Source organism: Lonchura striata, chromosome Z, assembly GCF_046129695.1.
Source record: "Lonchura striata isolate bLonStr1 chromosome Z, bLonStr1.mat, whole genome shotgun sequence".
In the NCBI taxonomy this organism is placed as follows: Eukaryota; Metazoa; Chordata; class Aves; order Passeriformes; family Estrildidae; genus Lonchura; species Lonchura striata.
In genome coordinates, this window is record NC_134642.1 from 14,532,525 (window position 1) to 14,676,703 (window position 144,179).

Genomic DNA, 144,179 nt, shown 5'->3' on the forward strand with positions numbered 1-144,179 from the left:
GTTCAGGGGTGCATAATACATCTTGTTATAAAGAGCACCTGCCAAGGCCATACTGGCCTATACTTTAAACATGTTCTACAATTAAAATACCTAAATCTAGAGGCCACCTGTTTCCTGCCTTTGCCTTTCTGAAATGCCAGAAGTTTTACTGTAAACACAGGTGAGCAAAATAAGATATAAGATGCTGCCCGATTTTAAGGGACTTAAAGAATTTGCACAACAGCTGAAGTCTGGGCCAGCCACTTTTCAGCTCCCAGCCCCTCAATTAAAACTGATGAGAGAAGCAGTATCATCTTTTCCTCTCCAGTGGCAAGACGCTTACGTGGGAATTCCCACACCAAACTGGGACAGCAGCAATCCATTCAGCAGCTTGGATTTGACAGTAACCAATACCAGATGTTTCAGCCAAGGCATAATAAAATGCAGAGAAACTGTGGAGAAAACTGCTCATTTTTTCTCAATTTCCCATGGGACTCCAGGCAAGGCACATATCGTGGGGTATCCAGCATCCCAAGAAATTAGTCTAGCTACTCAGAAATTTACCAAAAAGCTGTTCAGGTGGTAACCCTGAATTCATTACTGACTCGCTGTCACTACTGCAGGGCTTTTAAGAGAAGTTGGATCCACATTTTAATTTTAATCTAACTGTGAAAAGGAAAGAAGATAAAACAATTCTAGAAACTCTAAAGGAGGGGTTTTTTTTCTCTTATAAAGAGACATATTTTTAAAGTGCTGTCAGGTTAGCTGGAGTCTTGGAGGCTGAACACAGACACTGGAAACCACATCTGCAGACCCAGTCTTTCCCTGATGGCATTTGCACATCAGTCAGTAGAGCTGAGAATCATGTCCTGCTCATCATGCCAGGTGCTCAGTTGTTTGCCCAAGAGACGACTTGAACAGCTACTCTGGAGTCCAATAAGATGCAGCTCAGAAAGCTCTGCTTTAGAGTACCCCTGAAGCACCCAAGTCCCTGGAAGAGAATCCTTCTCAATCAGAAACTCCTTGCTGAATAATGCACACATCTAAAACTCTGTGCCCTGCAAAAGATGTTGCACAACACAAGGCTTAGGGTAAAAAACCACTGGCACCTGGGGCTGACCGAGTCAAATGGGTGGGAGCAATCCTGTGCTCCTCTGCTTCTTGAGCTGGGCAGATGTGAGGCAGCTGTGCAGCCCTCAGGAGCTGTGCAGCTGCATCTCTGCTGCACCTCTGTCAATGCCATCAGCCGTGCTAAGCAGTGATAGGCACATCCGTGGTTTTGCCAGCTGAAATACATAGCTTTGGCTATGCTGGACCAACAACACACATCTGCAACAGAGCTTAGTGCAAACAAGGCCTGGATGCTTTTTTATTTATTTATTTATTTTTAATTTCTCTGGAGGATCTCACAATGAATCAAAATTACAGTTTTCTAGAAATGCACAGAACATTTATTTGGTTTGACAGAAGTGTAGAAATGTTTCAGAAATACAAAAATGCATAAAAAGGCACAAAACAGGTTTCTTACTGCCTAAGACAGAGAATACCATGAATCTGAAAGCAGAAAGTTATCTGATTTCTACACAGGAAAGCAGTGGAGTTTCAGAAGAGTTCAATTAACTGAAGCCTACTATTTATCCCCTTTCTTTTCTTTTGACCAGTGACATGGTTTCATCTGGTAAATTTTAATGTGTAAGGACACTTACTGAAATGAAAAACAGTCATAATACAATAACTGATTTAGTACATCTCTGCACAGAAATTGGCAGTAGTATCAAAATGACAATAAGCTTTGGGACATGAAAAAACACTTACAATTATGCAATTATGCTCAGACCATAAAAAACATCCCCTTCTGAGCAGTTCCTGAGCTAGAAGATAAGGAAAAGGACCCAAGAGCTAAGGGTATATAGCACTTTTGAGCAAAGACTCAAGCCATCATTGTTACATTGCTGTCTTTTCATGTTATATCACAACTGTTACTGATACACAATCTGAAATCTCAAGTAGCAAATCTCTCAGCTCATCCTTGTAGGAAGAGGACACACGAAAATCAACACTGTCTTTCACAGTCCTTAGTGGCACCTTTACAATTTCAGAATGCTATGTCTCCTCTGCTACTCATTGATTCTTGCAAAGCATTTGAAATCATGTCATAACTTAAAGATTATACAACAAAGGCTTCAAAATAACTTACTTGCTATATTTATCACAGGAAAAATTTTGCATTTACTATTAAATACTACCCTTAAATCCAGATGGCCATACAGAGAACATTGACAGAAACTTAGAAAAGAAAACACAGTTATCTTTCCAAAGTGCTACTGAGAATAGAAAACAAGTTATCAGAGGTAAACAATCTTTTCCTCTACTATGGCTCCACTTTCTGCATCCTCCAGGCTCTCAGGCTGGTGGCTCAGCAGCAGTTCATCTACCTGTGGTGACTGGATGGATCCCTGGTTTGGAACACTTGACTGGGGACTTTGGGTCTGTGATGTGCTCAGATCTGTAACACACAAGAGAAGGACAATGCATTTTCTGCCATGCCCATGCCATCAAAAAGGGCAAATTCTGATGTTTTCATTAGCACCATTTTCTAGTTTGCTGCATCTGTCTGGAAAGGAAAACAGTACTCTAGAGCAAATCATACTACAGGTGACAGGTACCTTACCCAAAGTTAGTGAAATCTATTCAAGTAAAAATAATAATTATAATTGTGTAGCCGTACTTTACTAAACAGACACACAATAATGGAGAGACATAAATGAGGTTAGAATTGAGCCAGAGGGAAATACACAGCATATAATCAGTATCTTTGTTAGTAATAATTCAGTTGTAACATTAATACAGTTTTCATTATTACACAGAATTTTTTTTGTAAGCTTTCCTTTTACGGATGTAAAATAATTAAGTGAGCAAAGTCAACATGGTTGGCACTTGCATTCAGCTTTTTCTACCAAGTTTACCTGTATTTATAGACTCAAACTACCTATTCTGTCTTTATCTTTTTGGTGTGACATGGAGAGAAACTTGCATCCAAACACTAGAATATTATTTTGCAAGGATCTTGTTATCTTTCCAATTTTCTCCCACTAATGTAGAGAAATCAGGTACTTATGTTCCAGCATTCCACAATGAACACTTCTATGACGATCCATATATCACTTTATAAACCAAAACAACATAACTACAGTTGGGTCTTATCCCTAGTCAGCATTTTGTAGCACTTTGGGCCATCAGGATCTGCATCTCAGTAGTTGGCTTTTCTACATCTGTATTTCTTCAAAGCAATTTTACCATAAAAACAAGCTGTGTAACAAAGAATGTGTATCCTCATGCGTAGCGATGAAAAATAGCTGTAATGGATATGCTGCAATACTTTTCACTGTAGTATTAGCCTGACCAACTCTTCTATTACAACAGGAGCGTTGCATTTTCATTCTTTCCTCACAAAAAAAGGCCTCTGTAGAAAGAAAGGGAGCTTTGAACTCCTTGTACAGCATGGTAACACCAGAAGCACACAAACCAAGAACTGGGGTTCTTTGAGACTTGATCACTCATGCAGAGCTGAAGAGACATTTCATGCTTGCTCTGGTCCCTACTTCTCACGTGTAGATGCAATGAAAATCTACTATGAAGGGTCTATTACATTTTTACACATCAGTCACTTAACTGGTGGCAAATCATAATGACATATGCCCACATTTGGCATTCCCCAAATATATGTGACTTTCATCAGTCTTGTTCACTGAGGTAGGAGTTCAAGGCAAGACAAGCTTGCTGGCACCCTGAAAAGCCTAGGCTCCCTGGCTGCTTCCTGGCATGGGGTGTGTGGGATGATTATGCAATGGGCATGTAGGAACACATCATATCACAGCCTCTGCCTTCAGCATCTTCTCCTCCTTGATATTCTCACAGCTGGGGGGAGCAAAGAGGCTTTGGGGCTGCAGCTCCCAGCATAAACTACATGCATCTTATTCTTGCTGCCAAGACTGCAGAGTCAATGGCAGGGGCAAGGTATTTATAAATAAGCTTAGTCATAGTATAATGCCACAGAATGTTACAAAAATTAGTCTTCAATTGTCTTTCTTTTACTGTGTTATATTGGATTAAGTTTCAGCATTGATGAAAATCCAGAGAAAGTCTTGATTGCAAGTGAGTTATTTGCAATACATAACTCAGAAAGTCTTGACTCCCTAACTTAGTCAAACAGGCTTGATTTTTTTTTAAGATGATGTCTAAATTTATTTATTTTTGATGGTTATATTAGAAAAATATTGCAACTTGCAGCCCACAGAAGAAAGCAAAAGTATGTCTGCCTGTCTTTATGTAAACTGGATGCATTTGGTTTGTTTATTTATTAAAAAGAGCCCTACTAGCAGAAGTTCCTCAACTTCTTAACACTTACATTTTCAGGTAATTTTACCTACATTAATATTTCTTTTAAGTCCTATGAGTCTATTCACATTACCCAAGTTATGTACATAAGAATACCAGGGAGTAAACACTTATTTGAAAGATCTGTTTCCAAAGTTTATGAAGTACATAATTTGAAAAGCCTAATTACAAATTTGAAAATACACAGAAAAGAAACACCTTACCTGCAATTATGTTCCACCATCAAAACTAAACAGTAATTGCTTCACCAATTAAAACAGTAGCTGTTTCCAAATAATTTCTCATTAACTGTTATAACTACAAGCAGCAGAGCTGAGCAGTGAAAACTGTCAAGCATTCTGGAAAAACAAATCTGATCCTGTCATTATCAAAATAAATTATTTATCACTGCTTCAGCTTCTTTTTATTTTTTTTTCCTAAATACATTGCATCTGGGAAACCTGAACAGCAGGAGAGCACCCAGGAGGTAAGAGCACAGCTGCTGCTGGGGTGCCAAGTGGCTCCAGGCTGGAAGGGATTGTGCTTAATCCAACTGAGGAGGGAAGAGGCTGGTTTTGGATGCACTTCAGGTAGCACTCAACACAGACTCTGCCTAAAAAAGTACAATGTGTCCCCAAGGCCAGCACGCTCAGCCTGCCATTGGGGAGGGTGGCTGCTCTCTGCCCAGTGCCATGCTGGAACCAGCTGAGCCAGCAGACCAGCTGGTATCACAGGCAGCAGCGTGATGTGCCCCAAGGGTAGATGCATGTCAAGTGTGGAAGAAGTGCTAGAAATGGTAACAACAGTTTCAGGTGAAGGGAGACAGGGAAAAGTGGACTGAATTGCCAGTCAGCTTTGGTTGTTGCAATGTAGAACAGTAACAGCAGCCAAGAAGCCTTCCCTGAGCCCTCTGGTATAGTATGGGGAAAGTGAGTTGCCCTTGTCACCAAGGAGGAGAAAGGTGGGAGAAATCTTCCTCTTGAAATGCTCTCCCAAAACAAAGAGGAAACTTCTGAAACCAGACTTGAAAACATCAACTGCTGTCTACTAAAGGACTCTGAGAGCTGAGGATGCTCAATGAAAACAAAAAAGGAAAACAAAGTGATTATTTGTGCAGACAGCAAGGCAAAGGGGCTGCTATCAGAAAGCAACACCCAAGATGCTCTCCCATGATCCCCTGGCAGCTGGGACACCCATAGAAACTCCCCAGTCCCTTTCCAGGCCCATTCTCTGCTGTGCTGAGGCAAACGTCAGAATTCACTATGGATCAAGAGTCAGGCACAAACAGACCACTGGCCTTTTATGAGCTTCCTTCAATGTGATTGTAATTCACCTGTCAACATCAGCCATAAAATTAGTTCTGTGTTATCCCCTTTGTTTAAAATCAGCATTTGCTTACCCTTTTTTCTGCTCTTCTCCAAGCCACTGACAGATGCTCTCTCTGGCAGGCTGTGTTTGGCTCAACAGCACGCCCACCAGACCAACACCAGTGCACCAGCACTTGGCAAAAGCTGGGGTACAGCCCCTGCCCACACCCTCCCTGTCCGGGCTGGGCTCTGCCTGCTGCTGTGCTCCCACACCCTTTATAGAGAGGACTGTACCTGGCCATAGCCATCCACTTGCTCATTTACACTGTTTTTCTTTCATAGTTAGATAAATGCAGAAAATACACCCTATTTCCAAAGCTTTAACAAAACTGAGCTGTAGCTCAGATCCTTCCACAGTCTACTTTTGACGCAGCTTTCTGCTTCCTCCCACTTCTGCACCAGCCAAGAGCTGTCAGCATCTCTCTGTACCCTGGACACCAGAATTTATATGCAAAGTGAAACCCACCTTTACTTGTTTCTCACTTACATAAAATATGTTTCTCCTACAATATTCCAGGTAAGTCCTTCCTTAAGAACAAGCCAGATCCACAGCTGTACCATATGTATGCTAGGTAAAAGTGAACAGCAGACCAGAGAAATTCACTCTTTCAAAGGCTAGTCTAACACCATAGGCAAAAAAGGGCATGCTTGAGACTGATGACCAAATATTAGGTAATCCGTGACAGCAATTCAGCCTTTTTGGGACCTGTATCCTGTGCCACGCCTCAGTATTAAATATTCCTGAAGTACAGCTGTTATACTCCCTTTAATCTCAGCTAAAGAAACCCCAGGCATTCCCAGCAGTCTTCCCCACCAATTTTTGCAAAAGTAGGTAGAGGCTGTTTCTAACAAATTCTGGATCAAATCACAAATTGTCTCGTTCACACAGATACTGTTAAATTCAACACTAAAAACAAATTCTGTTTTCTCCCCATTTTCCTTGGGCTAACTTCTGGTACCATGAAGGTAAGCATCAGGAAAATTCAGAGAGGCACTCTACTTTTTCTATACTTTTTTAGACCGCCTCAGTGTAAAAACAATGGCAGATGGCAAGCCTGTCATATGTGGGATCAGTTCTCAAGGGAGTTTATAAGCAGACCTTAGTTTTCCAAACAGGCTCTGGGTCCAAACTCTAAGGAACAACAGCTCCTGGCTAAAAGCATGGTACTGTTGTACAGGAAAAGAAAGCAAAAACAAGTAGCATTCTGTATCCTAACTCCCCTACCTTTTCCAGAGCACTAAGAAACAGGATTAGTAGTATCTCACAAACTGCTGACAAGATGAAGGACAAAGGAATGGTATTTGCAGGAATCTGAAATCAATACATATAAAAACAAACACAGCCCATGTACCTGGGGGGGGTGGGGGATACAAAAGCCAAGTAAACAACTCATTAGTCACACTGATTCTCACCTCCTGTCTGTTGTCATAGGATGTAAGCACTTCCACATCAAATAAATGCCACAAATTTTCTCCTTCACCCCCTTCACCCCTCCTCTCTCTCTCCCCCAGGATCAGAGCTCTTGATGTTAAGGCTAGAGCACACACAGTGAAGAATATGGGAAGGACAAGAGAACCAGGGTACTAAGAAACACTTCAAGCAAAAAACCTCTCAAGTGTCTGTGTTTTCAATAGAAAGCCCTTAGTGCTCCTCTTTCAGCTCTGACTCTGGTTTCACAGCATCACAGGATAATTCAAGTTGGAAGGGATCTCAGAAGGCCTTGAATTCAAACTCATCCTCAAAGCTGGGTTATCTCTGAGGTCAGGCCAGGCTGCTCACTTTTTTACTTCTTAGTCATTTCTAAAAAAAAAGTGGAAAAAATGTGGGGGAGAAGGCAGAAGGAACACACCACATGGATTTTGCAGACAATTATCTTGCTGTGACTCTCTGCGATCTGTCACATTGCCCCTCTTTACAAAATAAAACTGCATTAAATGAAGAGCGATTTATTCCACTTTTAGCAACAAATACATTGAAGAGTCACAAAAACACTAACCTTCTGAAATAATAAATATAGTTAGGTTTTGGTTTTACACATACTTATAACAACTGGTACCTAGTTCATTTGGACTGACAGCTGACACATCAGCTTCAGGCCACAGCTATTTGAAATGGCAGAGCTGCTCCATTTAATCCCCACACTGGCACTCATGCATAATGCAAAACACAGGCAGACACCTAACAACCAGTGCTAAATCCACCCAGTCTGGGATATTCAAAGGAATTCAAGGGTAACAGGCTCTCATTTGCCACCACAGTTCAACAGCAAATGGCAGCCTAACTCCCATGGGATCCACTGAAAAACCCACTGGCAAATCCCACAGCAGCTCTTTGTCTCTAATGATGCTCCCAGCGGTCTTCATTAGCAACAGATAGCCGATTCCCCCGGGAACTCCAAACACCTCAGCCTCTCTCCCTTTCCTCACCATGAAAGGCACCATGACCAGTTTTGATTGTTTGTTTTTTTTTAAATGCCTACTAATTCTTTCCCAAATTGCAATGGATTTTCCATACTGGAGGTTGTTTTACAGCTGGTAGAAGAAAGGGCACACCATGCAGTGGTACTGGGCACCAGGAACACCATGGCATCACCCTGGAACAACCAAGATACTGCTTCTACCAGTTCAGAACAGAACACTAACTATATAAATGTTATGTGTGAGCCTTGATGATTTGAGGACAATTCCCAGCAGATTCACTGGCAGTTGAAATCCCACATACCATCAACAAACGAGGCCCTTCACAGCTCAATAAAGCTGATTTCACAGCAGGAGCTGAATTTGGCATTGTGACTCAAAAAAACACTGGGAAAAAATATTTTGACCCTAAAGGTACCAAGGAAAGAGGAGCCTAATCTGTTTCCCAGCTGACTGAGTAAGACAAGAAAATCAGCCTGGGAATTGTAATGCTGTTATTTACTTTTGACCAGATAAGCCTGTGAAAAAGTAGCCACTGTATTTCTTAAGCAAACAAGCACCTTCGTGAGATCTTTCCACAAAAAGCAGATGAGTAATTCTTTCAGAAGAGATCCTACATTAATTTGTCTTAACAGCTTTTGGTGCATTTTTTGTTACAAGACAGAGAACAGAAAGAAGTCATAGTTTATGAGGCAAAAGGTCGGCAACATAACTCTTCTCTACATCTGTATGCTGCATTTTTGATCATAGTAAAATTACTGGGATTACCATTATTCTGCATGTTTCTACTCTTTGTGTAGTTGCTGGCTTAGGTAATGCAGTTCCGTTTTCAGGGTTTGCCTCATAAGTCTTTGGAGAAGTTCCGTCTAGACAATTTGGAACTAATTCTTGGCACAAGAAACACAAAATACATATTTATTTCACAAAAATTACATTTATCATAAAGTTCCAACTCATACTCCAGATTTTGGAGTAATGTGATGACGCAGTCATTTTTGTTTTATTAAGGCCCAGTAAATTTACTATTTCTAACACTGGTGTTTACTGAAGAAAATATTTGAAAACTAATGCAAGCTCAAATACTGATACTGTCACTTTGACATCAAATTCATAGCATGCTGATTAAAATTGATTAGGTTGATTAAAATTTTAACCTAGTTACATGGCTATGTTTTGAGTTCCATTGGTTTTTAAAGCACATGGGTTCTAAACTATTTTTGGCATGCTGTTTTTCTACTGCATATCAATAAGAGAGATTTAAAAATAGGTCTGACTTGAAATCATAATTTGTCTGTGCATTAAATACCCACAGTCTCACCTTGGGATGGCAGACTGCCTGACAGCTGTCTGCTTCTGCTTATTATTAATTTATTTAAGTATGAATTCCCTATTAAATTGTCTCTGTGCTAAGCTTTGAAGCTTTAGATGGTCAATTACAGACAAACACGCGGTCCAACAGGTATTCTGCTAACAACGAACACATGTTTTATTGACCTACTTCTTTTCCAGCTCATTAAACACAGCTGCACTCAAATGATCAAGAGAAAAGAACCATAAAACCCCAAGAACACTCTTCCTACACAAGATCATAAGGAACGTGACCAGCTGCTGCCCCAGGGCCACTGCCCCACCCAGGGCAGCAGCACACCCACACAGAGCAGCAGCTCCCCTGCCCCCTGACAGCAGTGCTGGGGAAACACTGAAAACCCCCACAGCCTCCTCTTCCAGGTGTCCAGTGCGGGTGTAAACCAAGTGGGCTGCAACCATTTCCTCCTAGCCCATCATCTGCTGAAGTCATTTGGTCAGCAGGCTGAAGTCAAAACAAACTGCCATCAGTAGGGAACGCTCCTGCTTTAATGTTTGATGGAGAAACAGAAACCCCGTAAAGTTACAGACACAAACAGCACTACCAAGGACTCGAGGGACAATGAGCCAGCTCCCCTTTCTGCTGCCTGCCAGCACATCCCCACGCTTCCCTCACCCACTGTCCCAATTTGCACCCTGAAGATAAAACACTGCAGTGAGGCTTTATCTCCTTCCCTCCTGAAAAAAGAGGAACAGCTAGCATTAACCCTGAAAAAACAGTCTCTGGAACATGAAGTCATTCCCTTTGAAACAAAAGGGGACATTTACACATCAAAACTCCTCTTTTGAGCTGTTACCACAGACAGATGTTAGAGTGTTGATTAACTCTGCCTCATTTTATGGATGCTCTTTGGTCACAGGTTGTTTTGTTGGGGTTTTTTTCACTTTGAAATAAACATGAAATCAAAGACCTTGGCAAAAAATCAATTTAGTCCCCAGAGTTTGGCCAATCTTTCAGGTGCAATATAAAGAAGTGTGTTCTGGACTTTGGCAAACATTTTCTTGAGTAGCAGAAGGGCACAGCTCTTTTACAAAAGCCAAAAGGGTGAGGTAATTTATAAAACACTCAAGTCTCCTCCTAAGCACTTTGGTTTTATAGGGTAATTTCCCAACAACAGACCAGATCCACCACTTCTTACTCATAAAAGCTGACGAGATCAAAACTCAAAGAGACCAGCAGAAGAGCACTAAGTCAATATACAGAATTGCTGCAGAAGAAAAAATCAGGCAAAGCACCTGTTTCAAATCAATTACATGCTGATCTTACCCTTTAATAAAGGCTGCTGTTGTTGATTAATACAGGAAAAAATATAAGCACAACCACATGAGTGAGCATCTGAGAGAAGCCTCTTATCTCTTATCTGTAGTCACAGAGAAGTATCTGTATGTGTTCTCTCCCAAAGTCAAAACTGAGGGAAATACTAATTTTTTATTGCATATTGAGTACTAGCACAGCCATTTTTATTCACTTTTGGCAGAAAGTATATGTGCTCATGTTTTCTTCTTGAAGTCCTTGAAAATAATCAAGAAAAACTGGAAAAGTTGCACATTCCCCATATTTTGCATTGTAAGCATAGGAATTTTCAGTGTGATTGAATATTTTGAAATGAATGCCCTTTTTAACTGTTTGCTAAAAGCTCTGTGAATGTGTAACTGCTGTGAAAACAGTTTGCATAAGACGGAAAGATTGTACATCAAAGCCATAAAACCCCACAATTATCAAATAAGCATGTGTGTCCATCCCATGAGTGCATGGAGAGCACTTAGATCCACTCTCCTCACTTCTGCTCCCACTTCTCTGTTGGATGAGCAGCACTGGACTTAAGCCCACATTCATCACTTCCTCCTTCTACCTCACCTTTACTACAAGGTTTTATAACACCTGCCTATGTTCAGTTTCACTTCAGCTCTCAATTGCCTGTGTTTGTTTAATGCACGAGCTTCCTCAGACCTTCATCCCCTCCCCATTGGCATTGTGCTTCAATGGCAAGTTGTTCTGCACAGAAGACAGCTTCCCTGCTGTTTTTCAGTCAGCAACAATTACCTTTATATTTTCAAGTTCATTTAATAAAGAGAAAAAAAACATCCCTGCCAAATACCCTGCTTTCCCTGTCTTTCATGTATTCTTTACTATGGAATACATTCAGTGACTTTTAAATTACATGGGTTTGATTTTTCTACAACAGATCCTAAGCAAATACAGAAAAATCGTAACTATTTTTTTATCATTTATGTCCCAGTTCCTGATCAAACTTACGAGGATCACTCAAGGAACCTCAGCAGATGATTGTTGGAAGCCTTCCCATTTGATTAAACTATAAACGTCTTCCATACGATCACCAAGGCTCCTCCTCTCTACTGCCCCACTGAAAAACAAATTTTCTACGGCATCTGGCAAGGGGTAACACGATACTCCATGAAATCTCCTCTGCCAGTTTGGTGATAGTCAATGAAATTTACTGGAAGGCAGTTGGGTGCTCCTGTGATGAATACAAGCAGAAGACAGACAATCTTCCCAGTGTCCTAATAAATATTTAACAGCAGATGATGCTGAGGAGGTTTCATATTACTAACACTTCATTATTTTTGTACAACATGCTACAGGCCATTTCTTGGAATATGTAAAATATTATACTAAATAAATAAAATGAGACTGTACTTTTCAAAATAAGCCAGACAGATACACTTGGTGATTGAGCTACATGGTTTTACAAGGTGTGTTTCCATACTCAGTATCTTGCAAAATTTGATCATCCATAAACAGCTTCTCTCAGCTATTAGAATTAATTATTTATTTACACTAGTGCATCTATTTGAGGCTTTAACTTCATTACAAAATAAATACAAAATATTTGAATGTACTAAAGCAGGGCACTGCAGCCACTTCTCCACCCATAGAGAGCATTTCCCAAGGAAAACAAAGACCTCCTAAGGAATCTTCTTGACATCTAATAGGCAATACTGTTGTTTTGTGGCCCTTTTCCTGACAGATCATCTCTTTACCTGCAGACTTGCTATCCAAATCACATATCTGTACATCCCTGAGCTGGAGCTCAGGATCCAGCTCACTATAAACCAGTTGTCTGGCTAAAAACCCTCTGCACATGGTTTTCTGCTTTGAAATGCTCTCCTTTCATCCTTCTACTTTCCTGAAACCTCTACCTACTGGAAAAACACAATCTAAGTAAAGAATAAATCTGCAGATACAGGGGATCATCCACACAATTTCAATTTCATTGATGCCACTAATTCCACTGACTCCACAAACCACTACACTGAAGTTGCTGGAACCATAACTGTGAGAAAAATGAGAAAGATTCAACCATCATCCTGTTGCTATTTAATAAGTCTGAAGTCAATGAAAGCCTGAATGTGGTGTGCAGATTTACACTAACATCAGTGTAAATGTCAAAAGACACAGTCAGGCAATCTTTTTTACTCCATTCAAAACCTTAAAGATGCACACAATTTTAAACTTCCTTCCACAAATAAACAAATTCTAAAGGAGAAGAGAATAGAAAGAATAAAATCAGACAGGCATTACACAGGATAGGCATTGCTTACATTAATGTACAAAATAAAACCAGAATATCATTAGCTGCCTTAATTAAAGGTTTATATTATAATACTGTATCTAATGTGGTTATTTTAAGAAATGAGAAAACTGTTTTGACATGAGAAAATCAGTAACAGAACAACAAAATCTGACTGCTACAGAGGTGAAAAGCAAGTGTTACTTGAAATGCACTAATTGCAGGTGACATATAATGACATATTTTTCACTTTGGTATCACACTGTCATGTGATTTAATGCCTTTTGCCATTTGCTTTAAACAAACAACAGTCTTATTCCCTAGAGGAAAAAAAAATACTTCCTCTCAGATTCATTTCCTCCAAGTATCTCAGAAACACAGAAATCCTCCAGCAGAGCATGAAAATCAGTGTTTTGTGGTATGGAGAAGAGGAAAATTTGCTGATGTCTGTTGCAGAGTCAAAACTAACAGCTTAATTGTTCTAATACATCAATGAGATTTTGAACTTGGAAGATGCTGGTGCTGATGCTGCTCACCTTCATATTTTTATATATTTCCATTTAATTTTATTCTCAGTAACTTACACTGAGCACTGAATGGGCTCTGCAGTCACCTGTGTAGCCATCCACACTTATATTAGTAAGGACATGCTGAACACAGAAAAATCAATTTAGAATTGTTCTCAATGTGGCATCTTACTCTTTACTCAATTAAAAAAGATAAAAAATTAAAATAGCTCAAAATATCACACTCAGGAGGCTCCCTTTCAAACTGGGAGTTCCACGGGTCATATCATCCTTTGCTTTTTAAAAATTTTCCTTTCCAAGTGAAGGAAAATCAGAAAGAATTTGGCCACTATGGGACAGTGAAAAAAAAAAATGGCACTATTAAAAATATTATTAGACATACCAGAAAAAAAAAGTTTGAAACATATCTTCACATGCAATTCTGCAGGTGGTATGGGGCTGAACTGTCACTGACTCCTAAGGATGCTGTTTTGAAGTGTGCACTGTATGGGATAGTTACATTCCAGGTCAGAAAAACCAGATGTACTCAGAAGGAGTTCTTTCAGCAACAACAATATACAAATTAACTCACAATGATTACATATGCAGAACTGTGGTTACTTTTGGGGGGTGTTGCTAATCATTATTTACCAGATTCCAAGTGATGAAAGCAATCTTACTCAACTAAATCCTCATCATCAGATCCCATCAACCACCTCTAGCACTGGCAGCAGCAGCTCTGCTATCTGAATAAGGCCCTGAGTTACTGAAATTTGCTCCTTGCCAAAAGCCTGTGTTGAGTTGGAAGCATAGGCAAAGAGCCTGTACCACTTCAGGCAGCTTTTTAACACTGTAGTGCAAAGCATATTTCACCTATTTTTTTATCACACTTGCATCAGTTTATCTATCTTATCACTTGCATTGTATATCTATCCTAACTGCAAAAATTCACCTTAACATAAATATGAGAAAAGATCCAGGTCTATTGTTCTCAACCTCCCTGATGCAAACATAGAGCAGATACTTTAATGCAATGGCATTAGGCCACAACTTGTGTTAGCTAAGGTAGCCTTAGTGGTGGTTTCACCCCAGCCAGAAACCAAGCCCCACACAGCCCTCTCCTACCAACTGGGGGGAAGAGGACCAGAAGGGTAAAAGCTGGAGAACTCATAGGCTAAGAAAAAGAGAGTTTAATAGGGAAAGCAAAGGCCATGCACACAAGCAAAACAAACCAAGGAATTAATTCAGTGCTTCCCATGAGCAGGCAGGTGTTCGGCCATCTCCAGGAGAGCTGGGCCCATCATGCTCAGCTTATGTGGTTACTTGGACAAATGACATCACCACAAATGTCCTCTCCTTTCCTGCTTCTTTCCCCCTCCTTCTTTCTTTCCTCTTTTATACACTGAGGTTGGTGCCACAGGGTCTGGAGTATCCCTTTGCTCAGCTGGGGTCACCTGTCCTGGCTCTGTCTCCTCCCAACCTGCCAAGCACTCCCAATCCCCTCCCCAGTGTAGCAGTACCAAAAGCAGAAAAGGCCTTGGCTCTGTGCAAGCTCTGCTCAGCAATAACAAAAATATCTCTGTATTACCAACTCTGTGTTCAGCACAAATCCAAAACACAGCCCCATAGCAGCCACTGAGAAGAAAATTAGCTCTACCCCAGCTGAAACCAGCACAGAAAAAAATGTACTGTTCTAAATGCCACCTAAATTAACAATGGGAAACCAAAGCAAATTAATCTGATATACAGTTTTAAGAATAGGTTCAACAGAGTAATCACTATTATCATAATCTGCCTTAGGGAATAGGAAGGGAATTTCATATAAACTATACAGTTATAGGATACGACACATTGTTTCTGGAATCTTTTCTTTTTCTGTTGCAAATTAAATATTCTACATCTCTAGAAACAACTTATTTTGATGGAAGCCATATAAATAAATTATTTTTCCAAAATCAAACTGTCTCATTTTCTTATACTCCTATACGTACAAATTTCTGTCCTTTAAAAAATATGTAAATCACATTAGTCAAATAGAGTCCTCTTTTTGCTCCTTGCATTTGGCAGTTCATAAAAATTACAGGTTTTTCTATGTTCCCCATAAAGATTTAAACTATATTTTTCACTTTGTCACATATATAGATCCTTCATACTAAATGTCTGAGGTAAAATCTTCCCACATTCAAGTTTCAGCAGCTTTCCAGATCTATCACTTTTCAATTCTATTTCTGTAGCTACAATGTCTCAATGAATGAAGTTAAGGTAGCAGCAGCAAACAATGTGGTTCACTTCAAAGCTTAAAAGAACTCAAATTGCCCTGATTCCTGAAATCAAAGAGGTGAATATATAGGTAAATCCTCAGGCATCACTTTGACTAGTTAACCTGACATGTCAATTAAATGCAAGACTAATTTATTCAATTCTCAGTCTAGTCTGACACAAAACCTATACTTCCCCTCCTTCCTAATTAGCCAAAGTACTTGCTTCTTTCATGCAGACAATTTCATAACCATTACTGTAAAGCATTAACACATTTTTCTTTCAATCATATTTTCCTCCCGTTGACTGACACACCTTTTCTAGTGAGGCGACTTATGCCAGTTTCAGTTCAGTGGGAACTTGCCTGAAGGTCTTTACTGAAGTTCCCTCCCATACACATAGAACAATGATATATAATCATGATGTTAGCTATGTGAAGAGACCTATGTCTTACCTTAGGAAATATGAATATAAAATTGTGCACTCCAGTAACATAGCCATTTCCATTTCTGTATATTTATGAAGCTTAATTGAATAGTACTTAACATATGGTAGAGTGCAATGTGATTAACTCCTTGGAAAGGAGTTTAGATGAAGCTTCCCTTTAAATAATTTAAGTGGGTTTTATTGACAGAGCAGACTTCTTACAAAATGCCTAATATTTCTGTGTACATACAAAAATTAATCATATATTAGGTCTGGAAATGCATGTATGTGGTACATGGCTATAAGCAATAAACTATGTTCAGTATTTGTTTCTTTTTTGTTCTATGTTGACAAATTATTTAAGAATGTTTTTTTAAAGATGATTATGAGACTTTATACACAAAGCTAGCTGGAAAATGCATGGAAATATGAGAAAATGTCATGAGACAGTCATCCACATGAACATATTGAAGATTTCATCTGACTTTTAAGTTCTTTCCCTCACTGCACTTAAGCTGATTTTCCTTCAAAGTGATAGGAACTGACTATATCCTGCAGAGGTGTCAGAAAGCAGAGGCAGAAGGTTGGAAATTTTCTGAAACTCTGCTAAACTCTCTGGGAAATAAAACATGACCAAAAATACCCAGTAAGAAAATCAGTTTCTTAGTATGAAATGTTAGTATTGTTCAATTTGATTGACTTTGCTTAGGAACAAGAGATTTGCATAATTTCCATGTGCATAGTCCCTTGTGGAAATTCACTCTTCTCATTCCCCAGACTCTCTCTGTACAGTGGTTCTGACGCAAGACAGAAGCAAGTCTGAATCATGCAGACTCATGCACTGCATGATCAGAACATAAAATTCTTGTCACCTTCTCAATTACAAATGCAACTACAGAATGCGATGTCACATCTCTCTGCGGGGAGGCTTCCAGCCCTGCCTGCTCCAGCAATGCAGTGGTAGGCTTCACAGCATCATCTGAACCATGAGAATGCTGCAAGGATTTGCTTCACTCCTTTGCATAAAGTGTCTTGTAGCACCACCAGGCAGTAACTGCACATTTTGCCAACACAACTTGGTCAGAGAGACTTACACTGGCCTCTTGGGCGGGCTCTGTAGCCAGAGTTTGTCCCCAAGAGTACTGGAACTGCCTGGTGCCTTGTTACCAGGGCAAGAGAAGGATGTCTACACAGTATTCATTGACAACAGCTGAACACAAAGCTGGGCCATTGTGTCTTGAGACACAGACACTCCACCAGCTTATCTCAGAATCAGTGCAATTTAACTGGTACAAGCCAATTTAATTTAAAAAGATGCTCTCATGTGGGCTCAACAGAAAGTATCCTGGTTAATTGCTATCAGTATGTTTGCCAGTGCAGGCTAAGCCACTTTTGAGAGGTTTAAACCCACATATGTGTTCCTTTTCAAATTTGCACTAAATAAAATGACAACTGCAGCCAAACTAGAATGAGTTTCACCAGGCTACTTATCTAGGCATTTTTAGAAATATTAATCTCTTTTACTAATCAGCTTGGTTTGCTGATTGTGCTGATGTGACTAGCCTGCCCTGCCTTTGATTATAATATGTTGTTTTGGCAGTCCATGTACCAAAGACTAGTAAGGCTGTACTGGATGTCTGTTTAATACATTACAAGGAGTATTAAGGAGCAAGTTCCTTAATCACAGATGTAAGACAATTAACAATTGTATCTGTGTATGTTTTCAATTCCTAATTCTGCTGCCCACTGGTCTTTGCCATGACCTGACCTGCATGAAGTTGGTGTGAGAACAGAAGCTATTCTGCACTGCCAACTGCAGAAAAATTGGAGCTCAGGCACTGCTGCAGTATTGATATACCACGTCTCCTGAATTTCACAACTCTGGAGAATACCCCCCCAAATAATTTAATCTATTACACTAAAAGTGCACGTTGGCCCCCAAGAATTTTAGCTGTTGTGTCTTTACATCCTGGTCTACAACTCACATTAATGAAATAAGTTAGATCAAAACTAATATTGTGCAAAATGAGAAATAAATCAGTTTAGAGTTTCTAATAAGTTTTTAAGACCTTCAAGGAATTTTCAGTGCATGCAATGCTCAGATGGCAGCTTCTTCTACTCACTTTGGTTAGCCACCATCAGCAACTGCCATGCAGTCTACATGTCTTTGGGGGTACTGGTAAAATGAAAGAATAAAGAAAGGTCATGCAGTAAGAGTTACTGATGTAACTTATTACAAAGAGTACATTTTCAAGATGTTTTAATTTCTCAGTAAAGGAAGAAAAGGGTGTTTGAACATGGATTATCATTCTAAGACAGGAAATCAAAAGTTACTCTAACCAGAAATCCTCCAGTAATGCACATATGTTCTCAAATAATCAAAAAATGCACTTGAAGAAGTGATTTCTGCTCACAGAAAGATTTGGGAAAAAACTGAGAGAAAAACACATTCTGAATACTATTATGCAGACACAAAAAGGAGGTTTGTGAGTGTGTTCAGTAATTTTCTGTATTTCTGTTCTGCTGATTTTCTCACCATCATCAAAAATCTTGCAAAGAAACATGCAACTATTTTATCAAAATCTCTTGTTTCCACTACTGCCAAGCTGTCTTTGTTCCTAGGACTATTCAGCCAGAGAAGGGGAAACTGCCTGTACTACTTCTTAATTAAATAAAGTATTAATTACCATGATTAAATGAATCATTGTTGCTTTTGTAGGAAAAAGACATCTGCTGGTAAGGACTAGTGGATTTCCACAGTGCACTAGTTAATGCTGGATGACAAGAAGTGTCCATTTCGAGGTCCGCCCGATTTTCACTAGTCCCTGCTACATCAGAATTTGAGATATTCATCCCATACACACCATCCTCATAAACGAGAGAAGAATTTGATCTGTTGATTCTTCTTAGAGACACACACACTACAGCTTCATTGAAGTAGAATGCATTTTCACCATGTAAGCTGTCCACTTGATTATGTCCCATTATCTGCAGAAGGGGAAAAAAACCAGCAAAAAACAGAACAGAGAATTTTATTTTCACCTTTCTAAGTAATGGAACCAGAGAATCACAGAGTATGTCAAGTTGGAAAGGACTCAAAAGAATCATGGAGTCCAACTCCCTGCTTCTCACTATGTAAAATTAAAGTGCATGACTATAAGCATCATCCTAAAAATCCATACCAGGATGCAGAAAATTAACTGCCAGACAGAATGGGGATTCATAGCAAATAGTCATCTAATCTGCCAGAGGTTAACCTCAAAACACATTAAATTTGATGTGCATTCAGGAATAAACAGCAATAACCTAGCAGATCTGGTGTTAGCTCACCTTGAAAGATGTAATAACAGCAAAGTAACAGATAAAAAAGGACCACTATCTGGGATGCATAGAGCTCTGCTGACTTCTTCCAGGGGGTTAATATTTTGCCTCATGGCTCAAAAAAATAACACTTCCCATATGTAAATCTGTGTACTCTGCAATCAAAAAATAGCACTGTACCTCACACAGACAGGCAATCACAGAAAACAGGGCTGCAGCAGTCAAACCGAGGATGGCAAACAGCTATAACAAGTAAGCCGTGGCTCCCAAGGGCAGAAAATGCAACTCCTGCAGACTCTTTGTCTGCAGGGGTTTATTAAGGCAAATCTCACAAAAAAAAAAAAAAAAAAAAAAAAAAAAAAAATTAAAAAAAAAAAATGCAGGAGTATTACAGTGAATTTTTGCTTTGTTTGGTCACACAAAACTATCTAGGCTGCATGCAATACAAAAATATTGGGAGGGCAATACCATCTGATTGACAATCACTCAACCTGTTCCGGTGCTGCACAGAGTATGATAGTGAAAACACAGGAGAAAGACAATCTTAAGGTCTGGATGGATTCAAAGCCATGTAGTCTACTTGAAAAAAAAAAATACAAGTGGACTTACAAATGAAATATTCAATTACAAAAACTACTACACTCTGACACTCAGCATTGAATTATTTCGCCTCTCTGCAATCCAGATATCCCTGTATTAGACTATTATCCTTCAGCCTCCCCTTCTCAAAAGATTTCAGATTAAAGCTGATGGGAACTTCAGTTTTGGTTTTATCATCCACTTCTTAAGCACTGCCAAACAAGTCAAAACTGCAGCACATGCTATGCTAGTAAAAAGTGTCTTCGTTGTTTGGGCTAGCAAGTATATATGGGTAACTCATGTTGACACCGTGATCACATTAAGCCGGATGAAAAAGGGGAGGTCAGAGGCCAATCCTTTAACCCCTCAGGCACGCACAATCTTAGATGCCAAATGGTTATGGGTGAGTTGCCAGCTGAAAAACTCTGGAGGTGATGGCTTGAAGAAAGGCTCTACAGATTTTCTTGTGAAAATGAGAACCTGAGGGGAAAAGGAAGCTGTTTGGGTCAGTGAGCTTTCCATATGTGGAAAAGCCAGACAAAATGTTTTGATTTTCAGGTGCTTTAGAGAACAGTTATGGATATCAAGACCACAGCCACAAAGCACATATTAGAGATGAGAACCTACCTGGAAGGTGAGCACCCAGACAGCTGAGTTCAGAGGTAGACTGCATCCTTCACTCTCAACAAAAACTTAATCATTTTTATTATTAAACACATAAGCAGCTTCCAGGCTACTTTAAATTGCACCCCCAAATAATAAGCATTCCAAGGATTTAATCTGTCGGGGATGGAGCCACACACCAACCTCTTCCCCTAGAGGGCTGCTTGTTTCACGGAACATGACAGCAGGGCCTGATATGTGGGGTTCACAAGAGCCTGGTGCTTGTTACTCCTGGAGGTGCACCTTTTCCTCCCTGGAGCTAGTGGTCCAGGAAAAAGAACAGCAACTGAAAACTTCATTAAGTGCTTTATATGCTTAAGCATTACAATAATTAATTTTTTCTTCAAGATGCAGAGACACAATGTACCTTACAAACACAGCAGCAAAGCAGAATAAAACACAGATTCTCATATGTATAATTTCTGTCTTCTCAATATAATAAACATCTGCCTAAGTTTGGATTTTGTAGGCTATCTAGCCTAAAATCACAGAATGGTTGAGGTTGGAAAGGACCTCTAGAAGACATCTGGTCTAATCCTCCTGCTGAAGCAGGGCCACATAGAGATGGTTACCAAGGACTATGTCCAGGTGGCTTTTGAGTATCTCCAATGCTAGAGACTCCACAACTTCCCTGGGCAGCCTGTGCCAGGGCTCCATCACCCACACAAGAAATAATATTTTCTGACATTCAAAATGCATCTTTAGTGTTTTTGTTTGTACCCATTATATCTCTGATTCTGTCACTGGATGCCACTGAAAAGAGCCTGGCTCCATCTCCTTTAGAGGTGGAGCCAGGTATACCTAAATATTATTTAGGTATTTTTATGCATTAAAAGGAACCTCCATTAATAAGAACCATTTCTTCTCCAGGTTGAACAGTCTCAGCCCTCCTTCCTGGAGAGATGTCCCTGCCTCTCAAACAGGCACTTCACCAGACATCCATCCTCCTGTCTCTACCTCCTCTCCACCCCACAGCTCTATGCCTTTCTTGTACTGGGGGAGCCAGACTGCAGGTGTGTCCAGAGCAGAGAGGAAGGATCCCCTCATTTGATCTACTAGCAATACTTTACCCAGTGTAGCCCTGGAGATTATGTGCCATCTCTGCAGAAGGGCACATTCTTTACTCATGTTCGATGCCAGGACTCCCAGGTCCTTTTCACAGAATCATAGAATCATTAAGGCTGGAAAAAATCTCCAAGACCTTTAAGTCCAACATTTGACCCAACATACCACCATCACATCAACTAAATCATACCACTAACTACCATGTCCAGTCACTTTCTGAACACTTCCAGGGACGGTGACTCCACCACCTCCGTAGGCAGCCTGTTTCAACACCTGACCACCCTTACAGCAAAGAAATGTAGAAACCAAACCTTCCCTGTCACAGTTTGAGGCCATTTCCTCTTGTTCTCTTACTAGTTGCCTGGTAAAAGAGGCTGATTCCCATCTTGCTAAAACCTCCTTTCAGGCAGCTTTAGAGAGTCAAGCTGATTTCCAGTAAGTGATCCCCAGCATCTACCCATGCATGGGGTTGCTCCTTCCCAGGGGCAGGACTTTGCACCTTCCCTGCTTAAACTTCATGCTATCTAAAGAAAATGCTTATATGCCTGAATCTCAGCTTCCCACGTGTTCACTCATTACTTTAACAACCAGCAAAACCCAGATATCCTATTCATCAAGGCAGGTCTCTAGGAATGCAGTCAGGGGTACAACTACAATGGGTTGTAACAAACCTCATAGTCCCCTGTGTGTGAAAACAGGCTGTTTTGCTGACCATGCTTCCAGTGCCACACGAGTTTCTTCTGCATTTTCACACTGTCTCTTTCTCTCTCCACCATTTTCTGGCCTTCCTGGAGCCTCTCCAGACTCTGCTGGTACTCCTGCAGCTGCAGCGTCAGTGCCAGCCGGCTCTGCTCCAGCAGCTCCTCCGCGGACTCGCAGTCCCGCTCCCGCTGCGCCAGCCGGGCTGCCCTGGCCTCCTGCTCCCGCTGCCGCTGCTCGCACTCACGCACCCACCGCTGCTGCTCTTGCTGAAACTGCTGCTTCATTCTGTCTATGCTGCCCAGTTCCACCCTCTGTTTTTCCAGATTCTGATATTTCTCTTGTTCCAAAAAGAGGTTCAGCCGAGAACCATGGCTCCGACTGGTCTTCTCAATCTCTTGCAGTAGTAACCTATGGATTTCTCTGTGGCTGTCCTGGATAGCCAGTGCTGCCTAGACACCACAACAAAATCAGACACAAATGTTTAAATATCAGCATTCATCCGTTTCTGTGTTTTTACATAGAATCATTATATAAAAATGCTTGAACTTTTTTGGGAGATTATTCCTCAAGCAAATAGATAAAATTCTGTGATAATACCTTTACACAGAGGTATTTCTAAAATAAAACTCAACTCTTTTGAGCACTTTAACAAAGCTTCTGGTTTACACTTAGTATTATTATACATGTTTATGTTACAACTGTGCATATGCACTTCAATTACAGCTGGGGTCCTTTTCTGTCAGAGGATGTAAAGACACACAGGAAAAATGGCATTTCATGGTTGAAGAGGGCAATAAGGCATTGGGAATGTTATACTCACCCAAGTATTCCTAACACAGCTGTGACTTCTACACATAAAACTGTATTGTTTCTAAGAGAGTTCACTCTGTCTTTAAGGCTCTCCTTGCTAACCTGCAACACTGCAGTCCAACACCAGTCCTACAGGCACCTGCCAACACAGCCATGTCACAGTACCACTACATGCACATGACCGAGATGTCAGTGCAAGCATAAACCTGCAGTATAGGAATGGTTTCATGTTTGATGCTCCTATTTTACAGCCCAGAGTTCTATATTCCATTCTTCACAAGGATGTTGTGACATTGTTTGCATTAAAGGTTGTGACAACCTCCAATAACACAAAAACAAACGGTTGGGATTAAGAAGAAAGAAAAGCAAGAAAACCCTAGATCTGCTGAGGTACTTGTGCTGTGTTCAAGAGCTGACATGGAAATCTCTTTCAGCAGACATTCCCAGAGAACTCACATACCCCCACGTGGCAGTGGGGTGCTGTCCACCCCAGAAAGTTTTTAATTTCATGCAATGTGCCATCTGCACTTCCCTTGCTTCTTCCTCCAGTATTGGGTCAGTTCCAGTGACTTGTAAACAGGACAAGATCCTCTGCTTGTTTCTCGGCGCCTGATTACCCATTCATGCTCTAAGCAATTAAGACATGATCCTAAACCTTACTTTACTGTCCCTATTTGTTTTTCAATTACTCAGAAATTTTTGCCTGAATTGTAGTATTTTTATTATGCTTTTGTATTATTTCAATACACTTAACTTCTAAGCCCAAGGTTTCCAGGATTATTATGAAATACTCTAAGGTCCATACAGTCTAAAAATTAAGTATACTCAAATGAAACATTTAAAAATAGAATTATAAAAGTGCCGCTAAATAATAAAAAATAAGTTAAGACATTCAAGCTTAGCATAAAAGAGGCAAATACTTCATACTAAGTCCCTACAGTAAGTGTAGTAAGTAAAGTAAGTAAGGCCCAAAAGTAAGTGAGATTCAAGCATCTAAAATGGGCTGAATTTTCTACCTGAACTATCTGGGAAAGTTACTGCTTACGACTAGCCAGGAGAACAATCTAACCAAAATAAGATTTTTTAAATATTTTTTTTAACTATCATTTCAGAAATCTGTGGAATGGCATCAGTTCAAGTGGAGCCATAATTTTACTTTCCTGCTAGGTTTATGGACTGTACAGACATCCTCTTTGGGAGGAGGCACTGATCTCCAAGCAGGTTAGTATTATTCAGTTCGTAAAAGAAACCTACCACTGATGCAGAATAAAACTATATTCTGTGACAACTTATGCAACAGTCAGAAGAGATCAGGATCAATTACCATAATGTCTAAAAGTAGGACAACATGAAAACAACTCTTTAAAAGTAAATTATTAGGACAAATTAATTACTCTCTGAAGTTAGTAGTGGAGTAGTCACCTGCATGCTGTATAAGAGACGGGTTAAGTTCTGGATTGCTTGTACAATCTAGAAAATAAAAGAGAAGGATTTTCAAAGGTTTGACCACTGCTAACTAAATAGTTACTACATTCTGTCTGAAGTTTAAATTAACTCACCTCTATCCCTGTAGATCCTGAAAAATTCATACTTCCTCCCTAAAATAAACACATGTAGCTTTAAAAAGTTGTTTTAAATATTAAAGTTGTATCAATAATGTAAACTAGTGTGGACATGTGGCTAGGAAATGTGTACTGAGTCAACCCTTTATGTGGGTATATTAAGACAGAAGCAACAATCTGTAAAGACTAAGAATACATTAATAATGGAGTTTCCATGGAAATTACTAGAGATTCTGAGCACAACTGTACAAATAAAACTATTTCATCTACAATTTTAATCTCTTGTGAGTAATGATACACAGAAAAGACATTTCAATTCATTCTTTGTTTACCTGACAATTTTGAAACACAGGAACCAGATTTATGTACATACAGCACAGTGGGTTTAGATTACTTACAGTAGGATGAAACAGCATAAGACTCTTCAAAAACAGAGATAATAATGTACTAAAAAACTAGCAAGAAGTCATGTTACTGGATCCCAAAAATGCCTTAAGTTCCCTGTGAGATGCTGAGCCCAGTATACTCTACAAAAGGCAGCAGCATGGTCACTACTGTCCTCTGCAGCAAGGCACAGCCTCTTCACACTTTCCATCTTGCTCCTTTTTCCTAAGAAGCTCTCTAAATTTATGGGGTGAAGCTATCCAAAATCCCTTCAGCATGAAGAAAGCTCCTCTGAGAAAGATAAGATTAAATGGTGGAAACTGTTTCAAGTACAATCCCTTCTAAGACTATGCTGAAAAGACTTCCAGTATGTTTTTGTTTTGGTTTGGTTTGGTTTTTTCTCCAAATAAGCTGAGGAGAGTTTGGGAATATTTGTTTTCTCTCTCATTCTCTTAAGTTCTCTACTGAGTCTCATTTTCCACCACAGAGAGCAAAGTGTCTGCTACACTTAGATGCAATAAGTGAAAATTAAAATGAGAAAGACCAGCCCCCTGAACACAACCCAACATAGACACCTAGGGACAAAGGGAGTACCAGCTGCATTATTTCCTCCACTACTCTTTCTCTCATTATATCTCTTAAGCATTTCCTTCCACTCCCCCTCCACATCTTCACCTCCTCCTCCTCCTCACTGTATTCACAAGCCATAGAAAAAATTTTGCTGTGAAAGCAGAGGATTTTGCACAGATGTCTTTGTGCAGTACAAGAATGGACTCAAGATAGTTCTGCTTTTCCTTAGCCGGATGTGGAGCAGTGGGTAAGGAGGCAGCACAGGGCCAAGAGGGAGAGAAAGAAGGTAATGCTGGAAGGGTGAAGAAGAATGTACAAAGGAGAGCCTGCACACTGAATAAAGCAGGGTTTCTTTCAGGTTTTTAATTTGAAAACAGGTGAGCACAGGGGAAAGGTTTATCTGGCATTGGCTTGACCAAGGAGTTTCAAGTGGCCAGCCCCAGTGCCCATGGTCCCCTCACTGCAGCACCACTTGAGCACCAGGACATGAGGCTGAGGCAGGTGTAGCTGAGCTGGCACGTGCCCTGCAAGTCCAGTTAAGAGTGAAGCAGTAATTTCAGGTGTTTAACTGTGCTGAAGGCCACCATCACCTCTCTGCCACTGTTCTTGATCATCCTGGTTCAGAGAGATGAGGATGGTCAGATTCCAGGGCAGGCTGCACTGTGCTTTGAACAATGCCTGTGGAGATACACCTAAAAGGCAGGAGCAGTGGAGACAAGATGGGATCACTTTTCACAGCTGCCCACTGGGGACCCCTCATGTTGCAGGCACAATGCTCTTCTTTCAAAAGCTCTTCCAACCTCCAAGCTAGGAGTTCTTGCCCCCCTGTCCAGCTCCTGTTTTCCCAAGCTAGTTGGCCTGAGTCAGAGCTGTAACCCCATAACCATGGGACTGCACACCCACCTCCCTGGAAAGCCCTTGCCTTGCCTGTTTTCTTTGCTCATTCTGCCACCTCCTGGTAAGTCTGTTTCTGACACGGTATCCGAAGATGTGTTATATACCTTGCCCATACAACAGGCCATAAATAACAGGATAATGACATAGGATGGAAGAGTTGGGTGCAGGTCCCTCTACCTTTATGAATAGGCATAGCTTCAAAGTTAGAGGAGGTTGCTGAAGGCCTTCTCTATCAAATTCAGGAAACCTCCAATAGTAGAGACCCCCACAATCTCTTTGGACAAACATTGCTCCTTGATCATCATTGCACTGATTTTTTTTCCTTATATACACTCAGAATTTCCCTTGCTGCAGCTTGTAATCTTGGACACTCATACTTTTGCTGTGCACCTCTGAAAAAAGCCCAGCTTCACCTTCTCTATAACCCCAACGGCAAAGTTTTCATGTAGAGCTACTGCAGTTTTCAGTAGCCTATATCAGAGCCCCTCTACCCTCTCTAGATTCTATTCCTCTTCACCTGCTCCCTCACCAGGACTTTGGTTTTCAAACAATTTTTTCCACTCACATTCTTCCTCCTGCTCCCTTCTATCTGCAGTCTGGTAAGTAAGATGATCTAGTGCTAAGCATGAGGTGAGATTATAGTGAGATTAGTGTATTAGCAAGAGCATTCTCAATATAGAAAACAAACAAAAAACACAAGGTTTCAGGCACACAAGGCCTCTTTCAGACCTTATGCAAAGACAGTATGTTAATGCTAAACTTTAAAGTAAAGTTTTCTTTCCATTTCAAAGTCTGTATCTTACATTCTTGTCTCTCCCCTTTATTCCTTTTGTGATTCTTACTCTCCACCTAAGAACTACAGTATTACAGTTCACTTTATTTTCAAACAGTAATTCACATTGCTTACTCCAACACTCTGCTGCTACATAAAATTTGTCATTCCTAGTCTTGTCCAGAACTGATTTTTGATTCTGCTTTTCTCTATCAGCTATAGAACTTCACAAAATGGGCACTTTCTCTTCTATTCTCCAATTGCTCCATTTTGTTTTGATTCAAATTCTGAAGCAAGCTGGTATAAAGACATCTACCTATCTTATGTGCTTGTTCTCAGGATGAAGTTCTTCCAATGCACAAGTGTTCCTTACATTAGCTGCAGGAGACCTTCACCTTGATCTGATTGGAAATCCCAAAAAGAATTTGAATAGCATGTACATGCACAGTGCCCAGACTGCTGCGTGCAATGCAGGATGAAAAACTGGTTACAATACCTTATCCTCAAGATCAGCACCTGCCATTTCATTTTCAACACTGAGATCAATTTCTGGTGATTCTTCAGTTTCTTTTCTTTCTGCATCTAACAAATAAAGCCCCAAGAAAATGCATAAGAAAGGTATCAAAGCATTTATTAGCTGGAAAAACAAAAAGCATGCTTTCTTACAGCTACTCTGAATGGTAAGAAAGTGATTTTTATAGTTTGTAGTTACATATTGGATCCTAGGCTGGGAAAAAGCAAATTTGCAAGCCATGATAGCACACATGGCTCAACATAGTTTTTCTACCTTGCAAATTAGCACTATTTCACTTATGAAACATTGGAGTTACATTTTTAGTGTAGCCATAACAATAAAAATGGTCTGTAGTAATGTTTTTTACACAACTTTATTCACAATTTTGTTTGTGAGAAATTAAGGCTACACTTTGCAGCTGAAATTATTGGAATATCAATCCCAGTTTTCAAGACTCCTGACAAAAAGACAACTGGCATATATTGCAATATAGACTTGGTGCAGAGCTGAACAACAGTGACAGGAAAGTGTACTTTCAACAAAGTTGTGTAACAATTTACACTACCTGATCATTTGCCCGAAGACAACTTTTATTAAAATATTTTCTATTTATTCTGTCCTAGACCATGGAGGCTTTCCAAAAACCCAATCTGGCATCAATTATTTGAGCACTCTAAAGATGTAAAAGCATTTTACTCACCACCCAGAACAGATTCTAGTATTTCACTGGTAGTGAATCTATGCTTCACACTTATTTCCTCAGTACTTTCCTCTGGTAATCTGTCTGTTTCACTCACTTGTGATGTTGTTACAGCACTGTGGAGACTTTCAACTAAAGAGGAAAACATGCAGAATTACAGACACACCTTAAATAGTTCCTTAGTGCATGAGTGCACTAAGTTCCTCAATGACATAGAATTGTTTGACTGTGGAATAATTTAGCTTATAAGGGACTTTCTGAGGTCACCTAGTCCTGCACTTCACTAAAACCTGGTCAGTCTAAATTGTGTTGCTCAGAGCTTTGCACAACAAGCCTATAATGCCTCCAAAGATGGAAACTTCAAAGTCTCCCTGAGACACCTGTTCCAGTTATTTAACACTGTAATGGCATTTAATTTTTCATTTTAGTTAATTGGAATTGCCTGTGTTTCACCGCAGGACTATTGTCTCTTGTCCATGTGTTCTTTTATTGTCTTGTGCCTCTTCAAAAATCCAGCTTCTCTATCTCCTCTCATTAAGCTGCTGTAGACAATAATGAGATCCCACCAAGACAGCTACCTCAGCTACTCTTCAGACATCATGTCCTCCAGCCCTCTAGTCATTCTGGTGCCTTTCACTGGATTTGTTCTACTTTGTCAATGTCACTCTTGGCCAGGAAAAGTGCAGCATTCATCATGGCAGCCCAGGCAGGACCCACCAGTGTTAAGGAGAGGAAGAGAGCTGCTGCAACTCTCCTTCTCCTGCAGCAGCCCAGGAAGCAGTTGGCCATCTTTGGCACAAGGGCAACTGCTGCCTCATGGTCAACCTGCTGTTGAGTACGACCTGGGAGTCCTACTCCAAAGTCCACCTCCACAAAGGAATTTTCTGCCTGATCAGTGTCATCTTTACCAACACATCATGAGACACAGGACTTTGCATTTGTCTTTGTCAAATGTCTAGGTGTTCCTCTTATCATTTTCCCAATCTGTAGAGGTCTCTCCAGCTCACTGAATGCTCCACCTCGCTCCATGATACTCATGGGCTTGCTAAGAGTGTACTCAATCCTGAGGTTAACTGCATTAATAAATATGTTGAACACTACAGATCTCAGGATACACCCCCTAAGAGAATTCCCTAATAACATGATACCAACTGGATGTCATATGACTGGCCCCTTCTGCCCAGCCTGTCTTCCACCCAGTTAAGCAGTTTACATCAATTCAGATGTAAGGACACTACAGCCAGTGCAAACAGTGTTGATGGTCTGAGAGATGTCAAGGTAACCAACGTTCTCTAACCATAGAACCTGTCAGACTAGTCAGACATAACTGCACTAATTATTCTGTGACAGTTGTTCTAAATCATCTTCCTATCTTTCAGGTTCTTGGAAATACGTTCCAAAAGAATTATCTCAGAGATGCTGGTGAGACTGACTAGTTTTTGGTTCTCTATATATTCCTTCTTGGAGTGTGAGGCTTGCTTTCTTCAAGTCAGCAGGAACCTCTCCTGATCACTGTAACTTTCAAAGTTGACAGAAAACAGCAGTGACATTGGCCAGCTTGCTGAGTAACGTTGGATTTATCCCATCTCATCACATGGACTTGTGTATCTCTAATTTGCTTAAGCACTATGTAATTCTGTCCTTCTCTATGGTGAGCAATGCTTTATTCACAGAGTCTGCTATTAACTCAGGGACTCAGTATTTCCATCCTGGAAAATGATCCTTACAAATTGTCTACAATGTAAACAATTATAACACACAGAGTGTTGTAAAGTCCCAAAATCTAAGACATCATCAACATCAACAACAGCATGAGAGAAAGTGAAAAATAAAGAAGTGGGCAGAATAAGGTGTGTAATAAGTATAGGCTGCCATTTTAAGCATTTTCTGCTTCATCACTGACTTACATTACCCTACACAAGCTTAAGCAATTTTATCAACAAAATGCTTTTTGACTTTATAATGATTATGAAGACCAAGCTCCGGTGCTTTATAGGTTGAAATGTTGTTAGTAGCACACAGTTCTCAATTTAGGTGATGCTAAAATCAGGACACAGTTTACCAGGACTCTTTTCCACTGAGTTCAGGAGTTTAGTTGGAGAAGTTTAGTTAAATTTAATTCCAACTAGGCAAGGTATCTAAAAATACCATTCCCTTTCTTCCTTTGTACGACAGCACTGTAGATGGTGCAGCTATCTACCAACACCCTGTTGGATAGCAAACAGAAAAGCAGGATTTCTACAGCAATTCTGGTAGGTGTTTATTTGTAGAAATTTGATTTGCTCTGTATGTCATCATACAGGATTCTGAAGTGACATCAAAATCAGCCAAGGTAGGTGAAGGTGCAATATTATACTGCAACCCCTGCTGTGCTTACAGCTATACTGCAAGGACAGCTAACAACCTATCACCATGCCTCTGCCTGCTTATATTTGATGCTATGCCCTAAACATATCCAATATTTTACAATCTGGCAGGTACCATCTCCTGTACCTGACAAAAATAAATGACAGATTTTTCTTCTAGGACCTTGGCAATTTTTGACACTGCCACTTCTAGAGACTTGACAGAATTGCAACACAAGGCAGCATGTCTGCACTTGGCTACTGTAAAATACTTGCCCACGTGAAGAACCACCAATCCACCCTTCCCATGCAAACTCACCTTCTCTGAGTGCTGCTGCCAGCAGTGAAGCAGCCTGTGGAGTTTCTCCAGAATCAGCTTTGATAAGTAGGTGAGGTTCTACATGGACATCATCAAACCCACACATACCTCCCAGTTCTGCATAGATACATAACTTTTCTTCTAAATAACTGCAGATTTGCTGGTCCTGGTTACTCAGTGATTCTGTCGACCAAAATTGAACAGTGTAAAATTGACAACTGTATTATCATTTTTTATCCTTCAGGGAAAGCATGCTCCCCATTCACCTTTCTAATCTTTATGCCATGTAGAAAGTGTTAATTCAAATTAAGCTTCTTTTAAATGGTCAGGACCCAAATTTATCCAAGCTCATCCCATAGCCTTTCCAAATGAAAGCTAACACACACCCTGGCAGAATATAAGTCAAAGCTCTACCCATCAGGGTAGGGCTTTGGCTGCCCCGTCTGGCCTTCACTACTGCAGTTTTCTCATAACAACTTGTTAGTTCTACCTCCTGGAAAAGCACTTTGCTCATGTGTGCTAATAACTCAGAGTCTCAGCTTCAGAGAACACCTACTTTCAGCAAGATGCCCTTCCCTATGGCTCTCAATAGGACAGACAATGCTGTAATTTCTCTCCTCATAGCAGTATAAAGATGTGGGAGTTAGGTGCAGGGGCACTAAGGAAGTAGAATTTATCCTTATTAGTTCTATTTGCAGATAAAAATAATAGTAGTAAAGGACAAAGTGACATAAACAACACAAAGCCACAAAACTTTGAAGATTCAAGGTATTTTCACAAATTCAGAACTACTTGGTCCTGATGCTAATCTGTGAAATACAGTGTTTGCTTTGAAAACATCAATTTTTATTTTTATTTTTATTTTCAAGTTATAGCAATGTAGTAAACACATTAAAATGTTTGGAAAAAACATGCTTCTCATTCACTATACCCACATTATACCATCAGACCACCTCATTTGTCTCTGCTGTGACTCTGCTTGTTGAGCCACTTTGAACACACCAGCCCGCATGGGCGCGTGACTAATTCATCCTGAATTCTGAGGATGCTGGAGCTCTCAGAGAGATAGGAAAGGTACCACACCTTGATATTTCTGAATTCTGCATGCCTTGGCCTCAGCAATACGTCTGTCCTCATCAGATTCACTCATTTTCATTTCTTCTTCTTCCTCTGGACAACTTTCAAGATAAAAGACAAAGGTGGATAAAGCAAAATCTGCACATCATATATTCATCTTCAATACAACGTTATGTTCACAATAAACAGAACACAACACTGGCACCCTTAGTAACAATCCAGAAGCATGTCATTTGCCTGCCTGGACATCAAGCAGACTGAAGGACTCCCTATTACTCTGTTAAGGCTGCACTGTGCAGTGAGAGTGGCTGGTGCACACCCACAGGTCTGCTGCCACAAGTGTAAGCTTGGGACCATCAGAAGCAAGGTTTTCCCTACCATTCTTAATGAGGTGATGCCAAGATAGCAGGCATGATTTGTTATTTCCTTAAAATGGTTGTATGGACCCCTGCAGGACCCTGGAAGGCAGCCAGTGCCAAATGCAAAGGTGAGGGAAGGCTGGTACAATGGCTGGTAAAGATGTCTAATGAGAAACAAAAAGGGTCTGCTGATTCAGTGGGAAACCACCAGGAGGAATATGGGAAGTGTGGCAGAAGTGATGAAGAGGTTTTGGCACCTGTAGCTCAGAGGAAAACACAAACTCACAGATAGACACAGTACAATGCAGAATAAAGACTATGCTGCCATGAATATCCAACCTACCTTCCATCCGCTTTGGACTACCAGCATGAAAACCAAACCCCTTTTTCCCTACCTTTCCACTGCCTCTTGAATATGCCTCATCCAGTTGTTACGCTCTTCTTTGGAGCTGGTATGAACCTCATACATCTCAGGCCCTGCAGATGAAGCACTGATCAGAAACATCCCCCTTTCTTCATTGGCTACTTCTCTTACTATGAGCTTCTGAAGGGAGATAACTGAAGGCTTCTGGTCCTGGAGGAAACAGTCAAAACACACACATAATAAATTACTTTCTTCTAAAACACCACACTCCAGGAAGAAAATGATTTTTCAATTCATTGGACTACACTAGTTCTGATATAGTCAGACCACTGAAAGTTTTGAGTAATCAGACATTGTTTTAAAATATGTTACACTTTTAATGAAGAAATTAAGCACTAGATATATGCTAAAAAGAAAATCTCAGAGGCTCACTGATACTGAGACACAATATTAATATAATGTTTATATTTGTATAGTTTTGGAACTTCTTTCCCTGACCTTTCATATCTTTTGTGTGTGTTTACTACTATATTTTCAGTAATAATTGTTCTTCTGCTTGTTTTATGAAACAAAAAATTAAAATTTATATTAGATAACTGAAAGAGCCTGCACAACTTCCCACCTTCACAGTCATGTAAGTCACAACATTAAAGATATAATTCTATTATTTTTATCCTTCTCCACAAAAAATATTTACTTTTGAAAACAAATTTAATTTTCTATATACTGACATACAATACCAGGATTTTAGAAAAAAATAAGTTATGTGGGAATGAGCTGGATAAAGACTAAATTTTTGAGAAATATACAAATAAATGTGCAACGTATGTGTTAAAATATCTGATAATATACTCACAACAGCTGCAAAGATGTATTTTTGATCCTTTTCTTGTAAGAAGAGTAGTACATCAGTTAGAAGCAGGGCTAAGGTGTCTTAAAATGAGAAAAGGAAAATAATGACTTTTAATTAAAATTAGTGCAATCAGTGTTAAATTCCTACTTTATCTTTATAAAGAGAGAAGCCCTGATGAAGAAATATCTCGTAGAATCCTACAGTAAACTAGATGGGAAGTATCTGAATTAGCCCATGGTCTGCATGAAACTCTTGCACATCCCTGTTTTGTATCTCCCAGGAAAGTGCACCATGCTGGAAATGCTGGAACACAGGCCCAGAGAAGGAAGGAATCCTTGCACCAATGGCAGTACAGCTTCCCTAAGCCTGGCAAAGACTATCTCACATAACCTTGCTTTGTCTGTGCTGCAACATACACTCACAGCATTACACTCGTAAAAGCATTTCTTGAATGATGATCTACACACAGCTTTATAAAGTTTACAGCAAAAACTAGTAGGCTTTGAAAAAAAACCCAACCCCTAATACATGATTAACACCAAAAATCAAAATCTGAGCTTGAATGTAAATTCTGCTCCAGCAGAATGTAGCTTCAGATTTTCTTTTCTACTCTGGATGTCTCATTACCACTGAATTGTTAATAAGCTATTTTCAATGGCAAATATTGTGAACAGTAAAAATGTACAAGTCAAAATATTATATTATGAAATTAAATTGAAAAACCAAAAACTAGAAGGAGTGGACTGGAAGAAGAAATGCAGATGGTATTGTATGTGAACTTGTGTTCTTATGCAGATTACTCATAAATCATGGCAGCTTCTGGAACTGACCATCCAGAAATTAGTGGGATATTGGCAATAGCATTACCTCAGACATTCTTATTTGCAATATAGCGCAAGAAAGTATTTTCATTCTTTAACCAGTCTTTGAATGTTATTTGTAAACAAAGAGTTAAAGGACTTTACTGTTCAAATGAAATACCTTTGAACCGACCAGTCGCTGTCTTCCAATACACTAAACCTTCATGAAGAAGTATCCTCTCTTTCCTCAGCAAGTCTTGCTTCCTAAAAACATGGCCATTTTTCAGCTTTGTAAATGTTTTGTTTTCAGTTCTACAGAGAATTTCCAACAGCTTTTGCTTTTTCTCATACTCATTCACTTTCAAATCTACTGCTGCTATTATATCCTTAATTAGATGAAGGGCTTTGTACAAGTCTTTATGTTCTTCTGTTCCTTCTGTATGAAACAAAAAATAAACAACATGACACTAGTCAGTATGTTCAAGAGAAGAAATAATTCCTTGCTTTCTGGAAACAATCAGCATGAGGCAAACCTTAAACTGATAACTTTGTTAATTTAAGTTTAACCTTGCAACCACCTTGCTAGAATTCTTAGAGGTAATACCTTTGACTCACCTATTAAAATATTACCTGTACCTCAGATTGATTCATTAACCAAAACAACATGTTGAATATTTATGAGGTGCAAGCACTTAAAAAAAAAATTAACAGCTAAGTAAATCATATAGTACATTATTTTTCTGACTAAAAGAACCCTTGAAACAGGACTGCAAGTACAAAGGATTTGCATTGTATATGCAACTTTCTACAATGCTCATTTATTACATTTGCGGGGCAATATCTCTAAGTTAATAGTAACTGCAAAATGTTCTACTAAGTTCCAGAGGGCATTCAAGCTTTGCATGAAAAAACAGAGAGTAATTTACAAAATGTTTGCTTAGCCCTACTTAGAAAAGGCTCCCCCAGAATTAATTCCAAAGGTACTTGTGCATCTGAGCTAGTTCACATATTTTAGTCAAGGTCTATTCCTAAAACAAGTATTCTCTTCTGGACTTCTATGGCCTATCTGACTGGAATATCAGAAATCTTCACAACTTATCCTTGACAAGACCTATATAGACCAGACAGCCCTGTTCAGGTGACGTTTGCCTGAACATTAGGCATTTATGTTGCTCTGGTTATGTCTCAACAGAGCAGTGAATTTAATCTTTTGTGATACTGTAGCTGTGCAAATTCCTTATGTTAGAAGTGTGCTAGGATTTCAGACATGAAGCAAGCCTTTAGCTTTTATTTACCTTTTGAGTATTGCATTATCCTTTCAACCAGAACAGGGTATTTGGTGATTCTCTGAGTGACAAGCAAAATGCATTCAGGGATTCCTCGGCGTCGTGCCAACAGGTTGCTATTTCTCAGCTGCACAGATAGAAATATATACTTTAGGTAGTAAATGCATATCAAACCACCAACTGACTAATAAGAAATATGATCTAAAAGCATTAGAATAAGTTAAAACAAATGCTGTGTAATCAGAACCATCCCCAAGGAACAGTTGCTCTGCTGAGGGATGAGGCGTACTGTAACAGGAACATGTGTGTAATACACACTGCATGCCAAAGCATTCTAAAATTTGAAAGAAAACTGTGATTTATCAGCTGACTAGTTAAGGAGAAAAAACTTTTGCCATTTTTATTAGCCATTTAAAGTGAGTTACTGAATATAATTCCAACCCTAAATCTAAGTAATAGCTATGTAGCTTTTTCCTGAGCATTTTGTCAATACTGCTCATGATTCCACATTAACTTACTTTAATAAAATTCTGGAACTTCTTGTTTTGTTGCAGCTCTTTGAAGAGATTAACAGCTTCCTTCTGATGGCTACAGAACTCTCCATATATTTTCTCCATTTTAGTTGCATTTTCCTCTGAAAACTGAAGAAATTAATAGGTGAATTGTGCTCAACATTCTATCTGACAGAAAAGTGTATACCTTTAACAAGTGAATTTTGTACAAATAGGGAACTTTTACATTACTGGTTTATCGAGTTCTCTGAATTTCACTAAAAAGGCCTGTCACTAGAGAATGAAAATAGGCTAGCTGTTCATAGGAGCAAGAAGAGGAATGCAGGCTGGAGAGAGCACAAGGAACCTCCACTGTACTCTTGCCAGTAAAAGCTAGAACATTATAACAGCATTTCCTTCACCTCTTTTCAAACACAGCCTCTGAAGTTCATTTATTTTTGTCTCATCTCCACATTGCTTCTAGACAAGGTAACAGCCCAACTCTTTATTTCAGTGGAGTGAAAAAAGACTGACAGAAGATGAAAAGCTACACCTCCCTTTCACAAGGAACTGAGGTGCAAATGCCAAGCCTCAGTTAGCTATTCTTCAGCCACAGGAAACACCTTGCAACCACATCTTCCCTACTGAGCAGTACCCTGGGATGTAACTGATCTGGGATGCCAGATTACTACAGGAAATTAATGAGTAGTTTCCTTCCCTACTGAGCAGTATCCTGGGATGTAACCGATCTCGGATGCCAGATTACTACAGGAAATTAATGAGTCGTTTCCTTTCCATCATCAGTTCTTCACATCTCTCCTCAAATGATAAAGTGAATCCATTACTTCCATTATTTGCAGCTTGTAGTATGACAGCAGCCTTCTGCTGCAAACATGACCAAGTTCATCACTTTCCTTGTCATTCATACCACACAGGGAGAAGTTCACCACAGTTACTTGACAACAATTATATTTTTTCACACTGCTATTTCATCCTGAAATAATCACGGAGGGACAGGTTTTGAATCTTTTTCAGGCAACCATAACTGGCTTCTTGCCCATAGAAGTTTTGGAGTAAAAAAATTGTTTAAATTTGGAACGCTGAGCACTTAAAGGATTAACAGAACTGATGCTTCTACCTGCTGTAAAAGGATGTCTCCAATTCTGCTGATGATAAAATTACGCTCGCTTCCTGCCGTACATGATTCCTGCCGCCTGTCCTTCATTCTGCAGAAGAATTGCCTGTGCACCTCCAGTAGCTCATCTAAGCAGGGAAATATTCTGTCCACGATGCCGTGGTCAAGCTGCAGTTCTTCCTTCATCCCTTTCCTGAATATTTCAGACATAATGAACAAGGTATGGATGTGATGTACTTCTGTTTGCATCAGCTCTGCAGTATAAAAGAAAAAAGGAGAGTGTACTAATCACCTGAATATTTTGCACATCTTATAAGACAGACTTTAGTCTATCAAATACACAGTCATAATTCCTTTTTCTGTGTGAGCCTCAAATCTAATAGATTTTGTCAGTAGGAAGACTTCATTTATCTAGGTCTGACACAATTCTCTCTGTATCCCACTGAACAAGCTGTCGTCATAATAGATTGAGCTGAGGATTTGGATGAGGTCCCTTCCAATTTCAACCAGTCTGTGAACAGGCTAGGTATGTTTCTGGTAGCCACTATTATCAATGTCCTTAGTTTAGGTGATATTATACTTTGCGATAAAAATGTTCTTTGAACCTTCTTGTTGTTTCAAGTTGAAGCATTTATTCTTCTGGCCATAAACCACGTAGGTTCCCTTTCTATCTGATACACCAAATTGCATTTAAACCTACACACAGCTTTATCATATATACTGACCAAATATGACATCCTGCCGCTTGACGACATCCTTTTCTTGCTTGCTACAGAACATCGGATCCACAACAAGACTCCAGGAGTCTGCCTCAAACTCTTCTGCATCTGTGCAGAGATCAGTCCACTGAGACAAATCCACATCATCTATGACAAAATTTATATTTCTTTAACACCATATATAAAGAGTAAGGGAAGTCCCTTAGCACATGCAGATCAATTCATATAGTAAGGGGAACACATTGCAGAGATGAACTACAGGTAAGACTTCTGCAAACACTGGCACTGTCTTTACTACAGCAAAGTTTGCTAGATGTCAATATTACCAAAGTGTTGAATTGCTTTTGTGACAGAAGGGGAGCACAATAGGTAAAAAACACTATTCTTTCCTCAAATTAAATCATTTTTATAACTCTTTGCTTGAAGAAACCTTTTAAAATTTAAACATAAAATTCAACATTTCCAATAGCAGTCCAGTGAGTGGTATGTGCACCATCCTATGTGAATGAAAGCCCTTCAGCTTTCAAATTCAGTCTCACACCTAGCTACAGAAAAAACCTATTTCTATTTGCTTCATAAGGCTATGCAGCTATTGTAAGAGCACAGCTCAACAGTAGGAGTTAAGAATTTGAGCTACTGAGGAAATACAAGTGTCGCAGGTTTACAATTTGCAATGGACACTGTTAACAGAGTCAACTGGATGAGTGCAAAGGAAAAGTGTATTACTATTCTGTTTCTGCAAGGATGCCAGTACATTTATCCCCATTACTTTAAAATGGCAATAACATACTAAAATATTCCAAAAGTTATAAAACAGTTAGTTACAAGGAAGAAAGGAAAAGTTGTCTTTTAAAACTAACATGATTAATTTCATCATTTTAAAGAGGAGTACAATTGTAATTATCAAAAACAAGTGCTCTTCTTTGAGAAGATGAAGTGTCTCCCTAAATCAGCTAAGAAGTTTTTCTTGTTTTCACTTTCCAAAACTAGCTATTAAGACAAAATGCCTGTGCAATATTCTCACCTTCCATCATAAAAGCATCCATTGAAGAAAAGGTCCCTAATGCTTGTAACATCTCTTCTGACTGTGACTTGGACTTCCAGGTACTAGTCTCCAGGTCTTGTCCAGAAAACTGTGTAGCAGCTCTTCTAAAGCAGAAATATTTAAAAAAAAAAAAATATTTCATGGCTTTAATCTTCCTAGAAATCCTGAGGGATGTATTTAGCATAGTCCATTACCAACTGCCCCTCTACCTTTCCAAACTGGCACTGGGGACACTTTTGGACAAGAGGTAGGGCTGTTGCAAGGCTTCCCTCTTTCCAGGAGACAGTCCAATAGGCGCAGAGAAAGAGGGATGCACTGAGGACAGCACCATCTGTGAAATGTCTCCAGGCAGAGAATCTGTGAAGCAAAGCACATTTTGACAAACAATGAGTTTGTCATTATTTGACAGAGTATATCATCAATAGCACACTTACACTGAGAAATGTTACCTGGTAATCATATTGACCTACATCAGGCATCAAGAATGCCCACTTGCCAAGGTGCATGACCACAATGCTCTCTCACAGAATATAAAAATAAGTCTATATGTGAATAGCCCCAGAGTGGCTATCCTTTGATAAGGAAATAATCTCAAATCACACATGCTCTATAGGTGTGCAAATACTTGTGCACAAGATAAATTACATAGACAGAACTGACTACTGCTTTTTTTTGTTTCCACTGAAAATATAGTAAATTCACACTCATTTTAGTAGAGGACTACTTAATTAAACAGTGGTCTCTCAAAAAAATCCATTCATATTAGGAACACACACCTTTTCTTACAGATACTGAAACAAAAATTTAAAACAGAGAAATTATATGAGGAAGTTCATGCTGTCTTTCCCATGATTTTTATCAAGGCCTACCTTATAAATGCTAGGTTTATACTTAACTTACTTGTTACACCAACTTGAAGCTTATTTTTATTACAGTATTTCTCCTGTGACTTCTGAAAAAAAGAATTTTTTGAAATCACATAGCTGATAATATACTTAACAGTCAAGTCAGTAACTTATTCACATAAGCCATCACACTAAGAAAGTGGTCCTAAATTATGGTACTAATTCCTTCCAATAACTAATTTTATTAGTTAATGGTAGATAATAATATTCAAAGTGGAATACTATTTGTACTACAATTTGTACAACAAAAGTATTTATTCTAAGCAGACTGAGTTACAACATTCTATTTTCTCCATATGAGTATTGCCTGCAAAGGCTGCAAGAAAAGTGCACATTCAGGACTTAATATTTAAATAAGATCAAAGCATTTGTGGTAGTACACTATCTGAAGCATGGGTACCAAAGGTAGAGTTGCTCCCCCTTCCAAAGTGGACTTCTGCAAAATCTGTACCAAAAACCTGCTGTGCTTGGGCATATACCTCACTTCAGTGGGTCAGTGAACACTTCCTGCACTGCATTTTTGCTGAGATGAGGGCTCTTGTGTCCTCTTGTGTCCTCTTGCAGGAACCAAAGCTGTCAGTTCAGACTAAAGCTTCCCAGAAAGTAGTGCAAGACCATGACATGAAAATTATAAACAAAATTAAACTCACTTGATTCATGTACAGTTTAAGGCTTGTTTATGCTAAGGAATCAGTATGGAATCATGCTCTCCTTGAAAGCCACCATGATGTAAAACCCAGCTACACCAGAAAGACACACTCCACAAATGTGAAAAATTACCTGCATCATTGTGGCACATTTCTCTTTGAGTCTTATTTTATTTCTTGAGGGCAGTAGCCTAACACACCTGGCTTTCAAGATTATGTCTTTGTTATGATAACCTCACCATGCATGCATTCCTTCTTAACTGTTAAGGTAGTAACCATCAGCTCTAGTGCTGGTGTTGCCCTGCTCAGAAGCAGCTGAACACTGGAAGCAACTGCCTAGACAAGCAGCTGTGGTGTCTCCTCCTCCAGAGATTTCCCAGAATGGCCGAAACAAAGATCTGCCCAAATTGTTATCTAGAACAAATATCTGCCCAAACTTAGCCAGCCGAAGGGTGAGGAGGTGGAGGAGGTCATGTGCCAGAGCCTCTTCCATCTCTGCTTTCCATTATTCCAGACTTATGGAATCCCCCCCCAATACACAAGAGTCCTTTCTCTCTGTGGTTTTGAGAAGCCTTTCTTTTCAATCTGTTCTGTAACCCTCCAGGCACACCATTTCACAGTCCGGGCTTGCAACCCTTCAAAAATATAAATACTTATTGAAACTAATTTTTGACCCCCACTAAGAATTGTTATTCAAGCACACAGAGCAAACAGTGTTTGCTCTGTTGCCCACTTAGCCATTTTGACACCCTTGCAGCCCTTCACACACTGACACTAGGTCTGGGCAGACTGTATGCATTTTTTTTTTCTTGATCATGTTTCCAGCCCCTTGGAAATCAAGTATCCTCTAGTGAGATCAGTGTAGGAGGTTACCTTGGTGCATACAGGAGCGCACTCCTTGCAGCTTTTATGCACAATCACACTGCAATCTGAAAGAGAAGGTATGTTTCAAAGCCTGGCACCAAACAGGGTCCCCAGTCCACAAAAGAAAATGTACTCTGAGGCTTCAGTTTTTCCTTTTTCAGGTTCACTTGCTAAAGTGATCCTCAGAATTCTTTCATGCACAGATACAGTCTAGAAGGAAGTTTCTTCCTAGTCGGCTAGGGGATAGACAAGGTTCTTTCTGAATATGTTCCCTGCTGACCTTCCTCTCTCTCCCTTGTCAACCTCAGCTCATTACACAAATTAAAGGTTGAAACCTTGTCATCACCAAATGAGGACAAGGTTTCAAACACACTGCACCAGGATGCCAGAACAGCATTCAGAGCACTGTAAATGCACAAGTAAAAGCCAGCACTACTTACAAGAACACTGCAGTGACTCCTTTCCTAGGAGGGCCTTTTCACAGACCATACATGGGATAACTCCTGGGAAAGACCCATTTGTAAAATTGTGCCTGGTTGGTTTCTCCTTATCTTTGGTATCTTTATTTTTTGTCTTCATTCCCAAAAATAGAGACAGGAAAGTAAATAAACAAATTTATTAATTAATAAAGTTATTCAATCTTAAAAACCATAAAATATTCTCTTATAAAACCAAATTATTCTAGAATATTTAATCCCTATCCTAGAAGACTTGCAACAGAATACTGTACTCTTACACCCAATATTGCTGAAGCCCTAAAATCATATAGGTATTGTTTTTACTGGCAGCTAAGCCTGGAAGCATTATCAAGAAAGACTGGTAGAAATACATTTAAAAATCTAAAAAAAGGGGAGGGACAGTAAACAAAATTTTAGAACAGTTGTTGATGCACTGTACATACTGTATGTATCCTCTACATGTATACAGCTCATGCCTCTGTAGATAGAGGTGCAGTTAGGCAAATTTAGACAAGTTGTCTTTAGATCTTAGAAGACACTAGAAACAACCTATTTTTAATGAGTGGTAAAAAATTTAATAAATTCTACCTGGTTTTCCAGTACCCTTGTTGGCATAACTAACTATACACATGGATTATAGATACTGACTGTTATAGTTTACGAGAACACAGAAGCACAAGCTGCATGATCAGACATATATGTTCACATGTTCATGGTCAGTTCTGATACTCTTGAAGGCACTGCCTCAGACAAACACCTTCACATCTATGTATGTTAGGATGTCCTGGGGCACAGGAGGGCATAGTAGGGAGCCTGTAAAACCATCAAAAGGCCACCCAGTAAGAGCCTATAGGCCAAGCCTGTCTTTCAATCTGCTAACTGATGCCATTAATCTAAAATTAGGATGCCTTAGAATTAAACTACAATGTTGGAATCTACCTCTCATAATAGGTCTGTTTGACTCTGCAGACTAAATTCTCAAACTCTCTAACACTACACCGTGCTCACTTATGCAAGAAGTCCCATTAACTTCAAAAAAGACAAATTCAACTAATTACACCCTAATGTAGAAGTTTACATACTCAATTACTTTTTGAGAGCAATTCCAAGAACAGGCCCATATCTCTTAATTTTATTTAACAAATAAAATGTTTCTTAAATGTAATTCATATATTCAAATATTGGCTAAATCACCAAACAGAATTACTAATGATATCAAAGGAAAGCTGATTTTTCATATAAGGACCATTTCAGCGTAACCTGCATATGCTTTAAATTTAAAAAAAGAAAAGTGTAAGTAATCTTCCTGTGACTTTTGTGGTTTTGTAACAAACACTTTATCTTTATATTATCATAAAAAATTAGCTTTCATTCATTTAATTACAGTGACATAATCATACATAATCATAATAAATCAGACACAAATCCCAAATTACCTTGCATTTATTCCGTGTGCTGGTCATCCTGTTCATCAGAAAGCTGAAAGTCCGACTCACTTTATATTTTTCAGCCTCATTTTTTAGGGGTACAACATATTCATTCCATTCCTCTTCCTGAATCCTAAAACAGAGACCAGTGAAAAAATTATCCTCATTCCAGCAGCAACACTCCTTTAATTAACATTTGGCAGAATCTGGACAATGCTTATTTCACCTAACATTTACAATTGCATGCTTTGTTGTGGGTTTAACACATTACGAGAGATTGCTATCCCTATACAAAAAGAAGTAACACTTTCCAAAAAGCACCCTGCACGTTCAATGTGTAACAAGCTTGCCTAGATTACAGCAGGCATCAAAAGTTCCCCTTCTTTTACTGCAGTGGTTTGGATATCCCTACAGGGGCCAGGAGCCCCAGCAGCAGGCAGAAGCCCATCCCTGCTTTGCACATCCCACCCTGCTGCAGGATGTGGTGGTGAGAGCTGGGCTAGGTTGGCACACGGTTTCGGCATGAGTACACAGAAGCCGTGGGCCTCTACACAACTGGTCAAAACCCACATGGAAGGTCTGTTCCCCACACGACTCCCTAGATGGCATTCTTGCACAGACCTGCTCCTGGCTCTCCGTGACACGCACCCGTACCTTTGCTCCTGGGACTGCTCAGGCAGACTGCACACTTGCTCTGCAAGACACAAACAGCCACGGGCCACTCAGACTGCAGGGTCATCAGGTTTACTTGAAACCCTCGACCTCCACCAAGCCATAAGGGTTTGCAAAGTCATTTGATAATTAGGAAGGCAAAAACATACATACATTACAAACAGCTTTTTCCAGGTTAAGACCACATCCTACTAAGCTTTTAGTTGACAGGTTCTGCCAAACTGAGAAGGATATCACTGAATGCCAGTCTCTGCAAACAGTCTGTTTTTAAGAATAGCAAAAAATATTTCTTTTGTTTTTCCTTAACAACACAGACTCCAATGACTCTCCCTTCATTTTGCTTTTTATATTATTTGATATAAAACATCTTAATGACATTCTTCTAACATTTGCAGTTACACATCTTATGCAGCTTTATCTACTTAAAACCTAAATCCTTCTACACAAAGAGGAATACTACTACTCTAAATACTGCCTAGGATGTTTAATATGCTATACATTTGTGTCTTCTACAATTCTATGATCCTATAAACAGATGACCCAAGGAGATACCTTCCACAAGCACTCTAAAAAGCAAAACAAAAGATAAACAACTCACTCAGGTTGTTTTGGAAGAAAATAAGCCCAAAACTATAGAGAATATTAAAATTAAATTTCAAATTAAAAGCCACTCCCTTTTGCAGACGTTTTTAGCAAAGCTAACACAAGTATGGTTCAGAAAGGTAAGTGCTTGCCTAAGTCAAAGCACCAGACTATGCTTTCCTTGATGTTAGATACAGGCTTAAACACCCTTTGCTGAATCCACATCTCCACAGACGAATACACACATCAGAGACAAGAGCTAGAATAATTACCAAAGAGGCAGCAAAACAAAAAAGGGCATTTCAGTTAGTTGTCAGGCACAACCTGTGCCACAGGATGCTTCTGTAAGACACCAACACCATGTATCCATGGGAGATGAAGATGACCTCATGCAAAACAGCATTGTGGAGCTGAGACACTGATGTAGAGAGTCTAAGGGCCTGGAGGAGGAATGAATCACTGTTCACGAGGACACCATCTACAGAGCAGGCACAAATCTTTTACTGTTATAGCCTGGTAATACCCTCTCAAATAAAGGCGGGTAGTATGTTTTAAATCTGAGCATATTGTAAAGTTTCCAAAAGAAAAGGATGGTGTTTTGCTTCTTTTTTTCTCATATTTTGTGGGGGGAAGAAACACCCTGTTGTCATTCTGAATTCATCTTTGGCTTAGAATTTTTTGCAATATGCAAGGGCAGCTGCACTCATTCTTTCATAGATAAACCCTAAGCAAGATGTGCAAAGTGTTGGCAGTTAGGCAGAGGTGAAGGGGCAGGTTTTCCATGTGCAGACTCCTGACAGGCCAAGACATAATCCTATTACAGTCCACAGAGATCAGGATGAACTATCTGAGCCAGCTTCTTGACCAAGTTCCTGGACTAGTTCCATACCCAGACAAAACTGCTCAAAGCGAGCACAGGTGTGCCTGCCTTACACAAATAATAATCACCACTGCCAGCTGCCAAACACTGTGTTCAATGCTCCCATCTTTGCAAAATGCTGGCCAAAAGAGGCACAATGCAGGAGGCACTGGTGGAAGGAAGTCCCAGCAGGAAGCTCAGCAGACCACCACGCTCCCCCCCAGCATTACACTGCATCTGTGGTGCAGGCACAGAACACCCTGCTTCTAAAGTCTGGACAAGAATGGGTTTCCACTTTCTCTACAAGACATCTAAAGCTCCAACACTGACCGTTCCCAAAGTAAGGGGAGAAAGAATGAATGTTGGGGCAAGTAATGCTGTCTGGGTGAAACTTAAGGGACTGTGACACCAAGGAAGTCCCTTAGCTGTGGTGTCAAAGGAATTGTTTTAACTTTAAGCATGATACAGGGATTTACTATTCTGCTAGCTTTTAATTCTCTGACATACTTCTAGCTTTTTCTTCTGCCTTGTTTTTTATTAAGACTTCTCACCTAAAGTGTTGCATATAAATGCTTACAAACACTTTAGGAGACGGAGGAAAATAAAACACAGCTGCATGCTGCAGGCTGCAATACTTACTCCTCCTTAAAAGGTGACATGAAATCATACAGTGAATTTGACTAACATTATATAAGTTATTTGCTGCACTGCTTAATTCAGTTTCTTAGAAAAAAGGAAGCTTGCAAACATTTTATCTCTCACCCCTACAACAGTTTTTGTTGTTAAATGCTTTCAAAGTTAATGACAGCATTTTCACACTTTTTGTATGTTTTCACATTGAATGTCAAAGAATCAGAGTGGTTAGGTTTGGAAAGGATCTCAAAGATCATTGGAGTACTCAGGGAGCTTTGCAAGTGTGGTTCCCACCTCCAAGAAGGGTCAGAAGCAAGATCTGGGGAACTACAGCCTGTCAGCCTGACCTGGGTGACCTCAGTGCTGGGGAAGGTCATGGAACAGAGTATCTTGAGTGTGATGACTGGCACATACAGGACAGCCAGGGCATCAGGCCCAGCCAGCATCTCCTGAAGAGGCTGGCAGTTCATGGCTTGGACAGGTACACTCTGCTGGATAAAAAACTGTCTGAATGGCTGGGCCAAGAGAGGGGTGGTGAATGGAGTTACATCCAGTTTTGTGTCTGTCAGCAACGCAGTTCCTTAGGCGGCAGCATTGAGGCCAATCGTGTTTAGTATCTTTAATGCTGATCTGGGTGAGGACATTTGAGTGCACTCTCAGTCAGTTCACAGATGACACCAAGCTGGGTGGGAGTGCTGATCTGCTGGAGGGCAGGAAGGCTCTGCAGAGGGATCTGCACAGGCTGGATCATGGCCAAGGCCAGTGGTGTGAGGTACAACAAGGCCAGTGCTGGTCCTGCCCCTGGGTCACAGCAGCCCCAGGCAGTGCCACAGGCTGGGGCAGAGTGGCTGCAGAGCTGCCCACAGGAAAAGGCCCTGGGGGGTGCTGGTGACAGCAGCTGAGCATGAGCCAGCAGTGCCCAGGTGGCCAAGAGGGACAATGGCATCCTGGGCTGTGCCAGCACCAGAGTGGCCAGCAGGAGCAGGGCAGGGATTGTTCCTCTGTACCCAGCATAGGTGAGCCCACACCTCAAATCCTGTATTGAGTTTTAGGCCCCTCACTCCAAGGACACTGAAGCGCTGGAGCATTCCAAAGAAGGGCAACAGAGCTGGTGAAGGGTCTAGAGAGTAAGTCCTATGAGGAGCAGCTGAGGGAGCTGGGGTTGTTCAGCCTGAAGAAAAGGAAGCTCAGGAGTGACCTTCCCACTCTCTACAACTGCCTAAAAAGAGTGTGTAGCCAGGTGGGGGTCAGCCTGTTCTTCAAGTCAACAAGTGACAGTGCAAAAGAAAACAGCCTCAAACTGCTCCAAGGGAGGTTCAGATGGGATGTCAAGAAGTTTTCCTCATTGAATGGATAGACCTTAACTACATTATTCTATCTACTTCCAACCCCTCTGCCACAGGCAGAGATGTCACCACTAGACAAGGTTGCTCAAAGCCCCATTCAACCTGGCCTTGAACATTCCAATGATCTACCATCCAAAACTCCTCCAGGTGTCCAATCCATTTTGTTCACTGTGACTCACATGTCATGTCTCTTGCCCTGGACTAGTGAAAAACTAAAGGTATATTGGAGTGAGAAACAAACTGGAAGTATGGAAATGGACAGGCTTTCTGAGACAGAGATCAAATAAAATGCAAGTGTTTTTTAAGTGATGTGAGCTGTATGAAAAGCACAGTGTATGTATTTCACACTTTGCATGGTTTTTTAATATAACCCATACCCTCACTGAGAAAAGTGTGTGTTGTCTTCTAAATATGAAAGTACACGTCTGGAAATAAAGCATATTAGAAACAAGTAATAAAAAATTACAAGCTTCTTGTAGAGACATCTCTGACTCCACTTGATGAAATGGGTGAGTTTTCCTTCCCAGCTTGTAGAGATACCACAGCCCACCTATGTTTCAGAGATTGCTTAGGATCTGTGGGAAGCTGGAACCATCTGTCCTCTTTGATGCCTCTTCTATGTCGTTCTGAGCTTCCTCCTGGTTTCTGTCAGACACTTAGCAGGAGGCTAGGGTAAGGATCTTACGATAGGAGGATTACTGCCCTTGTCTGCATTCATTTTTGTGGCTATTTCTCTCCCAGTTTGCATGCCCTCTCAAGGACAGTCACTGTATCATGGGCATGATGGCAGCATGACGGGGCTGTAGATGGGAGAAAATTGAGGGAAGATGGTAGGGCTACTGTCTAGTAGTTACTACTAGCCCTGAAAGCTACCAGACATACGCACTGGTAAACTCTGTAAAGTAACATCATCAGCATTGGACCTAAGGCAGGTATTGAACAATACAAAGCCAAAGAACTGACCTCTGTTTGAATCCCCAACTGCAAAGTCGCGAGGAATCCGAGGTCTTACTGCCAAACCTTTGGATGAGGAGTATGAATAGGAGCGTGACCGAATCCCAAATACTGTGCATTCCTATGAGAAATTCCAGCAAATGAAATCTTGTGTAATTTTGAAATGCATCAGCAACAGAAACAAAATAAATTAGGAACCACTAAAAATTTGCATAAATATTCTTGGCTTCAAGTTGTATTTTTGACAACTTCATGTGAATTCTTAGGAAGTCTGTCCTACTTTCTCCATGATAAATTTTTGTATGCTACAGGAAATAAGTTATAGGTTCAAGTTAGACTAAGAGACTTACTTAAGAAGAAAGCTTACATTCTTCTCCAATTTGGTAACAGGCGACATCCACACAGTATTGTTGGCCATTTCTGATGACCAAGTTATCTTCTTTTACCAAGGAAGGCATTATTAATGCTTTAATACTTGAAGAACATTTCATGGAGACTTTGGCAACACATTAGTAATTACAGATGTCAGAGTTTCCAAAGAAAGGAGCTGACCTTTTTTCTCTACATTGTTTTTTGCTTTTTTATCATTATTATATTTGAAAACATTTTCAAATATCTCAACAATAAGACCTGAAAGGAAACCCCCTAATTTTTGATACATCATTTACAAAGTGCTTACCTTATTGTTTTTTTAAAGTAGCCCTACCATAATTAATATTTTTGCTGAACTCTTTTTCTCCCTTCATTAAATCATTCGCTGAAGTTCTACAGTGGAAACAAGTGCATCTTAAAAATCATTTAAAAATCTCTGCAAACAAGAAATAACTCTTGTTATTGTATATGTCTGAAGATCTCAGAAATGGCACCATGGTCTAATGAAAATTAACATAGACAGGATACTTCAGTAAACCATAACAAAGAGATTTATATCAATCAATGGACATCCGAACTGAATTTCCCTGTGAATAGAAATTGTTTTGAAATAGGCAGCAAGCCGTTTTACACTTTACAAAGCATTACTGTTTCACATAACTTGAGCTGGTTAAATATTTTCTCACTAAGTACATTTTGGTTAAAAAATGCTGATTCACTGAACCTGAAACATGTCCTTTGAAATGCTTCTGAGAGATGGTGTGTTTTTTAAAGCTGAGGCAAATCTCCAATGGACACTTTCTTTACATTGCAGCTGCCCAGCCTAGCCATACCCAGGGAGTTTCAGCTTCACAACTCAATGCCCCAGCCCTGGAGATACTAGCACTGCCAACTGGGAACTCATCTTTCCCCTTCAGATTCAGATGTCTCTTGCATAGTTTCAGTGATTTACTTAAAAGGAAATTCAAGCCAAGACAGGGTCAAATACCTTGGGCTGCACACTGGTAGGTGAGTCCAGTCCATCTCTGCTAGAAGCCATGGCCTGTGAAGAGCTGAGGGGATTGTAGTGAACACAGGATCTGTCTGACACACCTCCACTTCCGTTGTCTACTTCAAGGTCATCGAGACTTGAACTGAAGAAGACAACAAAGCTTTCAACTTCCCTGAATTCCATATAGCAATTTACTTCAACCTTACTGCAATAAGCAAAAATACGGCTGAATCCTCTGACCAATGACAGCCCAAACTACCATGATCATGTCAGGTAAACATGCTCTGAGGTGTCTCTCAGGTCTGCATCCACCTGGTCAAAGGTAGTAATTTCCCTGTCCAGGATCCCTCTGATGCAGTCTTGAAGATCTGCAGTGCAGGTATCTGCCTCGCCCATGATCACAGACACTCCCACCACAGCCAGACAATTCTGGATCATGAGTTTCAGACACATGTTCAGCATCTCCCAGAAAATGAGATTTTTTGTTCCACACATAAACCTGTCTCTCTTCAAAGAAGAGAAGGAGAACTGAGACAATAAGGGGAGCTGAGAGAACTCCCTCGGATTTCAGTATACATGAGTATAGATGGATATTATGCGCGTGTGTGTATTTGGAAGATATGACATAGCTGTTAACAGACATATTTTTATCTACATCTGTGATTTCATGACAGAAGATGGAAGAGAAGAACACCAAGAAGAGATTAAGGAGGGTCTTGGGACAGTTAATGAGGTTCAGTTCAAAAGACAGACATGTGAAAACAGAGAGAGCAACAAGCAGCCTGAAAAATCTCTGGCTAAATCAGTATGTCAAACACATAGAGAATATGTTTTTGGAAAGGGTTCATGAGCAGGAGAGTGCACTAAGGTTGCTCAGCAGTATCAGAGTTTCCCAGGATGAGGCCTGTTGTTACCTGCAAAATCAAGTTCATGGTCTCTTCATCAGAAATGGTCAACTGCTTTCAATAACATTCCAGCCTTACAACATAAAACTTTAAAGTATGTGTGGTATTTCTAAATAGCCAGAGTTCCTACCAAGGGTAAGAGCACAAAAATTCCTTCACACATCACTACTTTTTTGAAGCACATATCTATTGCTACTGTCTGAAAATACTTCTGTATTACAACTCTGGGGACAACAGTTTGCAATGTTTCCAAATAACAGCCAACATGACATCTCAAAAACAACTTATATAAATGCATTATCAATTACTGTCACATGTTAAAATTGAAAAAGCGATACATGTCTACATCAACAGATAAGTATCCATGAGTTACTGTGGTAAATTCTCTAGGGAACTTCTCTGACATAAAAAGCTGGTTTAAAAATAGAATTACATACTACTAGTCTTATTTATGCATGATATGTGGATCAATTACATATGTCATATGACATATTAAGGCAAATCACATGTCTCTGAAAATTATATACACTCTTAGAAGTTCTCATACATGTACCTCACCAAGGTCTTTAAAAGGGTGGGACTATCTAAAAATACATAGGATAAAAATGATTCTGACTAGATGCACAGAAGGATTATAACATTCTACATGACATCCCTATAGCTAGCAAGAAAAAAATCAAACAAAAAAAAAACCTCAAACAACAACAAACACCAAAAAAAGACTGTGAAAGAAAAATTCCATCTGGTATGTATTATATTATCTGTGTTAAATATTCCTGCTAGTGGAACTTCATAGTTGTATAAGAAACTCAGAATTAAAGTAGAGAAAATCTTATTGCCCACTTTAAATAATAATTGGCTGACCCTTCTCTTCCTTGATGTTTTTACATGGATCTGATGCTCTACCTCCAGCTAGTCCTAATACTCTCCAAAAGGTGGGAGCAAGATTCAGATTTCCTCCTGCGTAAGAAGGAATCTTACCTATTCAGAGAAGCAATAAAGCTTTTTCATCAAGCAAATGTATTGTTATATTGTTTAATTTTTAAACTAATTGTTAAAAACCTAAGTTAATGATCAAAATTATAGTTCCATCACCAAAGCTCTCTGCATTTCTGAAGCCATTTGAAGAAATGGAGGGTCTTCAGATAAATGGCAGCAACCTTGTATACCAGCAATGATTCTTATGAAGAACCTGTCTGAAGCAGCAGCTACAGTCTGCACTGTGTTTTTAGAGATAGCAATCAGGAGTACCATGGTCCTTCTACAGGCCTATTCAAAGACTTGAAAGGCTCCCAGAGACTTCAACAGATTTTGGACTATTTTCTTAATGGAAAATATAACTGAGGAGAACCACAGTGAAATTCTGTTATCAAAAATGCCGCAATGTCAGTGACAGTAAAGAGCTGATTATTTTTTTAAATTTTGTTAAGAGCATTGCTTATAAGAAATAAAGGCATAAAACTATCAATTTGCATTCAAGATACATTTACTAAGACACATTTACTAAGAAGACACTTTTATGGGTGAAAACGGATTATTAGGACAATAAATATTAGTGATGAAAAACAGAGATTTCAACCCAATAATACTAGTTATTCACATCTGCTTCACCTTTTAAAACAAAAGGTGGTTACAAATAATCTTTATTCTGGCCATACCATCAAGTCAATTCCATACCTTCTTCTTTTCAGATCAGCATAAAGCTGGCCCCGATCCTGAGCAAATCCATGGGTCTTGAATGGAAGATATGAATCTGCTACATACACATGAGAAGGTGAAATGGTATGTCTTAACCCTGCCTTTTCTTCTTTTTTTACTGGCCTTTGATTTTCTTCATTTGGGAGATACATAAATTGGTCATTCTCCTCGAGGGAGGGAGATGAAGAGCTCTTATCCATCGGGATTGAGTTGGCGGCGTTCAGACACATCTCACTGCTGTCACCATCTCCATGAATGTAGCTAGTCTTCAAGTCTCCAGCCTGCAGGTAAAATATGAGTGCTGGTAAGAGGCAATAAAAACATGTATTGTCAGGAAACAAGGACCTGAGAAGTTTGCCTTTTATTTATGGCTATATGTTTTGTGGGATTTTTCCCTATTACTTTCTACATCACATGAATATAAGGCAATTTATACAACTAAGGTATTCTAGACTTTGCATTAATTTTTTCCCTAATTAGAGCAGTAATTAATTAGGATTTCCAAGTCTGCTAAATTTCTCACTCATATTTATACCTTTTATTAAATGTATTGATAAAAATATTTATAGATTTCATTAAATAATACCCTTAAGCTGAGCAAAAAAAATGCATAATTCATTAGTGTGGGTGACATATGGAAGAGAACTGCAATTTAATTTGGAAAAATCAGCCTACACATCATGCACTTTTAGTTTGTCAGCACCACTTTCCTAAGCTTTGAGATAAATATACATGACCTGGAACAGAGTTTCTCGAGTGGAGGAAGGGAAATTACTCTTATTTTTTGCCATTAAGCAATTCAGGGCCTGAAGCACTTCTCTTTTTGCACAAAGACAGGAATGGATTTGAAATTCTATTTTCTCAGGTACAGGGATCAGGATTTAGACTCTAGTCAAAAATAATTTCCCGTTGACGCTGCAGAAGATACTAAAATTCAGCTCACTGTTAGTCTTTTAGCTAGAGGCAACGGACATGTAATTAGATACTGAATAATACTGAAAAGTCACATTGCCAGTTAAAACAATCAATCTCCAAAAAGCACCTGTATGAAAGCAAGAACAAAGGAAAGATTGCAAGCATTTACAAAGCCCTGGTGTTTCTGATTGCTGACTTCCTCTTTCCCAGTTCCTCTTGAGATGTGCTTTCATCCCCATCTTAATTATGCTTCTCTTAGTAAAAGACAAGAACTGATGGCATTTTTATAGCAGCCCACATCTGCATTCAAAGATACAGTGCATACAAGTCTGGAAATACTTCTGTTGTGCTGTGCACATGACATGCACAGAGGTAAAATGCTTTTCCAAGGTCTTATGCAGCTGTTCCTCCCTGAAAAGTTATTCCTGTCTGGGCAGTGTTCCTCTTCAGCACCAGAGGGACCTTCTCCAGCAGCCACTCTGGCTCCTGCTGAGTGGTGCTTAAGGGAGGATTTGGCCCCAGTCAGCAATTTTAAAAAGTAGAATGTGGCCACATAGTGAGCAAAGGTTAGCTACCCAAGCTGGAGGCCCCCTGAGCAATACACTTGGGTAACATCTCCATCTGTAATGGAGATGCAGTTCTGCAGCTCTGTCCTTCCAACCTCGATATTGTTCAAATCAAGAGTTCAAAGACTACACTTTTTAGTCCCCTGACAGCTGCTCACTCGTGCGTCATTATTACATACATTCATCTGTAATATATATTACATCTCTTCTGTACATTTTGAACACACTCAGCTTCTGACTTAAACTTCCATCTCAGAGGTCACATGAACTGGATCTGCAGCAAATACAGTCAGTGAAGTGTTTCAGGGAATGGAGTAGGGATGGGGAGGAGGCAAAGAAAGGGGGAAAGAAATCACACTTGCAAAATATTAGACTTCTAACATTATCTGATAATTTCCTACTCCTATATTTCAACATTTAGGCAAGGGGGAGGCAGGTAACAAGGCAAGCTCAAAGCAGGTTACAAATAAATAAATATCTTAAAGCATCACTGAAAAATAGGTACACAATACCAGAATCTGGCATCTCTTTAGCTAGACCCAGACACTACACACAAGTTGTGACTAGTCAGACTCATGCCCATGGTCTACATTATGGTATCTGAGTGTGACCAATGAGGGATGATTCCAGGTACAACCCAGTGAGGTAAAATGACACTTTAGGTCATCTCCAGTGTTGCTGAAAAATCAGAGACAGGAATACAGGTGAGGATCTCCAATATCAGAAGTTCCTTGACAGCAGTAGGACACCAGCTTCACATTTTCATCAATATCTTGTTTTTGTTGAGCTTGTAAGCCTCACTGTTAACTTATAATTAACTTCTGAAATTATTCAGCAAGCTCATCTGAATTGTGAATGTACATAAAATTCAGAAATCTGAAATGCACACAAACAAGTAATACTCTAAAGAAGCACATGCTGTTTAGCTTACCAACATAGAAGAGACTGCCTGCCTTAGAGGTCTTCCTGTAGGCTAAGGAGAGTAATTCCTATAATTGACTGAATCTGTTAAAAGAGACCTCATAAAAAGGTTACAAAATATAGCTGAGAAGAGTACAGTATTACCGGTTTTAGTTTAGAATTTTATAAATTGATAGCACTGCTGACAGGTCCAGAAGATCCTACTATCATGCAACTAAATTAACAGAAGATGAAGAAAAAATAGCCAGAAGTTCAAATGTAAGCTTACTTGGTCTACTACCATGCAGTTTGCATATACTTCATCACTTCCACTCAGCATGGGAGAAAGTCTGGTTGCAGCAAAGAAAGTAGGGGTAGACTTCAATTTCCTAAGAACATCAAGGGTAGAGTGTCTGTGCTCTGGAAAATAAAAAGTATGGGAAATTTTACATTAAGTCTCAAACCATTTCCTTCTCATGTATATATACCACCATAAAATGGCAAAGTATTAAGAACCAAATCTTAGCATTACAATTTGAGTAATATTTGTGTGACTGTACCAGAATATGCTCATTTCATAACTGCTCAATATTTGCTATATGTTCCAGGAAGCCTGTAGCTGACAAGACTGTCAAGGGTACCACAGAATCATTCATATAAATAAAAAATAAATGTTACTGTGTCTTGGTTAGCAAAAGCTTCTATTTTCCACCTAAGCAGAACTTTGCAGAGATTTGTGGTTGCAGAACACAGGACAAGATTTATGGGCTGGGAAAAACTATGCATGATTCTGCCTATACATTAAATACCAGACATCTGATACATTAAATAAATGAAATATAGTTCAATTGCTGTCAAATAATGACTCTCCTAAAGCATTCTACTTACTGGCAGCCACATAAATACTAATCTTCAACCAATAAATCAGATTATTGTTCTTAAAACAAAACCAACCAAACAAAAAAAAGCCAAATCAAAACAAAAAACCAACAATAAAATTGCAAAAGAGATATAAATACCATTAATACTGCCTTTAAAGAGTGTCAGCAATCAAGCAAGACTTGATCCATGAAGAGGATGTTTAGGAAGAATACTGCATCTGATCTGCTTTTGACCCATTTCACTGGAGATCATTAACAGAAATCCAGAATTTTGTTTTCAAAAGTGTGCTCATGACTACAAATAATTTAAAAAGCTGGAAGAGCTGTGTATTTTATGCAGCAGAAATCTTGTCCCGCAGGCCCACTTCTCTTAAAACTGGCTACAAGAATGAAGAGCATGTGCCAGTCCAGCATTTGAGCTGGGTTATCTTCTGAATGTAAAACAAGCAAAACTTAACAAAGCACAAAACCAGGCTTGTTGTAGACGGAATGAAAATAGGCTAAGAAAAAATCACAATCATAATGCAGTTTTCCTTAAAATGCTGTAAGTCAAGCATTGCCACTGGAAGTGAATGGAGACACACTAGCATAAGAATGATGTGAAAGAGGAAACTACTGTACCCAGCAAAATATCCAAAATCAAACCACTCGATAAATTTAATTTGAGTTTGTCTGTTATTGAATATTATTTTTTAAATATTTCTTTATGCTGCATCAGAAATTTATTTTCTACGGAAGTGTGAAGGAAAAGATACCACTAAAGACTTTCCTCACATTAAATTAGTATAGCAACACAACTGCTTTGGAAGGTCACAGAACCATATAGCATGGTTTGGGTTGAAAGAGAAGTTTAAAGGTTATCTAGTCCAACTTTCCCAGCCATGCCCAGGGACATCTTTCATTAGATCAAGTTGCTCAAACCCAACCAAGATGCTTATAGGAATTAGAATCCAAGAAAATTCATAATGAAATAATACAACTGGATTAGAAACAACACTTGCTAAGGTCTGGTGCATTTGTTGCTTTGAAAAAATAGTCCTAGACCACTGCCAAATCTGCAATAATACACTATAGCTTTTATTTAATTTTAAGATTCTATCTCATAAAGCCTAAGAACAGTAACTGTGGTGTTACATTTTAGTTAAATGGTATGCTCTGTCTCACCCCTTATTCCAAGCCTGTAATCCTCCCCTGAAGTATCCTGTGTCTGTAATCCCACTGGCCCAAAGTTTGTCCCGCACCCACTTTGAATCCCCCTGTTAAGTGTGCCGGAGGGACCAGGCTCTCTCTCCTGGCCGGTTCTCTTGGCCAGTGCTTTCCTGGCCCCTGTCTCCACCTTCCCTTTCCCCCTCCCTCCCTCAGAAACCATGCTGCTTTCCGGGGGTGGGACCCCCAGTAAACCCTCATCTAATGAGCACCCTCTGAAGCCGTGTGGAACCTCCTTGCCTCCTGCTGCTGCAGCAAACTCACAGCTTGAGGGGTCCCCCAGGGACCCCCAGGGCTATCCCCCCAAACATACCAAAACAAGTAACCTCTATACTTAGAGAAAAATGGAAATTCCTATTTGGAAATGGCACACTATGAATATTTGGTTTTAAGTCCTGGCAAGCCTTGGGGGATTTCATACCACTAAACATCCTTACACATCTCATTTTGTTTCTCCGTCAATGCAAGTATTTTAACATGAATTTAGTGACTCTCACATTGAGAACTGCTAAAGCTGCAAACAATTTCCTCATGTCTGACAAGATCCCAAATCCTTTGTTTATAAATAATATAAAAGCATTGTTTTCTACAGCAGCTCATCAAATTCTGGCAGCTCACATCATATGGAAATGTGATTTGGCAAAATTGACAGTACTTTCTTGTGGCAATAAAGCTTTCTAAGGTTTGGTCCTAAACCAACAACTAGGCAAAAAAGTGTCAGAGTCTCCATTTCTTCTTGTATGCTTAATGCCTTCCCCAGCCTTCATTCCCTCTCATAAATAAACCCACTGGGTACAATGGGCAAGGGTGGTGTACATCTCCAGTGCTAGGCTGGCAAAGGTTCAACACATAGTCATGAAAAACAGCCCAGACATTAGGGATTCCCACATTACAGTGTAAACCTGAGCCTAAGAAGTCCATTTCTTGACTTCAGCAATAGTCCCCACTGCTGGGGTGCAGAAACCTCAAAGATAGGGGGCTGATGTGTATGCCTCAAACACCAATAGACAGACAGCTGTGGAGCCAGACAAAGATTGTCCGTAATAACATGCTGTGATAAGGAACAGGATGTGGCTCAAGAGGTAGGGCAGCACTTTTCTGAGACAAATACCCTTCTTCTGGATCCTGGAGATAAGCACAACACAATACAGCTCAAGTGCAGGAATGAGGTGAAGAAGTAGGCATGGACTGTAGCGGAGAGATCAAGACAACCTAAGACCCCCAAAGGCCACTTACCCAGTTCCAGAAAGGTCTAGAAAAATGGACTGTACATGATAACTCATTTGTGTAGAAAGCAAGAAACTTAGCTCCTGGCTGTGAAAAAAATTATGTAAATAAACATACTCCTCCAAAGCTGAACTGTACATGAGCCCCAGGACTCTGGACACCCCACTAGTTGGATTGACACTGAAGCCAGGACTGGTGATCCCCTTTTCTTTCTCTCTCCTCCTCTTTAATACATTTCCCTTTCTCTCGCTTCCCTTTCAACCCATCTCTTTACACCCAAAACCCACAGCTGTGTGCCCTATAGGAGGACATCAGGAACTGCCTTATAACAATTTCCATACCATGTTGTAATCTACTACTAAAATTGTATAAGCTTTTGCGGGCTATCTGACTTCTGCCATTCATTTTGACCATGAGGATCTATGAGCATTTTGGGTGATTTCTCCCCCTTCAGGGTGGGATGTCACATGGGGTCTTCACAATCACTTAGTGGACTGCAACATGCCAAGCCAGAAAGAACCCAAATCCCCCTTCTAATAACATGATACTTCTTTTAATTTCTGTACAAGAGTAAAAAACTAAGTAACAAATTCTGGAGAAAGATGCTGCAAGTACAAACTATAGCACAATATGCTACCTGCAGTATCTTCAGTCTGTAAACCCTTATTAATTATCTGCGTTAAATTCCATATGTTTTCCTGGAGATGCACCAGTTAACCTGTGGTTAAATGTGAGATGGCTAAATATTCATTGGCATTTTAAATGGTAACAAATTGTTTCTGGCTTCATAGAATTATAGAATTATGTATATTAGAAAAAAACTTTGCGATCATTGAGTGCGATGGAGCTATGACCCCACTGTACCTCTTTACTCCCACTCTATCCCCTTGCCCCCTCAATTTCAAAATGTGAAGGAATGACAACATCAAACTAACCTTGCAACATGAAAAGTTTAAAGCCTTGCTGAATGTGGGGGAGAGCAATATTAATTACACATTTACTGTACTAGTAACTTATTTCCACCAGAAAGGCCCACATAGTTTAAAAAGTGACAAAGTCATTGCAAATGTCCAAATCATACACTGCACTCCTACAGCTTCACTAACAGCCTCTTTGTACATGTGCTCTTGATCTTACAGGGACCATCAGTAGACCTTTCCCTCCAGGTGAACATGGCAGCAGGCAACAGCTCAGTGTACTAGGCACCAGCAGTATTATGCAGCAAGGCTGCACTTGCCTAAAAGATTAAGAGTATCAACAAAACTCATTTTCAAATAAAATGCCTAAAAAATCTCCCCTGTGCATTCAAAATTGCAAAATTTTGCAAAAGATGCAAAAATTCAGTAAAAGACAGCAGTGCCAGAGCAAACTGGCAAAGGTGTCCCCAGAAGAGTTTAGGTTCTGTATGGCATTGGAAATGGAATTCAAGATGCTTGTTAAAGTAAAAATGACATGAATAGAACAGAGGAGAATTACCTTTGCTACTGAAGCAACATAGCAAGCACAGCTCAACAAGCTAATCCTTCTGCCAGAACTGAACACCCACTGGCTCTATACTGTGATCACAGATAAAGAATAAAGACATGCCTTCTTTAGAAGACCCTGTGGCTCTCCGCCATCCCCCTGATAAACAGTCAAGACAGATGTATGTGTTATTTGGTGTCATGCTGGGAAGAATAATCTCCAAACATGGGTAAAATAAAAGACCTTGATCAAAGACTAACTAGACACAAGTTCTCCACATCTTCTCTAATATTTTAGAGTAATACCACAAGATCTGAGTATTTTGCCATCCACAAAGCTTATACAAATACTATTACTTTAAAAATACACATTACCATCATAGCAGTAATTAAAACCACGTTTTACGTTGGTGAAGGAAAATATATAGCCTTGAATGGCCTGTGTCAGAAAATAGCAAGAACATAACACTGATTTTTTTTTTCCACAAAAATCAAAACTTAACTAGTTTCATGGGAGAACACACAGCAAAAAAGTAGATAAATACATCAACATGACCAAGCCAAGAGCAAGGAAAGAAATTACAGCTTACGATGAATAGTTTTCAGACAGTTCATCACATTTACCCCCAGCAATCTGAGCAGGGGTTAATGTATAATTGGAAGTCAGTGAAAAATACAGACAGCTAAGTGCATGGGTCATGCAGGACTGCAGATATACTGCTCTAAAAACAAGTCACATGAATTTTAAGAAAGAAGTTCCTAGTATGAGTCCAACTGAAACAACATGCATATCTATAGACATGAATCATACAGTTTCAAGGGGAGAACTGCACCCTTAACTGAGGTTTCTTAGGCCTTCATTCAGACAGCACTTCTCCTGACAGCAGAATTAAGCAAGTACTTGAGAATAAGCCTACATGGAGGGTAAATTAGGTAGGCTTTGAAGTGCTATTGTCGTAGAAGGACATTTAACTGTCTTAAATCTACAAAGTGGAAACTAAAGCACTGTGTTACACTAAACAAGAGGGATTAGGCATATACATGCTGTAAAATAATGCCAACATGTTCAAGATGTAGTCCTAAATGAGCCAATAAGAATAAAATCACTTGTCAATCTGACTTTGGTCTTGGTCACCTAAATGTGACTGGTAAGAAAGCATCGGTTTTCAACGTGAAATTCACAGTTCTGACTCCCTCCCTGAAGAAGGCACCTAACCTACTACACAAATGAATATACCAACAGAAATAAGTTGGTGTCTCATTTTATAAAACAGTATACAAAACAAACAAACAAACAAAACCACCAAAAACACAAAAACACCACTTAACATTTTCCCATGATATGGGATGTTTGGCTTCACTTCACACCTCTGCATGAGTGGACTCAGTGTGTAACTCCCACCTCCCAGTGCAGCAGGACAGACTAATCAGAGACAGATATTTCAGCACCCCTGAAAGTTTTTAAAGCTCACAAAAAGGCTGAGAGAATCACTGTCTCTGAGCAGGTAGGACTGTGCAGAGTAAGGACTATGGCTGGTGGCAATTTCACATAAAATAACAAAATACATTCATTTGGTGTCTTGCAACAAGGAAAATATCCTAGATCCTCTCCCCAGTCAAATCACTAAGACAGAGTCATGATCACATTTTCTGTATAGCCTAAATAACCTTTAAATATTCCATGGCCAGCAGCTTCCATACAGGGGACAATCTGCAATGCATGTCCCAAAGGAGAGAAGTCTGCACTTGGCTCCTGGCAGACTCCAGGAGTTCAGGGGAAGGGCAAGGGCTGCACACAGAGTCTGAAAGGAGCAGCAATGAAACTCTGGGCCTTAAAATGTGAAAACACTGGTGTACATGGTGGGGAGTGGTGTGTGATAACTTTGACTCTCCATTCCAAAGAGTGAAACAGTCTGCACAGCTCCCTGGCATCCCAAGAGAAGCAGCCCTAGGTCAGGATACCAGAGGGGAAGGGTAGCAGTTGAAATTTCATGGTCCAGAACAGCTGGAACACCCAGCACAGAAACATGATTTGTGAAGTGCCTGGAAGAACCCTGCACTGTTTCCTGCCAGGCACTGCAAGTCTCTTGTTCACTGAGACCTGAGCCCCTGTAGGAATGAAATACAGCCACGAGCTAGGTGCCCCACACCTGCATGCCAGGATCAACTGGTCATGTTCAAACACTTGCAGAAAAAAAACATAGATCACGGGCTTAGGTCATGAACCTGTTCTCCCCTTGCACAGGCACTTCTCCCACCACATCAACACACAGAATTTCAATCGGCCAAGCACAAATGAACCCTTGAACTTTACCACTGAATTATGCACAGGTACCCAAAAGCACCTTCTTCCTCCAACAACCCCACCAGCACCCAGCAAGGTCAGCTGTGTGTACAAGCCACATATTACTAAAATGGTTGGAAAATAAGGTGCAATGCTGTAACATACAAACATCACATCTGAATCAAGTGCTTTAAAAAAGACCTGTCTAAACAAAAGTGAATGAAGGATAAGTGCACAGCTGCAGCATTTACAGATAAAATGAGTCCTCCTTTGAGATGGAGTAAACACATACTGCAAAACTTGCAACTCATTTCATCTCTGCAAATTGCATGTGTGTTCATGCACACTGCAGAAACTCCTGTGCAGTTGAGAAATACTGGATTTTCTCATGAAAAGAAAGAAAAAGTTGAAGAAAAAAAAAAGTTGCACATTAAAACATGCATTCTGTACACATTTTCCACTCTAAACTGGGTCTCAGTCTATGTAAAAATTATTTTCTTGGCTTACTGTATTTAATGATACTGATGCATCTCCAATTTGTTTTTTCCCTTTCTGAAACACAAAAAAACCCTCCCAATTCTGCGAAAGGAAGCAGAAATCATATTTTTTTTTCCATTCTTTGTCTTTATTCTTTTCCTTTTATATGTAGTAAAATTTTTTCTTTAGTCATTAAAACTTCCAGTCATAGTTCTTCCTTACATATACTTGCCAGTCACTGTCTTTCAGCCTCCTTAAACCCCCCCTTTCTCATACTGACAGCATTTATAATCCCTACCTCCACAAAGAAGGATAATGTCTAAGTGTGCAAAGAAAGCAAATGATCCATTTCATTTTTCTCTTCATTCTGGTATGATTTTTCTCAAAATTAAAAAAAAAAAAAAATCCAGAAACCTGTTAGCTGTTGAGGCATAACTGAATTACCAAATTCTCCCTAAATGAAAATAACTGCAACCAGCAGAACTTCTTCAGCTGCTGCCATTCCATGGGTGTCAGAGTTGTTCAGTGAGAGCTATACATACATCAAGAAGGAAAAACAAAAGGCTTGAGAGAGTAAAGAAATAAAAACAATTGTAAAGAACAGTACATTATCTGGTGAAAAAAATACTTTCTTTTTGCTTAAAGAATTCCAACTCCATTATCTAAAAAGTCATAAAAAACACTGAGATGGACTTTTGATAGAAAGAAAATCTACCTCACACAAGCTGTTTATAGAGTGACCTTCACAGAAGCCGAAAATGAAAAGGAGGCAGAGCTGTAAAGTAAGAGTTATTTAAAAGAAAATAGCTTTTTCTACCTGGTTTGGATGCCCTTCTTCGAATCCTCATTTTAGGTAAGGAAGGCCAAGAGTAATTAAAAGGTGAATCAGAGTCTGAGTCCATTTTTGTACTAAATCAATAGAGAGCAAATTCCCAAAGTTTCACTTTGTTTTTCTCAATAGCAAGTCAAGCCTAAGAGTAATGTGGAATAAACGAATGGACGAAGAGGGATCAAATTGCCCACTAAACACAGGGGAGGGAGAAGCTGTAAATGTTTGGTCTCTTCAGGCATCCAGGCATGTAGACAGATCAGGCTGCAAATATTAAAGCAGAAGGAAGAGGGCTGAAGTATGAGAGCTTCGAGCTGAGCTGCTGCATCGTGGTCCAGAGCTATTTGAAAGGTCGCTGTGTGCCAATGAATCATTAACTCACCTTTCCATTTTGATGCAAATGAAAACAATAGGAGCTGGGTAAGGAATGAGAAAATAGTTCTCAAAAGCAAATAAACTATTGCAAAGCTTTGTTCCCGTGTTAAAACAAAGGGGATTAGAAGATCTCAAATTAAAGTCAGGTAAAATGCTGGAACTAAGGAAGTCAAAGATGAACACCAAGCTATGAGGACTAATCAATCTTCTGGGCTCTATATCACTCCAGAGCAATACCCCTTCTCTCAGCATTTATAATTTTGGCAGACCTTGGGATGTTGCAGCTGGAAAAGCAGTGATAACTCACTCAATATCTGTTACTCCCATCTTTCTATCCCAAATGAGCTTAAAGCTTAAGTGTCATGAAGAAAGATTACACTGTCATTAGAGAAGCATTTTTCCAATAATATTTAGTCTGCACAGTAATTTCTTCTTCACACAGTCACCAAGTTAGACAGTGAATCATCAGGATTTTGTAGAGCTGGCACCTTTACAGCTCTGGTCTAACCTCACTGCAATGCACAATACAGCTAGTGACTAATTTACAACAAATCTTCCATTCTTATACAGTCTCCCTGAACAACTCATAGGCAATTAGTATTCAGTAGGAGCTCATTATCCCTTCCCCCAACATCTTTACGCTACACAAACTACATTTTTTTTTTCCAGGCAGGCTTATATGTGGCTATACAAGAGCTAATACAAAAATAACATGTCCACTGTTTCTTAACTAACTCCAGCAAACATTTCTTTTAGTTACCCCACAATGTATGTGGTTTTGTATTCCACATAAAGGAGGAGAGGGAATGTGGATCAGCTTAAATGTCAGGTTTTGGAAGATGATGACATTTGAGCTTGTTAACATTCCTTACTTCACTTCAATTATTTTTCAGGCTGCTAGGGTCTGCAGCGCCACTTCTGTATTATGTTTCAAGTGATTCTTTGATCCACATTTCAGTCAGAGATAACAATGTATTTGTTGAAGGAAATAATGCAATTCAAATGCAAATTTAATTCAAAACCCATTAGAAAAATATTCATCATATTTTCAGAGATAAAATAATTATACAAGTCCTTCATAAAGTGCACAAATTACATAAAACACAGTTGAAACACATCATTGTTCTGCCCTTCCCTTAACTGATGTTCTGCCAGCTTTGTTAGGCCTGAAAAGAATAATTCACCCCAGACACTGGAAGCCTTAGACTTTCACTTTAAATATTAGACACTCACAGAGACTTTTTTTGATTTATATGTATAATTAACAGCCCTCGGGAATAACAACAGACAATGGAAAATTCAGGGAGGATATAAATCCATAGTTTAAGCATCCACTTAAAAATATCTCCACTCCTTGGAATGTCAGGCTCAAATTGCACTGATAAATCTCATGGGCATACAGAAACACAGGCACTGATGTACTCCTTCCCACCTGCACACTACCCAGGGCACTTGCCTGCCTCCCAGCATGGCCATGGTTTGAGAAATGGATAGGACAGAGCATATCAAGGAAAGCTTGATACCTTCCCAAATACTCCAACAGGAATTTCCCCTCTACACAGTAATTTTCCCTACACAAGTGTGCTGTCTGGCTCACTGGATATATTTAATGCCAACCATAATTAAAATTTTCATTTCAGACATGCACAAATGGCAGTGCTCCATGGACAAAGGGCAGCTTAAATGTAGAGAGCTGTTGTAAAATTGCTCACCTTTCAATTTCAGCAATTATTCCCTTGTTCTATTTTATGAGAAATAGTAACATTTGCTTACTTCTATTATACCTCAATTTATGAATATTTTCTGCAAATTTGGCTTTTTTTTCACTTATAGATTTATCTAAAAGAACTTATTCTCATTGGTCTTTCTGGACTTCTGTTTAGTTCAGGGAGGGATAACTAGAGCTGAACAAAACACTCACCATGAGGAAATGAAGCCAATGTATTTAATGGAATTAAAATATTTTACATGCCGAGACATTTACTTTCCTGAATGACCTCTGTACCCTACATAAATGTTTGCACTGACTGCTCAGTTATTGCCTGTCCTCCCTTCCTTAAACAAGCCACGTTCATTTAACATTCTAACAAAAATGAGTAATTAAGATTGTTACATAATTTTTCAACAGCAACCCTATTACATAATTCTCAGAGAATCCAGCAACTAAATTTCTGCAGTGATAAACCCTGATTATGCACTCCTGCTGTTTATAATCTCTTTTTTATCCAAGTTCTTAGGCTTTTCACCTGCAAACTGCAACCTCTCCTGAATAGGATCTTGGCACAGGAATTTGTCAATCCCAGTCTCAAAGTGCAGATAAATTATCAACCTTAACCCCTACTTTTGAAGGGTTAATTGAATATCACTCACATTACTTGCTCTGTTTGGGCCTTGTGAAAGGCTTCTTTTTTCTTATTTGTAAAACTCCTTTATGCAGCCATGAAAGATGTCATGCTGTTCTTTGCCACAAAGAAGGGCTTTGCCCTACATTCTTTGACTAAGAATATTTTGTTTTTTGCACTTCGTAGGGTGATCCAACCCACTTTTCACCTGCCACTCCTTCCTTCCAAAGTAGTGGCATTTGCAGGCAGCTACTGCAGACATCTAGCTGCTTATGAGATAAAAGGTGCTTTTAGCTGGAAAACATTAACCTCTTATTTCACTGACAAAATATTTTTCATTATATATACCAAGGTACAGATGGGAAGATAAAGAACAACTGTGGGGGTTTATGTGTATTATCTAGGGCTAACACTTTTGATAAATAATGTAATGCCTCAAATTTTTTCAACCAGTGCTTACCTAAATACATTTATAAAATCTAAATGTTTTTCAGAGATAGTAGAGTGTATTGTCTATTTGTCAGACCATTCCTGTGGTTCATGGCAAGACAGAAGGAAGCTAGGGAATGTCACCACATCTGCAGACTCCATGCAAGGGCGCTGTTGCCTCCCTGCACACGCAGTTAACAGCAGTACGGTACCGAGTGGGTGGGCTGCCTCTCCCAAACACTGCTAAACTACAGCTGGCAGTTCTCTCTCTCAGGCAGAGCAGAAGGGGACAACCCTGAGCCACCACCCCCTCCCCAGATGGAGAAGGGACATATACAGGATGGAAAATGTGGTTAACAACCACAAACAGAGATGCAGAGAGTCACTTTTAGACACCAGTAGAATGAGAGCCACCTGAACAAAAGCTCTGCCAAAAACACCCTGCTCACTTTGCTCTGGGACAAGTCCCTCCTGGTATCAGCAATTAAATTGATTTCCCCCAGCTTGATTCTGTCCCAGTCCCAGCAGAGCCTGCAATCCTTTCCCAAAGCACGTCAAAGCATCTGACTAAATAAAATGGTGTAGAAAGGGTTAAGTGATGAACTTCACCACTGGTCTCTGTGATCCACAGGCACATGCTTCCCTACCTTCTTCACTCCACTGTTCCTACTGACTAGAGCATATCTTCCCACAGAGAGGATCAGGCAATGCACCTACACAAACTATCTGCTCTACCCCATATTACACTTAAAAAGAATCAGCAAATATGAATTAAAGACAACTAAAAGGAAAACATTACCAACTAGATTCTGGCACCAAGCAACCTCCAGCTGTAACACTTTATTTGCCCACAACAATGATGCAATGGCTATGCAGACTGTGCCTGTCAACATCTTCACAGGTCTTGAGAGATAGCTTGTCACAAACATTAATTTTACCATTTCTCTTCTCTAGTAAAGACCAGGGTCTTTCTTACGGAAATCTCTACAGGAATAGTTAGAAAAGCTTTGCCACATCACTATTCTCTTCCTCTCCCTTTCCCAAATCACTGATGAACAAATCACTAAAGAAACAAGGGACCAAGCCCAGATCTTTGAGATCTTAGTTGATAACCTCCTTCACCTGTTCTTATGATCCTCCTTATTGCTAAATTTCTGATAGGAGATTCAGGCGTTTTGTTTAAGGAACTGGCCCATTATTTTCTTATTTTGCAAGCAGAGATCTCCCACAAGTAACACAGAGGTTTGGGATTTTAACTGTTCAGCAGTGGATTTCAGATGGTCCAGGCAGGCAGTCTCTGTCCATCATCACTACCCAATGTTATGGCGGTATTTGGTGGATTTCATCCCCTTCTCCAGCACCCTGTGGCAACCCACCCACACTGCATCACTCAGAGGGGATCAGAGGTGGGAAGGGCAGGGGAAGGGAGAACACAGAGTTTCTTGCACTGCATGCTTTCCTTGCAAAGAGAATCACAGAAACCCAGGATGGGTCGGGTTGGGAGGGATCACAATGGTCACCTGGTCCAGACCCCCTGCTCAGGCAGAGTCATTCCAGAGCATGTGGCACAGGATTGAGCACAGATAGTTCTCCAGTATCTGCAGTGAGGGAGACTCCACACCCTCTGGGCAATCTGTTAAAGTGCACAGTCACCCACACAGTAAAATCCTTCCTCAAATTCAGGTAGAACTTCCTGTGAATCAGTTTCTGCCCACTGCCTCTTGTCCTAGTGCCTGTCACCACTGAAAAGAGCCTGGTCCACCCTCTTGACACCTACCCTTTCATAATTTATACACATTAATGAATATGCCTGTTTTCCATGCTTCCAACCCTGATGATGCCACAGGTTTCAACAGGGTGGAGGATCATAACCATTCAGCATCACAGAGCCTTTTCCTCCCACTACAAGTTTAAAGCAGCAGAATTTGCTCTCCCAGAAAAGCATAGTCCTGGGTGACTTAGGTATCAAAGCTAGCCACATTCTGACATGAGATTAAATGGCCCTGACCACCAGCCCACAAACCTCATGCTCTGTTCTTCACTCTTCCATTCAAACAGCTGAACTCACCCACATTTGGGACCTCTCTTACTGTAACAACTTGATCTTCTGTAGATCTTGTGTAGATAGATAACATAAATAATAATGAAAAATTTAAGATAACAATACAGTATTAGAAATTTGGGTCAGTTTCTCATTTACTTATTTGTGCAATTTTTGGACCCTAGCCTGGAAAGGAACACAGAACAGCTGCTGTCTTCACAGACACTTTGTTGAGAGCAGCAGAGCACCCTATCCATCTCCAAAACCACTGTTCTAAGACACACAGCAAGTTTACTGAAACACTCTGCAGTCATGGCAGGCTGCAGAAAAAGCAGAGGCAGTTTGTGTGCATTGCTTTCTGGATTGTTTTAAGCTGGACTTCCAGTCCAAGAGTTTTCATGCTTAATTGCATTTACTTTCAAATGGATCTTCTTATCATTCCTAGACAAGGCATATGGAATCACTGTGTTCAGTAAATCATCCAGATTGAGAGAAGATCATGCAGATACATTTTTAATTGTAATGTGAATTACTAAATTAATTGTTAAGGCTACCTTTTTAATGCTTTCTTTGAAAGCGGAATGACAACTACACTTAGAAAAAGAATAACATATAACAAGAATAACACTGTTAAAAATTATAAAAATATGATGTTTGTGATATTCAATGAATGATGCATTTGCTTACAAAGAGGTCTTAGCCATAGGCACCTCTTTTGAAAAGCAGCTGTTTGTAAGCAGTGGTACTTTAGGCTTATTTCTTTGATAAACTAAAAAGCAGTGTACCTTCACAAATTTAAAAGAAACAGCTTTGCACAAACTGTACTAGTACTCCAAGATCCTTGGAAAACACTGACCAGACTGAGATAGAGAAGGGCTCAATATTTTTACAAAACTTAGGCACATGACCTGTGCCTAATACTGACTCAGCATAGTCCTAAAAAACCCATGGGCACAGACACTGCATCATCTTGTGTTCTGTGTCAAACTCTTCATATTGTCCACTTCACTCATGCACTGTTAGGATTTCTCAGCATTCCTCCAGCCCAGGCCTTTCTGATGTCTGCTTCATGACTGATGTCAGGTATTTACTTTTTTTTACCCTTTTTATAAAACACCAAGGTCAGCCTAGGGCAGCAAGCAAGCTCAGTTCAGGATAAGAAGCTCATTAATATTACTTTCACATGGCAGCGGTCAGTATGCCCTGACTCTTGAAACAGCCAGTAAGCAAAACACATACAGAGATAATTTGCCTAAAAGATCTCCTTGTCCAGTATCTATTCAGATCAAAAGACTAGCTGGGAAACACAGAACAAATGTGGGTGGAAAGCTTGTCACTTTTTTGTTCAGTAACCTGATGAAAAGCCTCCTGGTGAAAATAAGATATTATTTGCAACAGCATGATGACTAAGGGATTAGCCTTCCTTGTTTCAGCTCCATGGAGGCCTGTGAGAGCAGGAACAGGGAGCATATGAAAGCAAACCAAAGTTTGACTTGGACCTCACTTTACTGAAGTTGTGCCAATGACTTGATTATTGAGTCTACACTCACACTGGCAGACTGTGATGCCAAAAAGTTCACCAAAGACCCACTTCACTGAAATCCAATTTTCTGTGTTTCAGGGAAGACTTCAAGAGAAGGCTGTCTCTTGAGGAGGAAGAGAGCTGAGAAATGTTTTCTTGCGTGCACTCTCAAGACTACAGCTGTTTACTTCACAATAGATTTTTGGGCTAAATTTCACATTTACAGAGTAACTTGACATTAGATACATCCTAGATTGCTCATTTATGTTAGCATGAAATGTAACTGGGCAGAAGACAGACCAAAAAATAAAGTAATTTAAACATCAATTTTTAAAAAGTGCCTTTATGGAGGGTTATTTTGTTGAGCAAATTTGTTTGGGATTTTAGGCAGAGGAATAGAACAAATTGTGGGAAGCCAGAAACCATATGTTTGTAGCTTGTTGATTTTTCTTTATTTCTTTCTCCCTTTTGAGGTTAACTTGAACTATAATGCCGCAGGAGATCAAGAGTGGAGGAAACTCCAAGCAATAAGAACAATCTCATTTCAATGGCTAATGCTGCTCCTTCCAGATTTCTCACTAGTTTTTTAATTAAACATTTTATTAATTATCATTTATTAAATATAAATTGAACATTTTCCCAGAAAAATGTGACTTCCTGTATCTTCTGCAGCTCTTAATTATTCTGCAGTTTTCAATACTGCATTGTTTATAGACACTCTAAAAAAATGTGAATATTTTTATTTACTGAAATAAGTTATTATTGTGTTTAAATATTGTTTAAAGGTTGTTGCTAGCAGTACCAAGGTATATCTCTAGTGCAAAGAGCCATGCAAAGATTTTGCAAAGTGAAAGAAGCAGCGCAAAGATATCAAAGCTGCAGCCCAAAATCCCAGAGTGCAAGTGTCACTATTGCAAGCTGCAGTGGGTAACTGTGCAATTTTCTCCAGTTGTTGTTTCTCTCTGCAACTTTCAAATCATCTACCTTTAGACTAAAAATTAAGGGTTTTAAATCTTCCTTTACCACAAACTGAACTTCCTTGTCACAACCCGTCTGAGTATTTTCATATCCCAAATCATCCAAGTACTGTAGTGCCTCTTTATCACCATGCTCTCTACAGTCCTCTTTCTTTCAGGAAAAAATGAGTTGCAAGAAAAGATAAGTGATATGCCCGAAGTCTTATATGTTAAGGAGAGAAACTGAAGCAGGTCCTGGACTGGAAATGCTATTCTGGATCACTCCACCTCTCTCAAAGCATACATAAAGCAAAGATAGGATGGAAAGCTGCTAGAAGAATATAAAAATTACCACAAACAGAAAAGATCTGCACAGCCTGAATCAGAGGATTCCTGTAACTATCTCAAATAGGCAACACTTAACACACTGATTTTCACTCTTACCTATCAGAAACCATAAAATTATTTCATATAGTTCCAATGTCAAAACAGGCATACTTGACTCCAAACAGTTACAAATACAAATATTCTGCCCTAAAAATCCCAGGGAAAAAAAAAAAAAAAAGGAACAAAAGATAAAAAAATATTTTTACAGAAACTAGAATTCCAGACAGCAGGACCATGATTTTTTCTATCTTGAAAGAAAAAAAAATACCACTTTTAAGTTTTACCCACCATGGGAAGAAATCTAATCAAAGAAAAGAACAAAACAGCAACACTGAAACCAGATTTTTCTTCATATTTCAGTACAGGCCTACCGGTATTTAGAAAAGATCATTATGGTAATTACATTCTGTTCCTTAAACTGATCTGTGGTTAAATGGGGAATTCTCTAGAATCATGAAAATTAAAGGGCAGACTCTACTAAAAATATTTTGTAGATGCCTGGTCACACAGTGAACTGCCAAAAAATTGGCATCACTAATTTTATCTCTGGCAAAACTTGGTTTCCAGGAGTTTTTTACCACTGGCAGAGCAAAGAGAATAGAAGAGGTAGATACCACTATGTTGCTGGCAATGTAAAGAGGAGATCATGGAAATTATTTTGAAAAATTATCATCATGATTCCTTCCTGAAGTTTAGGGTGGGGGGGGGGGGGGGGGAACTGTAGTTTCTTGGAAGAAAAACTGTGTGCTTGGGTCACTTTTCTTAATGGAAAAGAGAAACTTTTGCAGCTTTATAAATGGCCCTGTGATCATCATCTTTCCCAACCAGCTATGAAGAACAGGAAGGAACTATAAATGTGTAAAAACCCATGCCCTGCTCACACTGTTACATGCCCAGCAGTAAGAGCATACAGCTGTCACCTCCTATACTCTTTCCAAAATGTACAGGGCTGCTGATTCTGAGGATGACAATGCCTGGCAATAAGACACATGCATAATACTGAAAGGGGAATTTTTTTGTTGTTGTTGTTGCTTTCAATTTTATTCTTTTATTCATTTATCCCAACTGATACTGGTTTTCACTCAATATTTCCAGCATGTTTACCTTAAATGAAAAAAAGAAAAAGTTCATGGGAGGCAGGAGGAGGTGGTTTGGTTGGTTTGTATTGCATTTTATTTATTTTGTAAACATAAAACAAATCTCTAACAATTTCCAAAGGACACAGAAAGAGGGTAAAGAACACCAGCAGGTGTGACTAGCACTGGAGTGTCTCCTTACAATCTCCTGTTAAGCATGGTCTAGCATCCTGTTGTGCCCTTCTCCTATTTCTTAAATACTGCAAATCCAAAATCATCATTTTCTTGGCTTCTTATTGGCCCGTCACACTCCCTGGACTGATATTCCTGGGATTCTTCAGAGATCCCGGAAGATGAGAAACATTTAGCACAAAACAAAAATTGAACTACAATTCTCAAAGCCAAACTACAAGACCCACTACTAGACCTGGTGCCTAAGGCAGCCAGATCCCAATCCAAAGATGAAGAAAACAGGGAGCAAGGAGAGCTGGTGCCCTTTTAGCATCCTACCAAATGTTGAAAGCACTTCTGCAAAGGCACTTTCCAAACTTTGTAAGGGCTGGGGCATGGACTTGCTACTGGCCATACTGTGGGCTGTCCTTGCCCGTCGCACGGTTGTGCACTCAAGTTGGCCAAAACACTCATCACATAGACAATCAATGGGATTTTGGCATTGACCTCAGCAGGGCCTGAAAGGCCTCCAGTGAGCACTGTGTATGAGATCTGATGGGGCTGAATTGCAGGCTAGGGAATGAGTGGGCAGTTGGGTGTGCAGTAAAAAGTGGAAGTGGGGAGGGATGTAGAAGGATGGACATAGAGTTTGGTGGGAAAGACATAATGACCAACATGCTTGAAAGGGATGCCTAAGGAAGAACACCGACATCAGGAACAGGAGAGATGTAGGGATGTGCCCCCTGTTGATGGAGTGAACAAATTACCCTTTGTCTCCTTAAAAAGGACAAAAACCCAGAAGCTTCTCTCCTCAATTTGTTTAAAAGACACCTCATAGGACCTTGGAGACTTAATCTGAAACTTAAGGAGAACCAATTGGACAGAAGCCAAAAAGTCCTGCCTGAGCAATTCATGAGAAAAAGAAGAGACCAAAAGAAGTAAATCGCTTTTGTGAAGTGTTTTAGCAGGAGCAAGAACCTCTTGCACTGGCTTGGTTTTCCTCTGTAAAGAGCTTTGTTATTTTGCCTTTTATTAAAACTTTTCCGTTTCCAACACTGTCACAGAAGCCATCCTGCTACTTTTATGTCGTCTGAGGTAGCTGAGCTATCTCGGGTATGGTACTTATCTCTGAGAGCTTATGAGACCTGGCTGGAAGAGATAAGTATCAGAGAGCCCTTCCAGTAGCCACTGCTACTTCAAAGGTCCCTTCCAAAGAAAACCATTCCATGACAACATTGATTTTTTGTGGAGATTTCTAAAGCAAGAACCACGTAGGAAAAGAAGCGAGAAACAGAAGTAGGAGACTTTGTACCCCCATTCTCACTCTCACAAGTACTCTTTGATTTGCACATCCAGCTACTAGTGAGATTCCAGAGTTTGCTTTTTTCTATTCATTCTTTTTATTCAATCCCCTTTAGCTGTTTCCCTCTCCCCCACTGACAACTATTTGAATTTCTCTTCTTATCCCCCACTGTGTGCTTTTCCTGCCAAAACCACTGTCATTTAACAGCACTGTCAAGCAAACTTTTTTTTTTTTAGAATAGTTTAAAACAATTCAGGGTAAGAAAACCATGATATTTAGCAATATGGTTAAATGAGTCAGGTTAGAACATATGCTGATTTTTACATTCAAATAAACCAGTAAACACAGCTTCGGTAAACTTAAAAATTTCTGGCTGTCACCAAAGTCCATGTCCATCCTTCTACATCCCTCCCCACTTCCACTTTTTACTGCACACCCAACTGCCCACTCATTCCCTAGCCTGCAATTCAGCCCCATCAGATCTCATACACAGTGCTCACTGGAGGCCTTTCAGGCCCTGCTGAGGTCAATGCCAAAATCCCATTGATTGTCTCTGTGATGAGTGTTTTGGACAGCTTGAGTGCACAACCGTGCGACGGGCAAGGACAGCCCACAGTATGGCCAGCAGCAAGTCCATGTCCCAGTCCTTAAATAGGGCAGTCAGACTCTCAGTTACAGAGACTTCTAAAATGAGTAGAACTGATTTTATTGCAGTTTTTCCACAAACAAGTCAATTTCTTAAACATACTCTAAAGTAATTAAGATATAGGGGGCAACAGAGGGTTGGTTCTTTCTCATATAGGTGTTACAACAAGGAATGCTTTTTAGTTTAATACAAGATTATCTTGTGCTCAGGACACTCTTCAAATACGTACACATGTGAACACATATATGTATATCTACACATTATAATTTTACTTTACATGAAAATAAGATGCCTAAGAAAATTTATTTAAATCAAATTTTAAGCGCCTAAAACTTGTCCAAATCATATGCAAATTCACCACTCTTTTTACCCTCTTAGCTCCTCTAAAAATCTGCACTACTACTCCTAATAGTAAGAACCATGGCCAAAATCACTTGCTTGATGCTCCAAGAGGACTCAGGATCTGATACATCTGCCCAACAAGAATCAGAGAATGAGCACATCTGAAGTCAGAGGACCTGGCTTCTGTTTCAGCTGTCACAAGCAATTCTGTGCGACTGATGCCTTTAGAAGGAAAAAGAACTTCAGGAATAAGAAAAAGAAATATCAGCTATCATTTCAGGGTAGAGAACTTCTACTTTGTCACCTTCTAAATTATTTTGTGTTCTGTCCAGATGGTATAACTGGAACAAAGACCAGAGCAAATGTGGCTTTCATATTAACAAACCATAATCACTCCCCAGTGGCTCCACACACTCCTACACTAAGATACAGTCCAATACTTTGGTCTTGCTTGACAAAACAGATTTGAACACATGGGCACTAACATCCCATAAACCTTGCATTTCTGAGCAAGGCAATAGAGAATAGTGTCCTATTCTCAAAAGCACCAAAGTTAGAATGACTGTGAATATTAGGGGTTTTGCTACTAGTCCCAGTTCCCTTATTGGTGCTCTCATATCCCCCATATGGGACAGTGAGAAAATCATCATCAAATAGTTGAAGTACAGGCATTTGGCATAACAGTAACTAAAACAATAGATAACTAGATGCTGATTTAGTGAGAGGCAATAAAATAATCTGCCAGCTTCTTATCTTAGAACCGTCTCTGAGTTTATATCAGCTCATTTCCCTCTAACGTATATCCCCTATATGCATGCAAATCTATCCCCTTCCTTTCTGCACAAACAAAGTGAATCTTCACTTTGCAGCACCAAAATCTGCACACAGAATGCCTCCATTTGGGCTGCTCTTTCTGTCTCAGCACTGGACCACAGGGCAGTGATGTCAGATTGGCAGTCTCTGCCTGGCACAGCAGCTCCCACTTCCACAGCTTAGTTACTATTGTATTTTCCAACTTGCTGTGCTTTCCACAAGTCCATGTTTGCATATTGCTCTTGTAGCTTTCCACAATGCTTGAAAACACCCTTCCAGTGAAGTTCCAATCTCCAAATGTGCTGATAAATATTCAATCTAGCATAGTTGGCTATATTACCCTATCAGGCCCACAACTCACTGTGTCATTTAAATATTTCTACAGACTTCATTTCATCCTCAGTCACATATATGACTTCAGTCACATATGTTTGTTCTATCAGATATTATTTTCAAGGTACAACACCTAACACATTACTGAAAATCTATGAAACTTACATTAAATGTGAAAATTTACATTACTGAAAAGTCTTGATATCACAGTACTGTGGGATACACCATCTATGTATGCTACAGAAAAAAGAGGTTCCCTCCTTGACATAGATACAACTGGCTGATCTTTCAGCAAGTTACTCTGCAATGTCAATTACTTTCACCTCTTTTAAATAAACTGTCTTGTGTGTAACTGACATGACACTACCTATCAGCAGCTTTTGGGAAGTAAAAAATTTTAATTCTTTCTTATGGCCTACAAGAAAAAATCTTCATTTCCTTTAGAAGGAACCCCAGAGTCTCCCAAAGGCTAGAAACAAAAAAGTTGAGCTATATTTCTGAAGATAAATACTGTACTGTATTTATGCTTAGTTGCAAATTGTGCTATAGGCTTTCAGAATTCAGTTCAAACACTATCAAGCAGCAGCCACTTCACTTTAGCCATTCTCATAAGTGCAACTGATATGGCATGCTACTTGCATATGCAAATGAACCCTAAGGACACAAATCCTAAGCATAATCAAAGAAGAGACCAAATCATATCTTACTTCCCGTGCAAATTTCAATTTTCAGCCTCTTACAAAGTATAATTGTGCTCAGACAAGCCAATATACAGTGTTATGGAGAAAACAGGTATATTTTCTAAGATTGGAAATATTTCTAATGCCTGAGCTATTCACACCTGAAGAAATGTCACAGCTCAGTTCATTCATTATAGATTCATTATAGCCTTTCTGCTAGATCAAAACAAGAGACAATCAGTATGGGACCAGAATCTTTTCCCCGCAGCAAGACTCATAAGCTGCAACAATATGCTCCAACATACACTTTCAGTATCGATTTCAAAATATGTGCATACTGCAGATTTAATTCTGAGATGTCACAGATTACATCACCAACATGTGAGCTCCAAACAAATGGTCAATCTTCCTCATAGCTGGCAATAAAATTTTAAAAACCCAAGCAACCAAACAAAAAAAGCCTAAATAGGTCACCGCACTTATAAAAATTACCTAACATGTCAGCTCAGCAATATTCCACTACATTCAAATGTTATTAAAAGAACCCAAAACAAACAGTAGTCACTTGGTATTGATACCACTTTTACCAGATTTACCTGGTTTGACCAGATTTTTTTTCTCTCAATCTAAATTACTATTTTAGCTTCATATCCACTGAGGTACTAATCAAGCTCCTGTTTTAAAGTTGTTTAAGAAATACCAAGATAAAGATTTTGCAGTTTTGTAAACATAAATAAAAAGCAGAATATAAGACTAGAGATCAGATACAACTGACAGAAATAGAGTTGTAATGGCACTTCTCACATATTTTGGTCTCTCCCAAAAGCTGTTTATATACCTCCAAGTAGATGACAGTTGGAACTTGCAGTGGTTTTTATTTTTTCATCAAGCATTATTCCCACTTACATCCTGTTAAGGACTCACAGTCACCAGCAAGGTCACCCTCAGAGACTAACTCCTCAGATGTAATGAACCATGCTGTCTCAAGGATGAAACTTATGCTAGATGTAAATCTGGTGCTGGCCCCAAACTGGCAGCTGCAAGCTCCCTAAAGGCACTAAGCTTCACCATAAAGACAAGAGCTTTCTGGTCCAAAAGCAGAACTCGCTTCTGCAACCAGCATTCCAACCCACAACTACATAACAGGTTCTTTCAAATAATTATAATCAACACACATAACTACTCCTGCAGCATAGAAATAGCAGGAAGTGTTGCCTGGCAGGCTAGAATTTATTTCTTAGCTCAGATAGGCATGCAGAGGTTTCTGCTTCTCAGCCTAAATAAAGCTTCGCTGTTAGTAAAAGGAGAAATCTGTTACCTTCATATCATCCTGGGACAACTCATCAGAAGCCAAGCTCACAGGACCCGCAAGAGCAAAGACTGCTGCCTTTAATAACAAGGAAATTCAGCCTGGTCTGCTTTGGTTTCTGCTGCTGGTCTCTCCTTTTTCAGATAGGAAAGGGACACAAGAAGCAGGCAGGCAAGCAGAACAATGGACATGGGCAGCCCATGCATCTCCCCGCAGCAGCGATCCCGTGGGCAGCATTCAAGCTGGATGCACAACAAGTGCTATGTTATTGTCACAGTTACATTTGGGCTGATTAACCCCCACACACTCAGAAAATCAACAGCTCAAGGACTGTGCCTCAACACCAATGCCACAGAGCAGCTGAACTCCACTTTTCTTCTGCAAGCATGTCGTGCATCTTCTAAAATTAGACTTTGCATTTTTAACCCAAGAAGTAAATTCACTTCATTGTTGCTCTTTTTTGTTTGTTTGTTTGTTTGGGTTTTGGCTTATATTTTTCTTTCAAGAAATGTGGAGAAGGACACAGTAACGCCAAAAAAAAAAAACCACACCAAAAAAACCACCTCCCACGCTTTTCAAGTTTTGCCCAAATGCAGCCTGAAGGACTACTGTGAAACAGAAAAGAAGAGTAACTTGGATACAGGTATGTAAATTAACACAGGCATCATTCATGCTTCCAGGAACATTACTGTTTAGCAAACATATTTTAAAATTAAAATAAACTGAAATTATATCGTCAGGGTCATCATGGTAAGTATGCTTCATTTTATATTGAATCTTTCAACTCTAGGTTCATATCTCCGCTCACATACCCTCTTCATTTCTGCAGCTCCAGCAAACAGTTAAACTCAGTGTGCTTCAGCTGGCAGCACAGGATGCCTTCAGGTATGTGGAGTCTGGGGACTTTTACTGGCATTGAATGAAGTATACACTCAAGGTTTTAAAAAGAAGAGTTTTATCAATACGTCTTGAGAAAAACAATTCAAAGACAGCTGCCCTTTACCTAAATCACACAATCTGACCAGAAGGTTTCTTGGACACGAAAATCTGTGATGCAATTACGTGCCCATTGCAACCTGTCGTCCCTAACCTCAGCAGGAGGTCCCTAACCCTGGACACTGGCAGGAGTTAGGATTGACTGCTGATCAGTACCACAGTCATTCATTTTAAATTAATCCACCCTCTTTAGTTAACCTCCTGCAGCACTCACATATATTTCTCTCCTTGCATTCTAATACAGCACAACCACAGAGCACAAAATCCCTGTGCTGTCAAACTAAACAAACCACCATTCAGCTAGTGGGAACAGACTATTTCTTCTGTAACTACAAGTTCACAGACACATACTTTATAGCTTCCAGGAGAAGATTTTTTTTCAGTATTGACATGCACTTGGCATTATTATTATTCAGTTCCACAATTATCAGAAATAAAAAGCCATTTTCTCTAGACAATATCTACTGTAGCAATAATTGGCTTATCTTCCAGGTAATAGTATTCAGTCAACCCATGGGCACAGAATTACAAAGTCAGAAAAGAGAAAACACAAACTATAAAATTAGCCAAAATACCGCCTATTTCATTTTTTGTTCTGCATCCTGTCAGGATAATGTATCCCTCCATATATTTGAATATAAGTTGCTATGGGAGATGAAACTAGCAGCATCAGCTTACACTGACCCACTGCTTTTATATGATGGCATTTCACAAGAAATGGAGGAGGCTGGCTATATCAGCCTCCTCTTGTTAACAGCTCAGGGCTTCTGATAGCATTGGGTTTTAAAGGCCTGTGGATCTTGACTTTAGGAGTGAGTAGCTTATAATTCTTAGAATGGCAGCAGTTTTAAAATCTGAGGGAGATACTTTCATGATGTGTATGCCAAAATAAAGTTCTGAACTTAGCAGACACATTATGAAGGAGTTCTGTGCATGCAACTCAGAACATAGTAAAAAAGCACAATCATTTCATATATAATTTTTGCTTCAAGCGGCAACAATTTTAACTCAATCGTGAACAAATTTCTTTTGATCCCCTGAATGCTGGCAAATGGAAATTATAAGATAAGCCACTAGTCACCAGTAACCACTAGTCACCAGTAACTCAGTGATTTCTCAGTTTTTTGACTTGGCAGTTAGAAAACAGTCTTCCTTACAGAAATACAGTAACTGATTAAATATTAAAATATCAGAAGATGAAAAAGCTTTGTTGACTAACACCATATAAACAGTAGTTATAGACATCTCATGTATCAAGTAGATATCACAGAACATAGAACATGCAACATGTTTACTACAATCTGTGTTGGTCCTGAATACTTAAAAAATGTGACATGCTTTTCCAGGTGTTGAAATGAAATTAATTTGAAAAAAAAAAAAAAAAAAACATATGCAAAGTAACTCTGATGCATGAAGGCACAAAAGTATACAGCTTCTATTGAAAACACATATAGCGAGCTCTGCCTATGCCAAATATCTCTGCTGCTTATCAGAATCAAAAATGAGAGTGGATGTTCTGAACCAGAGACTCTCATGCTCTCTCTCTCTGGGCTATGAATACCCACTGATATTTGCATTCTGCTTGTGCAAGTCAGACCAGGTTAAAGCTGCTTTTTGTGAAAAATATGAAAGTAATCATCACCTACAAGTCACACTGGCCAAGTGACTGCCACATATAGTGCTACCAGTGAAGGCCATTCACTTTTTATCCCCAGGGAGCAGCATAAAAACCACCCGGATCAGAGTACAGTACTCTGGTGAACCCTCAGAGTAAATGCACTGTATCACCAAGGTCATTCACAAAACCTGTATAATAAATTCTCATTTGCACTTATAATTAGATATATGTGGCTTGAAACTGCTAACAGCTGCTTATTATTTCTCTGCAAACTTAACTCCTAATGGCAGAATATTTGTTGCCTGAAGATGGACAGAAAAGCTGGGTATAAACCTTTTTTTTTCAGCACTACTAATGGCAGTATACACATTTAAATTCATGACTGTTTCCCTATTCTACCCATTCACTTGAAGTTACTAGCTGATGCCCCTCAAACTAGTCCCCATCCTTTCCCTGCATCAGGTCCTGGTCCTGGTCCTGTCAGCAGTTCATTCAGGTGCTCAGATTTCTGCTGCCCTCAAGTAAGGTTATCTCTAGCAGACACTGAAGAGCAAGACTGAGCCTCTCACAGAGGTCTAAGTTTTCAGCTTGTTGCTTTATCCAAACATAAAATGCCAGCCACATAAACAAATGAACAACCGATAAAAACTTCTAACTCATTCATAAGAATCACATTAAAAAGTCCCCAAGTCTCATACTTCTGATGCTGAAGAATGATACTTTTTTGTACTTTTCTCTTCAGCTCTAAGACATGCTCACTCTGAGGTACACAGGGAGGTATTTTGGTAATGAAAGCGCATTCTCACCTGCAAGCGCAGTCCCACAATCCTTGCAGAGGGTAACCCCTCATCAAAATAGTGAAGAGCTAACAGAAACAAATGAGGATTTTGCCATTAAGAAGTTTAGGCTGGGTCCCAGAACTATCCATATAAATCATTACTCTGCTCCTACATTTATTAACATATTAGGCTTTACAGGAATTTGCAGTAGAGTTCATTCAGTTAAACACTGCCCTCTCCTGGAACCACCTGACATCTTTCTAGCTCTTAAAATGGAATCAGTTAAGGCTTTTCCAGTCATTATAAATATAATAATATTTTGTGAACAGTTTCAGTCTGACAGTGGAAAACCAGTGCTCTGTAGGGACTATCATGATTTACAAAACTCTTGTAATGTATGACTTAGCTATTCCACTGTTCTCTACAAATAGTCTCTAAAACCATATGAAACATGATCTTTCTGAATAAATAATCTGTGCCAACTTTCTAGAACTTTGAAAGATTGCAACATTATGGAATAAAAACACTGTACCTTCTACAGAGTGTCCTGTACTGCAGGGTATTTTTGGACCTTCCACTGTCTCAGCTTTATTTGAATTAATACTCTATTAAAAAAAATCAAAATTACAGTAACTGTATTTGATGCCCATGACATTTATCTGAAAACTCAAGAACAATATCAAAGAACTGAAAAACACTTACCTTATGAGCAATATAAAATGACTGAAATTCCACAAGGAATATTTTATTGGCTACCTTCCAGAGGAAACTGACAACAATCCCTCAAGAGAAAAACCAATAAAATATTTTTAACTACAAAGAGAAATCACCTCCTGCTTACAATACATGAAAGTTCTAGAGGAACAGATTTACAATTTGCACTTCACTTCTTACAACCTTCTTCTCTATGAGGAAAGCAGCACAACAGCTTTGCACAACAGTTCTGCTCAGAATTCTAGTTTACATTAAAAACATCCCTGCAAAGCAAGCAATTTTTATCTATAAGTAATACAAGGAGAATAAACTAGGACTAAACACTAACTACACAATAGACACAATCTGGAAGCCAGGAGACACTCCACTCCCAATGTGTGTAGCCCCTGGTCAGGCTGTTCCCTCACTCAGATACACACCAACTACATCACTCCTACTCAAAAGGAATAGGGGGCTGGGATATAGTCTCTTATTTTAGAAATTATTCTCAGAAATTAAAAACAAAGAGAGAGGGAGAAAGAATGGATTCTTTTGTGTCCTTTCATCTACTACTCTGTTTGCTTCTAGTCTTTCCCTCTAGTAGACTGCTTGTGCATTTGCCAACTACCATGAGCTGCAAACAGAGAAAAGACACAGTAACCTGAACACAAAAGAAAAAGCCAGGGATGACCATGGGCTGAATCCTACAGCCAAACTAATTTGAAAGCCATGAAGCCCCACCTCAATGGGCAAATTGCATTTTTCTCTGCTAATCCCTTGCTGTGCTAGGCAGTTTCTCACCTGAACAGCTGTCAGGCAGAAAAAGCTTGCCCTTTCTGGTTTCTTTCATTATTCTGACACATTTCAAATGTGTCCATCAGTCCCCAGATCTCCCTTCCTCTCATAGAGGATGTCTGACCTGCACTGGCTGTGCTGCCTGCACATGGATCACCCTCTCCTGCTGTCTAGGTCTCTAGACCATTGTGCACTGGAGGTGTACAATGAACCAACCACATCATCCCACTGGCAGGCACCCCTACCATACAGCAGTCTCTGCCCCAAGAAGGTCACACAGAATTTAAGCAATTCCACATTTTTTTCAGCAATTTCAACTATCTCCCTCATCTCTGTTGCCTAGAGTGGCCACAGAGTTTCCACTTTTTGAACTGCTGAATGAAGGCATGGCTCCCATACAGGTGACTTTAGCTTACTGGCAGCTTGTTTTAACTTTTCCATTAGGCTTCTAAGGAATTGAACAGGAACTAAAAGAACCAACACAGCAGAGAGTGAAGAATATACTTCGGAAAGATTCATGCTTTTCTTGCATGAATAGATGTGCTGCTGTCTGAGGCAATCACCTCACACAAATCCAACACTACATGCCACCATAACTGAGACAAAATGCTCTTTCTTCAGTTCATGACTCTCTGACTCAAGTATAAGGTGGTAATGTGGTCATTATTATAGAGTCTCAAGACACGCAGCCTTGGTCTGCTGTAGATTAAATTAATACTCCAGGACAGCAGTAAATCTACCTCTATTTTAAAAAGACCATGTACTGTGAAATCTCTAATTCCTACCAAAAATCTATAATTGCCTCCCAATGCTTTGGATACAACTGAAGAGCTCAAAATTCTTGTTTGCAACAGAAGTAAAACTAATTTTACCTTTCCTTTTGGACATAATACATAGTCTCAACACAACATCTTGCGTATAAGAAATAAACTAAACTAAATGTGATCTTCCCAGTTATTCTGGTCTATTCCTGCTTGATTGAAAGTGCTGCATCACTGATGCTGAGCAAGAGGGGAATAAGGTCCCCACAACAGAACCTAGACTGCTGCAACTAGAGGAATGGCAGAAGGGGAACTAACAAATCCAGGACAGTTTGCTTTTTCCTGAAAATACCAAATGCAGAATTTTCTAGCTTTTCAGAGTCTTTGTCTTTGAGAATACCTAACATGCCACACTTTCTTTTCCCATTTCAAAGACTGAATGAAAAACAAGGACTTTGTGAGTGCAAGAAAAAGGCAATCATGTACAATGCATTCTTGATTGTAGATTTGGTTTTCGTTGAGTTCACTCTGGTTAATGGAAAAGCCATACACAAATTGCAGGGATTCTGCAAGCTACAGAGAGTAACATTTTTGTATTGAAACAAATCAAAATCTCAAGAATGTAGTTACATAAGATTATACATAAGGACTATACAGTATGCTGCACCTTAAATTTCAATAATAAACATACATATAAATAATTTTCTAAGTTTAAAAAAATGCAGTATGAAATAAAGGTAGTGTAAGCAAAATCGGTACACAAATGAGGAAACCCAAAGCTAAGAATGGAAAACAAAAGCTGAATTTCAATACCAGAAAAAAAGCCAACTTTTAGTGTGCTTTTAGCTCACTAGTTTTATGTGTGTTGTGCAGTCTTAATCTAAAAATACAGGTAAGCACCTGCATTGCTATTAAACTACTTATACATTCAAGCATTCTCTTTATTTTCTTGAATCAAGAGATGTCCTGAAGGATATGACAACGGTGCTTCAGATATTTTATATTGCAATAAGAAAAGCTAAACTAAACTCTGTAGAAAAAGTCTGCACTCTGTATTTCTGCTGTAAATAATAGACCAGGGTTGGCTCTTGATAAAGGCTCCCAGGCATTATACTACCGGAAGAATGGAACTAAATTAAATATTTCAAAGTACTAACATGAATACAATGGCAATGCAACTGAAGACACAGAGAGTTCAAGGAAATGTACTCCCTTGAGAGCCCAACATGACTAAAAAACAACTTGGGAGGCAAAAGAGGCTTTTACAAAGTTCTCAACACCTCTTATGCTCCAGCTTCTGACATACAATGTACTACACCTACAAAGTAGAAACACACAACAGTAATCACAAAATTATACTGGTGATCAGTGACATGGCAGCTTAAATTAAAACAAATCCAGCCTAAAAACTCTACAGCTGGAAATCATGAAGAAAATCTGTTGTACCTGGTAAAGAAGAGGTCTGTCCCAGAAATATTTTCTGAAGAGCTTAATGTCTGACTCCAGCAAGTGCTGTGCAGTGTGACTGAATGTCAGCGCCAGAGCTCCAGATGAATGAACAAATTGTATGCAGGCACCCTTGCTGATCTCTGCTCTTGAAATGTCAAGCGACTGACTGCCCTGGATGCTGAAATGACACACTCTTTTAGCCAGAGCAGATGCTCTCTGCACAGGAAGAATGAAAGCACTGCCACAGTGAGCTTCCAGCTCGCCTTCCGCACAACCTGTCAGGACCCTAACACACCCACTGCACAAACCAGAGTCAGAAAATCTGAAACATCCACTAAAAACACAGCTGGGCAAACAAAAACGTACCAATTACTCTTTTCAGCCTTAAGAACACAGAGCTACTTCTAGCCATCAGCTCGGAAAAAACAATGCTAGCTCTAGACAGTTACTCACTACTTAAAGAAGCCAGAATGAGCAAGCTGTGACAATACCTCTTTCTCCTTATTGCTGTAAATGAGCAATAGTACCTTTTCCTGTCAATGTTGCAATATATAGCAATAGGACACAACTGGCAGCTAGCAGATTTGTTATCCCACAAGAATGAAAAACAGAAAGTATCTCCAGGGAATACAGTATTGTTTGGACATAAAAAGCAAATGAGACAGTCATAACATAATGTACTGTACTCATGCTGTATTTTTTCTAAGCTGAAGTACAGATAAGTCTCACATAAACTGCAGGGTGCATGGAGCCAGAACTGAAACAACCACATACCAAAATAAAAATATATCCCAAATCTTGCTCATTTCTATTTGCAAAGAAAAGCCAAGAGTAAGAGGTGTCTGATGCTTACCACTTGGTATCCCAAGACACATAAACCCCATGCAGCTCCTCAGGACTGTGCAGAGCTCCAGACAGCTGAAAGGTGCCAGAAAGCACTTGTTCTTTAAGTAATTTATCAGTGTGGCAGCACTCCAGCAAAACAGTCATAACTGCAGCACTGTCTTTGCTGCTGATTCTCCCTTATTTTTTTGTTTAAACTTGAGCTTTAAAGTGGTTACAAAGTCTGCTGAGATTTTGCAGAATTCGGATGCTATGGTTCTGTTAATATAGAAATATTTCTTTATATATATATATATATATATATATATATATATATATATTTTAAGGAATGTTTTTACTTGTTTTTAGTGTGTCAGGATTCAGCTGATACAGTGCTGAGAGAGGTACCTGATGGTGCAGCTAGTCTTCTATCATTAATTGACTGTTAATTAATTTCAAATGCAATAAAGGACACAAGTAATAAACTTCCTTCAATTGTATATGCAAATTTACCATTTAAAATTATAATACTGGCAAAAAAAGTAGCAGAAACCAGCACAAAATAGGCAACTCTCTCCAGATAAACAACAGTAGTCCCCACATCCCTTAAATGACATGACATTTTCATAGGAAAGAGCAAACCATTATAAGTACTTTGTAAAGATCTCAACAAGTTTGCAGTGTCCATTCTGTAAAGCCAAATCATTGCTCCGTCCTCATTAGGCAATGCTAATGCTGATGACCCTCCAGGCTGGGCTGCCAAGAACAGGGCAGAACTTAGCCCAACTTCATCACAAGGTGGAGAAGAGTTTCTCTTTTTTCAGGCTCTTAAAAAAAATACAGCAAGCAGATCAAAATCATCAGTAACAAACCCAAGCATTTTACTTACTGGTAAGCATCAAAAGACACCTATTATCATGTACAAAAATAACACAGCTCAAGTTCAAACCTACAAAATTCTGTTGGCAGAAATCACTGAAAACAGCAGTTACATACTTAATTGCATATGCAGAGCTAAAGAATATCTAAATGTCATCTAATTTCTTCTGTCAAAGAAAACAGCTGGAATTAGATAATTTCAGCTGTTCATTATTATTTCTCTCATTCTCTGTATGCAATATAGCATTCAGCACCTAAATGTCCCAATGAAGAAGACAGTTAAAAAGCAATTTTCCTGCAATATGCCTTGCCTCAGCAACACAAAACATCCAGCAGCACAGCCAAATATCTAAACTAAAAAATTTTAAAAGATTAAAAAAAAGGGATATGATTTTTCAAGGCAGGCTGCCTATCAGGACAGTAAGAGATCCATATAAGCTTATAAGCTATAAAATAACACATACATACATAGAATATGCCAGATAGTTCCTGCTTCTCTCTTCTCAGAAAGTGACTTCATGTGCTAGTCCTTCCTCTCCTCTCCACTTTTTAGCAGATAATCATCAAGTTCAATGGGGTGAAATTTAAAATAAGAGAGTACACAACCACAACTTAGTCACTAGATGCTGAATCAACATTCACACCATTCCCTAGCCTGTCTTCAAGGAAGGATTTATCTGCCTTAATACATACATTTTCAAACAAAAGGTCTCTTCAATTTAAAGGCAATAAACAAAATATTCTCAAGTGCCACTCCACCAGCTTCTTACACTGATATTTTGGTATGAAGTTAAACATAAAGGTTCCTTCATGAGGGTCAAGTATTTAGGGACCATTGCTCTACAGATTTCAGAATAATCAGCTAAAATATGCTAGGTTTCCAGTGATTTAAGAAATGTTACTGAAATTTCCATTTCTTTCCCTTCACAGCTTCCTCTTACAAAATTGAAGGCTGCTGTCATATCTCAGCCAAATGCATCCTCTCTGGACATTCTAAGAGAAGAGTTGCCTTCCACAAAGCTGAATGTCTTCTCTGGAGGCAATGGAGGAAAAGTCAATAGTCTCTTCCAAAAATGTTGGACTTAGAGTGGTATTATATTCCAAAAAACTCTTTATCTCCACATCTCATAGAGCCAGAATTGCAAGGGACTTAAGGAACTTTCCCTACCACTACAGAGGGAAAATCACTGTAGGATCTCCATTGGTGGTACAGTTTTTTATCTGAGTATTTGGTATTGAGTATTTGGTGGCAACCCATCCAGACTTTTTACCTTTCCATTTCAAGTGGAATCAATACTTCCAGACAGTCAAATCCCAGAAAAAACATGCCATGCTTCCTTCAATAAATGAAAGAAATTCCAGGCATCACAGTAAATAGGAGCTTCAGGGCACAGACTCTAGCACTTTAACAGCCAGAACACCTGAATATATTGTCTGAAAACTATTTTTATTGCAATTCTAACAAAAGTAGACACATTAACAAGACACAGGGAGAATTATTTATACCAGAATATCACTAAACATTTACATAATATGTACCTAAGTATTTGTGGAACACACATATAAAATGTCACACTGTTATTTTTTTAAACTTTATCTTACTGTGGCTAGCAAATATGTGACCTGCTAGCCTGCCTATGCAACAATTTTCTCCACAGGTTTCAGTATTTTAAATTTTTTCTAGGTCTTCCCATTTCAGATTATAGGAAAAATATATGTCCATCTGGGCACAAGAACTGCAGTAGGATCCAGGGCCATAGAGGAAAGTAATGAATCACAGGGTGTTTTTTTCCTCCAAGGTCTACAAAGTGTTTCTAATTTCAGTCTTTGGAAAGGATGATCATTGCTACATTTTAGTTACCAATACTAAGGTGATCTATAGCATTTACACATCCATGCACAGATGTTTCAAAGTTTTCAAGCATGTGCAACCTTTATGCCACTGAATCCAACTCAAGTATTTTCAGACTGCTTTGTTAAATGGAACCTAAGCAACATGGAACCATGTTTAATTCTGGATCAGAATTAAACTTTGAAGTTTAATTCCAAAGACCCTGCCATGGACAGGGACAGTTGCTCAAAGCACCATCTAACCTGCCTTAACCAATGCAGCCCAGATGATCTGACTTAAACTCACTGTTTCAAAGCCCAATCAAACACTACTCATCAAACGGTCTGCCTGGGTCTGAGACCTTCTTCTATGGAGGAACATTTAAATAAGCATAGTTAAGATTTCCCAAAACCTGTGGATGATGTTCTATTTCAAAAATGAGAGACCAAAGTAAAATTCCCTCCTCAGCCAGATGCATTTTGAAGACATACAGCTTCAAATTTCCTCCAATCACTCATCTGATGGAAGCACAGCCTGTTCTTTCCATTGCAGAGTAATTGAAAATAGGGCATGGTGCAGAGGGAAATCCAGGGGATGCAGGGCAGAAGACCAAGAAAACAGCAGACTGACTACAATGCAACAATCAGCTAGGAAAAGTCTCTGCTGTTTAGACATGGATGCCTTTCTCATTATACCATCATCAGAAGTGAAAAACAATGCTCAAAGCCCAGATCTCTCACTTGCTTGGAGAATGACCTAACAATTCAGACACCATATGAAATTGTGCACCAGTATCTTCCCTTTCCCTAGCTGTATAGCTGAATAGAGATTGATAACACCATCTGTGCTTTGCATGGACAGCACTGGCCCCAGTGCTATTTCTGTACTTCAGAGTCTCCTCTGAAAGGACTTCAGCAGACTCAAGGCTGTGCCACCCGTCTGGACCCCAGCAGGAAACCTTGTCTGGCGTGTTTATATCTACACTAGGGATTTCAAGTTTAAATACCCAGGAAATTATGTGGTCCAAAGTGTAGACCCTGAACAAATATTATACATTCACAGGAAAAAAAAAAAAGAGTTTTCAGAATTGCTCCTTGATCTGGAATACTGAAACTCTGCTGAAGTCCCACTTCAGACATCAAACTATGTTCTTCAGTGTGGCAGCAGCTGTCTGGCCACAGAGAGCAGGCCAGGCATTTTCCTGGGAAGGCTGTGGGGAGATCAGAGAAAGAATGAGAAACAATTCTTATCTCCACTTGTTCCACCTGCTGTTGTGCACATGTGGAATATGTCATGAAGATTTGTTTATCAAAGAGTGATTTCTTAATTGGACGCTGGATGGTGTTTGGACTGATTGACCAGTTAGGTCAAAGCTGTATCAGACTGGCTGGAAGGGTTACTGAGTTTCTTAATTAGTATAATATAGTATAGGATGATATAATAAAGCAATTGCTCAGCCTTCTGCAATCATGGAGCCAATGTTAATTATTCCCCAGCTGCGGCAACACTTCAGATGCTTCCAACTAGACCATACTACACTAGTGTTAGTAACAAGACAGCAGACAAACTAATCTAAATTAAAACACATACAACATACAAATACATCATTCAATATTAAGCATGTCAAATATCTGCAGATGCAACCTCAATCCTCAGACTAAATGCATTGAAATAAAAAGGCCAACTTTACTCTGCACGTTGGCCTGTGGCCACTGGGTTTCAATGTATACTGTAACAATGCAAAAAAAAAAAAAGCCAGATAAGCTTGCTCTGAGGATGATAAGATTAGCACTTTCTCACTCAGCAAAAAGGGAGCCCTTAGAAAGCCCTCTCACTGATGAGAAATAGCCTTCTCTCTGCTCCAACACTGCAATAAAGTTACTCTTCTGGCAGCCAAATCTTACAAACAATGCAGTATGAATAAGTCTGCTGCAAAATAACTAGTTTTAAAAATAACAGTAATTAATCTTTGTCTTCTGAAACCGCCATCTAAAACAATAACTTCTACTATCTCACAACAAATAGTCTAGTAACTGATCTTTATCTGCCTAACTCTAACCTAACAACCTCCATCTAACATGCTAAATTTGTTCATGGCCAGCTTGAATGCACATGGTAGCTGAACCACCAGCAGGTTCACTGTCTGTTTTCAGCCCTGATACACTTAGTCAGAAACAGCACTCGCATTCCTCCCCATCCTTTACCTCTCTACATCATATGTTTGCTGGGCTGCTCTCTTCTTACTAGTCCCACATGGCTTGCCCAGGAGTGAACAGAAACTGCTGACATAAAACAATTACTAATACCTTCACTAGAGTAAAATCTGAAATTCAAACTGTCTGCTCACAAGGATAAGTTGAAAGGTAAGCACGCTCTTCAGTACAAGGTTTTTTACCACAAGGACAGTGAAGCACTGAGACAGGTGTCCCAGAGAGATTACAAACTATTTGTCCTTGGAGGTGTTCAAAACCTGATCCTTAGCAACCTGATACAACTCTAAAGCTAGCCAGGCTCCAGGTGGAGGGTGGGACTAGATCACCTCCAGGGACACTGGACATGGTCACCTCCAGGGACACTTACAACCAAAATCTGCTGTCGTCCTATTCCAGAATCAGCAATACCAAAACTAAAAAAAAAAAGAAAAAAACCCAAAAAAAAAAAAAAACCAAACTAAACAAAAAAAAATCAAAAAGACATGATGACTGATAATAAGCTTTTTAAACAGACCTGCCTATAAAGAAAAGATTTTCATTAAAAGATTGTAAAATTCTGAAACAAGAGGAGGTTAACAATTCTTTCCCTTAAGAATAATTTCTAGTTTCAGTTCTCTTCTTTTACCACCTTCTCTTATACTTCCTCACTGTGGCAGAACAAATGGCATTTTACTACACTTTTCACTTTATTTTCCCATTCCTTTGGGGAATAATTCAAGTGTGGGAGGGAGGGGGGGAACCACAAAGAAAACACAACAGAAACAAAACTATCCAGAATCAAACATACACACAGACCCATATTGTGGAAAAATACCAACATAATTCAACTGCATTCTGTGGCAGGCTGGAACAAAATAAGGGAAAAAAGGAAAACATAAGAGTTCTTCAACATATTCATATTTAAATGGCATAAAATGCTAATTTCAATGGTACAAAATGCCATTTTCCATCAATGCACAAACAAAACCACTTCTATGATTTGAAGGGCATGTTGCTGACAGATTTAGACAGGGTCAGCTACAGCAAGGTAGGTGGAACTGTAAATGACAGGCACTATCAAGATTGTTTTGCATTGGATCACTGTTTTCCAGCCAAAACATCCTGTTTGGGTTACACACAGCTGAGCCAAACAGTCTGTTTTAAACATTTTTTTAAATCCTTTAGCTTTTCCTTGCACCTGAATCTCTTCCTATGTCAAAAAAACAAAACAAAACAAAAAAATATTTAAAAAAAAAAAAAACTAAACCAAATATTTCTCTCTGACAGAAATTACTAAGCCCCTTCTGGGCTCCTTCATTTCCTGGAAGGAGACTAAAAACTCCAAGACTGAAAAACAGTGGGAAACATCAAAACTGGCTGACAAATCCAATTTTTTCCTGGCTTCAAAATTTTATACATTACTGCTAATTTTTTCATTTCTCCATTAGGAATGAGATTATTTACAAAGCTGTCTTCAGTGTACCCCACTTCTGCAAAAACCCACACAAGTGTTTTTGTTAAGGGACATCAGGCTGCAATGCTTGAAGTCAGGTACATGACAGACCATCTGAGAGCATACCCACATGAACCAACTCCCAGAGACTGGCATCAGAAGAAAAGAAGGTAAAGTCCATGGCAAAGGGAGTCTTGCCCCAGCAGTTTTAGCAGCAGGAAGGTGAGAAAAGGCTCCCATCCACCAGCCCCATGCATCATGGTGCCACACCTACACCTCAGATGAAGTTCCAGCTGACTCTGGGTGATCCCAGGTAACGATGCAAAACAGTACAGGAGATGATGTCTGCTGCTGGGAGGGATATTCCTCATCCTTTAATACTGCAGCCAAACACTCCCTTGAGCTGGCTGGTGTAAGACATGTGTTTGTTGAGCACCACCAGGCTGGGACACCCTTTCAGCCAGGAGGAGAGCAGGGCTCTCCAGCCCAGTGCTGATTGAAGGCTGAGGTCTGGGTCAGACCACAGCTTCGTATCTGGTCCCTTCAGCAGCAGAGCAGCTCCAGAGCCCCACTACTTTATACTGCCTTCAACAGGAAACTTCATCTCCTGTATCATCTCTTAGAGTACTCCTTCCTATCACTCTGTGTATCTCAAAGTGCTCAGTGCTTTTCCCAAAAAGACTCTTCATGGTCAAAGGGATCTCAAATACCATCTCTCTGCCATTATTTCCACTGACCAGGAGATGAGAGTCATACACTTGCTGGAAATCCATAGCTTGAAGCATGCTGGACAATATCCTGCCCCATGCAGCAAGATGTTGCTGGTCTGCAGCATGCTCTAGAAAACACTCATTTGCTTCAGAGCACAAAGGCTAGGATACTCCTCCCTCTGCTAGGCACAGTTTCCAAAAGGACAAACTCCTGCTGGGCCAAAGATTTATCTGTTTCTCTAACTCCCTGAATTCTCTGACCTAAATACAATTACCTCTCCTCACAAATCTCACCAGACCCAGACACACTTATACCACTGTTCTCAGTGTTTTTATAATTCTGTGAAGGAGGACAGGCACTTCACACTCCTCTCCGTTTCCTTCCATGGAAAATAAAGTAATCTAAAATTCCAGTTGAAGAGAAGACACAGACAGCATTTTCTTTCATTTACATCAAAACCCTGACATGCATCAGTCAGGTTTGAGCTTGTGCACTTTAGAAGGAATATGAGTAATACCAAGTGAAAAGGGTAACATTAATTACAAAGAAAAGGGGAGGGCAAGGGCCATAAAGGAAAAAGTGTCATGGAAAATGGCAAAGTGTCCCCCAAAGGCAGATTCTTATGCAACAGGTAAAGCAACATGGTAGCTCAGTTCATTCTACAAGATCTATCCCTAGAAAACAATTACAATGCATTTATGAAGGAAAATGGAAAATCTCCTTGTTCACAAAAGGGAATTAAACACTGTTTCCTTCTCTACGATGCACAATTAGTTTTCTTAATTCAGACTGTAACACTATTGCTCCTATTAATAGACAGAAACCTAAAAGAGAAGTCTTCTTCTTGAAAATAACTGTAAATGGTGGCAAAGCTGGAAGCAAGTGTTCTTTGTTTACCCGCACAGTTAACTAACCCAGACAACATGAACTCACTCTCTTGACAGTGCTCCTAAAACAAACAGAAACTGAGATGCCCTCAGCTTCTTGTCCATAAAGTGCACTGCTTGCAAAGAGCCCTCCTGTGCTCTCATTTGTCCTCTAACAGCTGAGAAATGAAAACTTGTGTTTATCAAGGATTTAAAAGCTGCAGGGAAGATGCTGAACCTATGTCTGATGGTTCTTGGGACTGCCAGTACTGGAAGGGTGCCATAACCTGATGGTGCTAAGAAAAAAAGAGTTACTTGGAAGCATTTTTCTCATTGAAATTTCTCCTCTCTTTTTCTTTTTTCTCTTTTTTTAGTCTTTCTTTCCTCTCTTCCTTCTTTGCATCTTTCCGTTTTTTTGGTTTTTTTTCTGGCAGCACTAACAACTGATTCTCTCCAAAAATTGAATAATATACAGTTCAGACAGAAAATATCCTTTATCAAGGTCTAATAAACAAAATCTCCCTCTCCCTCCTCCCTAGCCCTCCTTCCCCTTTCCTGAAACACACCAGCAAATAAATAAATGTCTAAGGATAGCACCTTTGCTGAGTCCCCAGTTTTCTTTAGCATCAAGATGCTGATCTCAACAACTGAGAGTGAGCAGCTCTTGTCACAGCTGTCACAGACATCTATTACAAGTGAGGGTAATTACAAAAAGGGTCATGCTTTCTTGTTTCTTTTGTTCAATTTCCTGTAACGTAGCCAATAACTCCTGACCTGTGCAACTACACTAAATTCTGGATTTATTTTCAATGCTCTCTAGACAATCTCCTGGCTCTCCTTATCCAATCCTTCTTATGCCTTATAAAAGGAATAAAACACTTTTCCTGAATGCCAAAACTCCTCTGGCTAAAGAGTTCCTCTCTTTCCATCAACCCTTACATTTCTAAATCCTTATAAAAATGAGTAAGGTCAAAAAACAGCTGATGGTGCAATAGTTTTCTCCAGCAACATGTCACTCAAAAGTACTTTTTCCAACAAAAATATCCCTGCAGCTGTAAAAATTGTCTGAATCATGAAAGTGTTATGTCCTAAAGAGTGATGGATGATAGCCCCCACATCTTTTATAATATTCATATTAAAAAGAGCATCCTGACAATGTCAAGTGTCAAGATACCTCCAGTCTTTGGTACAAGGAGTTGTAGGGACAGCAGGTAGGGAAAGTTCTCATTCTACTTCTAAATACTCATAAATTTCTAGATCCTGTTTCTCACCCATTTTGAACTTTCAGAGCATGTAGCGAGTACAGGGATAACCCTTGATCACCTCACTGTTGAAGATGAAGGGCTTCTCCTCATGTGCTGAGACATCTGAAGCTCTAGAGTCTCAGTCCATCCCCTTCTCCGTCCCTCTCCTTCCCCTCCATGCACAGGTCTCCCTCAGCCACAGGCAGCCCCCAGCTTTGCTTGGCTTTCTTGGCTTTGGGGACAAAAACACAGTGATGAGGACAGCACAAGGAAGTCAGTGCTTCTCAGAGTCAGGAGAGGATCAAAACTACACTTTCCTAAAGGATACAGAAGTTAAAGAAAAATTATACAAATTGTCTAGAGGAGGGCAAAACAGATATGAGGCCCAGCCCAAGCCTGGACCTCAGAGACGGACACAGGGAAGAAGGAGCCTCCCGTGGGCTGAAGGAAAAGCTGTCCAGAAAGCTTTCAGGAGACCCCAATCAGGGGTGAGCCCAAGCACTGCCCAGGCAGGAGTGCACTGACAGATCCCACTGTAAATGAGCACTGCCACCAGGTCCCAGGAACTCGTTTTGTTTTTTCAGAAACCAGGAAAAAGACCCAGGCTTCATTTAAGAGCAGCATCTGTTATACAAAAGAAGATGTCACTTCTTCAAGTGTAACTGTGCCTACAAGGCAACCCCACCACAGCATGCTGAAGACATGCTTGTCTAACACTTCAAATGTTCACAAAGCGTCTGTGTGGCAATAGGGGCACATATCCCAACAGTTTTGACTGCAATGAAATTTCATTTATGTATAGTATTTTAATCTGAAAAGTTAACAAAGTATGAAAAATACATAGAAACAAAAAATACAAGATCTATAAAAGTCTTGCAAGGGCAACATATTCTCTTTCCATATAAAAATTGCAGTACACCTGAAAATTAACAATTAGCACAACTGAAAATTAAAGAATTTTGCAATGTGGATAGCAGTTGCCCTGGCAGAGCTTTCTCTGATACTGGTTGAGATGACCTCTGACTCCCTGGGCCTACAACACAACCAGAATAACCTTTCCCCATGTTTCAAGCAAGCAGGTACACAGCTGGCTATGCCCAAGCATCTCTCAGTACCCCTGGCATCCTGCTGATGTTTCTGGGTTGTGTTTCAGCTGGTGAAAAGCTTAGATAAGCCTGTGAACAAAACTACAGCTGACTTCTTCAGGCTTTCATACAAAGTCTTCATTGCTAGAACACAACAGTTTTCCAGAAGTTGAGCAAGTATTTACTCCACATCAAAATGAAACAAAAAATGGCTTTTGTTTTTCCTCTCCTGTCTAGCCAATATTTGAATGAGAGTTGGTATTTGGTTTTACATCTGTTAAAGGGGTTGTTTGTAACAGACAGACAAAAAATATTCTTCAGATTTTAAGTTATCTGTCATTAAGAATTAGAAAGATTTAAGATGTGAAAAAAGCTCTTACCCAAGGAAACGAGCTTAACTGATTGTTTTTATTTCCCAAAAGCTTGCATGCATATCTTTCAGTTTGGCTGACATGGAAACTGCCAAAACTACCACATTTTCAATTAAAAACATGTGAAGCTATCAAGTATAACACAATTTCCACCCTGACTCTGCAAAAGAAAAACATACTCTTCAGCAAACCCTAACTACAGTTTTTTGTTTGTAATGAAACCTGAAACAAGGAAAATCCCACCTGATTTTGTTACAAAGCTTTTCAGTAGCATACCCTAACATAAAGTTTCACAGGTATTTTCATTCCACTTCCTCTACAATAAAAAAAAAACCACACTTATAAACTTGTTTAATTATATTTTCCCCAAAGAATGACCACAGTAGTAAATGAAGGATAAACATTGACAGAACAATGGCAAAAATTATGTTTACTCTGCACATTGGAATGCCTACAGTAACATATTATTCTCTATTACCTTTTTCTCCAAAGATAAAATATCTCACTTAGTTAGAAAAGCTTCATGATACACCTCTTGCTTCTTTTAAACAGCTCTAATTATAAATAAAGAACTGCGTTCACAGTGAATCAAGGCAGAAAAACCTTCTAGGGAGACAGAGTTACAATAACCATCATTATCCTTTTTAACTCTCTGGGCAAAACCAAATCTCTGATTACCCCTCTCACACTCAAACAATTTTTCATATTAACCACAAAATTAAACATAAGAGTAAAGAAACTGGACCAAACAGTGACATATTCTGCTCTGAACTGTGCACCAAACCGCTGTTAAAAGCTTTCTAACTTCAAATAAAACTCTACCACCTTCTGAGCAGCTTCCAAGGATGTTCCAGGTTGAAGGCAACTTTTCATGAGCAACTGCCATCATCAAGTCATTATCCAGTGACTGCAGATCTCTCATCCTTAACTCAAACCTATCCAGCAATAAATTGTGACTAGTAGTGGTGATGCATTCTATGTGATCAACCAGAAAGCAAGACAATTTGCATGACAGATTCTTTCTGTAAGTGACAGGACAACTGCCAAGGACCAACAGAAACTCACCATGTACATTAACACAGATATAGAAACTGCTTCTTGGTATCCATGGCCTGTAATTATAATGTAAAATAATCACATCTATGTTCAGAAAATACATTTGTTATTTTTCATTCTCGTCCACCTCTAAGAGCTGTGGCTGCTCTTTCAGAATTATTTTATTCTTCCCTTTCATTATATTGATTTGTCTTAGGATATCCACCAAGCATTTATACTGATGAACTTGGATTCAACTAGACTTGAACTGACAGTCTTCCCAATTATACCAACTCAATTAATTCTAGAACCAGCCTTTTTAAGTTAGGGTTCTTTTACCACAGTGGAAAGAATTGAAGATTCTTGGATAAGCATTAAGAAAAATTAGATGCTCTTGAAAAGAGTGGGGTTGTGGCCTGTAAAATTAATTCTGAATAATACATCTGTTTACTAAAATTGATATTGTATTTACCTAGGAAAAACGGAGAAACTTTTAACTAATGCACTCTTCAGGATCTTGGCAAGCTTGACTAAATGCTGTATCTATTCTGTTACTTATAGCTGTGACCCTCAAAGTCCAAGGGAGTTCATCCCTTTAAGCTCTTCAGCATTTTGTCTTTCCCTCCTACTCCTTTGACATCCAAGGTGGGGTGGATGCCTAAAACAGGATATCTCAAAGAGGTACAAGCTGTACCTCTTACTGGAGAGTTAACAATGATGTACTAAGGGCACGAGTCAAAATTTTCCAATGTACTCTAAAAATCTTAGAGTATATAAGCAATCTAAAAACTGCAGAAGGAAGCATGTACTTACCACAACTGTAGCAGTTTTTAAAGCACTCTGTGTTCCCTTATGTGCAATTTGGCTACCGTAAAATAACACTAATATCAGCAGGGATATAGTTTAGCCTCATGTTTCATTTTAATCTGTTCATGGCTTTTGTCATGATTAAGTGTTGCCTGTAGCCATCTGCTTTTGTTCCTACCCTAGAAGCAACCATTTAACAGTGTCACAGAATATGCTGAGATCTTAAAAACAAAACCCACTTAAGAATAAGCCCAGCATTGCATTTTCCCCAGTTGTAATCCATGAAAATTATTCAGCATTTACAGGTTCAGAGGAGCCAGTATGTTACAGCAATTAACTTCCCTTTTTTACACTCTGCACTTATTTTCAGATTCTAAATCCCTTTTAGAACACAAGAAAAAAAAAAAAAAAGATATACTATTGCACAGGTACACCACATCTTATAGAATCCTGCTCACACAAATGAAAAGGTCACAAAGCACACAATGAAGGTGACAAGCAGGGTGTATGTTACATCCATGAGGCAGAGAGCCAGCTGGGAGGCAACACAGATGTCCCTTATTTGCAGTGAGGCACCCTGGAACAGTTTCCCAGACACTCCTGCACCACGTGCAGCTCCAGCAGAGCTCCCAGCATCACAAGCAGGAGGGTCTTGCAAGCTAGGCTGACAGCTGCACCAACAGAATGCTCAGAAATAACAGGACTTTTGCAGGTGTTAGGATTACCAGAGGCAAACAGTTGTGGCACAGAATCAAGTCACATCAAGAGTTATGCCATCCCTGAAGACTGCACTTTAATGCACGCTCCATAGTGCAAGTCCAGTAAAGATTAATCTGCTACCGTGTTGTGGATTGCTACAAAAGGCAGGATCATCTACGGAGAATCAAACTCAGCCTGGATCCTAAAGGCCATCATTCAAATCCCTGCATTTTCTCCATTACAGAGATGTTGGTCTCAGATTCTGTCAAAGAGAGAAACAGAAACTTTCTAACCAGGCAGAAGCCTGAGAAAGTGCTGAAAAGAATGTAAATAAGTTCTTTATCTCTTTTGTTGTTCACATTTTTTATAGTTAAGTTCTACCACTGTGCATCATGCACTGTGCACCAATAGTGTGGGTTGTTTTCACTTCAGGACCAATAGAGTTAGCCTAGATGAAGCTCTGTATAAAGAGCAATACATTTTAAAATAAATCAAAGTTATATTCTCTCAACCTTCTGAAGTAGAGTCATCTCATTCCCATCCTGCCTCAACAGCGTCACAGAGACATAAAACAATTATATCAAACTGTCAGACATGCCCAACTTTGAAATGGGGTTGGAGTAGAGCAAAGAGTGGAAAAATCTAAACATGAACTAAGGCTCACCTGAAAGTATGGACTGAATAGTGCTGTCACTAACTTGTTCAGCAAAAATTATGTGTTTCTTCAAGGATCCATCATAAACAATGTAAAACTCAGCATCCACTGGGAGGTAAATATCTTTGTCAAATTTTGCATGTATAGCCACTTGTCCCTGAAATTGAAAGTGCATTCTGACACATTCTGTAAATTTCTCATCTTCAACAGACTACTGATGTATAATTCAGGTCTTGTTTATTGTAATCTTTATAACTCTCCTATACAGAGGCTATCATACAGTCACGAAGTTTCAGTTTCTTACTTCCATTTAGAAAACAACACTGTTTTTATGCCTGCAATAGCAAAGCTGATTTTTAAAAACGCCTGTTAAATAATGTCTTTCAAGAAATTCCCTTCCCCCACAAATGTAATTAGTTTTTTATTTGAAATGCATCAGAATACCTGAACCCAAATATTTTATTATTTACAAAAGCAAGTTTTGTTTTAAAAAATAAAAAAAGTTGGAAGTGATTCAAATTACCTTAGTTTTCAAAAAGAAGCACCAATGCAATTCTACATATGGTTTCAAAGAACACTAGTTCCCAGATATCTGTCTGTGGGTTTCTTTATAGTAAATAGAAAGTAACCAGCCAAGAAAAACCTGCCATACAATAGCTTTAAAAAAGAACAGGAAAAGGATCTAAGAAGCGGCAAACAATAACTAATGTCTGACAAGTCTGAGGGAGGAAATTTAGATCAAGCTGCATTTCCTTGAGGAGGAGGACAGCGTGCTACAGCACAGTTCCTGACTGCCACAGTTGTTCTAAATAAGGCAGAATTGCCCTAACATCTGGCAGAAAACATGCTACAGAAGAATATCTGAGCCATATTTCCAAAGATGCCTGCCCTGCTCTATTCGAAACAGCTACCACAGCACTGGCTCCACTGGCTCCAGAAACAAATCTTGTAAAAAACCAAAGCACAACACAGTAGCACAGAAAATTCTGTGGCTGAAAACCACACTTATGGCTCTGACTGTCCTTACCCTGTTCATTATAAGCCAAACACTTCACTGCTGACTCTTACCATGCTCAACAACTTCACATCTTGGCCTGCCTTCCCCAAGGACATCTTTCTCATCACTCATAACAATGTGAATTCTGCATGTGTTTTCCTCCTCAATGCACACAAATCTAATGAATAAATGAACAAATCTAATGAATCTAATGGGTGAAGAGGCAAAGGCTGGTTTCAAGCACAAAATCTTCCTCAGATAGGACTCTTCCCATAAGGACCAATGTAAACAACATTATGAGTTCAGTGTCAAGAGCAAACATAGCTGTCATCCCAAACACTGATAACACCCCCCTTTTTAGTGGCCTGAAGTGTTATTATAGCTTCAAAGTGTCTTCTCCTATTTCTTTTTGGGTTTGCACTATTATAACCAGAATGTGTTATTATTATTGCAGTTCCTGCTTTTACTTTTCTTATTTAAACAATCTTTTTATAAAAAATTGCTGTAGTTGTGAAAAACCATTTTGGGCTGTTGAGTAATAATATGGATGGCTATTCTGAGGAGATAGGAATAGGGTAAGTCTCTGAAGGCCCTCCACCAGTCTGCTCCACCAGTGGGTTCAGCTGACAGCTGCCTCGTAAACAGGAGCACAGCAGAATTTCTTGAGGCCACAACTCCCAAATCGTCCCTATGCCTCTGGACCCCTGAGTCAGAGAAAGCATACAGCCACACAGTTTTCATGTTTTCTTTGCCCTAAATATGCAAAACAAGGGAGATATTCTGTGGAAACATTTCTCACTTAATTAGCTATTCTTGGCAGGGAAAAAATTCAAGCCAAATTTTAGCCATACTGCTTCTTTTTAAGAGAAGTTAACGTGGGTTCATGAAGAACAGAGAAATATCTTAAACTAACTACATTACATAATGTATAAGCATAAGGGAAAATTTCACAAATACTTGTCTAGAGGAAAAAAGACAGTGGAAAGCTCATGTGTATGTAACAAAAAGCAAGTTTTATAGAGCTCACTCCTTACAACACCAAAGAAAATGAAAGTCATGGTCATTTAAGCAAAGAGTTTACAAAAAGAAGGCAAATTGGCAGCTACTTTGTATCTGGTCAAACAATTAAATGATTCATTTGGAAAGTTCCAAATTATGCAAAAAGAGGTTAAACCCTATATTACAGTATATGATTTAGAGATAACCCAGAAAGTAATAGTGGAACATTATTTTTGATGCTGTATGGTTATGCACACATGGCATCAGAAACAGTTATTTCATGCAAGCTCCTATCATCATCTCCAGCACTTTCTATTGTGCCTTCAGATATTTCTGTTTCATGTTGCTCTGTTCAAATATATTTCTTCTTGCTGCTGCTGCAGCTACTAAGACGTGTATCAGTTTACTTTCAGATTGTCTTTGTTTGAAGCCAAATACATTACAAGACCTATTTAATCACTTTTTTTTCCTACAGAGATCACTTGCAGTCCATTCTAGAAAACTCCTATGTAGAAAAATACTTTGAGAAAGTTTAAAAAATTTTATATCCAGTCCCTCAGGCAAGGTCAGTCCAGCTGCAGAAACTACCTGAACAGATCTTTCCACCACAGACAAATTTAACTCAGAGTCACAGGAATGGGAGCAATTCCAGCTCCCATCTTCCTTCTCCTTTCCTAATAAGGCACACAATCAAGAGGGTAGCAGCCTAGATCTTGCAATGAGATGCAGTAATTTAGTCCTCCACCCAAGACTTGTCTGTCTGCTTTCCCAGAGTTTTTTTGGGAGATGACACCTCTTTTGTAAAAGCACTGCTTCCTGGCAGAGCCAGAGTGCTCAATTCAGGTTTTCTATTAAAGCATATTCACTTAACAATCACAGCAATTAAATGGTATACACAAACAACACTGAAACGCTTTTCCAGAGTTCCATGAGAAATTCACACTTAGAAAACTCATTTGCCCAACATCACTGTCACCACACATGAGAGGAAGTCTTCTCCACTGCTTCACAAACCATTCTGCAAGGCATGACAAAAGCACCATCTCAAGTCTGGGAAAAAACCCTGGCACTGACTTACTACTAAAGCACAAAGAAACTAAAACTACTAAATTACTTACTAAAAGTAAGTAATTAAGTCCTAACTCACATATCAGCAAGAAAGAGCAAAATCAACAGAAATAGATTACAGTATACACACCACCTGAAATGAGAACACTGGCCTTCTACACAATGATGTTTGGTCTGAGTTTGTTCCAGACGCTGAAACTGGAAACATAACCCAACTGTTTCTTCTACATTTCTAGATATAAAATTTAAGCTTATTTTCCAGATACCAAAACCCAAATGAGATAAGTCACACTGGCATCTCATCTTTGGAAAAGTGGCAAGTATACAGAATACAAGGCAGCTGTGAGAGCCTGGATCTAGAAGAGCCAGATTCTTGACAATCCAGTTGCTAGATATCTTTGACACTATTTTCATAGGTTCATTCTTTAAACAACAGCCTAACCTCTCTTCCAACTGTTTCCTTTCCTCATAGACTTGGGAAAATATAACGGAAAGAACTTGGTTTCTACAAGTAGGTGTGCTTACGCATGTTTCAGGGCCCATGTGAACCTCAGATAGTTCGGTCCCCACTTAATCAAAGCAAGGGGAAGGATGTGTCACTTCACTATCTCAGCAAATAAACACAGCCCCTGGACACAGCTTGTTTCTCAGGTAGGTGTAAGGGAAGGTCCTTGCCTCAAGCTCACACCGTGTTGATTCTGGTGAACTTGTAGAGAAAACAAATTTTTAAGTCAAAGAGCATTTACTTAGATCAACCAGCCACTATCTCACTTAGATTTACACATGCATGGCTAAAAAAAGGTATTAATCTCTACAGAACCAGCACAGGAACATATGGAAACTGGAGATCTCTCAAACACCATTCAAACCTGTAACAACAGGGAACTTTAGGCAGCTGCATCAACACCTTTGACTTCAAAAAGGTACCACAAAACAGAAAATATAATGGGAGAAGCCCTCAAGAAGCAGCCAAGAGGAGTTTTGACACTAATTTAATGAAAGCCAAGATTATCATTGTAATCCTTCAAATAAAAACCAGAAAAGCATACACAGGAATTGGGGAGAAGATATTGCACTTTACACAAGAACTGGGGAGAAGACATTGCAGTTAAAGGGACCTTAAGCAAGACATAAACTCAACTCTGAAAACATTATACCTGTGACTGAGGAAGTGTTAGTTTTTACCTCTCTGGGATCCATAAAGTAAAGCCTACCTTTTTTTACCAGGGAAGACACTGTGCTGGCACTGGCACCAGGGAGATTAGCAAGGTTTGTGTTTTTAATGAGATTTACAGATCGATGCACTCTTTCAGTGTCACCAACTGGGTTTTTCAAATATATATTTTCCCTTGGTTTGTCTACGGCACTTCAGAACTGACTATGTAAGGTGTGCAGCAGCAGAGTCCACTGAACCCCATGTCCTGGGTAGAAAGCAGAAAAGGCTAGACTTGAGAGAGCTTCCACCTCCAGACACTCAGGACCATGGCACTTCCACTCTGCCTCATCCCTAGTCTGCTGCAAGACACTTCATGCCTCAATAAATAACTGGCCATTAATGTGAACTGAGCTTCTTCCACTTTAAAAACCACCATCTTCCTCACCAGGAACCTGCCACAGCAAAACAGGTGCAACACAAAAAGATCTTTAGACCACTTCCAGATCCAGCCCACTGTGCTTATCTTCAACAATTGCACTCTATCTTTGTATACATAGCCTGAGTAAATCTACTTTTGCAGCAGCTTTTTGCCATAAAAATAACACATTCTAAAGTACACTAAAAATTTCCTTACCAAACTAAGCAGGTAGCATAACAGCATGAGAAGTAATGTTTTATCCAGAGTTTTCAAGGATATCATCTCTAAATGTAACAGGGCAAACAAATACCAGCTTTGTAATTACATGCTGTAAGAAAAATATTTATGTGCTGGGGTAAAACAATGGCTTAATTGTTCCCAAAAGACAAGTGTCAACACATTGAAGTAAATACAAATCTACAAGTATTGCCAGCAATAATAGGAATGTTTTCCTCTATGTCAGCTGCTACTGACCACTGCAATTTCACATAAATATTTTTTCACTTTTGACAAGACTCACTTCAGAAAATGTTTATATTTTACTTGTGCCTGCTACAAGAACAGTAGCAGCCATACAGTTTTAACAGCCCTTCTGCAACTCACCTGCAACTGCAAACACTTCTACACTAAAGATGCTAAAATAGGGAAATTTTAGCAGTAGGAAAATTCTAAATGAACAAAAATCAATCATATTCAAAACATTAATAGCAAGAAAAATGTTATAAATATGGCTTTCCAAATGTTATTATAGTGCCCACCAGATAGATCTTGTCTACAGATTGCAGTAAGTGCAGTTATGGATTTGCTTAAGAAAGCATGCACTCCAACTGAATTGAATGCAATGGCATTCAGCACACAATGAAACTGCATGCATGGAAGGAAAGAAGTTACAAACCAATAAATAAATAAATAAATAAATAAATAAATATAAAATCTGGACATTTCTCTATAAGCATTAGCTTTCTAACTGTTTTCTAAAAATATCCAAAACAAAAACAGGGTGGATCTTCCATCCATTTAATAACTTAGGGGAAGAAGCAACTGAGTATGATTTTTTTTTTTTTATCCAGAGTAATGCAGTAAGAATAATTCTACATCCATAATTGGAGACAAGTATGTGTTGATAGTTATATTTAATATTACATATTTTCCAAAAGCCCACACATACCCTTTTATAAAAATTAAATATGCATGCAGAGTTGCTTCTAGAAGAGCCAGTTGTTTGTTGATTCATACTGCAAAACTCCACCAGTACCCAGAGAATCTCACTTACTTGTGCAAGGCCAGTCTTCAGCCCCCGAACCTGTGGAAAAGACGTGTGGGAAGTGCACCACAGCAGGTTCTCCAAACCTTTATGCAAATCAGCTTTATGCATCGACTACCTGTAGGTATTTCTTCAGTACGTGGTAGGTTTCTGAGAAATGCAGAGGATGTATTTGCACAGATACCTCCAGGCACAAGTAAGAAGCATCACCCCCACAGGTGCTTAAGGCAATACAGCACACAGGAAGTCCACTGACTAGCAGCTGAGGCAGCTCTCTGTTCTTGTCAAAACAGTGAGAAAAGGAGGTGTTCAGTGACCACCAAAACAAAATCTGAAGCATTCCTCTAGCAAGGTCCCAGAACAATCCTGAATAGAAAAGCACAGAAAGAGAAATTTCCTGATGAAGACAGATAAGCTTCTCTCTTTTGATATGAAAGAGCATCTCATTTTGGTTCAGATGCAGTGCCTTTTTAAAAGAAAAAGTAAGTACTGGTAGAAGTTACAGCCACTTTTTTGACTAAGTAGCCCACATAAACTGGAAAAAAATTAAGCACTCTGTTACATCCAAACTGACCACAAAAGTACACTCCAAATAAAGAAGTATGGAGGAGGTACTGACAAATTAATAAGCTGACTCCCCTGCATTGCAGCAGGATAAAAGCTGCCCGTTTACTCCTCAGAGATGGATTTTCCCCACCCTGCTTGCAAACAACACTCACAACACCCCTAACACACAGCTCTGTGAACTTCCTCCCAGCCAAACAATCCGTGTCTGGCCTCTCTCACCTTCTGTGCCTGGTTCATACTTCGTGCTTCTTTAACAGCGTAACAATCCTTGATCTTGATTAGGGGAAGAGAGATAGAGGATTGTTTTATGTTGTTGGGGTTTAATAGGAGACCACCCTTAACCTTGCGGGTTTTCAATCAAGCTTATTGCAATACTCCCCTTTCAGTGACACACTGAAACGCACCTGCTGTATTGGGAGTTTCTGAAATTGCATACACTAGCTTTTACCCAAAGCTGATGTCTCAAAATGAGTTACACCTTCTACCTCCTTACTAGCCTCAACAAAGGTTCACTCTCTTCAGAGACACAGACAGGAAAACAAGGGGTTTTGTTGCGAACTACAAGATTTGCCTCCAGCAAAAGGAGTTAGAATCCAACTGAATTTAAAAAAAAAAAATTCCTCTAAAAAGAAGAAACAAAGTAACTGGTCATGACATATATATGTCTGTAAGTCTCTATGCTACTATGCACTGTTAGGTTGCCTCTAACATTACCCACTTTAAAAATCATGTATGAGACATATGCTTTTCATTCAGTGCATCTGCAATATGTCCAGATGCTTTCCAGGTCTTTATTTTCTGTGGCATTATCTTACCACAAAAAAATTGTCCTGTTCAGTCCTGAGGAGTTTCTTCTGTTTAACCCCTGTTCCTTCTGGTTAACACTCTCAACCAGTCTTTTACTCCATTTAAGATACAGCTGGCAGCAACACCACTTCCATGTCACCATAAGCAACATCCAGCCACACTAACCTGACCCATGTCAGTCCTGGGAACACAATCTCATTTTTGATGAATTAGTGATGATGCTTTGTGGGACTACCTAGAAACAGAAGCTAGATAAAGTTAAGGCAACAAAACCAGTTATATTTGTTGAAGGACGCTCAGATACATTTAGGGCAGAAAAACCTTTCTCAGGGACTACACCCAAAAAATGGATGACAGGTCACAAGTTTTCATACTTTTATACATCTAGTCCACTTGCATTTTGGGGGTTAATCCTCCAATTACAGTTTCAGGTAATTAAGTCATTTACCCCAAATTTGTTCCCCACAACTCACTTTTGTTTATATTTCTTGGAGCCTGAGACAATGAGGTTGATTCCCAGACCTGGAGAGGAATTGTTTTGTCTGACCAAAATGGGAAGGCAGTAGCTAACACTGTATATGGATTTTAGACTTATACACTAAAGAATTGCAAGATTAGAAATATATGAAAAATATAAAAGCTGAAATCCTAAGGCATCAGTGAGAGCATATGATACAGAGGTTTTGCTGGCTTTGTGTTTTTTGTGCCTGCTCTATGTCAGCAGCAGTATGACAGTCATGGAACTGACTGTTTGTGCAGAATTAATCTACAATGGTTTTAAACAATCTGAACCACTGCACAAGTCTATCGGAAATCAGTACTTTACATCAAACTGACTTGATTTTCCTTACCTTGCCACCACTGGTCTTAAAGCTGTGTTTAGTTTATTATCAAACTGTGACAACAGCTAAGTTGGAGAAAAAAATTCAGAGTCCCATATGGTAATAACATAACATAAACAAGTAATAAATAAATAAATAAATGGCACATATTTTAATTCTGGAAGCAGTGGATAAAAATAAAAATATCTGGAATGTTTTTATCAGAAAGGAGAGGGGAGAAAGCAGAAGAAATAGAAAAACATTTAAACCAATTGCCAAAACATACATTAACGTTCTTAGTCATCTATCATAGAAAATATAATTCAGTGTTTTGCTGCCAGGGACACAACAACTTATGTTCGTGTATAAAGTAATACAGTGGAATTAGGAAGCTTAAGAAAGAGCTGTTAACATAGGTCAGAACATTTCTGCAATAAGAAAATTAATTTTCCTTCTGACATGCAACTGCTGAATAAAAGAAAAGGAGTACTCTCTTTCAGTTGACTTGATTTAAAATATACAAATCAGACTAGTTATTATTCTCATGTCCTATGTAATATCAGGGCTTTACTGTTGCAGACACTACTCAAAAACATGTAAGCACAAAGTCCCTGCCCAGAAAAATCTCAATTTAAGGACTGAGGGGAAAAAAATTAATATAGCAGTGGAACAAAAATTATCTGCTTGCTGATGGACACCCTTTGAAACACCCGTTCTTTTCTTTCATATATATTAAAATAGGTCCCATTCTTTCAGATACATTTTCTTAGTCTGATTCTGGCAGCAAGCCTGCACCCAGAGGCCAGTCTGTGCATACTCTTTTGTGCATCTCCATGCAGGCTTCCCATGATGAACCTGACCAGGCTTCCAGAGCAGATAACAACAAATTACTCCTGACTCCAGCCAGAGCTGGATCAGGCCAACACAGCTCTGTGCATTAGCAAAGGCGTGCTGAAAGGCCAATACACATTTACATTTTAAACCACACTTTTTTTGTGTGTTTTGAAGACTATGTAAGGCAATCATTTCAGCTTCATTGAATACACAGATAGGCCCAGAATTATGTCCAGACCCACTGTAAGAGCAAAGACCGTGAAAGCACAGAATAGACAAGACAGGCTAGAAATCATCTTCTTTCCACAAAGAGCTGGCTAGAAGACACTGAATTCCTGGCAAGAGCAACAAATACAAAAGCTGTATCCAACCAAGGAAAATTATCTCTTTCCACCCCTCTTCAAACATCAACTACAGCATGGGGGAACTGGAAGGCAGATAGCTTGGCAAGGGAGATAATCAATTACTCACAATCAAAAGTCCTGCTGCCACTTCCCTCTCAAATCATGCAAAAGCATGGTGGAATAGCATTTGGCACCTTGCAGACCCAGCCCAGGCAAAGACCTGTGCTTATCCAAAGCTGAGAGTCTCCAAGCCCTCAGACACTGGGGCTGTGCGCAGCCTGGTGCCACAGCCTACTCTCTGCCTTTCGCACTCAGCCAGAGAAACCCTCCAAAACTTCCCTGTAGGAATACTTCCATACATCAGCATTAAGCACCTCTCTCTCTCCTTCACACATACACTTCACCCAGGAAGCTGTAACAGTGTCAGAAACAAAACTGTCCCCAGGTAAAAACATCAGAGCAGGGACCTTAAGAGGGGGAGTTTGTATAACAGAACACAAGAGAAGTTAATTAAGCTTAAACCTTGAAGACTTTAAGCCAGTTCCAGTGGTTGTACATAGGAGCATGTGATACCTTAGGCATGTACATTTTGAGAATAGTAAGCACCTTGCAGCACAAGAGCAAGTGGAAGTTTTCATTTCCATGAGATCTTGAGTCTCAAAGGCAGGGGCCTGTGTTTCTGCCTCTTCCTGAAGGATTAACATCCAAAAGTTCCTTTGGAAAGACAGATACACAACCTGCAGCACCATCTCCTGGGGAGATGAGGTCCCTATGGTGTCTTCAAGAAACTGCTGGGAATATACTCTGTGGCTCAGCATTTATTTATTTATCTCTCCTACTCCCATGGGAAACATTTATAAGGCTCCCAGCAGAGAGTAAGTTACAAACTTCTGAGAACACTTATTTACTTGGGAACTCACTACTTCCACAGTATGTTTGCCCCATGGCAGTAATGTATTTCTTTGCCAGTGTCAAAGATCAAATTTGGTAACCAGTAACATTTCCTTAAAACTAACAAAACCCAGTTACCTACCGTTAAATAAGAAGGAATGATTTTCCAGATTTGTTTCTCCACACTAAAAACTGCTTACAATAAGAGGAACAACTGCCATACATAAATTCTTTAATATCTGAAGAGTGTTTCATCAGGTATTTTGCTTTTATCTTCCATTTTTCATGAATAGCCTTTTTTCCATCTACAATGAGATCAGTGGCTGCCTGAAGATAGCAAGGTCTTATTCCACATACTATCTTTAGTACACAATGAAATTAAGAGTTTGCTGCTCTTCTTACAGATAGAATTGGCTAAATATAATTTCATTTGTATCAGTTTTTAAAAAGTATAATTTAGGACAGCAAAAGCTACTTACAATAAAGTTCTATATATATTTAAATGATGCATTATTAGCATTGAAAAAAGAGATGTCTATGAACTGACAGTGTATTCTTGACTACTTAATCATGAAAATTAAATTGACTTAAAAGAGTAATTTTATAGAATGGTTAACAGTAATTTGCCATCTAGAAGCCAGAAACAGGCTCCTTAAATTAACTGAGGAAATGTGCTTCAAAGATTTTTTTAAATCATGTCATAAATGTGTGTTGCAATTAGATTTTAATGTACTGCTGCCACCAAAATTCAATACAGAAGTGCATTAAACAGTGCATTTTCAAAATGGAGTAATTGGGTAGAGTATTTTTAAATTATATTTCACAAAAATTATATTAAATCAGCAAGGTCCTTGAGCTTTCACAAAGCATTCCCTGTCATGTAAGAAAACAAAGCAGCCATCACTAGGCCAACAAGATTACACACACTATTTTAGATTTAGCAAGAAATTCAGTAATTCAGTGTCACACTTCATGATGAAATGATTCAGTTTGAAGTAGCCACTCTGTATGGACACATGCTCCAGCTGTGTTAACAGCTGCACACATACAGTGAGTCAATAAAGTACCCTGCATATAATCTTTAAAAATATGCCTTATAAACACAAAACTGCAGTTATTCTCAGATAATGTGACATGAAACACAAACCTCTCAAAACAGACATTCTTACCACAAAGAAGAGGGTAAAATCCTGTGGATATAGATGATAAGCATGTTTACATACAGTGTGAAAAGGATACAATTTTGGACCCAGCATAGAGCAGATTTCTCCCTCTCTCAATGAACAAAGCCTGTGCTTTCACAGAAGCTGGAAAGAAGAGATTAATTCCTAACCTTTTGATTTCTTCCACTTTTCCTGTGGAAAACAATGTGTTAGAACCACGTGCTGATATCTTTGAAGTTGCATGTGAACAGCATGCAATACCACGACATGGTATCCTGGAGTTCCACTGTGGTCTTCTAGAAGGGACTGGAATGCATTAAAGAAATACCTGAATTCACAGCACTGCAAGTATTTGTCACGTTCCCTTAGTTTTTTTCCAGAGTTGTTTTCTCTATCCCTGCTTATGGGACATGAAAGCAGCATTCAGGCAATGGAGACAGAACGGCATTTAGACAATCTCAGCTTGTCAGAGAACTGCTTAATGAAAACTGACAAAGGAACTGAATAATCAGAAAGGGCTTTCATGTTTAATTTAAATTCTGATTTGATTGTGTTTTCCAACAGTCACACAAATAAAGCAGAAGCAGTTAGAAGGAGCTTCCAGAACATATTAAATAATGGATCTAACTAAAGAATATAACTGCCCTCACTCAAGGACTTTTTCAGGACTTTGATCTTCCCAAAGGCACTCCGATTATGAACAATACTGTAATGGGCAAGACTGAAGCTGCAACACTTTAGGCACCAACTCATTAGATTAACTACATCAACCTCAAATGATCAGTATAAGGTCTGCTGAGATTTCTCCAAGTTTCAGACGTGGGTTGAAAGAAAATTTCCATCTTAACCACACATAAAATATATATGGGAGACTGTTAAGAAATTGCTACAATCCCAGGTTATGGAAGATTCATCCTAGATGCTCCCACTGCAAGTCCCTGGTAGTCCATTTTTCTCCACTAACCTCAGACATGTTAGGACACTGGGGACCCAGAAGAAAGACACCATCTCCATCTGCTGCCCCCACAAGAAAATGAGTTGGTGACAATTCAAACTGCTCTCTCTGGGTTTCTAGCAAGTTATGAGTCCCCTCTGGGATTTATCCACTTGGGTTGGTGAGAGGCTGAAGAACACAACTGGAAATTTACCAAAGCACAGGATGACAACCAGCAAAGCTTAGATCTGGTACAGACTCTCACTTGTGCAAAGCTTGGGATGAATGTTCTCAACTAAAATCACGTTTTCCCATCCACCACACAACAAGTGACTAATACACTCCAAGCCTTTCTCTGGTGAGTCCCTTGTTCATAAGAGATGTACCATTATTAGTCTTCAAATGCACAGTTTTACCATTCTTTCCACTTTATACTGGCATAAATAACAGGTGGGAAAATTCTCAATCTTCCCATATAATTACTGAATTCTTCTCGGAATCTCCCAAAACTATTATGTCAATAAATTTACATATATTTTGCAAGCCTACATCTGACTCATAGGGTTATAATCAAAGTACGAAAGTAGCCTTAGGTCTGACACCTAAGGACTTTCATTTGTAATACCTTTCTCTCTATTCTAAGAGTTCTTGCAGTACCCATATATCTTTATCTCTTTATATTAATCTTCTGCTTGTTTATCATCCATAAGAATTTCCTGCAAGACACAGTATCAAATGTTTCATTTTCAGCAACCTGAATTAAAACCACTGCACTGCCCTTTGCAAAGTGGTCAGTTACCTTATTATAGGAAGATACCAGACCAGTCAGATCAGATATCACTATGTCCCTTATTACTTTTCCTGTAAACATTTGTTTTTAAAGCCTTGTACCACACAATAAACATCACATGAGCAGGCCTCAAAAATACTTTTCTCCTGATGCCTTTAAAGATACTGCATCTAATTTTTGCAAGCCTGAGATTCCAAGTCTGAAGCTGACAAATACAATGAAAAATCATGTCGGTGCATTACCAATCATATGTTCCTTCAATACTTCAGGGTACAGATTATTTATGTTATTTCTTTTCCATCCCCATCTCACAACAATAAACAGATAATTGTTTTGTTTCTGTCTTTGTTTCATCTTTAACCCCATTTTGAAAACCATTCAGTGTTCTCTCATTTTCCCACTAGGCATCACCAATATACTCCTGCTACCCTCATTGCAAAGCAGAACAGGTATAAAAAACACAATTACTTTTTAAATAACAATTGTTAGAGTTCCCAAGTTTTAATACTCACAATCACATCCCCTTGAAGGTACATAATAAATTTATCTAATGTATGTCTTCACTCATGTTACTACTTGTTTTTAACTTGGAGTACATCTGTTTTAAGCAATTATTTTGGGTTTTGCAGAAAAAATATCCATTCAGTTATAAATTTCAACTTATGTTTTTATGTAACACAAAATTTCCTGCTTTGTGGAAACTGACAGAATGGTAGATTGGAATTTTGTAAGGGAAAAAAACAACTAAAAATTGTAGGAAAGTGAATGAGGGGTGTCTCTTCACAGGCAGTAAAACTGCTTTTGAAAACTGCAATTGAGAATACTAAAGGAGAACAAAATAATTATCACAAAGGGGAAATAATTTAAAACTTCCTTCAGAGAGCTGAGCTGCACTACTGGAAGCTATTCCTTTCACACATGCCTCATCAGACAGCAACATTCAACAGCCTGCAGTCTCAGAAAACCAGAGAATGGATTTTAGTTCATTCATCCAGGTTTTGAATGAGCTATTACCCAGAAAAAAAAAAAAACAAACAACAACACAACAACAACAACAACAACAAAAAAAAACCACCAAAAACTCTCCAGGCAGAAACCTAATGTTGTAGGACTTACATAAAGAGGTACTTCAGAGCAGTTTAACTCCATTGTCACAGCATCTACAAACAGAATAAATCAGTGGAATTATTACACACCCATGATGAGGCCTTGATATAATGTGCAATTCATGTCTGCAAACTAGGTCAGCATCTTCCAGAACTGGGGGGGAACGGGGAAAGGATATTAAGCTTATCAAATGCCCAAATCTCCCCAGAATGAGAAAACACTGCTGAAATAATGCCTATGTAAAGCTGGAGGAGGGTGGCTGGTATTAGTTAACATGTTGCATGCATTTCAGATAATAGAAACAGTGAACAAAACAGGTCAAGCTGAGCCCAGCTGCTGACAAACTCCTACCTGCAGCCAATTAAGTAGTGGGAATTTCAGCATTTATCTCTAGAAGTAAAAAATTGAACTTGAACTGCATTGTAGCAACTTTTACTCCCCACCAATACTCTAAGTGTCTGGTGTTGATTTTTCTAAGCAACTTCATAGAAGTCATCCCCAAGAGAGGCTGCCTTAACTACCATAAATAGTAAACAACTGGGACAAGTCATCACCAGATCTAACACGACAGTCATCACATCAACTCTGATTTCCATAATTCTCTTTGAGATTCACTTCACCCTCAAAATTCACAGTCTAAAAGTAGTATTCCTTTCAAATGAGAAAAGTATGCCAGAAGCAATACCTTTACAAGCAGCAAGGTGGGCTCAACAACTATGCACAAGTCTTCTTCATCTTGCTGAAACAGGCTACGAAAAAAGAAGCCTGTCTTAAGAGAGTGCTGTCTCAGCTCAGATGTGTTGTTTTTACAGCTGAACAGTTTCCAAAAACAGCACATTTGTGCAGCTCATTGCATATTAATGTATATATACAGCACTGTATGAGTCAGATAGGATTTGAGAGGTTCCCTGCCTACAAATGCAGAAATTAAATGCATGGCTTAAATTGAAGCCAAAGATTACCCACCCACCATCCATGCATATAGTCATTTTAAACCTCAAATTTGTTAATTCTCATCTTCTGTTGCCACTCAATTCAAGTATATTCAGAAATCCACACATTCCTCCAGTTCTAAAATAAGGTAAAATCCTTTACAAAATCACTGGTCACAAAGATTCAGCCAAAAACATCCAAACCTTTCATTCTGTAAGAAGATATCAAGGCAAACCATAATCCAGCCAACCTATTCAGCAGTGAGATTCAGACAGAGGGGTTTCTTATTTTTTGTGCAGAAAGGAGGTATCCTGCAGCTGACTCCAAGATGTTTCACTTCAACAGACAAAGCTCTGCAGTTTCCAGCAACAGCATCTTGAGCCCAACCTTAAGAGCAGCAGCACAGGAAGCACAGCCCTGTTGGTACAGAAGAAAATAGGGTTAAAAGTTAAGAAACAGTAACATTAGCCCCACAAGGAGTAGTTTAAGGTAGAGCCTTTCACAAGTGTTAACTGACAGAATAGAGGACACATATTAACATCTATCCCAGACCTCACAATTACTGCTGCTCTTCTGAAGTGGGCATCACTTCATGGCTGAAACAAGAGACACATCAGTCAGCCATCTGACGCCATTGCTCTATTCCAATGTATAAAACTCCTCCACCTACAATGGTTCTCAGTCTTTAAAGGAACACATCCAAACTAAAATCCACCATCTCCACTGCAAGAAAACATGAGTATATTCCAATCATTATACCATGCCAAGCAAGTAAGAACTACTCTTGGATGCTTTTGTCAAATGATTATTCTGACCTCCAAAGCCTTGAGAGATGTATCTCAACATCCACCTCCTCTGCAAGGACAAGACAGGCAGGTATCCAACCTAATCTACCTATTCTACAGAAAGTGTGAGCAAGAAAACATAACTTAGCACTTCCTCTGGAGGATAAAAATTGCATCACCAGCACAACAAACTTGTTTTGTATTGGCAAATACAAACAAAACTCACTGAAGGGATGGTGCCATTCTGGCTTCCCTCCACCCTTTGCTTGCATCACACTGTGGATCCCCTGGGAGCCTGAGCAAGCAGAAATACTAAGTACCCAGCTCAGCATGAATCCTGAGTGGATGAATAAGCTCATCAGAACCAACCAAGGTTTTTCATACAGCATTGACTAGAACCATGCTGAAAGAGTATCAGTACTTCCTGTGTACTTGCCTGACAAACCAGCTTACAATAGGTTCCTGGATGCAAAGGAGTACCTAATGGTACTCGTTGCTTTCTGCAGAAGAATCAATAAATATAAACACACAGCACTAACTGGCTTCCTTTGCTTTTCTCACACTCTGAAGAATGCTGGTTGTTTAGAAAAACTTTCACATGAATGGCTCACATCTTTCCTCTGTCTGGGGCTTACAGTAACTCAGCCTGGCTTCTGGAAGTGGCTGGGAGAGGCAGGAAGAGGATGCACGTAGGGAGGAAATACTCAGCTCTGGCTACAGCGCAGTGCTTGTGCAACCTCCATTTCAGATCAAAGGACTGAAAGAGACACCATCACATGCAGCTTACTACTCACCATTCCCCTCCTCTGTACAGCAAAGAACTGCCCAGGTCCACAAAAGGCCAGGCCCCCAGTGCACACAAGGTGCCATGCAGACAAATCCTCTCCAGGGCTAAGGCAGAGTCCTATCTCACACAACAAGGGGAGGGTGAAGCTCTCAACATCATGAATGCACATAATTTCACAGAGCAACACCTGATCCCCTCCTCTGACATCTGTGCCTCTGACACAGAAACCAGCATGACAGGCATCTACCAAACAGGTCTGGTTTCAGGCATTGCCCATGCTGCCAGTGACAGCAGTAGCAGAATTCATCTATATACACAAAAAAAAACCCTTCTCAATATCCAGTTTAGCAGAATCATATATTGTAATCTGATGCAAACTGCAGCAGAGGTTTCAGCCATAGTTTAAATATATAATTCTGATATTCTTCACGAAATATTTTATTTACTGGTTGTCAATTATGGAACTGTCATATATTCAAATTTTTTCAACATTATAAATTTAAGCATTTCACAGCATGTAGTCCCCAACTGTTATGATATGTTAGAAGAACCACAATAAGAAAAGAAACCAATGGAATATAAATACATCCATTATTTACTTAACTGCACTTCAGGATGTCAGTTATCAAACATTTTTACTCTGCACACAGAGTACATTTACATTTACATTTTCTTTGTACAAGAAATTAGATAAGGGGAAGCATTATTTAAGTATCAGCAGAAAGACATTTCTACCAGTTCACAAGGTGACCCTCCAGCCAACACTGTGACTACTATTGGTTATCCTAGCAATTACTGTCTATAATCAACATTTTCCTAAACACAGAAGGGCACTTTCTGGTCCTACAGCAACCTAGCTCACAACCAGAGACTTGACTCTCTCCTCTTCCCTGCAAATAAATCATATCACAGTGGAAGAAAGAGACTGAGAAGGTGAAGACAGGACTCTGGCTTTGCTGCCGCTCTGCAATCCAGCAGTCACTTGTACAAACTTCACTGAACTTCCTGCTCTGTGGCTGCCCCAGCAAGCCTCCCACAGCTCATTGAGCTGCACCAGATCACAGTTTGTGCAAAAAAACTGTGCCCTACAGACAGATGAAAAGCGTGAGCAGTGGTATAAACCATGAATTTCATACTCCCATATATCAATTTAAAGCTAACAAAACATAAGGTCTTTGCTTGTACTCTGCTACATTCTCCTTTCAGATCACAATCCCTCACCTCTGTGCCACAGACCTGCTGCCTCATAACAGCAAAGCAACTGACTGAATGCCAAAAATATCATACTATGTAAATAAACCCTAAATGGTCACACTAAAACTCGTACCTATAAAACAGTGAGAATTAGTCTTATTACCACTAACTATATCAAGACAGGCACATTAAATCACTGTTTGTGGTTAACCAAAACAACAGTAAAGCAAGGATGCATCCCACCCAGAGGCCACTGGAAGGCAGGCAGGAATCCCCAGAGAGCATCATTTGTAATGCTTTAAAATCCAACGCATCTGTCTTCACAAAATGTCTTGTGGAAGTCTAGCAGCACATGCAGATCAAGAGGCTTTCTACTGAGTTCTTTTCTGCTTGTTGACTGTGTAGCTAACCATTGCCACCATTTTATTATTTTTGACCATGCAAATAGTCTGTTAATATTTCTCAGATCTTAATACTCTTCTAAACCTGTGAGACTTCAGTATGGTGTTCACAGACAAGCCAGTGCCCCTTAATAACATCCCACAGCTCCCACAGCAAAAGCACTTCAACAGAACTAACCTGTGGTCCTGAATTTATAGATTCCATCTGAGTTACATTATGTTGGAGCACCAAAGGTTCACTTACAGCTACCCCAGCACCAGGAACTACACTGCACAGCCATCAGGTCAAATGTGGTACAGAACATTCTTTTAAGTACAGATCTTTTTTCTGGATCTGACCAAAAGATCTTGCACAAAATAAATGATAGGGGAAAAAATTAACAAATACTTATTATGCATGCATGAAAATACATGCATAATAAATACTACATTTCCAAAACCAGAGATTTAACTTCACAGCCAAGGTTTTTTCATTTTTTCACTGGAGTCTCCCGAACATCTAGAGCACTGGGGGATAGGGAGGGGACAAAGCAGAACCCTCAGCTCACAGCTTCACAAGCACATTCATTTACTGCCTTATAACACTATGCAAACTGAGAGATGAAATAAACCTTTCCCTATCACTTTTATCATTAAGCAGTTTGCACTAGTGCTGATTACTTCACCAGACATTAGCCACTTTTGAAGGCAACTGAACAGAATAAATGCAGCTAACCACCTTTTAAAATGTCACTCTTCAAAAATCTGACACAAACAGAAACTTATATCTTATTAAAAAAAAAAAATCACCCATTCAGGGCTATTGAAATACCAAAATATATACAAATTAATTTGTTAAAAGTGCAGCAATTTTGTGATCCTTAGAAGGGAATTTAAGAGTCTCCAAAAATGATCACACTTCTTCACCTTTCCAGAACAGTCTTGGGTTTTAAAACACGGAAAAAATTTCTCTTCTGACAGAAGCCTGCTATTGAGGTTGGCAAAATACATTCTTTATGTATTCCTGTATTATCTTTCTTAATGCAGCATTTTCATTTCAACTAAAATTAAAATGGGGCCCTAGAGTTTAGAAACCTAAAAAATGTGAAATGTGGGTTATACATTACTGAAAAATAAAATCAAATTTATTACTAAGGTTACTCAAACAAATGAAACATGTTTGTTAACCTTGTGGGGCATGACTCTTACCTCACTATTTTTAACACCCATTTTGACAGAGGCAGTAGCTTTCTAATACTGAAATTTTTAATGGCTTTACCATTTACTACTCCCTAGTTTGGGCACTGTGAACCCATGGGATCACAGCAACAGCAAACCCTTTAAAGAGTTCATGCAGCACAGCTGTACAAGGTAGCAAAGAAATTAAAGAAATGGACCAAAAACTTTTGGTTCTACAAATGCATTCAAATGACAGCTCTAGTTCTAGCTTCATCATCCCTCAGGCTTTATCATCCACCAAACCGCTATAATTAACAAAGCAAAAAGATATTCTCTGTATTTAAATATACTTTTATAACTGGTATTCCACTTTCATGGACAGCTAGAACTGTGCAATAAGCTCTACACTAAGAACTAGAAAAAAAATTTTATACCAAAATTTATGAAATGTAATTCTAATCATCAAAGCAGCAGCTTCCATTGAGAAGGGCAACTATTCCACCTTATAGCCCTCTTTTAACTATTAATGTAGTTTGGCAGTATCTGCTTGTCTTCATAATGCTAAGCCTGAAAGATACAACTCAACTATTAGGTAGGAAAATCTATACGTTTTTGAAAATTCCATAAATCATTGGCAAATGTCTAATTTGCAAGTTAACTGAGAAGGCCAGGTGAGTTGCCTATTATCAAGATACACCTACACAATCACTTTCATTGTTTCAGTTAATATTCAAGCCAAATGTGGAAAAACAAAAGCATTTAAGTAGTCTAATATTTCCACAAGATGTTGTCCTGTCAATTCTTCGTACCAAACAGAACACAGTTCCATCTTTACTTATGTGGAAAAGTCCCTCTTAGTAAAATGCCCCCGGTATCCTATTTCTATAATGTGCAGAAAATAGTAAATTACTTCTGTAAAATATAACATCTAGTAGATTTTCAGTCACATCTGTGTGCCTTAAAAGATTTATGAGAATAACTTAATTCATTTTTGTACAGGATCAGATACAGAAGCAGGAGTTAAGTCCATAAAAACGAAGGCATTTTAGAGCCTGGCATATCTCTAAGCTGAGCACAGCAATGTTCTAGCAAAATACTACCAAGAACTGCTTTGAAACGTGTTTTTCATTATTTTACCATTAGAAAAGCTCTCATTTCCATTTTTGTATATTAAAAAAGTTAAGAGTAACGTAGTTAAAAGCGTCTTCTGCTCTGTATAAGAAGGCACCTTTATGATCAAGACCAAATATCTTGTCCCCACTGGGGCAAAAACTAGCGGGGGGGGAAAGTTGTAGCTCTTATGGCAAAGTAGTGAACTCAAAAACAGGAAAACAAACAACAAAATATATTAACAAATAAGAACAACAAAACTACAACAAAGCCCCACTCAAAAACCCCTCCGCCTTTTGGGGCTCTGAAGGCGAAAGACAGCGCACGCAAAGGCTTTGCGCGACCGCCAGCGGACGGACGCGGTCCCATCGGCGGAACATCGCCGCGGCTCCTCGGCGCTCGGCCGGCGGAGGCTCGGGACAAGCCTCCGCTCCCCGCCCGGGCTGCCGGGCAGCGGGTGCTGCGGCGCCTTACCTAGCCAGCGTCCCGGGCCAGCTCCGCCGCCGCCGGGCACGGAGGCGCTGCTGCCGAGCCGCGCCCGGCCCGCGGACGCGCCGCCCCGCCGCGCCGCCCCGCCGGACGGGTAACAGAGGCGCTTTGTGGCGGGCCCCGGCGCTGGCAGGCTCCCGGGGAGCAGGGCCCCGAGGCAGCTCGACGGGACGGGGAACGGACTCGTGCACGGCCCCGGCCCCGCTGGGGGAGCCCCCGGGGCGGGAGCGCTGCGCGCTGCCGTGGAGCGCAGGATGTGCGCTCCCGTTCGGCGTCTGGAGCGCTCCGCTCCGCGCTCCCGCATCCACCCGCGCTGGGCTGGGAGCTGCCCACGCAACGGGCTGCTCGGTCAGCCTGCTGCCCGGCCCTTCCACGCGTGTTTCGTGTTGCATAGAGCACGGATCCTGACAAACCACGCCACATCTCAGCTTCTCAGCTGCCAAGTATACATGATATGTAACTTCAGCTGCTCTTAAAACTATCTAATGTAGACTCCTCAAGGCTTTTCTGCCAACCTGTTTCACTGGCTAAGATGAACTTCACTACCTGAAATCTTCACTACCCTGAAGAGTACCAGACTGGGGGTAGAGACTGAGCAAGTTTCCTCTTGCTGCGCTGTAACTTAATTCATAACCTGTTTGTTATAGATGGACATCATGATTTCTTTGTAACAGCAGCATTAGATTAAAATTAAGCAAATTATACTGCTGCAACAGAGCAAAGGTCGAAAAGATACCTCCCTGTGCAAGATGAAATAGGATTTTGCTTCAGCCCAAAAGAGCTTCAGGGTAAACGAAGGAAAAGTGTTAATTCTGGCTTCTACTTGTTGTTACCTATGGTTTAGGTATGGTTTATTTGATCTGTTCATTGTACCTGTTAAGTGATGTTGGGAACCAATAAAGAAGCAATGTTGAACCAAAATGTTGAACCAAAAAAGGAGAAAGGTGAAAGGGGAGAGAAAATAAGGGTAAGTGATGGGAAGAGACTCTTAAGTCCCTAAGTACTCAATCAGTGGGAAAGGGGTGAGGGACCTCCCTCCCACCTTTTCGTCAAAAGGGTATAAAAAGTTTGCCATTGAAGCAAAGTGTTTTGTGTTTTCATCTGAAAGAGGAGCAGAACGTTCCTGACTCATCTGACTCATTCATATGAATATTTTTGCCTCAAAGACATGTTCCCCTCTCATTTCTGTGGAAAAGTGAGTCACTTCTGAAAACCCTAAAGGAGAGAAAGAAGCCAGTAAAACCCCATTACCATCCTGTGTCTTTCAGAAAGAAATTAATGTCTTTACATAGGTGTGGATTCATTTCTAAAATTTGAACCTTTTCATTGTTTTTGCTTTGTGTGGCTGTTCACATAAAGATCATCTTTACAAGGAAGTAGGGACAAAAGTCCACAACTCCAAAATTACAGAAAGAACCCAATGGGTTATGGGGTGATCAGGTCTTTGGAAAGTCAAACTTACCAGAAGGAAAAGAGGTACAGGTTGATGGGGTGCAGCCAGGTTAGGAATGGCTTGCAACCATCTTATACCACCTTTCCTCTACATCCAGCCCCAGTATACTTTACTGGAAGCATACATAAGGATTACTTTACTTCAGTTGCTACATTCACTCACCACAGAATACAGCAAGCTATCTCCACGTGCATGCTATCCTAGAAAATAATACAAACATAGGCACATCTGCAGCAGCTGTAAATTTAGGATGTCAATGCCAAATACTGACAACTGAAAAAGATACAAGAATTATTATCTAAAGGTTAATTTACATAGTTTCCAACATAACAATGTAATATTATTATAAGATACTGTCAGGCCTCAGTTCCAGAGGAAACCACCTCCCGCATTTCTATCGTGCAAATAAGGACTTAGGCAAGCTTTTTGTATGTATTGGGACTATGTATCTAGCAAAACTAAAGACGAGTAAGCTTTTATAAATCACATTCAAGTAACAAAGGAAAAAAAAATATACACTGCAGAGACTGTCTTCTGATTCATAAAACATCCAATCATCAATCAAATTATTGTTGCTAGGGCTTCTATGTCATTATGTAATATTACTTCATTTTTCACAATGTGCTGAATAATTTCTACTTGAATATATTGGCTATTGAAAACAGCTGAAGAGAAAGAATCTTATTTGATAACTACTACCTTAATTAATAAGGATCAGAATGTTCGGATGAATGCTTAACTTTCAACACACACAAACTAATTTTACAAAATTTGATCATCAGCAAGGAGGCAGTGAGGTGTTTTCTTGAGCTTAGTAGTATTACTACTACTTAGTGCTTGTTTACTACTACTCTTCCTACTCCTCCTCTTCTAACTCCACCCTGTTCCCCAAGTGTCACAGCTTGGAGAAACTTCCCCAAGTGAATTTATGAAATTATAGTCCAAATCCATTGGCTTTCTATCATTAACTGGATGGTTGAGCTTGACATAAAGGGGAATTAAATTTGTCAAGGAGGACCTTCCCCTCATGAGCCTTTGCTGACCATTGTTTTTCAGTAACTCCTGGATTACCTTAACCATAGTTCTACCAAGCAGTGCAGTGAGATGGATAGTAATTACCAACATTTCTTCTCACCTTTCTTGAAAACTGGGACAATATTTGCCACTTGAAGTAGACTGGGACTTTCCAGACTCCGAAGGTGGTTGAGTATATGGGAGAGAGATCCTGCAATAACATCAGCCACTTGTTTCAGGATGAATCTCATTAGGGCCCATAGATTCATGCATGTCCAGTTGAAGAAGCCTCAGACAAGTTCAGAGTCAGCTGGAGAGTTCATTGTCCCTCTAGTCATGACCTTCTTGGAGAGACCTCTGTGCATCCACAGCCTATGAGCTGTGTCAAAGACAGAAGTGAAGAAGGCATTAAATGCCTCTGCTCTGTCTACATCCCTATTTGTGAGGTAACTGACCCCATCAAATATGGACCAGTTATCGCTGATTGTCATTTTTGTAAGTTTTCTTCAGCTTCTTATATTTTAAACACTCTACATGGCTTAATCATAATGTTAGAAGATAAGGATTTCAGTATTTTCTAAAATCTAAGGATTTCAGTATTTTTCAAAAGTTTTCACATCATTAGCTACTCAGCCTTGAACAACTTCAACAATACAACATAGTAAATTCTAGCAACACGGTTTTAAAGCCTATTTGTTGAAATACTCTCAAGAATTTAGAATGTATGATCTAGTAATGCATTAGTAATAAAATGTTTTACTCATTGACAGAATTACTCCAGGGAAGATATCACTGTCTTTGTTGGGAAATGTTCAGTTGAAGCCTTGATAAAAGCAGCAAAATTACCAACTAGATCATCTCTCCATTTTTCCCATGTAATTCAGATGTTTGAACACAGGACAGGGAAGTTTGAATTCACTATTCTTTTTGAATCCCAGTCTAATTCTGGTGGCATTGCCTCTCTTCTGGTTATACACTATGCTTCTGAGCCACAAGAATATTTGGGGGTAAGGAGGTATTCCTTAGTTGCAACAAAAAGCTGCAAGAATGTTCCATATGAAAAGTACATTAAAAGAATAGTAACAGACAGGCTTTTTGTCGGTAACTATCTGCTTTGGTAATTTATTAACTGTATTTCAAAGACAACTCAAACTGGTTATTTCCAAATGACCTACAAGTCAAGGATAATGCCATGTGCAATAAATGCTCCCTTTCCCATATAAGCAGATTAATGTCCTTTCTCATAACACGACATCCAGTACTACATCCTCTCCAATACAATGTGCAATTAACCATTTCAAGTATTCCAGTTTATTACATTCCATCTTAATACTTCAAAATAGTAGATTCTGGAGCACAAGATAATGCACTGCTAGAAAAATAATTATATTTTCATATAAATAAATTACTTTATAATTTGTAGAACAAAAATATGTGTGCTTGACACTGTTGTAAAGCATTTTAAACATTCACTAGCACAAGAGACCACTACAAACTCTTACCTGGAACTTTTTTTCCTATTTTATTCAAACTGCAGCCTAGCTCAAAAGTAAAAAAAAAAAAAATATAAAGCTTTATATTAATATTGTAATTAAATAAAATCATAAAATTAACAACAAGCACTACACTGGCAATAACAGTATCTTTTTCTAGCTCCTCTGTAACTTAGTTATGTCAGTACTGAAGAACTTTTTTTACATTACTGTATAATGTAAAAAAAATCTCATTAAATGGGAAAAAAATAGTATTTTTCACAACAAAAACTAGCAGTCACAAAGAACAGATAAGTCTGGCAAGTTTGTCACCTGAACAAATATTAGCTTTCAATGCAGAGGTGGGAAATCCAGTGGAGCTTAAAATACAGCTCATCAGTCATGTAAGTCTTCCAAATTCCATTTTACTATTCTTAGACATCAAGACCATAAATGGCATTTGTGTTTTCATATTTTCATTCCATTTCCATTTGTGTAGACAGTATCTCCCATTTGTTTCCATATCTACCTTGGCAAATTCACTTGGAAGAAAAGATTAATAGTAAACATTGAAACGCATCAAATTGCTGTAAGATACAGATACATAAAACAAATTGGGTTGGAAGGGACCTTTAAAGATCATCTAGTCAAATACCTTGCAATAAGCAGAGTACTCCTTCAACTAGATCAGGTTGTTCAGAGCCTCATCCAACCTGGCACATTGAATGCTCACAGACATGGAGATATTACCATTCTAGGCAATCTGTTCCAACATTTCACCAGCCCCATTTTAAAGAACTTCCATATGTCTAGTCTACATCTACCCTTTACATTTTAACCATTATCCCTTGTCCTATTGCAACAGGGCCTACCAAAATGTTTGCCCCCATCTTTCTTACCCGCTCCCTGCAAGTGCCAAAAGCCATAATAATGTACCCCTGGAGCCATCTCTTCCCCAGGCTGAGTAACCCCTAGTCTCTAAGCCTGTTTTCAGAGGTGAGATGTTACAATTTTCCGATCATTTTCATGGCTCCCTCTGGACTAGTCCAAAATCTCCATGCCCTTCCCATGCTGGGTACCCCAGAGCTGATGCAGCACTGCAGGTGGGGTCTCAGCAGAGCAGAGGGGCAGAATCCCCTCCCTGGCTCTGCTGCCCACACTGCTCTGGCTTTTTGGGCTGGGAGTGCCCATGGCTGGGTCATGTCCTGCCTCTCATCCCCAGCACCCCCAAGTCCTTCTGGGCAGGGCTGCTGTGATCTGCCCATCCCAGCCTGTGCTGTTTGACCCAGGTGCAGCACCTTGCACTTGGTCTTGTTAAACATCATGGTGCCCTCTCCAAGTCTGTCCAGGTCCCTCTAAATGGCATCCCACCTTTCAGGTGTGTCAGCTGCACAACTTGACTTAGTGTCATCTGCAAACCTGCTGTGGATGCAACTGATCCCATTGTCCATGTGACTGATGAAGATACTGAATGGGACTGTTTCCAGCGTGGATTCCTGAGGGACACTACTCACATATCTCTGATCTCCCATCTGGACATTGAGCCCATGACCATTACCCTCCAGATGCAAACAACCAACCAAATTCTCATCCACTTAAAAGTCCAACCATCAAATCCACCTCTCTCCACTTTAGATCCAGCTAATCACTGTTTTAATCTAACATTTTCCTATGCTTCTGCTAGCCACACATCCAACTTTAAAGCACTGAAATGGATACATACTATAAACATGAATATCGGCAGTAAGAACTAAGAGTATGTTTGATGTCCAGGTTAGTGGACATCAACTCCAAGCAATACTGGTTTAAAGAATAAGGAGGCTCCGAGATAGGCCTCCCCACCATCCCCATTCCCAAAAATTAATTCTGTGTGAAATCTAAGTGATATTGCCTGATTAAGTCACACAATTAAAAGAATTCTCTAAATTTTTCTAAATTTTCTAATTTTCTAAAAGACAAAGGACATTTTAGGGCTATTATCACAAACAAAATAAAAAACAAAACTATTTAAGTAGCAAGGAAACCAAAAGTTTGAAGTTTGCATGAACTGCTCCTCATTATTACCTGTTATCATTCTAAGTATTCAAAACCAGTAAATCCCAATAGTCAGGAGCATACATTGTTCACATAATTTAAGAGCAGACCTAACAGCACTCTATGCTTTTCAATCACAATTGTTAGGATTTTAGGTGGAACTTGCAAAATTGTTTTTGCTATGTCTACTACTGATATCATGTCTTACATGAACAAATTAATTTTGCAAAAAATTCCTACTACATACTAAATTCTAGGCCTGGGGAAGAATTCAAGCCATAGAACAGGTTAAGAACAAAGTCTTACCCTAGCATCATACTACATGTACTGAACAGCCTTTGGCACACCTCTTTCCAATGTATTCGTACTGATCCAGCCCTGCTTGAAGTTAAAATAAACCATTACCCTAGCATTCAAACAATAGACTCAAATTCCATCTACTGCACATTGAAAGTGACAGAATTACACAAAAATTGAGTTTTGATATTTAACTTGGTATTTTCTCACTGGTGTGCACTTTGCTCATTACATTAATTTAATTCAAATTAATTCTCCTTTAGAAGTATTACCTATTTTCTAGAAAACTGCAACTCATAAATAGATATGCATCATTAAAAAAAGTAAACTAAATGTTTTCAATATACCTAAGCATGCACTTCTTGAGTCAGTCTGCTCTGCACTGTCAATTCATGAAAATCTTAAATAAAGATGAAGCAGGGAGAAAAAAAACATTATCAAATGTGTATGCTGTTTTCTTTGTGTTTTCAAGGATGTGAGGTAAATTATTTAAGGTTAATCAGATATTAACCTTAAATAAAAGACAGTGACACATTAAAATTACACAAACATCTATTACTTCCTGGTAAATAAAAACTGAAAATTGTTGACTGCTGACAGTACTGGACGCATAACTGTAATGGGTTGGTGCTGGCCACAAACCAGCCAGCCACCAAAGTCCCTCACTCACTCCTCTGCAGCTGGACTGGGGAGAGAAAATTTAACAAAGGATTAATGGGTTGAGATACAGAGCAGGAGACATCACTCATCAAATACCATGACGGGCAAAACAAGCTCTAAGAGATACCAATTACATTTATTATTAAACTCCATGAACTTCTGCATTGTGAGTCCATCCCACGGGCAGACTGTCCTCCCCAACCTGTTGCAGCGTGGGTCACTCTTCCACGGGTGCAGTGCTCCAAGGACAGGCTGCTCCAGCCTGGAGCAGGGCCTCTCTCTCCGTGTTAGCATTCAGAAACACATAATCACATAATTATTATATGCAGGTGCTTTTATTGAAGAACTCTGGATGTCAGGGGTACTGACCCAAATCTAACTCAGACATGGGTTCAGGATGAACATGTTTTTTACCCTTATCATTATATAACTACATATTAATTATTAAACTCATATTCTTCTATTGTATACATTGATCTCATCCAACCATGGATTCTTGTAATCTCCCCCAAACATCGTTTCTCATGATTCCTGTTACGACTGAACAACAATAATATCCAATTACCAAACAATCATCACATTTAACAATCATATCATTTATCACAGTCATTAAATGATTATACATGTGCAGCTTTGCATGATCCAGTAAAGCCCAACATTACCAGGCCCAGCCTTTCTTTCCAACTCCTGTGAATATCCCATGATTTTAGAAACACTTTATCCTTGTATTATCATCCATGGGTTTCCCACGGAGTCACAGCCTCCCCCAGACATCCACCTACTCCAGCATGGGCTCGTCCATGGGCTGCAGTTGGATCTCTGCGTTCCCCATGGATGTCCTTGGGCTGCAGGGGGAGGGCTGTTTCACCACGGGCTGCAGGGGAATCTCAGCATTTGGAACATCTCCTGCCCCTCCTTCTTCACTGACCTCAGTGTCCACAGGGCTGTTCTTCTCACATGTTCTCACTCTGCTTTTCTCTGGCCATTACAACTGCACAGTAACTTTGTTATCACCATTTTGAGTTGGCTCAGCCTTGGCCAGCAACATGTCCATCTTTGGAGGCACCAGGGATTGGTTCTGCCAAACATGAGGGAAGCTTCTGACAGCTTCTCACAGAAGCCATTCCTGCAGCCCTGCTGCTACCAAAAATAAGGCCATGTAAATCCCCATGTAAATCCCCATGTAAATCCCCATGTAAATGTAGGAAGTTATGTATCTCTGAAATAAAATTTTAAAACGAATTTTTTTGAAAAATATTGCATGGACAATCTTGAAAATGTCCTCTTTCTCTATCTTCAGTAATCAAGCCTATTCAGCAACACAGTTTAAAAGATAGAACTTCAACATAGAGAGGCTTATTTTGAAAGTCACTATTATAAGAAGTGACCAGAACAGGTCGTGTCTTTCAAGTTCAAAATTGTGACAATGTGTTAAGATGGGTGTCAGAAATTCCTATTTGTTTCAATGATTTCTGCGACACCATTACTTTTGTTCTCTTCTAAACACGTATCTCCTTTCTTAGTAAAAGTAGCAAACAGTGTATCCATCATTCCCAAAACTTCTAGTAGTTCTTCTTGACAGTCAATTTCTTTTCCGATAGCTTGCTGAAGTTTCAAGAACTGTTTATCAACTACTGCTGACTGCCCAACCACAGGCTGATAAATGTCTGTAAAGAAAAGTATCAGTTAAGAATCCATAGATGTATAAAACAGCAAAAATTACATTAGCTGGTTAGAGACACATTTAAGGTTTTTAGCGAAATTCCAACATTCTGAAAAAATAAGACAACTTTAACCTTGCCTGTTCTGAAAGCAGAGGTTGTATGTACTTACAGCAGCCAATATGCCAAACTAACAGAAACAAAAGCTTTTATGACCTCAAGTGCTATTTTTACCTCACTAAATAAGAGGAAGCTATTTGTACTATGTAAACACAGAAACAGGAAGTATCAAAGGTATTTAGAGACCATGAGGAGCTTCCTGGAGCCCGCACAAATCAAATCCTGACTATGGTCAAAGTTATCTGGAAATATCTCTTTTTTGGATCATTCTCTTGACACCAAGTCTGCACATATAAACAGAGCCATTAAGGTTTGGTTTCTTAAAAATGTAGCATTTTAAATCTCATTTGCAAGCTAGCTATATGGCTTTGAGAATCTTTTCTGTATTATCTTACCAGTGATCATATCAGCAACAGTCACCAGCACAGGAGTAAATCTAGGCTCAATCACACGCCTGCAAAATTAGAAGACATTCCTATTTTACTGGTTTGGCAACTGCATTCCACCACCACCAAGCAGCTTTCTCACACAGGCATACAGACAAATTTTTCTTGATGAAGAGATATCACAGAACAGCAGTCAGAGATGCAAGTCAAAAAAACCCACATATGTGATATTTACCCTTGTCCTTTCAGGAAGGCAGTGGGGGCTGGAGGAGTGTCAAAAAGCCTCAAGTACATAAAAACACAAATTTCATCAAGAAGACAGAAAATAACAGACTAAGGTAGAGTGTCTGGCAAAGAAGTAGAATATCTCATCAGCAAACCTATTCTGTGCTAACAGGTAAGCTTTCAAACCAATCCCAAAACCCTGGTATCAGAATGCAAAAGACATGTGAGATTTCAGGAGTACCAGTGTTCTACCAGTGAAACTGTTCTACTATTGAAACTCTTGGCAAGTTATTAGGAAACAGAAGTGCCAAAACAGTCAGAGGGAAGTCATGTTAAAATAGTCAGAGGGAACTCATGTTAAAATAATACCTTGCCACAAAGGTAAGCAGAAGATTAACTTGCTTTTCATCTCGTCCTGCAAGTGCACTTCTCAGTGTTCCTCTGCGATGCAGTTCCTGCATGACTGCAACTGTGACTTCAGGGGTATGAAGCATGATAGGTGGCTGGACACATATAAAAATAGTTTAGTACCAAAGCAACATCTTTACACACCAACAAAGGGCTGGTATGAGCAAAACCAAAGTGGAACCCAACTTAGACTCCTTTCCAGTTACACACTAAAATAAAATTAGTATGACATACAGGGAAAATGAACATCAGGTGACAGCACAAAACTCTGACAAGAAGAAAAACCAATGTCTCACCTCCAGTACTGCATCAAGAGCCTTTGAAGACTGAAAGCTCCTCAGCAGCTTATCATATTTTCTCAAAGCACGTTTTACAGGCTTACTGACACAGAAATCTTCCTAGAATTCAAAAAAAGAGTTCAGAGTAAGACAAATACACACAAACTCACATACTGGATTAGGTACATTACCATGAATAATTTTATATATTCCCTCCCTTCCCTTTCTCCAATTTAGCACATTCAAATAAACCAATTTTTCAGAAATGTTTCAGCACATATTTTCTGACCACATCATACCTGTTTTGGCATGTAAGTTCTTCCTTTCACATAGGTTCTATATGCTGGTTGTCTCTTCTTTTGAGAGTCTTCATTCTTTTCTTCTGGTTTTCTGTGTTTAACATTTAGCACTCCATTGGTCATGCCTACAACTAAGGTTTCATCTTCAGGCTAGCACAAAGAAATCACAGTTACGACCTAGTGTTTTATTTGTGCTCTATCATACACATTTTCATACTTTTCTGCTTCAGGCTAAGGTTCAAATCACAGTATCATAGGTGACTTAAGGTGGAAAGCACCTCTTTGAGACAGAAATCAAAACACCAGTCATTGGTATATGTAATCTCACTTATATAATGAAGTGGGTATAGATTTCACCCAGAAAAATGGTGGATGCCCCATCCCTTGAAGTGTTCGAGGCCAGACTGGATGGGGCTTTGTGAAACCTGGTCTAGCAATGCCCTTGCTCAGGGCAGGGGGGCTGAAACTAGATGACGTTTAATATCCCTTCCAACCCAAACCATTCTATGATTATATGATATAATAAAAGCCTATAGAGTTATGACAGGCATAGATGGACATCAGCTGGTCAATGGCTCATTCAAGGGCATCAGTTGAAGCTTATAAAGATTCAAGTGGAAAAATAGGGAGCAATTCTGCACACAAGTATCAGAAATGTGGAACTCCTTGTCCAGAAATCTAGACAAGGTTTCAAGTTTAATAAAGCTCAAGGAGAGACTGAACAGGCTTATGCAATAGAAATTCATTTAATTACACTGAAACTGCACTTTGATGAGTTAATTTCTCATCTAAAAACTAAAAATGGAATTTGGGAAAATATCAACACACTTGCCCTGCATTTAGTTTTCTATATGCATTTTGTTATGTAAGCAGCATCTGCAATTAGACTCACCTTTGATTTGACTCAGTAAAGGTATTAAAATGTTCTCATACGACCATTTAAAATTCAAATGGTTTAATCAACAGAAAACAAGATTATGCTTCAAAAGACGTATTATACACACTCTAGAGATGCTGAACTACAGGTATTGCATAATTTGCAGATGCCACAGGGCCTTAAAAGGCTATGGATTCTTCACTTCAAACGAAAAAAAAAAAATTCCAAGTTCATTTTAGTTTAGCTCCCTAGGTAATATGGTAGGAAATTAAGACTCCCCATTCATAACCTTCCCCTACATTCCAGCAGAGCAGGACAATAGTAAAGTAGCAAAGGTAGTAAAGATCCCTCACAGGCCCATACACATGTCCTTCAGAGGCTACATAAGGAGGTACTACATTAAAACAATATTGCTTAAAACCTGGTGCTAGACTCCAAATTTATGGCCAGTAGATCACTTATCCACTGGAAATCAAGTGCTTCTGAGGAGTAAGAGTCTCTGCTGTCTGCTTCTAAGACATGCCTTGACAAACAAATTTGTTTATGCTCACAACCTTCTTCTTTCCTCCTCAGACCAACCTGACACCAACTTTTAAAGCAAGTTCACACCCTATTCTGAATTTCTCAATAAATTAACTACTTTTATTTTATTGCTGCCATGTGAAAGGACTTACAGCATTCCTGAAAGGCAAAAGGTGAGTACAATCTTCTTAAAGTCAAAAGACCTACCTTATAAAGTGAATACTTTCCCTATGATGTACACTGTCATTCATAAATACAAGACATTGTACTGATCTAGTCAGGTAACATATTTGAATCTATTATGTTTAAAACCTCTCAGTGTTTGTTACTCAGGAGAAACATATTCCACCCTACTTTGCATGTATAGTATTCTTCTGGAACACCCAATAGGCATGAAAGTAGCAATTATTTACTTTAGTGACTTAAAAGGTATCAGGAATTCCTTTGTCTAGGAAGACTTCTAATGCACTTACCGACAACGCAAGACTGAGGATAGATGTTGCATAGTTGAAGCTGTGGACCACTCTGTAGGATGTAGTACTGTAAATCTTCACATGCCTACACAGAAGAGTAAAGATAAAAAACTATTAGTAAAGCTTTACTGCAGTCACTCTACAGGAACTTCATCACTCTCATTTTCCACAGATCATTCGAGGAAACTGAATATTAATACAATGCATTACTCAGACTACCACTGAGCTTAAGTATTACCCCTGCAGCAGTAATGTTCTGTCAAAAGGTATCCACAAGTCAAGTCAGGATTGCTCTTACCTCAAAAAAGGTGAAAATGGAGCAAAAACAGAAAAATAAATTGAAGGCAGTTGTAGTGACTATCTGAATTCAGAAATGAGTCTTAGGAAAACACTAAGACAGCATCTCTTCAAATTTGTTATTAAATTTTAAATACAAGATCTACTAGCAGTACCTGGGAGTAAATCCATATTCTTGTATCCAGCTGCCCCTTAAGGATTTGGCTGGAACCATGAAATATTTAATGAATGGTAATACAAAATATTATCTTACAAGGACAAAATCTAGTGTTATGTAATTGTAAAGCCTGAGGTAGCCGAGGAAATACAGAAGGAAGGAGGAAAACAGATCCACTGTCATTTCAGACCACTTTGTATTTCTGATGTCTCAGAGACAAGACAACAACTACCAGTACTCATCAACTGAAACCAAACAAAAAAAGCAAAGAGGTGATGTTCACAAGCACTCTTGGTTACAAGATGAAAAAGCAGACACAAAACCCAGGCTTTTAAAAAGTGAATACTAATACACTTTTAGATATTTAAACTGTATTAAAGTTAAGAATAGTTAACTTCCAAAGACTGGAAAGGTCAGATTAGAGATTTAGAAAACTGAACACTTATTCAGAAGTTTCCCATATGTGAAACTAACCAAGGTAAATCACAATTGTGTGTGCCCAAACAGCACACACAATCCTTATTGATATTCAGATTAGTAAGAGAAAAAGGTTAAGTTGGATCATAGAATCATAGTACAGTTTGAGCTGGAAGGAACATTTTAAAGCTCATTTAGACCAAGGCCTGTGCAAAAGCAGGGACAGCTTCACAGTAGGTACCTTGGCCCCAAAACACACTCTCAAATAAAGCCTAAAAACCACATACACAGGTTAACAGTGATGTGAAATAATAATTCCTTTCAAAGAAAAAAAGTCCTAAAGAATGCAAACATAAGGAAAGCACTAAATATACCCACCTGTCAAGGGATCCTGACAATAATCTTTGTCCAGAGCTGTTCAGGCACAAACAAGTCACAGTTTTATGGTGATTTTTAAGTGAAACTAGTAACTGTCCACCTTTTAATACATCCCAAACTTTGACATATCGACCTCCTGTGAAGAGGAAGCACACAAAACAGTCTTATATATGTACACATTTATACTTCTCTGAAGAAGTTTTCACTGAGTGACGCAGTATTTCCTTCACAGGTACCTTTACCTCCTAACAGTTTCCTGTACCTACTCACCATCCTCTTCCATTCTATCTCCTGGCACAAGCCTGCTCTTTTTTTAGGCTATTCTGAATGGACCTGAATGATTCAACCACTTTCCAACTATACTCATTGCCAAAAAAAAAAAAGAAAAAAGAAAAAAAAAAAAAAAAAAAAGAAAAAACTGCATAAACTATGGGGCTACTGTGGAAGTATGTGGAAGGATGGATTGTGGTAGAATAGAGATAGTGCTGAAGGCAATCTCACCCCTGAGGAGTTGCCGCTGTACTAATCACCAAAGAGTAGGAACAGGCCTACTCTTAACAGGGCACAGCTGTGTTCAATAAGGATGGGTGTTATAAAAGAGTGGATTAGCTGGTTGAGAGAGGGTTGGAGTCAGTTGGCTATGCTGCTGTGAGGAGTAAGGGTCAGGTGTTGATGTTAGGGACAGTCTGGGTCAGTATGTGCTGCCAGGGACAGAAAGGGTCAGGTGTTCATGTTAGGGACAGTAAGGGTCAGTATGTGCTGCCAGGGACAGAAAGGATCAGGCAGTCGTGATAGGGACAGGTAGAAGTCAGCTGGACATGTGGAAGAGAGAGAAAAGGAGTCAGTGTTGCAAGGAGCTGCCTGTGAGAACTCACAGAGAGAAAATATTAAAGTCTTACAGCAGGTCGATAAACTGACAGTTCAGTCAATTGGTGACCTAGTACAGGGATGGATCCCAACACAGTACCTCTGATGCAACTGCAACAAGAGACTAAAAAAGCTTGTCAACATGACAAGAGACAGTCCCATCCTTTCAAAACCTAAGTATGTTAATTCCTTCACTTTAGAAGTGGGCCAATTAGAGTCTGCATTTTGTTATTACAAATTACTTTGGGGGTGGGGGGGAAGTGGAAACTACAAGAATTTTAAAATAAAGACAAAAAGACCCCTACTTGCACTTGCCATATAAAACAGATTCCTACAGAAGACATTTGAGAAATCTAACTATAGCATCACTTACCATTTCATTATCAAACTAAAACACCACACAAAAAGCAAGTAGCTGGTAGCTGAAGTATTCCTCAAATGTGTACTACCAAATAGATATTTGGTGTATTTGATTTGAGAGGATTACCTGCAGATACTAGAAGTCCACCAGATGGAAACAGAAGCACATTCTCCACAGGATGGCCATGTTCTATCGTCATGACACTACTCTTTGTTCGTGCATCAAACAGTTTCACAGTGTGATCATAGGAACCTGCAAACACCAGCATAAATCAGTTTCATAATTTCAACTAGTCCAGGAATTAAAACAGCTGTGTCCTACCATCTAGAGGAGGTCTTGGCTAATAGCAATAGTTTTAAATCATACATGTAAAATTACCTTGTGATTTACCTTGGTTAGCTTACAGCCTTGGGGCAACAAATTTTCTAATTCTAGCCCTAACTACGCATCAGTCTGTAAAAGTAATTTGTTTTCATTTCACTTCCACTAATCAAGTGTATTTATAATAATAAATATCAAGCACCCTGATGAAACCTAGCTTCCTGTGCTTCGTGAAAAAAGGAATACTAGGTTTTTTTCACAGTTTTCCACAGATTGATACAAAGCTACTGCTAGGAAAACCAAAAGCAACTGGTTCCAAGTACCTCCACATGACCTCACCTTTTGACTCTGACAGTTATGGGCTGTACAGACTAGTGTCCTGCTCCAGAAACTCGGTACAACATTTCAGTCACTCCCAGCCAAAGGATACATTCACAGTACTTTCTTTCAAAAGTTCTATTAACCCTAATAAACTAAGCTATAAAGCTGTTAAAACTCACGTCCTGCAGATTCCCCTAGAACATCAGTGTCAAGCTTAAAAAGTAAGAAAAAAAAAAAGAGGAAACAACGAAGTAGGCATTGCACAGGCAGACTGATCCTTCATGACTAAAATACAGTAAATATGACCCTAAAATACAGTAAATATGATCTTTCAGCATTTTTCTTCAATTCAACCCAAAAGAAGTATAAATGAAAAATAAAACCAAACCTGTTACGAAGACATCTGCATTCACTTTACTTGCACAGCCACATCTCACATAGTCAGTATGTTCACTGTAAGAGGTGATTTCTGTGGCACTTGGAATATCCCACAAAGTTGATGAATAATCATCACCACCAGAAAATACTCGGTATTTATCGGACAGGAATCCCACTAGATGAACTGGCCTAGAAAACAAAGTCCACAATACCCAAAGTTAAAATATATTCATGTTTCAGAAAGTTAGCCTGTATGAAGAGTTTATTAAAATTCTCTAACGCGCAGCGTTTAATATCAGAACTTACAGAGCCTCACTTTATAACAGCTAATTTCAAGTATGGCTGGTTTGAACAAACTTCTTGTCCTTTAAAATCACTACTGAAGTCTTTATTTTCACCATAATATCCCAACAGATGTTGGCAGAGCACACAGGTATGCAAATGCAGGTGTGCACAGGTATGCAGTTAATCCAGCCATTAGAATGTAACACCCAATTTGCAAACAGACCTCAAATAGAAACATGCTCAAGATCATTCTGAAAGGGGAAATGTTGTTCTATGTAGATAAAATATGCATTGATTCTTCATAGTACAGGAGCCTGTTGAAGCATTACCACTGTCTTCTCCTCACTGACACATCCAAACACCTAACTTCTTCCTCACCCCATGCTACCATTATACACTTTTTCAGTTTTGTTTCTGGAGCTTTTTAAGGAATTCCTGCTTTTCCTGGCGTATTTCTTCTTTGTTTTTGTTTAGACGTATTTTTGAACTCTTCTCCTACCATCATCAAAAATGTGCTTATCAATGCAATGATTTCAAAAGATTGTATCTACACACCATATTAAGAGACACCAATGTGAAAGAGAAAATGTATTTACTCTTCTATATACTTGATTCATATTTAGATTTTTTTTTAAACTCACTCCCATTTCAAATTTAACTTAAATCTACTTTCCAGTAAGATCTACATGAGACAGTCGTAAGCAACATAAATCAGTTTTACTCAGATTTTCAGTAATGTGTGAAGTAGACATACGACTATAATTCAACATAACTACTGTATACTGCTGAGGTGCTTGAATGGATTGCCCAGAGAAGATGAGGATGCCCCTCCCCTGTCAGTGTTCAAGGCTAGGCTGCATGGGTCTCTGAGCAACCTGGTCTAGCACCAGGTGCTCCTGCCTTGTGGCACAGGGGTTGGAACAAGACAACCTTTAAGGTGAAACCATCCGGTCCGTGATGAGCCTGTGGTGTGTAAATACAGCAAAGAAACTTACACACAAACAAAACAAACCAATTCTGCCTTACTTAGTGCGACCCTTGAACTGCCTCAGCGCTGCTTTGCCGCTGACGTCGAAGAGGGAGATGGTGCCCTCCTCGCTGCCGGCAACCAGCAGGCGCCCGTCGTCTCTGTAGGTGGCACAGTACGCCGCGTGCCAGAAGCGAGAGAACGTCCTGATGGGCTCCTGGGAGTAACGCCCATAGATGTGGATCTGGCAAAACAAGAGGGCCACATATGTGTATCTGGCAAAACAGGAATGCGTTACATCTTCCGGTGTGGCAGCGGCTGAAGAACGCAGCATAGAAGCCTCAAAAAAGCCACTTACCCTCGAGGATGCTGTGACGGCGTAGTTGTACGGCGGGACTGGGGAGAAGTCAATTTTACTTACTGCACCGAATTCCTTCATCTGAACAGGTGTCTAAAACAGTTGCGATAAAGACCATTAAATACACATAAGCACACCGTCAAGCATGAAAACAGCAAAATAAAAGCTATTTTTCCTACAAAGAACTCAAGACTCCATTGCAATCAAAACATTTTTTAGGTACAATAATAGTGAGTTTTACTTCTGACAGGCTACTCCTACAGGCTGCTCTTTTAATTTTTTCCAATCCACGCATTACAACTTACCCATTAATTATGTGTTCTGAGCTTAGAAACTAATTTATACGTCTTAAAAAAAACCCTAATTGCCTGAAAGCAGTAAAAGCAGGCATTGTGGGGCAGTAGCTGCGCCTGCTGGGCCGTTTCCCCCTACCTTGTATCCCCGCCAGTAGAGCGTGTCCTGCGTGATCTTCTCCCCGAGCTTGGGGCACGCCGGCACCACCACGGGCTTGTAGGCGGCCATGGCGGAGGGGCGCGGGCCGGCCGGGGGTGCTGCGGGAGAATTCCGGCGGAGAAGCTCAGGGGAGCAGCTCGGGCAGCGCCGGCAGGCTCCGCCACACGCACACGAGGCGAGATGGCGGCGGCGGCACCGGCAGCCGTCATCAGAGCGCGGCCGGCGGCGGGGCGGGGCCGCACTTCCGGCGGCGGGGCCGCACTTACTTCCGGCGGCGGGGCAGCACCTACTTCCGGCGGCGGGGCCGCACTTACTTCCGGCGGCGGGGCCGCACTTGCACTTACTTCCGGCGGCGGCGGAGCGGCGGCCCGGCCTCGCCTCACGGAGCGGCTCCCGGGAGAGCGGCGCGCAGCTTCCCACAGACTTCCCGCGGCACCGTGAGCAAGCCACGGGTAATCTGGGCCTGCCTTTGTCCGTTAAAAGGGATTTGTTTGTTTGTTTGTTTTTTCCTTACGTGTGTGATAGAAGCAGTTTATTTTACTCAGGTTGTAACAATCACTTTAATTTTTTCCTCAAGTCTAATGTTTCTGGGAAATAAAGTCATATTGTAGCTTGTTCTTAGCTTGGTATAAATCTGGTTTCGTGTGGGGTTTTTTGTTGCGACTAGGCAAATATTCTGAAGCATCATTTCACATGGAGGATACTCGGATACTCCTGCTGACTTAATAATGCAGTTTGGTTTAAACATCCAGGTGCTGTTGCGTATTCGTATATACTTCATGGTTATCCATGCGTTCTCTTTAAAACAAAAAACTCTGTCATACATTTTATTTAAAACAAGAAACTTTGTTTGCTGTATGTCAGCTGTTTCCTTTAATCTCTATGGCATCTTCGAGTCTGAGCAAGGCCTGAAGAAATCAGTTTCTTCTGATAAGAAGCCATAAATTCCTCTCCTTTGGAAAATTTAGGTGTTCCTCGAAGGGAGTATCTCATTCCTAAAAAAAAAAACCTCCCCCCACGTATATAGTCTCTATTTTAACATTATGTTGGAACCTAAAACTATATTTAACACACTACTTAAGAGAATTAATACAGCATAACTTTCTAACATTACACATATAATAGTCATTGTAATATTTGCAAAAAGCCAATCATAAAATATGCATTTTTCACAGGTGCTGAAGCATAAATGGAGGTTTTGGTCACTAACTTGGTGACAACAACAAGGTTGCTGTTTCACTGGTGTTTTGGCTGAGAAAACTAAATGGCATAAGCTTAAATAAAGTTTGATTTTTTAATGCATTGTTTTAGCAGAATGTTCTTAACCAGTGTTATGTCTGTTCAGTTGCAGTTTGTCCAGAAATTTTGGCTTGGCTGACCAGAATTGCTCCTGCTGGAAACAATGAAGCATCTTTTTGCCTGAAGCTTGTACAGGACTGTTATCATGGCATCTTCAACAAACTTAGATGTCGGGGCCCAGTTAATTGTGGAAGAATGTACCACCAGCTACAGCCTTCCACCCATGCCAGACATTAAAGTGGAGCATCAGCTGGACACCAGCACAGAGGAAGGCCCAGCTCAGAGTGTCACCATGGGGATGAAATTCATTTTGCCCAATAGATTTGACATGAATGTCTGCTCACGATTTGTGAAGTCTTTGAATGAGGAAGACAGTAAAAATATCCAAGATCAAGTCAACTCTGACCTTGAAGTTGCATCTGTCTTATTTAAAGGTTGAATTTATGGTACAAAATATTATCTGTGTACTGTGTCATCATGGTATTATGTTTTGTAAAAAAGAGCTTCTGCATTGTATGCGTATTGGTCAGTTTTCTAAGATGTGTTCCTCTAACATTTTTGTAATATGCTTAATAGATAATTTATATAAAAGTTTTCTCCAGTATTAATTTTTATACTACATATTAGATATTTATATTAACTGAAAAATAAGAGGCACAAAAAGTCTTTTAAGCTAGTAAGAGCTGATGCTAACTAGGAAAACAAGCTGCTTCTGTATGGTACATATGCTTCTTTACGAAACACTACTGAAAGCACTTTATGAACCCTTCAGTAGCTTTCAGCAACACGTTGTATCTTTTCATGAGGGTGATGAAGGATAACATAGGCCACGTGTGTTTTGTCACTGTGGCTGTACAAAGCCTCTGGTCCTAGCGATGGGCTTGCCACTGTGGCTTCACACTCAAAAGAAAATGCTGCTCCAGGGCTGGATCGCTGCAGCTAGTCCCACCACTACTGGTGTGGGATTGATCCATGTTTTTTCACAACTAAGGATATTGACAAAATTAGGACTTCCATCTACTTCCCCTTAACAGTTGTGGTTTCTAGCACTTGTTGTCATATTTCAGGCCTTTGATGGTGTATCTTTTCAAGAAGTCAATGTCACTTATTTCCTGTAAAAAATGCAAACACAGGCCTCCTCTGAATTTCAGTGGTTTCACTGACTTATGTTGTTTGGCTGCAGTTCAGCCACTGTAGTTTTCAAACTTTTTTGATTCTGCCCCAAGTGCTCACTAGCAGAGCTGCAGGTCTGGGTGGCAGATTTACACCCATCAGCAATAGGGTAGCTTTTCTTAGGTAACATTTCTAAGTCCCTTAGAAGTAGTGCTGCAAATCCAGGGACCACAGGTCAAAATCTGTGGTAATCTTAATTCAGTACATTCTGTGGTAATCTTAATTCAGTGATTGGCATACAAAACATAATTTTGTTTCTTGTTACGCTCTACTTTTTTAAATTAGTCTCCCTGAATTTGTGGTTGCATTTATGATCACAAAGTTCTCTATGGTGTTAATTCAGTGTGTGTGTTAATTAGCTTCTGGTCATTAATTACTGATGCACTCTGGTGTCAAATCAATTAAGCCAATATGGAGTTTAACCTTCAATATGTCTTTTAAGTATTTAATCTCAAAACCAAAAGCTACTTTTAAGAATTACAAGCCAAGACAACATATAAATATATTCTGTAACAAAATGCCATTAGCTTCTAGGAGAAAGCAGGAAAAGTTAATATGAAGGAACACATCAGTAGTGAATGACTTCCTGAATTCTAAGCAATGACCTGCTGCTGCATTTTATATAAGTTAGTGTGTAACCTGTCTTCCTGCTGGATAAGTATTCATCAGGCATTCATAATGCTGTTAAAATTTTATCCAGAAGTGGGAAGAGCCCTGGTGAAGAAGGTTAATGAAGGTTGTCTCCACTCGTGCAGTGGACTGGTTAGGGAGCAGGCAAAGGCTGAGCACGTACCTGAGAGCATGTCTGACCAGAGCTGCATCATGTTATTGCCTTGGAGAATGTTTATAAGAAGATGACAAGTTAAGTACAGCCTTCTTACATAATAAATCCATGCCAGGCATGTTGAAAAATCTAGACAAAGGCTTACCTCATTTAGATACTAACTTACCTTTAGGTGACATTATGCCATATTGAACATGTAAAGTAGCATAATTGTTTTATGCTAGAAATTAATGCAGCCCTTTATTCAGCTTTCACAATACACAGTAGGAAAAGCACATGTCATAAAGCTTTCTTAACATGGATTTTAAAGGTTTTGTGATACTGGTGCTTTGCAGTTTGAAGTAGAATCTATGGCTTGTTTTTAATGCTCTTAGTACTGAAATCCTCTGTTTTTTGTTCAATGTAGCTGAATGCAACAGCCACGCTTCTCCTTCCCCTGGTATCCAAGTAAGACATGTTTATACTCCATCAACTACTAAGCATTTCTCACCAATAAAACAATCAACTACACTAACTAACAAACACAGGGGAAATGAAGTCTCTACAACACCTCTACTTGTAAACTGTAAGTACCTTTGTGCTTTTATATTAATAATTATTTTGTGAACTCTGTGTTGGATGCTTGACAAATTTGTGCAGTTTTTTCTTTGCTGTTGCAATGAACCTAAAGGTAGGAAAAAAACACTGAGATAGTCCTGTCTATTTTCCCATGGGTCCAACCATAAAATAGTCATCCACCTAATGTATGGAATTGATGACTGAAGTTTATTTTCCAGAAGAAAAAAAAAAAACAGGAAAACCCTTGCCAATACATTTTAAATTTTAAAAATTAGATTCTAAGTTGTAAGTTAATGTACTTCATGCCCATGTTTTGAAAACTTGTGCATCTTAAAATTAGGTGATTGATAAATGCTGCAGGATACTTAAGATATAATGTAAGTATACAATACTGCAAATGTCATGATTGTCACAGATCTTGAAAATCAAGGAAGCATTATTTCTGGTGGGATTTTTTTTCTGAATTGTCAAGCACTGCAGTGTAAGCCACTGAACAAAATACACCATCTTTCTGAGATGAAACTCAAGTTTCATGTAGTAACTTGGACGAGGACAGTGAACATTTACGGTTAATGTAATTATTAGCTAATTTTGTTACTACATCATGTGGATAATTTATTACATTTATCCTCTTGCCTGATCCAAATTGGAGTTATCAAAACCATGCAGCCATGCAGTTTTCTGTGGGATTGGAGGTTTTTTTCTTCATAATCTCTGAAATAACAAAAAAATCCCACAGTCTTTTGTTTTCCCCTTTATATATCAAGTCGTGTGTAGTTTTGTAATGTCTGATCCATTCCACATTGTAGTGAGTGAGAGTCACACTAGAGGCTTTCTTTGTTGACTAGTAGGACAGGTCTTCTGATGATTCAAGTGTGATTTTTAAATTAAACATACTTAATTTACCAAAATTTGTTTATTTTAATTTAACAAATGGGTCTTAAATAATCTTGGGTTGCTGACCAAACTGCAGTGAAGAGAGCATGTTATTTTGTAAAGAGTCAGTATAGGAAGTATCCTTGTTTTCAAGAATGACTGTTGCATTGGTTTAAAAATCACCTAAACCTATGAAACTCTACAGAAAATTTTCAGTGTTTAATTGTGATTTAAGTTCAGAGCATAAAGTGAAATCATTTATACTCTCAATTCTAAGTTTGCACTGCTGAAGCCAGTGGACATGTTATGCTCAGCTCTAAATTGAGCAGTACGAAAAGTGGTGTATGTAACACATGCTTTTGCTTCCTTTTTTGCAGCTTTATCAGTTCATCAGCTGGCTGCTCAGGGAGAAATGTTATATCTGGCCACACGTATTGAACAAGGTGAGACAGAAGGAGGTTAAATGCCTTCTTTTTTTCTTTGGGCCATTTATATGCTGTTGTGTTTGACCTGTTCACCAAAGCTGTAAAGTCCTCAATTCTGTTACAAATTGGAGGATATTTGATGTATCTATTCTTTGCAGATGTGTATTGTTGTTTTGTACTGATCTATTACTCACTCACTGTATCATTTGCATTTTAAAT

General features: G+C 39.4%; 3 protein-coding genes across 10 annotated transcripts in view; 1 reads left to right on the forward strand and 2 right to left on the reverse strand.

Annotated features, from left to right (window-relative positions):
• Positions 1-1,341: 1,341 nt before the first annotated feature.
• On the reverse strand, positions 1,342-85,528 carry ARHGEF28 (Rho guanine nucleotide exchange factor 28). 7 transcript variants are annotated; one of them, XM_077790074.1, is made up of 28 exons: positions 85,437-85,528; positions 55,546-55,676; positions 52,855-53,156; positions 50,270-50,414; positions 48,919-49,030; positions 44,485-44,557; positions 43,873-43,996; positions 42,419-42,551; positions 41,988-42,043; positions 40,463-40,514; positions 39,772-39,919; positions 39,542-39,666; positions 38,524-38,664; positions 37,802-38,052; positions 36,691-36,813; positions 36,182-36,299; positions 35,068-35,322; positions 34,090-34,166; positions 33,265-33,443; positions 32,517-32,611; positions 31,434-31,616; positions 28,770-28,901; positions 28,052-28,137; positions 24,930-24,968; positions 24,793-24,840; positions 22,530-23,009; positions 18,918-19,218; positions 1,342-2,485 (listed from the first exon to the last, which is right to left on the reverse strand). In XM_077790074.1, the coding sequence occupies exons 2-28, from the start codon at positions 55,594-55,596 to the stop codon at positions 2,325-2,327; spliced, it is 3,990 nt and encodes a 1,329-aa protein (XP_077646200.1). In that variant the 5' UTR covers positions 55,597-55,676; positions 85,437-85,528; the 3' UTR covers positions 1,342-2,324. The 7 variants fall into 7 exon arrangements, with proteins under 7 accessions (XP_077646200.1, XP_077646202.1, XP_077646201.1 ...); XM_077790076.1 differs by lacking the exon at positions 85,437-85,528 and adding an exon at positions 79,161-79,307; XM_077790075.1 differs by lacking the exon at positions 85,437-85,528 and adding an exon at positions 78,358-78,633.
• Positions 85,529-128,352: 42,824 nt separating this feature from the next.
• UTP15 (UTP15 small subunit processome component) lies at positions 128,353-139,082 on the reverse strand. The gene is made up of 12 exons (XM_021531798.3): positions 138,825-139,082; positions 138,393-138,485; positions 138,094-138,278; positions 136,793-136,971; positions 135,889-136,014; positions 134,535-134,670; positions 133,286-133,370; positions 131,414-131,563; positions 131,133-131,234; positions 130,798-130,931; positions 130,213-130,271; positions 128,353-129,703 (listed from the first exon to the last, which is right to left on the reverse strand). Exons 1-12 carry the CDS (start codon positions 138,912-138,914, stop codon positions 129,480-129,482), a joined length of 1,563 nt encoding a protein of 520 aa, XP_021387473.1. The 5' UTR covers positions 138,915-139,082; the 3' UTR covers positions 128,353-129,479.
• A 66-nt stretch (positions 139,083-139,148) lies between these two features.
• Positions 139,149-144,179, forward strand: part of ANKRA2 (ankyrin repeat family A member 2) — a 9,299-nt gene continuing 4,268 nt past the window's right edge. For both annotated transcript variants that reach the window (XM_021531802.2, XM_021531801.2), the window contains exons 1-4: positions 139,149-139,297; positions 140,191-140,578; positions 142,508-142,666; positions 143,913-143,978. In XM_021531802.2, the coding sequence (XP_021387477.1) occupies positions 140,290-140,578; positions 142,508-142,666; positions 143,913-143,978 (514 nt within the window). In that variant the 5' untranslated portion in view covers positions 139,149-139,297; positions 140,191-140,289. The remainder of the gene's footprint in view (positions 139,298-140,190; positions 140,579-142,507; positions 142,667-143,912; positions 143,979-144,179) is intronic.

Bases quoted from the DNA above. Each gene is read 5' to 3' on its own strand.
- ARHGEF28 (XM_077790072.1), bottom strand. From the start codon at position 63,696: ATGGACTCAGACTCTGATTCACCTTTTAATTACTCTTGGCCTTCCTTA. The intron at 55,677-63,611 runs GTAGAAAAAGCT...TTTATTTTCCAG, and splicing joins AAGAAGGGCATCCAAACCAG to AGCACAGACACTCTACCCTT. The intron at 53,157-55,545 runs GTAAGCTTACAT...TTTTACCTGCAG, and splicing joins ACTGCATGGTAGTAGACCAA to GCTGGAGACTTGAAGACTAG.
- UTP15 (XM_021531798.3), bottom strand. From the start codon at position 138,914: ATGGCCGCCTACAAGCCCGTGGTGGTGCCGGCGTGCCCCAAGCTCGGG. The intron at 136,972-138,093 runs GTAAGGCAGAAT...TTTGTTTTCTAG, and splicing joins CAGTTCAAGGGTCGCACTAA to GCCAGTTCATCTAGTGGGAT. The intron at 130,272-130,797 runs GTATTATTTTAA...CTAATTTTGCAG, and splicing joins CTGCTTACCTTTGTGGCAAG to GCGTGTGATTGAGCCTAGAT.